The sequence below is a fragment of the Erpetoichthys calabaricus genome, chromosome 3 (assembly GCF_900747795.2).
Source record: "Erpetoichthys calabaricus chromosome 3, fErpCal1.3, whole genome shotgun sequence".
Taxonomy (NCBI): domain Eukaryota; kingdom Metazoa; phylum Chordata; class Cladistia; order Polypteriformes; family Polypteridae; genus Erpetoichthys; species Erpetoichthys calabaricus.
The window spans coordinates 253,124,818-253,268,996 of NC_041396.2; the positions used below are offsets into that span (position 1 = coordinate 253,124,818).

General features: G+C 38.9%; 1 protein-coding gene across 2 annotated transcripts; it reads right to left on the reverse strand.

Moving 5' to 3' along the window:
* Nucleotides 1-665: 665 nt before the first annotated feature.
* On the reverse strand, nt 666-119,390 carry ppm1j (protein phosphatase, Mg2+/Mn2+ dependent, 1J). 2 transcript variants are annotated; one of them, XM_051925647.1, is made up of 10 exons: nt 118,892-119,390; nt 43,475-43,586; nt 38,966-39,283; nt 22,552-22,664; nt 20,319-20,403; nt 15,506-15,624; nt 15,032-15,095; nt 14,445-14,552; nt 6,193-6,344; nt 666-6,033 (listed from the first exon to the last, which is right to left on the reverse strand). In XM_051925647.1, the coding sequence occupies exons 1-10, from the start codon at nt 119,152-119,154 to the stop codon at nt 5,886-5,888; spliced, it is 1,482 nt and encodes a 493-aa protein (XP_051781607.1). In that variant the 5' UTR covers nt 119,155-119,390; the 3' UTR covers nt 666-5,885. The 2 variants fall into 2 exon arrangements, with proteins under 2 accessions (XP_051781607.1, XP_028653920.2); XM_028798087.2 differs by having other exon boundaries at nt 38,966-39,286; nt 118,892-119,389.
* Nucleotides 119,391-144,179: the final 24,789 nt, after the last annotated feature.

Below are 144,179 nucleotides of genomic sequence, written 5' to 3' on the forward strand. Positions count from 1 at the left end.
AATACATAGAAGAAAAATGGCCATGTGCTCCGTGGTTATTCTCTCAGGTGGGTGTTAGCATTTCATAATCTCTTGGACCAACAACGTGAGATTTCCACATTCAACTTATACGACCGACATTATAAAATACCAGAAATTATACAGTAAAATCAAGTCCCGACTTATACGCGCGAGAACTTATCCGCCAGTATATACGGTATACCTCAGAAATTTTGGAATTTCTGTTCTTTCTGTTTTAAGTTTTTGGGATGAATCTTGTGAGGCTGATAAAGAACTGGAAGAGAGATTGGAGTAGATGATGCTAGGGGGCATTTGAGAAGCTTGTCCATGTTTGTTGGCTTTCTTAATGAAGCACATGGTGTATAACAGGTTATCATTTGCTCATAACTGGGCTCTTGTCAATTGTTACAGAACTGAAGTCTGTAATCAGCAGCCCCCTGAAACATTAGGGAGACGGCCGATTTAAATTTTGTTTTCAAACCTTAAACCAATGACCCATCTAGGGCATCCAGTGCCCCATGGGTTGAGAGACACTGTGCTAAACCAAACTATAAAGCTAAAATGTAAATGAGATTTATGGCGTAAAAGCATTTTTCCAACATTATCTGAAAACAGCCCAAAGAAAACATAAATGTAAGCACAAAGACGATCATGACTCTTGGATATGTATTGAAACACAAGTATTTTATTTTTTTAAATACAGTACGTAATTATTCAAAGCAGAACTTTATGGCTGTGCAAGAGAAGAGTTACAGTAGCTGGACAAACACTGCATTTTGTGCATCTAAAAAGCTCTAGAACAGTCTAGCACACAATTTTAAGCTTTTAATAATCTATTTACAAACAACACCTTAATATAAAGTGTACCCGCTTTGCTGAGAGTTTCAAGTTTAAGGCTTCCATCTTCTCTCTCCAGTCTCTCCATGGTCATGAGTTTGAGTAGGAGATTGCATCTTCGAGTAGGCAGAAATGTACAAAGTGCTAACAGTTTGAGCAGCACAGCTAATTGCAAGAGCAGGATGGGAAATTCTACCCAGCAGTCCACAGTCAGAGCCACTGGATAAGCTTCATGGGCAGAGAGGGGGAGGGCAGGGGGCAGGCCACAGGAAAAATGACACCCCAACTGAGGACTGGCAGAACAACAGAGTAGGCTGGTGAGCCTCTTCACTCAAAAACAACCAAAGCTGATATTTTTGGATGAATAAACGATCTGCATGGTGTACAAACGATCAAAGCCTGACTTATTATTATTATTATGGCTCAAGCAAAGGCACAGGCAGATGAATTTGTTTTACTGTATCACAGAAGGGAGGTCAAGCCTGTATCCTGGAGGGCCACAGTGGCTGTTGGTTTTCTGTCCCTACTCTGATGTACTGTATTGGATTACTCTTATTAAACCTGACATCTTGTTCCTCATTGCTAAAATGAGTACATACATGTATACATGTACTCATACATCTATATATATCTATATGTACTCTATATATACGTAAGAAATTGGTTAAATAAGAAATGTTTCATTTTAGTACATATTTTTTTCTCTGAACCCTTTGCCCTTACTTCTAAGTCCATTCTAGTGACATTATGGCAGGCACAAGATTATAAGTATGGTGTGGCCGGCCAATGCCTTTACACAAGTGGATCAGGACGCGATACATCTGCTTACTTAACAGATTTTTACAATTGGAGCAAATATGGCTTAAATGACCTGCGTAGGGTCACAGTGTGGACCACATGTGATGACTGAATAGACGGACTTAAGGATGTACAGCCTGTCTGGGTGCGGATCACAGCTGTGAGGTACCACTCACAAAAGCAGATGACAGATAAACCCATTCCCTTTGACACCAAACTCAGTGGTGCAAAATGAAAGTTTAGAAACAGCCTCTTGTAACATTCAGCCTCTGCCATTAAAACCAATTACTGTAAAATATGCTACTAGGCACATCGTAACAATAAAATTGAACACAAGAGTAGTTCAACTTTTCGTCTCGTTAACACTAAACCAAGCTTGATATCTTTACTGCTAACAAATCATTTTGAACTGCTGGCTTCCACCTCTTCTCACTTGCCAGTTTAAAGGGCACAGCAGCTAAAAAGACAACACTCAATGCTTTAAAGCAGGAAACGCAAATGAGGCCAAAGTAAAGAGATGCCAGGAAGGAGTCGGTGGGATCTTTGCGGTGACCCTGACAGACATCACAATGGAGTAGTTTAGTAGTTACGGTTTAAGGGTAAAAGTTCAAAAATCCCCCAGATAGACAGGAGGCTGTGGATAAAATAACGGAGCCTTCTGCCTCAACCTGTCACCTCATATGATTAACAAGTAAGCTGGGCTCGAGTGACCCTTTATGTTGCTGTTGTGACCCAGGAGGTGTTTTACCAGTTGGGGTTCAAGAGGCTCTTCTGGTCAACAGTCAGGTGGGAGGATGAAAATTCAGAAAAAGCGCAGATTGAGCTAGCAGGAAGAAGAGCCGAGGTAGTTACCCAACGGGGGAGACGGTTTAGTTAGACCTAGAGAGGCCGGTGAGTTTATTATTTTCTAGATAGATACTTTATTAATCTACTTTATTAAAATTCTACTGTCATTTGTTATTGTTTTTATAATAAATCTGTTTGAACAGTAATGTTAACGGACAGATATCGCTAACTTCTGTTTATGTTAATTGATTGGGAACTGCTTTGTTTCACTGTGTGTTTAAACAAATCTGCATCTGTATGCGCACGCATTATGTAATCAGTCATTTGTAAAGTTGTAATTGCATTTTACCTGTGAATTTGTTACAACACTCTGAGCCTACACTTAGTGAAGAGTCCTATGCAAAAATAAGCAAAATTAAAAACTGAATTTCATGTAATTTGGCCTACTTGGCTTTATTTGCTCGATGATGAATAACCTACTTTATCTTATGTTTCAACTAAATCCTGTCTTTTTGAATCTTCTCCAACTAAGCAGATTCTCAGACTGTTCAGATCATATCAAATGATTACTGCTGACCTGACATTTCCTGAATTTGAGTGTTAGGGGATGCTGGGGCCTAAACTGACACTGGAAAGCACAAGGATAAAGTACTGTACAATAGATGGGATGCCAGCCCATCACAGGACATACTCATGATTACTGATCATATTTGTCAGTTTTTAAATCAGCCTAATGGCGACTGGGTAGAAACTGGGCTAAATGAAAGGAAAACTAATTGAACATGGGGAGAACATACAAACTCCACCCAAAAGGCACTGCAGCCAGAAGTGAAGTGAGGTGAGTTTGCAGTCCTACCTGCTGCATCACAGCAACACTTCTTATTTGGTCAATCATTATTTTATTTAACTCTTCACATCACTAGAGTCTTCTACCGAGTAGACCAGAGAACAATTTAAGGGAATACTCCACACAAAAATGATACATTTTTATATGTTACTTACCCCATGTGTTTAGTAGTGACGATGGAAAAACAAAATTGAATTTCATGAGAGAACAAAGATAAAAAAAAAAGGTTTATGATACAATACAAGCCACTGGTGGCCAAAGCTGTACAATGGCAAACAATCTGAAAAATTTCCATGGAAAATAAAATGTTACTTGTGTTGCAAGTTGTTAGTTATTCAGTCATTTGCATCCAGAAAAAAAGCAGCGCACATCATGAACAGGAAACGCATGTCACATGGGACAGAGTTTTTCAATTAAAGATTCGCCTCTCGCCCTCATTCATTGGTCAAAAGTCCTGTCTTCAATTCACAGAGTCAGTCCCATGTAACTTACATTTCCCATTTATGATGTGTACTGATTTTTCCAAAATAATTTCTTTAACAGTATTTTAGCAAAAGATGCATGTGACTGGATAACTGACACATGGATTATATAACAGGAGTAACGTGAAATTTCTTTTTCCATGGGCATTTTTGATATCATTTGTCACTGTACTGCACAGGTTACCATTGGATTGCATAATATCATATACTTTTTATATTTGTTCTGTATGAAAATGGGAGATTAAAAATTTTTTCTCAGTCATCACTTCAAACCAAACAGTGTAAGTAAAATATACAAAAATCATTTTTAGGTGGAATATTCCATTAAAGTAAAAATAAAATATAAGATCACTTAGAATTTGATAAATTACAAGGAAACAAAGTAAGGAGAGTCTGTATAAGTAAAAATAAACAAATTCAATCTGCCCATTTAGGAAACCCCTTTAATGTGACAGGGTGTAAATCAAGACTGAATGGGAAACAGCAAAGCAAAATCAAGTCCTACATCTAGCAATGCAAGATTTAAAACTAATGTGTATGTAGCAATCCAAAACAGTGAAAGCTCTGTTTGAAATATGTTCATTAATTTTAATTTATTAAAGTGGAAACAATTACAAACGGTGTTATTTATGGACATGCTGACTGTTATGACCCGAACAACATTAATAATGATAGATTTCAAACAAGTTATGATGCAACATTTGACTTTACAGCTATAGTATGTCACACACCTTTTAACTGCAGAGACTGAATCAAATCTACCACAAAGCAATACTGAAAACATATTAGTAACTTATTAAAAAAAAAGGAAGCTGCCCATTGCTACAGCTGATGACTATTTTTGTGTCTACTGACAAGCAAAAAGATTCAAATGTTAACCAAGAAGTTTTAATTAAATCCTCAAAGCTGCAGCCTGTAAAGTGTGTAACTGGAAGTGTGTCTTAAATTTTTCATTCTTATTTACTTGCACTTCCTGATTCGTGGGTTGCGACTATGGCCTGGATCTTCTTTTCTTTACTTTTGCTTTCACCTACACATTTATATCACTGAGCCAACCTCCTGCTCACAGAGAAAGTGAATTGTGTGGCAGAATTAGAAAGATCATCAAGGGATACATGTGTTCAGTACATAACGTATCATCTTCTTAGAGACCACCATCACATATTTAGGTGCTGAAGATGCTGCAGTCTGACGCCCAGAGTATTTAAAATGTTCAACAACTCACAAAACTCTAAGCTTGTTAGAGCTGCTTGAGATGCACCACAAAGTGTTACACAAGTCGAGTCATATAAAGATATAAAACAAAAAAGTCTTTCTAGACTGCCCTCCCAGTTTCATATTTTTTTTCCTTGGCATGGCTTACATGATACCTTCCCGCTGAAGTCTGTATCCAGCAAGTCACTTTTTTCAGTTCCTTATTTTTGTTACTGAACTTCGTACTTCTCTTATTTGTTAAAAAAAAAAAAAAAAAAACTAGTGTAAATACACAAAAATAAGAATGTTCAGAGTTTACATTGTTTTAAGTTGTTGGATCTTGCAGTGTAAATTTTATTAGAAAAACTGAGACGATATCCCCCCATTTTCCTCGAGTCTGGTAGGTAACACTGTGCACTCACTGCAAATAAATAAAATACATTCAACTGCAAAAACAAACTAGGAGAGGTGTCAGTCTCTGTGATCCACTACTGGAGACGGTCACTTTAACCTCTGACTGCATATTTCACATTTTGTTTCAGACAAAGGGCACTTATGGCCACCTGGAATGGGTAGGTAGGGACTGATGGATTGGAGGAATCATTAAGCCAGGCAAAGATGATGCCCACATTGAGACAGTATGTGGACTAAGTAGTAAATTAAGAAATCCTGATATTCCAAGAGTCTGTGCCACTCACCAGCTTAACCTTCCACCTTCAAATCCATTCTTATCTATCATCACAGTCTCCTAAGTGGAAACGTTACCCTGAAGGAAGGAAATGGTATTAAAGTTTAGTGGGAAACACTCAAAGATATTACAAGCTTGAGCAGGAGCACCTTGACATTTAGAATAAGAAACCTGCATCACCAATGGCTGGGTCAAGACAAAAGGGGCCATCCCATTACAAACCATTTTGTTTCACCCTTCCTTCCCTCCCAATTCAAGTCTTTTGGTTCTGCCAGTCCAGCGGAATAACGAATGCCGTGATGTCATCTCCAGATGCCAGTTTGTCATTGGCTAGCCTCCAGCCACGTTCTTTTAATACACCTCGAGATTTCATCACCAGCTCCTGTGCTGCTAGTGTGTACCTAAATGAGAGGAAAACAAAGATACCAAAGGAAAATGTGTGTCTTTACACAACAAGTACCAAAATAAATTGGATCCACCTCTCCAGAATGAGGTCTAGCCAGCCACGTTTACTCATATCTATCAGTTTGTCCCATATTGGCTTAAATTAACCTACTAACCTGTAAGAGTTGTTGTACTCCTGCTGTGACAAAAAGGCAGTAATGGTGTCTGCCACCTCTCTATTTGTCGTGACGTCCCACAGGCCGTCTGTGCCAATTATAAGGACATCATCTGGCCCATGTTCATACTGGGAGAGGTCATACACTTTAACCTTAAGAAGAAAGAAAAGCTCTAGAGTTAGGTATACCAATATGAAAATCTCATTTTAGACACAAAAAAGAGGGGAATTTAGAGGAAGGAGTTTCAACCATGGTTTTCTTTCATCCATGCAATTAACTTGCTCGTCCAAATCAGCTTCATCTTTATTTTTAAGTCTGTTCGTTTTGCTATACATTATGTAATTTAACAGCCAAAACCCAGCCAACATATCAAACAAACTAAAGCCACCTCCAAGAAGGTCTTAAATGAACTTTCAAGAGGACTAAGTTTGTTTAAAGTGTTCAAACAACTAAAAAATACATCACCAGGGGGGTATTTTCCGTACATCGCTTAAATCATCCGAGATCAGGTGCCTCATCTTGGATAAGTTAATGCCAGTGACACTCATCTGGGATAGGTCGGTTTTTCAAACGCAGTCGTGTAGTAGATTAGTGTAGCTGGATCTAATCATCTGAGATGAATGCGTGCGCCCGCGCTGAGTGAAAAGCCCATATATATTGAGTCTAGAAAACATGATCAGCAAGTCTTTGATAGGCTGTAACAAAATGACGAAAGAACGGGCGCATTTTTTTTTCACACACGCGGCGCAAGACCTTTTATTCGAAGGACATGAAGAATTTTAAGATTTAATATACACAAGGGGTAACACTGCAAAAGCAGCCCAAACCAGAAAAGACGGCTGGCAAAAAGTGGCCGTCGAATTAAACGCTAAGTAGTGTGCATTGTACTTACTGAATGCAGCGTTTCATTTCCTATGTGTCAGATTAATTATTATTTAATATGTCATAATTCCAGATCAAACGTGACCACAAGGAGAACATGGGAACAGGTTAAAGTGAAGTACAAGAATATACTTCAAACTGGTAAATATTGGTATTTAAAGAATTGTTGACATAAAGAATCATATATTATATAAAAAAACATTAATTTGAAAGCTAATAAGGAGGCAGACAAGCAAAAAACAGGTGGAGGTCCATGCGGTCCAGACCTAACCCCTGCAGAAGAGTTGGCTCTCCTGCAAAATGCCCATCGCCCTGTTTCTGATGGCATTCCAGGGGGAAGCTCCTCCTCAGAACCAGTGGCAGGATGCAGTGGTCACTTCATTTCAGGTAAAGGATGGTCATTGTATATATTTGTCCTCCATGTGTGCCATAGGTATGTTCCATATAGCCCTCTTTTTTGTTGGGTCAGTTGCAGGGAATGTCATATCCCTTGAACCTGTGTCTGACCAATGAGATATTGACGAAGGTCAAATATTTGATGAAGACACTGTGTCTGATTATTCATCAGAAGGAGAGGTACATTTTCCAAATAATGTTTGATCAAACTCCACTCTGATCAGTCCCATGTGCCCCAATCACATTTGGAAATCCTGGTAATGAGAATGTTAGGCTGATTGTGAGATTCTTTATGAAACTATGGGTGTTTTAGCCTGTGTATTACCTACCTGCAATGGCATAATACGCCTCTTTTATTGTCTGCACATGCAGGTGTCCAGGAAACACAATGAAAACCTGAAGGAAATGTTTCAGAGCCAAACAGACTTTACGAATTGCCTGGCAAACTGCACTTTTCGATAGATGTTCCGCATCGCCTACAGTATATAAAAAAGTACCGCTTGCAAAAAATCTCAAAGCAATGCATACTGTCTGTGTGGCTGTGAGAGCCCGACTTCGCCGAATTTGACTTCGAATATACGGAGCTAATAAATCTTTGAGGTACAATATTCCCTCTTGGCTAAAGCGGTATCTTTCATACAGAATTTCCTCCAGGAGCAATAAAGGATCTTGCCGATCGCGCAAAACCCTCTCTATATGAAATTCTCTTCGTATAATTTGCGCACCAATATCAATTGGTCGCTCATTCATGAACGGCGAAGCCATGACTGGATGACTTCCACGCACCGTCACTGATCACGTGTGTAAACTAATCCTTGTTTACGCAGAACAAACCTGCTCCGAGCAGGTTTGCGGATTAGGATGTGTTACTATGACAACACTTCCAGCAAGAGTTTCGAAAAACCGACAGATCCAGGATCAGGCCAAATCGTCAACAATTACATCCGGCTAAGCGAGTAATCCACGTACGAAAAATACCCCCCAGGACTGGCAACAGCTGAAACTGAGTCCTCAAAATAATAGTGATTATGTATACTCTTTCAGCATTTATTTTAAGAAAGTCGTCACACACCAGGAGAATTCCTGAAGTTGCTCCATTGCATAAAAAAACAAATGTTTCCAGCACATCGTTTCTTTCTGTAAGGATGTAATTTTACCAATATTTTAATACTTGAATGAAACAGAACAATCAAATCATGATGAAAAAATGTATATTGCATTTTCCCAGTTGTGTTACAGTTGGAGTTACAGTAAAATCATTCATATTTGTAATCAGTTTTCAATAAATCTTTTGAAATTCATTTACAATGCTAATAATACTGTCATGTTTGTTTTTGTCCTGGCTGTAGTGTCCACAGACTTGTACTATTGGTCAGTTTTCATGTTTTTTTTATCAAAATATCATTAAAGTGATTTACAAATATCGCCAAGGCATTAATAATGTTGTTAATGGAGATGACTGTTTGAGTTGACTGATTTTTAATTTGCTATTCACTTAAGGTTGCAAAGCTCCATTTTCTGCAGAGCCATTCCTTCTGTGTCCTAAAGGACATCTCCCTTAGCTTATCGTTAATTAGCCATGTGTTAATGCTGATTGGTTATTAGAGAAAACTTTCTAATTGTATTAGCACCTCTGAAACCTGTTAGTTTGTTCACTTGTGTTAACAAGGCCCATCCCCAAAGTTCAGTTCTGAGTTCAAAAATGGCCAAAACGAATCAGCTTTCTCAAAAAACATGCCAGTCTATTCTTTTTTTGCAGAATGCAGTTATTCCAGGTGACAGATTGCCAAGAAATTGAACATGTCATACAAAGGTGTCCATTGTTGTCTTAAGAGAAGCGAGCAAATTTGATCTCACTGGAATATAAAAAGAAGGAGAAGGCTGAGATGGACAACTGCATAAGAGTATAAGAACATCAGAGTGTGAAGTTTGAGAAACAAATGCCTTGCTGGTCCTCAGTTGGCTTTACTAAATAAGCACCACATGCCAGTGTCATCAGCAACAGAGAAAAGACAACTCTAGGATGCGGAGTGTAATACCGTATTCTAGTCTGATCTGTCTAGTGGCTGTGTTCTTTTGACCAATATTTGCTTCTACTTTGCCAGCTTCACACATGGCCCATATACAGGGGGTCCTCAGGTTATGACACAGTCCCGTTCCTACAACAGTGATGTAACCCGAATTTTGGTGCAAGTCGAAACACACCCTAGCCTAAGTCACTTACCTATCCTAACACATTTGCAAAACCATAATCTAGAACATAAAAACACAACTAAGCCACAGAAAAAGGACATAAATATACTGTATTGTACACTGTACTGTAGTAACAGAAAAAATGCCAAAAAAATGAATGTAAAAAAAAATTCTTTACCTTTATTCCTTCTGATCTCTTTACAATATCTAATTTCACATTAATTGTGATGGCTTTCCTCTTCTTCGAAGCACTACTATCTGAAGACTCTGACTTTCATTTAGGAGCCATGATAAGGGCCAAAAAGTCGCCAAACAAAGCAACACAAATGGAACAACTTGTGCCACGCGCAACCAAACTAGTTTGCCAACTCCCTCACTCATACGCCGCGTTACTGCGTATTCTTCCGCTGTGTACAACCAAACTAGTTCACCCATGTAGTCTGTAAGCACGACGCTAACGGCGAAAGCCGAAACACTCGTCTCAATTTTTTTACGTTTTTATGGGAGAGAGTGCTGTAAACTCATAACGTTGTATGTCGAGACGTTGTAACCCGAGGACCCCCTGTACATAACTGCTTATTGAAGTATTATTCTTTCACATTCTATAAGGTATATTTTATTTCTGCTTATTATTATTATTATTACAGTATGTACTGAGCTTGCTATGCCTTTTTATTACACATTTATATTTTTCTGTGAGAAACTATTCCTTGGGCTCTAGGTTTTTTGTTTACAGAGGTTTCTAGAAGGGCAAAGCTTTTAGCAAAACACTGATTGGTTTATTAAACCTAAACAACATTACCCTAAACCTATAAAAATCACTGAGAACCTCACAACTGCTAGAACCCTGACACATACTGACCTGCTCAGCCCTGAGACTTTTGAATTGCAGGCCTCTGTAACCATTCATCCTCTAAACTTCTCCACACTCCAACAGCACCTGAGTAAATAATGGCTGGAGAACCAAGAGCTCCTCATCTAACAGAAAGAGAGTTCATGACCGCGAATGCACTAACCGCTGTAGCAGCTGCTAAATTTGATATTAACTGTACACTGAACAATTATTTAATATAAGCTAATCAGAAAACTATTACATGTTGGGATTGGTTTTTATCATTGCAATTTTGTCAACATTATGACATTGAAATTGCACTGCAGATGGAACTACCTTATCAGAGTAAATTTCCTAACAGTGGACTAGAGAAGCTAATTATTCCCGGCTGGACACAACTTTATTTCAAAATTCACGCTTACAACTGCACTTCTCTCACCTGCTAGCCCCATAATCCCCTGCAGTGAGTCGACATCTTTGAATTGTGTCACTGTAACATGTACAAACACTCAAAATGTGGGTTGCATCACTGATATTGGAGTCTAATCTATTATGGTGGCTCTTCATTATATTGTATTTTAGGTGCTGCCGATAGGAATGGGGGTGTAGAATCAAACCTTTATGGGGTGTGTTAAAGCAGAAGCAACGTTTCACATATCTGTTACTCTCCTAAACATTCCATCCTATGGCACTGACTTTATGTCCATTTAAGTCTTTTGCTGACATCACTCAAAATGGCAGGATCTGCTAACATGAGTGGATGGCAATACAGCATTCACCTGGGTGTAGTTCCTGCCTTCCCTATCCCACTTGTCATCTGCCAGCTCTTCAGCATCTGTACTATGTCCTGATCTTATATGTTGCCTTATATAAATAACATACATAGCCAAATAAAAAAAAAAAAAAACACAAACAGAATAATAATAATAATAAAGTCGGCAATCTGTTATCTGATCAGCTTCACCCAGTTTAGAGTCATAGGTGCTAGAAGCCATCCTGACAGACTTGAGCACAAGGCAGGTCCTAGCCCAGGATGACACGCCAATCCATCACTAGGCTAACTCACTCAGTCACAACAAGGCCATTCTAGAATGGCCAAGTAAACTAACGGGCATGATGTTAAGATGTCAGAGAAACTGGAGCATTCAGAAAAGAACCCACAATGACATCAGGAGACTGTGCCAACTCTGCACAGACAGTGTCTGTGCTGAGATTTAAACCCAAGGCTCTTGAGCTGTGGAACAGCAGTTCTAACTGAAAATGGAAAGCGAGAATCAATCATAAGATGTGCAGAACTGAATGGCCCTTTTGCCAAAAGATTCTCAAAGGCTACCCAGAACAGCAGCACATCAACTGTGTCAGTTATGTGATCAGGTGGCTGATCCCAGCATAACCAGGCATATGTAGAAGCTCTCCAGTTTTCATTAGAATGTCAAAGGGAGTGTGCCTAAAAAAAATTTGAGTTGACCACTCACTCAGTCAGGCCTTGTTGTGTTTGCTTTGCTTGCTGTAGTGCATCTACGAGAAGAACAGACGAGAAGGGAAAAGAAAACGGATTAGTGGCTCCCAGCTCACAGCGCCTCAGGGATGAACATAACAATTCTGGGTGAGTCTAGGCATATGATACCAGTTGAGGAGATTTCAGTCTCCTGTGTTGTTTTTTTTCCATCTTCCATATAAGACTTCACCATTTCCTGCAGTTTTTCTTTAGCCTGGTTGCACGACTGTCCTCAAGTCACTCCCATGGTGATTATATCGTATTTTTAACATCTAGCAGCCACAGCTTAAGTTTAGTCTGAAGTCTGTGTTGTGAAGAGTTTAGCTGTTAATTGAAAACTGCCCAGTAATCTGACATTCTGGAGTGTGGATGAACATCAAACTGACAGAGCAGAAGTGTTACCCACACCATGCGACACCTCAAGTTCACAATGAAATGTTCTTATCTCTCCCGGGAATGCAATTCCTTTCGCATGGCTGAGATTCACTTTAATTGGTTATTAAACCTGCTTCAGACAAATACTCATTGGTGTGCTTGATTTTCATTGCCAAACTTTTATCTTTCTGAGAAGGACCCTTCTTTGACACTAAAAACTGCACCACTGCCGTAAGCAACAAACAAGCAATGAAGATCAAAGACTAATATAGGAGATATTTACACCTGTAAAGGTGTTTCTTGCAGGCTGAATGAAACTCCTATCGTTTGATATATAATGACCAGAAAAGTGGTTACTTAACATGAGAGGTAGATTAAATCATACCAAACTGAAAATAACTCTGATGTCCTCTCATGTTTTTTGCCCTGACAACTGAACTAAAGACCCAGGCTTTAACAGACTTCTGTTGTCACCAATCGAAAGGACGTGCATGGGGACCTCAATACAGACTGCAAAAATGAATGACCACCCTGCTGAATTAAAATCTTTTTAGCTTAGTTGGTTGATTCTAACATTTTATATTAAGAAAGCAGTAGTTTACTTGAAAAGCATCACATGCAAAGTAGAAAGCAACCCTGGATGGGGCACTTGGTTCCTTCTGCACTTACTACTACTGGGCCAGATCAGAGTCACCAACCACCCTAAACTGTGTATTTCTGGGATGATGGAGAAAAGAACACAATGACGTGGACAGAAATGGCAAAGTCTATCCAGAGAATTTAAATCTAGGATACTGAGGTTGGGAACACTAACCACTGCACTATCCAACCCGCTATATCCTAACTACAGGGTCACGGGGGTCTGTAACCATTGCACTAGTGAAGAAGAAATTCCTTTCCATTGTAAAAAGCTTTCTATTTGGAAAAATCACCATAATTCATTCCTCTCAATTCCGAACACAAAGCAAACTTATGTCTTTCCACTCTATACTACTGGTTAGAATTACCAGCCTGCTGAGGTAATACCAGAGTGCTTTGGTCGTTGTTGACAGAAGGAGTGTTCACAAGATTCTGAGTCTTGTTAGAATGCACATGGAAAAACAGACATTGTGGGTAGGAGAGCTCTTTGTTTAGAATAGTTTTGACAAGAACAGACCATTTAGAGTAATAAACTTGCCAGTTCTATTTAACTGGATTGTCCAATAACATCAGGTTCAGTTTCAAAGGTCCACATGTTCTCCTGTCTACCACACTGCTTGGTGACTAGCATCATGTAGCTGTGGTTCTTTGACTGAAAATCTCTTTACTATTTTAATTTGCGATATAACTGGAACAGGGACAGACCTTCATTTACACATTTCCCATGTTCTATAATGAGATTCATCTTTTTATAAAATTTTTAATGTTTGTGAAACTTCTGGACTCTACAGAATGAGGTCTCATGTGAACCACTGTAGTGACTTACCCTTTCATCAGTCACACTTTTCATAACACATGTGATACAACGTTTGTCAATGTAATCAATCACCTCCTATTAGATGGAAAAAGGGCCAAAATGAATGTAGAAAAAAAAACAAAAACAAAAAAAAAACGTATGGGATACTATTCTAAAAGACAGACAATACCAATGTTTGGAGTTTTAATAACTACGGCACTAATCCAGGTGGCTGCACATGTTCATTCCAGCCAGTCTGGCCCAGATCTGTCTGTAGTCAGATTTGCTAATAGTGCAGATTTTACTTGTTTATGAAATTCAAAAGAGGCTTATTGTTGTCACAGCTTTTAGTATGTGAGATTCATAACAGTGTTTTTTATTTAATTTAATTTGCTGTTTGAGACCATTTCCTTCATTGTTGTTTACCCAATTGCCACTTAACAACAAACAGAAATGACAGTTGGAACACCACACCAAACTACATTCCCCAATCACTGACCAATTTTAAATATGGTTTGAATAAAAACTTGTAGGGATTGTGGGACTCCACGATTAGTACTTGTAGAATCTGGGTCTTAATGATCAGTCCTGAAAAGAGAAGATTAAGTGGCTAGTTAGCTGTCCACTCTCAAGCAACTTACCTCTGGGTAACAAGACAGGAAAGGTTTGATATAAATGTTGGAACTGTACACCTTTAGGTCATGGTCACCTAAGCCACGGGTCACCCCTATTGTTGCCATCACCCGAGCCTGAAAAGAACAGATATGGAAAGAGAGAGAGAGAGAGAGAAAGGAACAATTCAGAGATGTGTCTTTTTCTCACCTGCTACACCTCTGGTACCCCAGTGCTGCCAGTCCATTATGAAAACCAAACCAATGAAAAGCCTAAAGAGATCATTTAATGTCATGCTAAAGAGAGTGAAAGATGACCATATGTCATGCCACGCAAAACCCTTCTAAAGGAAATGAGAGAATATCAAACATTCAGTGTAACCCATAATAGCAGCCCCAAAAGATGGAACACTTGTGGCATCTGAAGCTAGCAAGATTAAGAAATGGAGTACATCAACATGAAAGCAGGCCTTAGAACATGCCACTCCAGAAGATTGTGGTCGTCACATAATGAGTTTTATGTTTTTTGATTTTAAGACCACATGCATATGAATTAGTGAAAATAGACAGTAAATCAATTCTTACTAACCCATCAAGTTTTATAAAGTTAAAATTACTTTTTTGCCTTCTCCATATATTAACGGAAATTTCAGATCATCTTCTTGGATCGTCTTATATGCCCTGAAAAACAAAAAAAAGCACAAACCATCCATCAACAAGTAGGTCAAACAGTGACACTTGACATATAATTTATCAGTTGGATGAATGCTTTGAGATGTCTTTTTTTTATAAAATTCCCCATTAAAAAAATCGCTGCACGGTAATCAGTAGGGAGACTACATCATAGCTCATTTTGGATGTGATAAATGTACAGCTACAACAAGACAGTTATTCTGTTTTCTAATAGGAATCAACAGAGAGCAAAAACAAAAACTCTCCAATTTATATAGTACCTCGAAGGCAGCACCTTCCCCATGTGCAATTATTTGCATACAATGAATCTTTTACTTTGAAACAGAGACAGGCACCTTGTGCAGGGTCACAGAGTGAGCCAACAGTGTTAATTCTCAACCCAGTAAGTTTACATTTACCAGCCAGTCATGGTGTGGTCCCTATAAAGCATCTTCTTCCCGACCTCCTTGTGCTGGATTCTTCGGGGAAACTCAATGTGTGTAAACTCATTTCCAAGGAGTTCTGGCTTTAGAAATCCCTGGGAACAAGATAGGGCTCATTAATCACACAGCTCAAAACACACAAAGCTGTTTTACCATGAACACTCTACCCATATGCTTGTCTCCATTCTAAAAATTGATATCTTCTTGGTATATTTCTGCATGGCTGGGCTATATATTGAATTTTTGATTTGATTTAATAGTCAAGAAAAATCAATATGCAAAAGCCAGTACAGTGATGTTCTGTCCTTTAGTTTGGTTTTCTGTAACTTCTTCTGAATATTAAATAAACTCCACAAAATCTCCACCACTGTTTTTAAGCATGACTTAATTGACAATGCCCATGTTGCACAGTGATGGTGAGAACTGTGAGAAAAAAAAATGGTGCAAGGATCAGACGAAAAAGAGTTTAAAACAGGTAGTGTTAGTTCTGCTGCTTGGAATTGGTTTGGTTTTACCTGGGATGACATTGCAACATCTGAAGATAAAACATATTACATATATAAGGATACCATCCAGGCATGTGTGGTGCCTGTGACGTGACCTCCTGTCTCCCCAACCAAATGCACCTCTGCTAAGCAGAGTTCCATAAAACAGTCACTGTTTCATTGTATGCCACATGAAATGACAAGCAGTAGGGGGAAAGGAGACAGCTGATGTGACTAAATGTATTGCAAAACACACTTTCACCTATTTAACTTGTGCCCCAGAAATACTAGTACTTTGTCAGTTGTCAACTACAATAACCACTAATTAAAGGCAAAGCAACATATCTGCATTGCATAATCCTCATCTGTCCTTGCATACATATATTGTATTTTGGGTCAAAATTATTGCAATATCAATTTAAGTCCATATTACTCAGCCCTATGACTTTGTATTGAACTTAGACAAAGGGCTGGACTGAAATCAACTTGCATTGATTTACATCTCTGTTGATCAATATTATGTGCTTAGTAGTCTACAGTACTGACTTTGATAGCAACCCACTGAATGGCCTTCACTGCCAAAGTCAACTGAGTACAAGATACAAAACTGATACATTTTATCAAATATTAAAAAAAAGGTGAGACCAGGCCATTCAGCCCAACAAAGCTTGCCAGTCCTATCCACTTAATTCCTCCAAGTTGAGTTCTGAAGGTTACTAAAGTCCTACTATCTACCACGCTACTTGGTAAGTCATTCCTTGCTTCTATGGTTCCCTGTGTGAAGGAAGACCTCCTAATGTTTGTGTGAAATTTACCTGTAACATGCTTCCAACTGTTTTTTTTTTGTTGTACTCATTTCAAAGTAACAATCTGTACTAATTCTCTTCATAATTTTGCATGCCTCTTTCATGTCTCCTCTTGACCTCCTTTTGCTTAAACTTAAAAGGTTCAACATCTTCAATCTTTTCTCATACCGCATCCTCCATGGCAATGGAATCATCCTAGTCACTCTTCTTTGGATATTCTTTAGTGCTGCTATGTCCTTTTTGTAGTTTGGAGATCAAAACAGCACACAGTACTCCAGATGAGGCCTCACCAGTGTGTTATAAAACCTGTGCAGAACTTCCTTGGACTTGTACTCCACACATTGTGCTATATAACCTAACATTCTGTTAGCCTTCTTAATGGCTTCTGAGCACTATCTGGCAGTTGACAGTGCTGAGGCTACTACGACTCCTAAATCCTTCTCATAAGGCATACTTTCAGTTTTCAGACCTCCCATTGTGTATTCAAATCTAACATTTTACTTCCTACATATAATCCTTTACGTTTACTTACATTAAATTTCATTAGCCACAAATCTGTCAAGTCTGAATGCTGGCCCTCTGCAAAGATTCAATGGATTCGAGATTATCTGCCAATCCACCTATCTTGGTATCATCTGTACAGTTAACCAGCTTGTTATTTATATTCCTATCTAAATCATTTATAAATATTAAAAATAGCAGCCCCTAGCATTGACCCCTGTGGAACACCACTCTTAGCTTCACCAAATTCTGACAAGGTTCCTCGCAACATAACCCTCTGTTTCCCGTGTTTTAGAAATTTCTGCACCCATCTACACACAACACCATGAAATTACACTTCTTTTAGTTTGATTCCCAACCCCTCATGTGGCATCCTTATCAAATGCTTTCTGAATGTCAAGAAAAATAATATCATATGCTTTACACTGATCGTATCTTGTTGCTTCCTCATAGAATTCTGGCATGTTGGTTAAACACGACCTCTCTCATTTGAGCCCATGCTGACTGTCCAGTAAAACCCCTGTCCTTGCCAGGTGTTGCTCAATCTTATCCTTAATAATTCCGTCCATTAATTTACCTGTGACACATGTTAAGCTTACTGGCCTATAGTTACCTCAACTGTTTTTACACTTAAAAGCTTATATGAGTTTATCACTTTTAGAATTTGCTGCTTGTGTTCAAAATTTGCCCTACCAAAGATAAACTTTAGTCTTTGAATCTGTACTCTTTCAAAACACTGAGAGTTATATAATATTATGGTAATTTGACCATAGCGGTTTAACCACATCTATACTCTGAATTCTATCCTAGTTATTACAAACTACTAAAATCTTAACAGGCAGGAAAGGAGTATCGAAGATGGTCCATAAATTTAATCCATCTACATGTCAACTTGACCCTGTTCCCACTGTCTTAGTTTTTGCTTGTGTACCTCCCCTATGCCCCCCTTTTGTCTGCTGTTATTAATTCTTTCCTTTCCTCTGGTTAAGACCATGTTAAAACTGCTGCTGTCAACCCTGGTTTTCAAGAATGTGAGTAGTAATCCCAACGATTTCAACGTTTATCATTCCATTTCCAGAATTTGTGTCCTTGCAAAAATTTTAGAATGTGTTGTTGTTTACCAACTACAGGACCACTTGCACATTAATAAATATTTTGAACCTTTTCAGTCTTATCCGTTCTAAACATAGCACAGAAACAGCCTTGGTTACAGTAATGAATGATCTGCTTCAGGCTGCTGATTCCAGGTTACTAAGGAATCTTATCTTTCTTGATGTTAGTTCAGCATTTGACACTATTTCTCACATATTATTACTGGAACACCTGTCTCCACTGGGTATAACTGGTACTGCTTATTCATAGTTTCAGTGTTACTTAACTACCAGATTTAGTTGAATAAATGCATTTTTCATAATTCACCTGTCATTGACTACAGCTCTGCCTTCAAGACAGACAGACAGACAGACAGACAGAATGCCCCCCAGCCTGACAAAAAGCTCAGAGACCTTGGTCTCAGCAGCTCCAACAGTGCCTGGGTGTTGACTTCATGACAAACAGTTCCCAGTCAGTGAGGACTGGCAAAAATACTGTATCTCCTCCTCTCTGTTCACATACCACAGCATTTTGTAAGGCTTCTACCACAGCCCACTGCTATATAGTCAGTTCACCTATGAATGTGTAGCAAAGCACAACATGTGTAGCAGGGCAACAGCATCATTGTGTTTGCGGGTGACACCACAGTGAAAGGACTCCTCAGTGACAACGATATGGCTGCCTTCAGTATGGAGGTAAAAGACCGGACTATATTGTACAATAACAACAACTTCTCCCTGAAAAAAAGAGGGCATTGCTGACGTCAGAAAGAACAAAGGTAGTCACATTTCACTCCACATCAACAGCCCTTCCACTGTCCAGACACTTAGTAGTGTCCAAATCACTGACAGCCATTTGCAGTCAGACAACACAACCAGTATACTCAAAATGGCTCAGCAAAGGCTTTTGTACCATGAGGAGGCTAAAATGGTTTGGGTTGGGAACAAAAACACTAGTGAATTTTTACGGCTGCACTATTGAGGGTATCCTGACCGAATGCATCATAAATTGACTTGCCAGGATCGTAAACTCCTCTAAAGGATCATTTGTACAAATCACTGGGCCTGACCTTCTACAACCTTATAAAATGTACTTAATCAGAGGTCTAAAGAGAGCTGAATCCAGCACATCCGTTTTCATTTTTGCCTTCTGGCAAACGCTATTGTAACCTCACCACTTGATCCACCTACTTTAAGAACAGGAACCAACTTCACCCTAACCCTAATCTCAAATCTCCAAAATTGGATTCTTCCAGTCCTCGGCAGTGTATTCAAATCCAGTGTATATAAATCATAAGTGGGAGAAGAAGACAAGATACACTCTCAGTGGAGGTTCTATTAACTTTGAGTGGTCTTGATTTACTGTAATGGAAACTTAACTCGAAACTTACACCACACTCTCGGAACAACCACACTTGTGAAGCAAATTCTATAAGTTACTACTGGATACTAATCATAACATTTTTCCAAATCTTCAAAGTATTGGCAAATTCTATGATACCTAAAGTCGGTGTATAAGTTTAAAGAGTTGGTGCACTGTCCTATGTCCATTGCTGAATCCACTTTGTTCCTTCTGGACAGTACAGACTTTTACAGAGTGGATGAGCAGTGTGATCTGTTAGTAACTGGATTAGCAATTAATGTGGAAATAATTTAGCATGAGCACGTCTTTAACAGACCTGACATGTTCCTGGAGACCTTAAAACATAATAGAATTATCTTCTTCAACTTTACTAACTTTCATAAAACACCTTTTGAACTCTTTTCCAATATTGGTGCTACTATGACATTTATTTTGGATAGTCAGGGTTCCCTCATATTCCTTTGTGCATTAGAAGATAAGCTACCAATCAACACAGAACAATTTATTCAAAAATTACAGTAAATGTGCAAAGTAAAAACTTACTAAATACTGCAGTCGTTGCCTCTCTGTTTCAGGTGTAAATTCACTGGACACTGGAATAATTTCATTGTGGCGTACGATGATTGCTCTAGAATGACAAATACCATTCATAAGAGTTTTGATGAAAGCAGACCATTCAGTCAACGCAGCTCATCATTTCCTTTTTATCAAAACTGTTCAAATATCACTAGTTTGAGATTTGAATGTCTATGTGGCTCTCAACTACATAACTTTTACTTATATCTTGTTGTGAAGTAGTATTTTGTAGCATTTATGCCAAATTAAATTTACATAGATTCTGCTTGAGCCCACATCTTGTCATTACATCAATCCTACAAATTCTCTTTATAAACACTTCATCCAGGTCACTTCTTAATCTTTGATTTCTAAAATTGAAAGATTCAACTTTTTCATACTCTGTACTTCTGCAGTCTACCATTAGTCTAGTTGTCCTTTTATTTTAAACTTTCTCAAGTGATGTTAAGTGGAATCCAAACTGTACTTTCCAGATGAGGCCTCACAGGGATGTTATAAGGCTGAAGCTTAACCTCCATTGACTTGTACTGCATGCAGTGTGCTATTCATTCTAACATCCTAGCAGCTTTTAATCTGTAGTCTGTGGGAGGAATGCATTTAAGAATTTCATTGTACTATGTACACATGTCAATAAATCTGAATTTGAAAATTACCATTTGCCGAACAGTGACAAGTCCATTATAACCCTCAGATCTTTCTATTGAGAGACGCAGAAGAAAATAGAACTAAACTGTTCGGTATTGCCAATATGGTTCACTGATCTTAAATGCACTTGTGATGCCGTTAGTGTGGGTGTGTGTATTAGTGTGCCCACCACATATGATTCCTTCACTGTACCCAGTGCTGCCAGAAGAGCGTCCAGCCCCCACAATTCTAATATTAGAATGAAAAGGTTTAAAGAATGAATGGAGGGATCACTTTCAGAAGTTACATTGTAGGTCTTTTGGTATATCTGGTCTCATTATTTTGCTGTAAGTCCCACATGTTTTTCCAATAGTCAGATGGCATAATATTATTTTGTGAAATAATATATTTTAGTGAAAAACCAATATAAACTCAAACAGTTCCACCGGTGATGGCAAGTCATCCAGGCTGCAAAGCATTGTCAAATTATGACACCCCTTGAACTTCAGTCAGAGATAATGGGACCCATGTCTCAGAAATGTTCCCTTTCTTGTTTTATAAATAAATCAGGTGCTGAGCAACAGGTACTGCCTTACCGCTCCCATGTGAATCTAATTATTACCCTGTACTTTTCTATTGACCAAAAAATGATCACAGATTTTAATCAAGGTGAAGCAAGCCTACAGATGCACAGAGTTTATCCTCAGCTCCTGTGTGGCTTGCTCAGTGACTTTAAAAGTATTGCTTTGTGGTTTTATGATAACGGAGGCCTTCTTTTCTATGGAAGTCTTCAGTTCTGAACTGTCCCTCAATGTATGTTGATGAAAAGCCAGAGGTTTACAAAGGTTTCAAACTTCTAGTCACCAATGATTGTTCTCCAGTGGTATTTCTTTAGGAATATTTTTTTTCTTAGCCAGATGTGACTAGAATACATGTGGAAAGAACTTCACTGTGATGAAATGAAACAAAGCTTATAACATTTATTTGGCAAATAGTTTTCAGTATTACTTTATTTACTGCTTTATACCAACAGCAATACAACCAGCTAAATGCCCTATTGTGACTCTGACTGCCAAGTTAAAGGTTTTCTTTCTTTTTAGTCATTCTGGTGTGTGCTCAGACCATAATGTATTTGTGTGTTTATCTATTTATATATTTATTTATAAAGAGCTTTTGTAAAAAGCCAAATTTCCTTCTGGGTACAAATAAAGTTCTATTTATCTTTAGACATACACTTTTAAGGCTGGCACATTAATTTGAAAGAGTACCCCCTTATATGTGATTTGGTGGGCATGGTGGTGAACCTATGTTGAATGAATGGTTCTCATTTGTCTATGAAAAATTGAGAGTGAATCTTCATAACCGAGCCTTTTCTATTTAGATCTTACTTTTGCCTGCCTTTCATGTCCCCCCACAATCCAATGAAGCCTTGTATGATTTTTATCAGAAACTCAGTTTGGATTCCTGACTTGAGCAGGCAGGCCTGTGTAATTTAAAAAAAAATCCAATTTAAAAATCAGCACCCCTCTGAATACTTCAGGATAAATGGTGTGGGTTTAAAGCCACATTTACCTACCTGCTGTCCCCAGCATTGGCCACGTAGAGTTTGTTATTCAAGCACAACACAGCCAATGCACAGCAGCCTCCAGCAATGCTGTAAGACGTTCTCTCTCGCTCAATTTGCTCATCCTGAATTAAAAAAAGAGAAATTAATTGCAGGTCTGTTGCCACAAGTAGGTTTAAAATTTTTTATAAGGTTTAAAATTTAAAATATTCAGTCTCCATCACAGCCCAGAACTAATTTGTTTGAAGTGTTTTATTAGCCATTTCACTAATCTCTTGTTGCTTACAGAATTTGCCTTAAGACAGCTTGGACCATCTGATACTTGGATACTGTTAAAGAACAAATGTATTCTTTTCTAATGGACCTTGATATATATACCCATTAAAGTTGACAGCTGGTGTGAAACTCATGGCCAAATGAAAGCTCTGCATTTGATTTACTAGACAACTATAAGCCATTTAAATTAATTGAAAAATTATTACAAATAAAACTTGATCCTACACAATCTGATTGCTAATATTGTTGGGGGACTGAAATAAACTTTCCTGAAGGAACCCTATATAGAAATAACATTACTGCAAAATATAAGAAAAACAAAGAAGCAAAAAAAGTCCAACACTGAACTCCTGATAAACAAGGTGCAGGCTTGTAAAATACTTTGAATCTGGTCATGTTAGCTGTTGGGGGATCAGGAATGAGTATTGCTATGGCTTTTTTCATTAGAGTTTTATAACTTCTTAGTTAAACTCTTCATTTATTTGTAAACTAGGAAAAATGTATTAATGATGTCATAATCAACTGACCCATTTTAACTTTATATTGTATCTTTTATTGATTTCAGCATTGAATTCATTATATAGTGCATATAAAAAGGTTTCATCCCCTTGGAAGTTTTCACATTTTATTGTTGGCTTTGCTTGCCAACGTCCTTGCCTGCGCTCTGCGCCAGCAATTTTGCGTCTCTGCCACTCGCATATGTGGATTTCACTTTCACAAAACAACAAAACTTTTAATTCTCGCGGATAGTCCTCTTCATTGGAAAGAAACACTACTTTTCCCTGATGGCAACACGAATTAGATGATCTACAAATCTCCAACTTAAAGTTTAAATCCAAACAATATATTCGATCTCTTTTCATTGTTCCGTTATTTCACCGAGTAATAATTTCCGTTTGTTTGCGTTAATGCGATCTTTACTGTCATTTTTTTTGAGACTTTCGAATTTTCGTACTTCCATTATCTCTAACCTGCTCTGCATGTGTATCACGCCAACATTTTTGAATTCTTTACGACGTTCTACTTTGTTAGCTACTCTTTGTCTTTTATTTCCGGCCCTAGTTAAATCTCATGGCACAAAGTCTTGTCTCGTGTGACATGAAAGTGTCTCTCTGAGAAAGTCATGTCTCATCTCTCCCCAAGATTTTTTTTATTATAATAGAGAGACATTGAATCACAGTGGATTTAATTTGGCTTTTTTAACGCTCATCAACACAAACATTCTCTTTAAGCGGAAGAGGATGGATGGATGGATGGATGGATGTATTCATGTGAATATTTAGCAGATTCACCTTTGGCAACTATGACAGTTTTGTGTCTGTGTGCACAGGTCCCTATCAACTTTGCATATCTGGACACTGCAATTTCTCCCCATTTTTCTTTGCAAAACTGCTCAGGCTCTGTGAGGTTGCATGGAGATTGTGAGTGAACAACCTTTTTCTATCCAGCAACACATTCTCTGTTGGAATGACATCTGAACTCTGACTCGCCACTCTGGGCTATTAACATTGTTGCATTTAAGCTATTTCTGTTTAGCTTTGACTTTTCGCATAGGTTGTTGTCTTACAAAAAATCAAATCTAAAGACTGCAGACAGTATCAGGTTTTCCTCCAGGATTTCCTGGAATTTTTCTATATGCATTTTACCTTCTGCCCCCACAAGCCTTCCAGAGCCTGCTGCAGAGAAGCATTCCTACAAAACAATGCTGTCCCTACGCATGCTTCCAAGTGGTGATTTTCTTTTGTTAATGATTTATTAGAATGGACACTGAGGGATATTCAGTAATTTGGATATTTTTTTTGTCTCTGCCCCCTAAATTGCACCATTCAATTACTTTTCCACAGAGTGGCTTTCAATGTTCTTTTGTTTTCATTGTGTAGGTTAGGCCATCACACTGACTCACCACAAGGTGGACCTTCCAGATAAGGTGCATTTAGACTACAATCAATTGAAACCCCAGACAGGCGATCTCCACAGAACTGATTCTGTGACTTTTAAAACCAATTGGCTGCACCAGTGATGATTTAGGTTTGTCATAATAAATGGGGTGCATACTTAAGTGATTAATTATTTTGTGTTTTACATTTGTAAATATTTGGCCAACTTTGCAGAAGTCTGTCTTTACTTTGATAGTAAAGAGTCTTTTTTGTTGATCAGTAACAAAATAGCCAAGTTAAATATACTGTGAGTCAATATTTTGTAAAGAATAAAATGTGAAAATGCCCATGAGGACTTAATATTTTATATAGTCACTGAGTTTGCTTGTAAATACTCTGCATTCTTAGGCTAAATTCACATGTACAGACATAGACAGATGCACTAACTGCACCTCTTTTTAATTAAACAAAGCTTACAAAACTTCTTAAAATTTTCCTGAATAGCCTGATGATTAACATTTAATGGAGGAACGCTGCTTAGCAGTGCTGTCTCATGGGACCAGATTTACCTTCTAGTCAGGTTTACATTCCAGTCAAAGCACAGTCTGTACGTTTTTATCTTTTTTGTCATGCTAGGATAACTGGCTGGGAATGAGGGAGCTTGCTCTGGGACATGATGGAACCTAGTCTAGGGCTGGTCTTTTCCTTGTTCCCAGTACTGCTGGGAAAGCCCCTGGCTCCTGTCTATTACAGCTAACTTCTTCATTAACCAAACATTTTCCTGTCTATTTTTATCAAGGCCACTAACATAGTATCACCAGAGTAATTTAATGTAATTTGGGGTCATAGATATAATCTTTAACCACTATAGTAGACCCCCGCGAAGTCGCAGTTCAGAGTTCGTGGCCTCAATCATTCGCGGATTTTTCCTTAGAACCAATGTAATAATTGTTAGTGGAAACCGCAAAAATCCTCCGCAATTTTTATGGCTTTTATCGTGGCAATACTTCACTATAGAGAGACCAGGAAGCAACTGTAGAGGAAAACGTGGCTTGGGATGGTGAAAGTAGCCAATAGAATTTGAAACTGCAACTCCCAGCAGTCCCTGCAGTGGTTCTGACTGGTCTTTTGCTGAGGGTATTGGGGCTATTGGGGTCAAAGTATGTCAGCGCAGCTTTTAAAAAGGGGGCCGGTGACCAAAAGCAAAAAAAAGTTTTTGTAATTTGTGTTTCGAGTTCCTGTCTCTCTGCCTGCCTTCTGTTGGGTTACCTGTACTTATTCATTTTGTCCTGGATCGTTTCGTGGTTGGCATCTGGATTGTCTGCCGTCTGCCTGTGTACACGGGGACTGTAAGTGGATTCATGGCCATCCTGCAAAGAAAGGAGTGCTCCTGAACCAGTCCACCCGTCTTCACCATTTCAGGAACTAGCGGTAGGACTATCTTTACATTCCCATTCAACGTGCGGATCTGTGGACTATCTATTTTCATCATTACATTTCATCTTTTGCCATTTTTCATGATTTACTGTGTGTGTTTTGTTTGTGCTTTGTTGTATTTAATGTGTAATCGCCGTAAGGGGAACAGGGGTGGTATCGTTGTTTTCATTTATTTCATTTGTTTTCATTACATTCTTTATTTGCTGTTTAATTACCGGTTTGCTTTGTTTTTGTCTCTGTTTGTAAGTGCGTGTGGGTCGGGCCAAGGCTGGGTGCGTCCCTGGAATCTCCACCATAAAAATACAAAAAATCACCGTCTTCTCGATGGTGTGAATCTTAGCGGCACCGGACCGCTATAGCGTTATTCATTTCTCCTTTCTGCTGATTGATTGTGATGCATCTCCAGCAGAGTGTTCTTGTGTTTTCCATTTTGTTCCTCTTAACCCTTAAAACTCCACAACCGGCTATAGTCATTTCCCAGTGCCATTTGCAAGCACGCAGGAGCTGGTAAGTCAGTGTCATACATTCATTGAGCAGCCAGCTTATGACCACTGCCAGCCCCTTATTGTGAGCAGTGGGGCTGAACGCACCCCTAGAAGAAATGGACGTTCTTTAAAAATACCTTCTTAAAAAACGCTGATAGACTACTTTCACATTGCTCCCTTACTTGCTGGGCTTACTTGCGGCTGCTCTGTCGCGTGACATGCTTCTTGCGCGATGCTACGCATACTTAAAAGGATGAACAGCAGCTGTCCTTTTTGAATGATTACTTTGTTTCTCTCTCCTCCTCCAGACATCGTCTGCTCCTGTTGGGGGTCCCACTCCCGTTGTGCTCCCCTATGATGTTTGTCTATTCTTTAATCGAGAACTAACTGCATACTGAGCTCATTTTACTTCTGAAAGAGACATGTTTGTTTGAAGTGTTTGAATAAAGTTCCTGTCTCTACAATCTCCTGTGTTTCTGTGCAATTCCGTGACCCAAGCATGACACCCTGCAGCCTCACTGTCCATAGGATTGAGCCGCCGCACAAGACTAGCCTGCAAGCATCAGCGCTTACCTCTGTGTGCTTGAGTGCAGCCAGTTCAAGCGCAGTTGGCTCAGGGATTTACTGAATTTCATCCATGTACATATTGTTCCAGTAGTTTTTTAAATAGTTTTTACAGTTCATTAGCAGTGTGTAAATGATCAGTGTTGCAGTAACTGTGATGCTCTTTGCATGAAAAAACGTGTTCTATTAAAATATCACTTTTTCTTTGTGAATTGTGATGTTTACTTAAAGTGCAGCGAAAAAGTATTTGGCGTCCAGGGATGCATTAACCCCCAAGAATGTGGCAGTTTAAGGGTTAAAGCCCCAAGATGCCACTGAAACGCCCTGCACCTTCTAAGGCTTCTGGCAATGAAAACGCGCTTGCATGAATTACAGTACATTTAGTGGTAACATCAGTATATTACATGCTAGCACTGCGGGAGACATAGCAGTACAGTATACCGGTTTACCTTTTCCTTATTTTTTTTAGGTAATGTATTAAGCTGAGTTTGAAATTAAATTAAAGTGTTTTGGTGGCATATTTAGAGTTTAATCTATAAAAATAGTTATTTTTCAACCACTTCCAAAATTTGAGGTTTTTTCACAATTTGCGGGTGCTCTAGGAACGTAACCCCCATGAATTTAGGGGGTGTACTGACACTGTGACAGGCAGGAGGTCAATGAATCTGATGTTGTCAGGTATTAAATACCTTCTGTACTGTTATGGTGTATAAAATATACAAATTATTCTCTATATTTTTATTATTATATTTTGCTCAATCCCAATAAGATGAATTCAGATGTAGGAGGCATTATAATAAAAAAAGGCACATCCTCTTCCCTTACACCTCACTTTTATAACAGTTGTTCATAGCGTAGTGCTAACTTGGTATTACAGCCTGGGAAAGGAAGACTGAGCCATGCCTCAGGCTATTGATTACTTTATGGATGGACATCTGGGACAACAATTTGGTTTATAGCCTGGGAAAGCAGGACATGAGGCAATATCAAAAAACTTTATTATCTGGGAAAAGAAAATTAAAGAGTTTGAGCAAAATTCATCCATCATATTGACAGTCAGCCAATCAGGTGCATGGAACAGTCATGTGTTGTGAAACTTTATAAAATATATGCCTCATTTGAAAGCAACGTCAGAAGAAGAGAAACAGCGACGACTGAAGAGCGACGTCAGAAAATAAAACAAAGACACATGTGACCAGTTTTCATCAAATCATCAGTTAACAGCATTTTCATGAACATTGATTGCTAAATCAGACGCTGCCCTGGGACTTTCATCCTTGACATCACTGATTCCTTTCAGTAAGCTTTTTTTTTTTTTAAGACTATTTTATCCAGACTTTACTATCGATCTTGTTTTCTACTGCTTATTATTGTTCTTTAATAAATAGTAACTTGTTTTCATCTTTCTTTGCTTTGTCTTAATGGCTAGAGTGATTGAAATAATAAGATAGATTTCTTTGAGCACCTGGTGTAGCCGGAGATTTGACATTACTTCTGTGCTGCGAGGTTTATTAAGGCTTGAGTGAGAGCTCCACTCAGTAGTAGGGAACAGTATGTGAAGAAGGTATTCTTGGCTGATAAATGACTTATAGTCAAGGATGCTGAGACTTTGTAGGTTTTAATATTTTCTTGGATACCAAAAGTAATATTTCGGTCTGGCATCTATTTAAAACATCGTATGTTGTTCGTGTCGATAACAAATAATTCTCTTGATGTGCTGAGAGAGTGACAAGTTGTGTTATTCTTATAGCACTTGTGTGGTTTAAAGTGCTAAAAGTTAGCCAACTGTGTGTGTGTCATTCGTAGGGCACTGTTGTGGTTAGGGTCTGAGTGTGCGTGTGTGTGTGTGTATCTATGTATGTATGTGTGTATTATTTAGGGTGCGGGAGTAGACCAATCAAATAACGAACTTGACAAGTGTAAGGGGTAAATAGATGATAACACATGTACAATGTCAGAGGCTAACTTTAAAGGTAACTGACAGTCCAGCTGGGGTGGCTTGCAGGCAGAACAATTGACCACGATCTTAACAAGATACAATAGAAGATAATCTGTATTTATACAAGAGTATTCCTTTCATCCCAACAACTTATCTTGTCTTTCTCAAATGGCTGCAGTTACCAGAGAGCCTCTGGTTTACAAACTTCTCCGCTCAAACTGCTTTTGTCACAGGCAAGTGTACGTCACTTGTTCAGATAGCTTAAAGTAAAATGTACAGCAATTATTTGAAACAAAACTGAGGCAATACTAGGAAATGATTATACATAATAAAGCTCAGAGGAAGAGCATTCTGCCACAGAGGCCCTATACTGTCGAACAGTCCAGTAGCCCATATCAGACAGGCCCCAACCAAAGGCTAAGAAGATATGCTGGTTTAGTCTGCCTGCTTATCAGCTGCCAAAATGATAAGGCTACCAGTGTGATTTTTGCAAAGACAGCCTCTGGGGAGTTTCATTCTCTGGTTAGGGGCCTACAGAGTGAGCCTAGTTATAACTTAGTTACATTTTTTTTCCAACAAAAACAGACAACCTGAAGCCCATAAAAACATCAAGGGTATGTCATCACTTCCTGAGATTAGAGACAAAACAGACCTAAGATGTCACGCTATAGCTGTTTTCCAGCAGCTCGTCCAGACCTGAGTAACAATGTAACTATAATGGACTCCTCAGTTTTTTATATTTTAAAAACAGCATTTCTGCATTTTTACAAGTCTATATCAGAGCTGCATACAACAAAAAATCACATTAGAGTTTTTTGTTTGACTAATGTGCTTATTTTATGAGCATTGTCAATCTATTTTGTAAAGACAAAGGTAAAGCCATTTGTTTAAAGTAGCACAATATGAGTTTATTTTGTTTTCTTTCTGGATGACATACAAAGGAATGAAATCATCCAGTAATAAGGGGAAAACTATAAACCACACATTTCATTTCTAGATAGAATTTAATATTATTTAAAGCGTATTACATCTTCAGAAGATGTCTTTATCCTTTTTCTTCAAATTGGAAAAAAATGTTCTAATAAATAAATAGGTAATTTTTACAGCACTGTTTCTTTAACTTGATCTCACACCAAGAAATTTTAAGAAACTGCAGCTGGACAGTGTTAGTCAGGTTATCCCCATCAAATATTTACATAGTAAAGCTAATCACTGTGAAAGGCTTTTATATAAAATAGAATATTTAGTAATTCATCCCACCATCCTGAACTGGTCTAATGAGGAATTGAAAATGGATGGAGAGATAAATGAATAACTTACAGTAATATGTATATTAAATAAAAGCTGATTGGTTTCTAAACCAACTCTTTAATATGTCCCAGTAAAACATGCTTAGATATCTTATGCTATATCCGACATCCCAGTCGGTAAAATCATATTGTAGGCAGAAATGGAGCCCAGTCAATCAAAGTTCAATAAGATACGGCGACCTATCGGTTCAATAAGCTTTACTCTCATATACATACCCTGCTTACGAAATATTTCACATGTAATACATATTGTATGTTGTATCACTCTATGAAAAAGTATTTCTTGGGTTCAGCCAGGAGACACACAGAAAATCTTTTTTTCCCACAGATTTAAGTCGGACCAAGGCTGTTATTTAAAGAAATACCTCATTGAAAAAATATTTTTTAGGTTGCTTACCTCTTGTGAATTGTAGTGATAACTGAGAAAAATGTTTAATCTCATGTTTTCATGGAGAACAGAAATGGCAATGTTTCTGATATAATGGTAGGCTATGGTAACCAATGCTGGACAATAGCAAACCATATCAAAAAAGTCCTTTAAAAAATCTTATGTTACTCATGTAACATAAGTCACATTAAACATAAAATTAAATTAGTCCACAAACATGAAGTTTGTTCACTGTGGGTTGCACTTTTGAACTGAAGACAGGACTCTTGAGCAATGAATGAGAGGGAGAGGCAAAGCTTCAATTCAAAAACATGACTCAGTGTAAAGCAGGGCTGAGCAACCTCAGTTCTGGAGGGCCGCAGTTGCTGCAGGTTTTCGTTCAAACACAATTTCTTAATTAGAAATCAAACATTGCTGTTAAAGCACTTATTGCTAAAGCAACATTTTTCTGCTTCATTTTAGCGGTCTCACTTGTTAAGGTTCCCTACCGTAACTTCTTATTTAGGTTTAAACAGCTGCATTCACTGCTTTCAATTGATCCTTATTAACAATAAGATGCAGATAAAGGAACCGTCAGTTCTCTGTCTGACGAATTCCATTTACACCTGTTAATTCAGAGTTAACTATCTTGTCTAATAAAATACTTGGAAGAAAATTGAAGGAAAAAAAAATGAATGATTGAGAATTACTAATCCACTTCAAGCTACAGTTGTGCTTCAATGTTTTTGTGAACCCTTTAGAATTTCCTATATTTCTGCATAAATATGACCTAAAACATCATCAAATTTTCAGTCAAGTCCTAAAAGTAGATAAAGAGAAACCAGTTAAAGAAATGAGACAAAAATATTATACTTGGTCATTTATTTATCGAGGAAAATGATCGAATATTACATATTTGTGAGTGGTAAAAGTATGTGAACCTCTAGGATTAGCAGTTAGTTTGAAGGTGAAATTAGAGTCAGGGCACCCTGTGTTATTTAAAGAACAGGGATCTATCAAAGTCTGCTCTTCACAACACATGTTTGTGGAAGTGTATCATGGCACGAACAAAGGAGATTTCTGAGGACCTCAGAAAAAGAGTTGTTGATGCTCAGCGGGTTGGAAAAGGTTACAAAACTATCCCTAAAGAGTCTGGACTCCACCAATCCACAGTCAGACACATTGTGTACAAATGGAGGAAATTCAAGACCATTGTTACCCGCCCCAGGAATGGTTGACCAACAAAGATCACTCCAAGAGCAAGGCGTGTAATAGTCGACGAGGTCACAAAGGACCCCAGGGTAACTTCTAAGCAACTGAAGGCCTCTCTCACATTGGCTAATGTTCATGTTCATGAGTCCACCATCAGGAGAACACTGAACAACAATGGTGCGCATGGCAGGGTTGAAAGGAGAAAGCCACTGCTCTCCAAAAAAAACATTGCTGCTCGTCTGCAGTTTGCTAAGATCACGTGGACAAACCAGAAGGCTATTGGAAGAATGTTTTGTGGACGGATGAGACCAAAATAGAACTTTTTGGTTTAAATGAAAAGCGTCATGTTTGGAGAAAGGACAACACTGCATTCCAGCATAAGAACCTTATCCCATCTGTGAAACATGGTGGTGGTAGTATCATGGTTTGGACCTGTTTTGCTGCATATGGGCCAGGACCGCTTGCCTTCATTGATGGAACAATGAATTCTGAATTATATCAGAGAATTCTAAAGGAAAATGTCAGGACATCTGTCCATGAACTGAATCTCAAGAGAAGGTGGGTCATCCAGCAAGACAACGACCCTAAGCACACAAGTCGTTCTACCAAAGAATGGTTAAAGAAGAATAAAGTTACTGTTTTGGAATGGCCAAGTCAAAGTCCTGACCTTAATCCAATCGAAATGTTGTGGAAGGACCTGATGTGAGCAGTTAATGTGAGGAAACCTACCAACATCCCAGAGTTGAAGCTGTTCTGTACGGAGGAATGGGCTAAAATTCCTCCAAGCTGGTGTGCAGGACTGATCAACAGTTACCAGAAACATTTATTTGCAGTTATTGCTGCAAAGGGGGGTCACACCAGATACTGAAAGCTAAGGTTCACATACTTTTGCCACTCACAAATATGTAATATTCGATCATTTTCCTTAATAAATAAATGACCAAGTAGAATATTTTTGTCTCATTTGTTTTAACTGGTTTCTCTTTATCTACTTTTAGGACTTGAGTGAAAATCTGATGATGTTTTAGGTCATATTTATGCAGAAATTCTAAAGGGTTCACAAACTTTCAAGCACAACTGTATAACTTATTTAGATGTTATCCTTTGAAAGAAAAAAATCGTATGATATAAAAATGACATGGCAGAGTTAATATGATATGGAGCATGAAATTAAATAAGATCTGTTATTGGCAACGATTGGTTTCTAATTTAAGCAGCTCAGTTAGAACTAAAACCTGCAGCCACTTGAGCCCTCCAGGACTGATGTTGCTTATACCTGGTATATTTGGTGATTTATTGAATACTATCATTCTCTGGAGGTTAGCAGTATTTTAGCAAAAAATTAATGCGTTTTGCATTTGGTGAATATAGAACTGAACATGTGGATTATGAGACGTGAGCACTTTAATGAATGTTTTTGATATTGTTTGCTGTTGTCCAGCGCTGGTCTCCTTGAGAACACCAGATTAAATTTTTTTTTTTTCAGTCATCACCTCAATCCACATGGGATAAGTAACATAAAAAAGTTATATAAAAAAAAGTAATACCACATCCTGACATTTGAAAAGTCCATAACTGCTGAGCCTTGGACACACTGGCCCTTGAACCTTCAACTGTATATAACTTAGATAACAGCTGGAACACTGAGGGTTCCTCTGCTAACAGAAACAGAGAAAGACATTCTGCCTAATTTAAAATGGGGTTTTCCCAGCAGGACGGGTGCAGATTGTACATTCAATGGTGAATTAATACAAGCTAAGTAAAAAGTAATTGTTTATGTCATGACGGCTATTTCTTGTTATTTTGCTGCCAATTGTGGGTTTAAGAGGGCACTGTAAGCAGAAGTACTTTTCTACAGTGCATTTCCCAGAATTGAACCTGGTCCATTCATGAAGTTAATCACTCTCTGTAGGACACACATACCGCATTTTCTTTCTCATAAAAAATGTGAGGTAAAGAATTGTGGGAGTGTGGTACAGATACAATCAATTCATTTTCTGTGAGATTTCCAGACTTAATATTTCTAAATTAAACACCTAGTTTAAGGTTTTGGGATCAATGGATTCTGAGTTTAACATTAGTTTCTGGATTTACAATTTTTTACTGTCATGCTGCAATGTTATTTTTATTCTTCCATGGGTGCTTCCATTTCACAGCAAATGTGTTGGTCATTTCCTTAGCAGTTCTACCCAGAATTTTCCAGAATGCATAACACATGTGACTGTATAAAGGTCAGCACAGGCTTTTCAGTGGTAGCCAAAATTTCCCCCTAACAACCCCTGATACTCCATGCAAAATAAAGCTTATTACTGACTTCTTGGTCAAGAATTCTAGTCCTATTTTTTGGTCTTTGAGTTTCGGTTAACATTCAGTTTTGACAACAGACAGGTTTGACTTTCAGCAGAGCCTGTCAATCTGAGGGAAGTGTTATTTATAAAAGTTAAGGGGCATGTTCTCCTAGAGGGGGACTCGCCCTGGTCATCGAACTGTGATATTACTGAGTGGACTAAGTGTGCACGCTCCATGTGGGTTCCTTTAGGCCTGTGGTATATACACAAAGGGGCGCGCCATTTGTGCCACTAAAGGAGGATGTGCTCCAGACACCAAGGGGGTTACCCTAACAGGTCAAAGTCCAATAATACCAACTATCCACTATTGACAATGAGATGCAATATGAGATGCAATATCCGTCCACCCTGCCTAGGAGACTTTCAATTTTGAGCTTAGTTTGTCCTGACTATGTGCATCTTCTAGTCGTTTTAATTCTTTATATGCGGTCTCTTGTGATTCAGTGAAGCTACATTGTGTCTGCTGTTTTAGCAATGTTCCTGTATTAATATTGTTGGTGTTATGTATTGTCTTGTTTCATCTTTTGTGCTTTAATGGGTGCTGTTGTGGAACTTCAATATGTAGCAACAGAAACCAAGTCTTTTGAGATTGAGAAGGCAGGAGGAAAGAGGAGATATCCTGATCTTACAGGAGGAACAAGCCACCATTGCTTATGAATAGTGAAACTAAGAGACACTTAGTTTGTTAGCATCAAAAGGAAACACACTCACCTAACACTGCGGATCAGAACCAATGACATGGATATTTACAAGCAATAATTTCCTGCTGCCACTATCAACAAAGGAAAAGGTCTGAGGTGCTGAGGAGAAGATGGGCATCCCCAAAGCTGAGACAGAGAGGTTACCCAGACTAGATAATCTATCATATCATATTGTGATAATCTGAACTGTTCTTCGTTTTCATTACCAATATTGATCATTTATCACAAACTGATAAGTTTTGATTTTATAATATACAGTTGTCCTCATAAGTTTACATACCCTAGCAGAATTTGTAAGATGTGTACCATACTTTAAATAAAAGATGTCTGATCAGGCAAAACACATTTCATTTACCTTTAATGGAATCCAAGTAAAACTATAAGGCATCACAGAACAGAACAACTTTTAAACAAAACATATGAATAAAGAAAATGATGAGATGTCCCTGTTCAAAAGTTTGCATACCCTTAGTTCTTAATACTGGTTATTATCCCCTTTAGCATCAATGATGGCATGCAGTCTTTTGTGATAGTTGTGGATGAGGCCCTTGATTTTCTCAGGTGGCAGAGCTTCCCATTTTTCTATTGCAAAAAGCCTCCAGGTTCCATATATTCTTGGGTTGTCTTACATGAACTGCACATTTGAGATCTCCCCAAAGTGGCTTAATGAAACTGAGGTCAGGTGACTGAGATGGCCATTTCCAGTACCTTCAATTTTCTTTGCTATAGCCACCAAACGGTCAACTTGGCCTTGTGTTTTGGATCATTGTCATGTTGTCCCATGCACTGTTCTGTAACAAGCTAAACTCATATTGCCATCAATTTTCACTAAGTTATCTGTGCCGCTGTAGTTTACACACCCCCAGAACATCAGAGATCCACCTCCATGCCTCACAGTAGGGATGGTATACTTTTTGTCATGGGCCATGTTGCATCCTCTTCAAACATAGAGCTTATGATTATGACCATAAAGTTTAGTTTAGGTCTCATCACTCCAAAGGACTTTGTTCCAGAAATTTTGAGGCTTGTTTAGATGCTGATTGGCATATTGTAAATAGGCTAATTTGTGGCATTAGTACAGTAAAGGCTTTTTTCTTGCAACTTGACTGTGCAGTTTTGTTAAGTGTCTTCTTATTGTGTATTTTGAAACAGCAGCACCACTTGTTTGTAGAGAAGCCTGTATCTCAGCTGAAGTGTCTCCTGGCAGTTGTGGGTGAAATCTCAGTTGGTGTACCTAACCGTGACATGGTAACAACAAAATCCCTAACGTTTCACTTTTTTTATCAGAGTTTGAACACTACTGACAGACATTTTCAGATCTCCGGATATCTTTTTATATCGTTTTACTGATTTATACAAATCAAAAACCTTTTCTCGCAGGCCCTTTGACAGTTCTTTTACTTTCCCCAAGGCTTGGTATCCAGCAAAGTCAGCACAGCTCTTCATGAATTTAAACTGACTATGTATACAGAGACACTGATCACAATCAAAGAGGTTACAGGTGTAGACACTCTCCCTTAATTACCCTTAATTTGAATTTTTCTGTATCTTATCAGCCCCAACATTCAAGGGTATGTAAACTTTTGATCAGATCTATTTGGGTGATTTCACTTTTCATTATGATTTCAAAAGGGCGCACACAATTATGTGATAATAAATTGCCTCGCCTGAGCATACTCCCTAATTAAAAGGAAAGCTTTCTGCATGATTACTTATATTTTTCAAACAATGGCCAATATTTTAATAAATTCTGCCAATGTATGTAAACTTATCAGCATGACTGTACATTTGTTTATATATCATTGATTTTTTGCTTTATTATGAAAATACAAGCCACGAAAAGATGGCGAGTCTCCTACCAAAGGCCACTGCATGCTTTTTTCATTTTCTATAAAGTAGGACGCTAATAATAGAATAAGACAGGGAATTCAGCCGCTGCTAAGTACAAAGTTTATGGACTACACTATAGTAAAGGTCAATGAACAAAGTCAAGAGTCTGAGGCACAAGACTGACTAATGAAGATTGTAAAATGGCAAAATGTGAATTTAGGTCAACACTAAGGAACTGCTGTAGCAAGAATCCTCCTTAAAATATTGATGAGGAAAGTTAAACAGAAGTTGTGCATAGGCAAGTAATTGCTTAGCAACTGAGGACACCAAGGACTCCATGCATGCCATTTAATTTTAGTGTTACTGACTTACTGAGTGGTGATACATTCAACCTACAGGTTAAATGTAATGCTGCTAAATGCAGAGGAGCTCAGCAGCTATGCTGATAGGACTACAAACTATAAGGTTACTCCTGGTAGAAACTGTGACCAAAAGTGATACTCTGCTCTGAGAAATTTGTGTTTCACCCAATTGGCTATCAGGTGTTTTCTGTTTGATTAATTGTGCACATGTAAGAATCATCAATATTCAGTACTGGATTAGACTTTGCTCTTTCTTTTGAAGTTTTGTGCGACATTATACAAGTTGACAAGCACATATTATGCACCTGTGTTAAGTGTCCATGGCGCAAAGCACATTTTAAATAAAATAAATGAGCTTGAGAACAGGCAGGCTTGGAATGGGCACTGGTGTGCGCAAGACGGTGTTACTCTGGGGGTGAATGCAGTAGCCTGGTCAATCGCGCACACACATGCAAAAGCTTATGAATTAGTCAGGTGCTGTGTTCACGCCTCAGAGTAGGCGAAGGCTTGCACCTGTGCTCAATCAGGACGGTATAAGAGGAGTCTGTACAGCTGAGAGGGAAAGAAAAGAAAGAAAACGAGAGACAGAGATGGAGAGGGAGCAATAAAGAGACGGAGGTTGAAAGAAGGGATGACGGAGATGGTAAGAGGAGTGTAAGCCAGTGTGCAAGAGGATGGAGGCAGGTAGCTGGGATGAAGAGCCCCAAGGGGAGTGTAGGGTGGATGCTCGAGGGGGCTGAAGAGGGTCTTCTCGGCTGAGCACTTCCAGTACTTGGAGTGACCCGATCCTCACAGCAGGCTCCCACATAAGTCTGGGGAGAGGCACTGGGAGATGGAAGGAGCGAGGCTCGGCTTGGAGTGGATGCCCTTCTGGAAGCCTGTGGACAGCAGGGACCAGAGTCTGGATTAGAGGATTGGCCATGAATGTCAGCGGAAGATCTCCTCATGCTGATGGATCCACAGAGGTTAAGATGGGGAGGATTCTGTTTCAAGAAAGAGACACCAAGGCTTGTGCATTTTTAAAGAGTTTTTACCTGTAATAGATTTTAACTTTGTTTTAACTGAACAAATTAATTGTGCATATTTTAACCTGCTTGTATTTACTCCAGTTTTATGGATTAAATATTTGTTTATTGATTTGCTGCACTGTACTATTGAACACTTTTTTCTTGACTGATTTTAATAAAAGCACTTGCATAATTCCACATACCCCTTGCTGGGTGTGTGTCCTCATTTGCCTGGCTCATCTCAGTCTACGACTATGAACAGTTTAGGGTTGAGGAGAATCCCAAATACAACAGGCAGCATGGAACCAACCCTGACCATCACAGCTCCTGGTTACTTTTGCAACATTAAATGCCACATCAAGTATAAACTTAAACATTAACCTTCCATTGGACATGCCAGGCCTAACAGGACTTTAAACAATCAACCAGAAGTTGAATCATGCCTGTCCAAGCCATAGCTTCAGGGTACAACTTCAGTAACACTATTTTCCCTTTTACAATTTTGAACTTTAAAAACCTTTTCAAAAAATGAAAAACAGTTTTCCAAACCTAAAGGAGATTATGATGCGAGGAATACAGTTTTAAATACATCGGAATGCACAGACAAAAAAACAGATTCTGGATCATATCACAGTTTCATTCCCATATCCTACTGTGCTTTTGACTGCTATATGAACACTAAGTAAGCAATACAAAATGAAATACACTGACCATCTGCGTATAGGCATTTTCAATAGCTCCTATCACAAGGCTTTCAAGAGAAACTGCCTTTTCCATGTGAAACCGTGTTGTAGGACTGCAGGAATGGTCTATGTCCTCCTCTTGTGCCTCACACCCATGGCACTCTTCGGGTTTAGTATCTCCATGAAGGCAGATGGAGGGTGTCACTGATGGGTTCAACAGAAGATCCACAATGTCCCTCAGGTGGTCACAGATATGGAGGTGGAGGAGCTTGGAAGCCATGATAGCTGCCCCCGGTCCCGCATGACCATCAAACAGTGCCCAATAGTGAAATGAGACTCCAGGGCACTCCTAAAAATAAAAGAAATAAGTAGACTGTTAAGAAGAAACAAGCACTAGAGCAAACAATGCTGCCTTGTCCATTTCCTTTATAAAAATTCATTACATGTATGTAAGCTTCAAACAATTAATAAAATCTCTGTATGGTTTAGACAAATATAGACAGCTCTCCTCTATGTGGTTACCAAGCTTAACTAAAGGCTTTAACCATTTCCCAGTAACACCAGAGCCATCCGCCCAACCATCAATCTTCTAAACATGATTACCCAGAGCAGGGCCTGGAGGAAAGCTGGAGCTTATCCCTGTAGGAATCAGGCACAAGGCAGGAACAATCTTGCCACTCCATCACAGAGTAACACTAAAACCACTAAAGATAATGAAGGAAACATCCCCCAGGCGTAAGTGAACAACATGGCCAAATGACCTATGGGACCAATCACCTCCCTGATAAATCTCAGCCAGATAAGCTATGGGAGAAGTCACCAGTCAGATACATTTTGGTAAGTGCTACAATGGGCAAACAGTATACCTTAGCATAACAGAAGTCAAATCCTAGTCATACCTTAGCCAAGCCACATACTTTGTAACTCAATTTCCGATTACAGTGCAGATTTCTGGGACATCACCTCTTTATGTCTCAGATAAGAATGAAAATTGCCTCACAGTTACACAACTTCCAACACACCTAATGGACACATCATTTCCATCACAGCTTCGGTTAAACTAGCCCATAGTTACACCTTGGCACCCTTAGGAAAAGGCAAATATTCTCATTAAACATAAGCCACTTCAGCTTTAGAAAAGTCATCTTCAAGCTACACTCCAACCAGGTAAACTACTGGGTAAGTTATCTTCTAGTCATACATCTCAAAGAACCCAATTATTATTAAAACTAACCTTCTAGTAACTTCAAAACTACTATATATTAAGTATTAGGTAAGACACCTCACCATCTTCATTTTGATGTGCTCAGCAAGTAGCAAATTAACCCCCCATTTGTGCCAGAACAATTACAGCTATGGGGTTATAGTTTCCCAGCTACAGCTATGACAGCTTAGCCAAGGGGATTATCACTTCTAAATAAATCCCCATCCAACTCATAATGTGAAATCATTTAACAGTTTGAACTTATTGTGGTCAAATATGGGAGAAAGAGCAATACCCCTATTACCACCCCTCCTTGTTTTTGGTGTAAAGTTCTTGCACCTTCCATCTATTTTGTGGAATGCACAACGGCCAATGATGAAACATTTGGTCTTCATTCTGGTCAAGGTGGATAGGGACATGTCTCTTCATAATTTTGAGCTTTGCAAGTGGGCTTTTGCTTTATGTTCCCCTTCTCACTGGCTTTTCCCTTCCTCTCCTTTCCCTTCCTCACTTTCCATAGAATCTAACCTTGTCTTGCCTCTTTGCCTTCTGAATATTTAATTTAGTCTGAATCTAGCACCAGAAAGTTAGGTTTTATCATTTCCTGCATGCTTCAGGGATTTCAGAAAGTCAAGGCACATCTAGACTTCGTGCAGATAGGATATATGCATGCTCTTGTCTTTTATAATAATGCTCTCAACATTAGTGGGTGTCTTGTTTCATTTCAGCACTGGTCTGTTCTAGGAATAAAACAAGAGGGGACCCAAAAGTTCCAGGAATTGTTAAACCCTTTATTATAAAACTTATAGCAATTCATCTTAAGTTACATTTAAAATACTCTCCTTAAGAGGCAATACACTTGTTCCAGTGCTTCTCCCATTCCTGGAAATATTTCCTGTGCTCATCTATTGTTACCATGTCTACAGTCTCCTGCAATTATTTCCTTTTTCTTCCATTGTAGCAAATGATTTTCCCATTAGTCTCAATTTTAATTCTGGGAATGAAAAAAAATCACAGGGAGCAAGATCTATCTAATTTGGATGATGCAAAGCAACATCCACATTGTTTCTGGGTCAAAAACTCTTTAACAATGTGGTGTATGCAGGTGTGCTGTCATGGTGCAGTTTTGCATGTGCCAGTGCTCCAGAGGTTTTTTCCTGATGCTGTATGTATTAAAAAACGTTTTACAAAAAAAAAATTCTATGGGGGAAATTACTTACCAGTTACCTTAGCTGGAAAGGTAGTAACGTTCTTTTTCAGCTAAGTGACATTTTCAAATTACACTTAACAGATTTAAGGTATAAGGGATCATTTAAGTGATCACAGCTCCTAAAGGTAACCCTCATCCATTAAATCTTTAGATAGATCACTTGAAAGAGAAATCATTAGTCTCCTGTTTACATTTTAATTAACTCAGCTACAGTGCATCCAGAAAGTATTCACAGCGCATCACTTTTTCCACATTTTGTTATGTTACAGCCTTATTCTAAAATGGATTAAATTCATTTTTTTCCTCAGAATTCTACACAGAACACCCCATAACGACAACATGAAAAAAGTTTACTTGAGATTTTTGCAAATTTATTATTAAATAAAAAAACTGAGAAAGCACATGTACATAAGTATTCACAGCCTTTGCCATGAAGCTCAAAATTGAGCTCAGGTGCATCCTGTTTCCCCTGATCATCCTTGAGATGTTTCTGCAGCTTAATTGGAGTCCACCTGTGGTAAATTCAGTTGACTGGACATGATTTGGAAAGGCACACACCTGTCTATATAAGGTCCCACAGTTGACAGTTCATGTCAGAGCACAAACCAAGCATGAAGTCAAAGGAATTGTCTGTAGACCTTCGAGACAGGATTGTCTCGAGGCACAAGTCTGGGGAAGGTTACAGAAAAATTTTTGCTGCTTTGAAGGTCCCAATGAGCACAGTGGCCTCCATCATCCATAAGTGGAAGAAGTTCGAAACCACCAGGACTCTTCTTAGAGCTGGCCAGCCATCTAAACTGAGCGATCGGGGGAGAAGGGCCTTAGTCAGGGAGGTGACCAAGAACCTGATGGTCACTCTGTCAGAGCTCCAGAGGTCCTCTGTGGACAGAGGAGAACCTTCCAGAAGGACAACCATCTCTGCAGCAATCCACCAATCAGGCCTGTATAGTACAGTGGCCAGACGGAAGCCATTCCTTAGTAAAAGGCACATGGCAGCCCACCTGGAGTTTGCCAAAAGGCACCTGAAGGACTCTCGGACCATGAGAAAGAAAATTCTCTGGTCTGATGAGACAAAGATTGAACTCTTTGGTGTGAATGCCAGGCGTCACGTTTGGAGGAAACCTGGTACCATCCCTACAGTGAAGCATGGTGGTGGCAGCATCATGCTGTGGGGATGTTTTTCAGTGGCAGGAACTGGGAGATTAGTCAGGATAAAAGGGAAGATGACTGCAGCAATGTACAGAGACATCCTGGATGAAAACCTGCTCCAGAGCGCTCTTGACCTCAGACTGGGGCGACGGTTCGTCTTTCAGCAGGACAACGACCCTAAGCACACAGCCAAGATATCAAAGGAGTGGCTTCAGGACAACTCTGTGAATGTCCTTGAGTAGCCCAGCCAGAGCCCAGACTTGAATCCGATTGAACATCTCTGGAGAGATCTTAAAATGGCTGTGCACCGACGCTTCCCATCCAACCTGATGGAGCTTGAGAGGTGCTGCAAAGAGGAATGGGCGAAACTGGCCAAGGATAGGTGTGCCAAGCTTGTGGCATCATATTCAAAAAGACTTGAAGCTGTTAATTGCTACCAAAGGTGCATCGACAAAGTATTGAGCAAAGGCTGTGAATACTTATGTACATGTGATTTCTCAGTTTTTTAATTTTTAATAAATTTGCAAAAACCTCAAGTAAACTTTTTTCACGTTGTCATTATGGGGTGTTGTGTGTAGAATTCTGAGGAAAAAAATGAATTTAATCCATTTTGGAATAAGGCTGTAACATAACAAAATGTGGAAAAAGTGATGTGCTGTGAATACTTTCTGGATGCACTGTAAATACAGAAATAGGAAATCCCTTTCCATTTGCATCTCTGCAAAGAAAGGATATGTCACCTAACTGTTACATCTTAGCCACTTCAAGCACCTTAACAATCAGAAGAAGCAGGAAGCAGTTGTAATTACAATTAACAGTATCAGTTTGATACCAATATTCATGCTTTTCCAATGATTAATTACAAATCATACAATGTTACACATTAAGATTACATTTCACAGCATGGCATACTAAGCCATTTTTTAAAAAATAATATCAGAAAAGAATAATATCTAGTCCATTTGCAGTCTTACAGCACATTCTTCATCTTTCTCTGCTACATCTGTTGCATTTCTCCTCTCCACAAACACAATCTCGCAGGATGCCTGATCTTCGTTGAACATGCTCTTCCCCGCATTTACTACTCTGGAAAAAAAAAAAAACAGAAAAAAAAGTGTATTAGTGGGAAGCTATAGGAAACAGCACACCCCATAATGTTCCTAACAGAAATAAATCAAGTTAAATGCCAAAAACAGAAGAATGTAAAATCTTAAATGTGAAATATACATTCACAACACAAGCAATGTTACTTGGTAGTGTCCAAAAGCTCATGTTAGACTTTTACAACTTTTTCAGTTCACTTTTTGATATTCAGACTATAAAATATCTTGAAGTTGATTTCCATAAAAGTCTCAGTATTAATCTTTCTCAAGAAAAACTATAATCCTTTAAAGTATTAATCTTACAGACCAATTTTACTGCTCAATACTGATATCAAAGCATTGGCAAAAATACAAGCTAATAGAAAGAATATTCTGTTGTCCATTATCTCATAATGCAAAAAATACATTACTTGCAACCAATCCTCCAAAAGTGATGTACAAAGTATACAGAATTGAATGAAACAGCTTATTTTCAATACTGCTTAAAATATGAATGAATGACTTGAATTAGTGCTGGGCGGTATACTGGTTCATACTAAAAAACATTTATTTTTGTTTTACGATATGGATTTTTTTTATACCGCAACACTGGTTTAAATAGCCTAAACAATGTTCGGAACGTGGCGCAGCGGGAAACTGTTTAAGGGGGGAACTTTTTCACTGCTGCACCGCTAAACATGCATGCATTAGTGCAGGTATTGAACAGTGAAAATGGACAGAGAATATTCTGAAACTGAAGCTGTAGCAGACAATAAAGTTGAACATGATGACATAGAACTTTTACCGAAAAAAGGAGCCGTGTCTGTTCTCTGGAGATACTTTGGTTTTAAAAGGTCGGATGTAGAACATTATATTCAAATATGTGAATACTGTTTCTGTACTACTGGATAATATTGCAAGCCAAGTTGTACTTGTTTTATTTTTTTTTTTCAATACTGTGTAATGTACTTGGGTACTGTGTAATAGTGTGACGACATGCGGACTTTATTCTCGACATTTCCACTTAAATCTTGACGCTTATGTCGAGATTAAAGTCGACATGTTGACTTTATTCTTGTAATTTGTCATTAAAATAGAACATCGTAAACTAAACTTCATCTTAAAATGAATATTTAATTTACTAGATTTTCTCAAACCCGGTCATAAGTTATGTAGCACATTAAATGCTTTGTGTTAAGTGTTCCCCAAGCCATGTTAATTGCTACGTGCTTCTTAAATTGACTTCCTCTTGCACTAAGAGGAGACGCAGGTAGTGATCATCACACAGAATACATAAATTTTATGATATTCCTGCTCCCTGAACATTTAGAATGCTAAGATAAATACTTGATATCATTTTCATGATGAAATGCATTAAAGCATGTATTAATCATGTGGGGGCACAGTGGCGTGGAGGGTGCACTGCTGCGTCGCAGCAATGGGTTCCCTGCCTTGAATTTGCATGTTTTTCTGGTGGGTTTATTAGGCGTGCTTAAGTCATGTAGGATGTGGGGTTTTGTTATGCTATATTGACCCCTGCCAGTGAATGTATTGCTCGTATTCGCCCTGCGACATGCTGGCGCCCTGTTCAGGATTTGCTCCTGCCTCGTGGATGATACTTGTTGGGATGGGTGCAAACCTGAATGGATGGCATAATTAAACATGTATAATGAAGATTTTTTTAACGTTCCGAACACTCCGTGGTCTAAGTTTATAACTAGTTTTACTTTCACAAAGACGTTTATCGTGTGGTGATTGGTTATGTGGAGAAAGAAAAAGGAAGGAAAGGAACTGGGGGTTTAGTACGTCAGACAGAAACAGCACGCAAGCAATAAAGAAAGTCCACTCAGAAGAACTTCCATTGAATTCTGTGTTCGTGTCTCCGACCACCAGATCACGAACCCAATATTTACACAATATTTAAGTTAAACCTGTGCGATACCCAGTCATACATCCAGTTTTTTGGAGCCTCGTCACACCTACCATAAAGTTCTCTACACTGAACGTACACCTGGGGACACCCTTACTGCGAGGGAGCAGCACTACCATGCATGTTTAATACCTAATTTAAAGCATTTCATCATGAAATTTATCTTAGCATTCTACATTTTCAGAGAGCAGAAACATCAAGAAGTGAATGTATTCTGTGCGGTGATCTCTGCCTGCGCCTCCTCTTAGTGCAGAGGAAGTCAGTTTAAGAAGCACATAGCGATTAACAACTGGGTCGGGGAACACTTAACACAAAGCATCTAATGCGCTACATTACGTTATGACAGGGCTTGAGAAAATCTAGGAAATTAAGCATTGATTTTAGGATGAAGTTTAGTTTAAGACATTCTACTTCAATGACAAAATAAACTATGTGAATAAAGTGGAAATGTCGACTTTAATCTCGACATAAATGACGAGAATAAAGTAGAAATGTCGAATTTATTCTCAACATATAGTTTTTTTTTTCTTCACTATGTCCGTATTTTTTTTTCTTCACCGTGGCCCTAATATGCTTCTGTAGGACTCTACCACAAAGAGCATTATAAATGCAAGTTGCAGTTTCATTATTTATGTATATTAGCTTAGCTTGAAGCAAGGTCCATATTAATGCAGTTTGTCTTAATGATGGTTCAGTTGGTAAAGATGTCATCACCAAGTTGCACTTGTTTTATTTTATTTTAATTTGGTGAATACTGTGTAATGCACCTGGGCTTGAAGTCTTGACAGTAATAGTATTATTACTGGAAGTTGCACTATTGTTTATTTTATTATTATTTATTAGTTTAAATATTATGCAGGGCGGCACGGTGGCGCAGTGGGTAGCGCTGCTGCCTCGCAGTTGGGTGATCTGGGGACCTGGGTTTGCTTCCCGGGTCCTCCCTGCGTGGAGTTTGCATGTTCTCCCCGTGTCTGCGTGGGTTTCCTCCGGGCGCTCCGGTTTCCTCCCACAGTCCAAAGACATGCAGGTTAGGTGGATTGGCGATTCTAAATTGGCCCTAGTGTGTGCTTGGTGTGTGGGTGTGTTTGTGTGTGTCCTGCGGTGGGTTGGCACCCTGCCCAGGATTGTTTCCTACCTTGTGCCCTGTGTTGGCTGGGATTGGCTCCAGCAGACCCCCGTGACCCTGTGTTCGGATTCAGCGGGTTGGAAAATGGATGGATGGAAATATTATGCAGTTTAATGATAGTAAAGTTGTTTAAAAAGTCACTTTAACGTGTCAGTGGCCAGAGATTGTTAACATTAACAAAGTGTACTTGGTTTACAAAAAATATTTACTATTTATTCCTTTTCTAAGACATGTTCAGTGCAATACAACTTTTGACAAGCACCTCTGGATATTTTATTAAGTCTAAATGCCGCTTTGGATGGTTGAAAATATGTTGTCAAAATTTTAGTTTAAGTTGTTTACAAACTTTGTTCAATAAAAAGGCTCTCTCTATATTTTTTTAAATTTTATTTATTAATTTTATTGTAATCATTCCATACAAATAGATCAATTTATACAAAAAAAGAATTGAAGACAAATCAAACCCCACCCTTGAGAAGGACAGCATAGCCAAAGGAGAATTGCTTAGGGCTTTTTAATAGGGCAAAAATAAACAAAAGAAAGGAAGAAATATATATAGGTAAAAAGAAGGGAAAGAAATGCGGAAATAATTATTACTTCTTATTCTAAAATATCATTGATTAGATCCTGCCAGGTTTTGAAAAATTCTGTACAGATCCTCTAACTGAGAATTTGATTTTTTCCAATTTCAAATAATATAAAACATCGGTTTCCCACTGTATCAGAGGAGAGTTAGGATTATAACTCAAAATAACAAAACAAAATAAGTCTGCGTGCCAAACGTGTAGTGAATGCAATCACCGTTTGCTTGTCCTTCTCCACTTCAAGTCCGTCTGAAAGAACAATGAACACAGCTGTTAATGGGTTTGGAGGAATTATGATACCAAGGCTGTCTGAGAGGCACTTAAAAATTTTGGTCCAAAATGATGTTAGTTTGGTGCAGGCCCAAAACATGTGACCCAGTGAGATCGGAGCTTGCTTGCAGCGTTCGCAGGTTGGATCTTGCCCTGGGAATATTTTGGGCAGTTTTAAGCGAGACAGATGAGCTCGATATATAGTTTTTAGTTGAATAATTCTATGCTTTGCGCATATGGAGCTCAAGTGAATTCTAAAAAAAAAAAGGCTCTATATTTTGACTGCATCTGTCATGCAATGTGATTCCTTCTCTTCATTAGTGCCACCCCCTTGAAAACTATCACTTTATGGGGCCATGCAAACCTGTATTAATACTTGTGTGCACATTAAAATGATTTTTGTACAATATACAATTCTCATGACAGTGGAATAGGTTATTCTTAGCCAGTCTACTGCAGTAATTGCAGTGGAAAATGTGGTTAACATCCACTCATGCATGGGAAGAAAATACTGTCTAATACTGTGAAACCGGTATAATTTTGAAAAATACTGTGATATACAATTTTGGTCATACTGCCCAGCACGAACTTGAATTATAACATTGTAAAACTTCAAGTCTCAGCATGTGCTAACTCAATACATTTACCACAGAATAAAGTACACAAAAAGGTACACACATGCTGATGATTTACTCTATCAACTGTAAATGTACATGGAGTTTATACGTATGGATTAAAAAAAAAAAAAGTGTGTGTGTTGAACCTGTGGTACTTAGTGATTTTTTTTTCTCCCAATGAGATTCCCAATCATTTCAAGAAGCCAAATTATTCCATCTCAGAATTATTCCATCTCACCTACATGCATCAATGAGTCTTGGGAGCCCATGACCCTGTTGCTGGTTCACTGGTTGTCTTACCACGGACTTTTGATTGATACAAACAACTGCATTCCAGGAACCCATAAGCCCTGCTAGTTTGGAGATGCTCTGACCCAATCATCTAGACATTACAATTTGGCTCTTGTGAAGGTCGGCGAGAAACATGTGCTTCTCCATTTCTCCTGCTTCCTGTATCTCACCTTCAAGAACTGATTGTTCACTTGCTGCCTAAGATATCTCACACCTTGATAGCTGCTGCTGAAACAAGATAATCAATGTTGTCTACTTCACATGTTAGTGGTTTTAATGTTGTGGCTAATAGGCATAACTAGAAATTAAACTTTCATACCTCTCTTTAGTATAATACCAAATGGACATTATTATATATGAAAATTATCAAAATTATTTTTATGCTACCAAATTTAACTGCATGTTAGTGCAATTCTGCATTGTCAAATTGCATTTACTTGCGTTTTGTGCAATATATTATCATTCACTCGTAAATAATGTGATGGTGTCATGCATTGTATATGGTACTGATAATTGTATAAACTTTGTTATAGGCATGGATGTACCACCAAGAAACACTTTTAGCAACTATGATGCCTGGTAATAAAGTTCAACTGATGCTTGCCATACAATATGATTAACCTGTCTTGCTTACCATTTTAATTTAAAGGTACTGCACCATTTAAAAATTGAAAAATAGGTTTCACTTAGCAGAGGACTGTTTTAGCCTTTGGCAGCCCTTTATCCACATATATTCAAACTTAAATATGTGACACTCACACTTAGTAGCTCCAGATTCCCCTAGCGGGTTTCTAACTGCAGCTTCCTTTTTCTTTTCTTTTCTATTCCTTTTTTGATAGGGGCACAGTATTTAACCAATGTACTGTGAGAAAAAGTACTTACCAGTAACTGAAATAATTAAAACTGAATATCACATTTTACAATTTTTTGAAACTTTGAATAAAAGGAGGAAAAATTTTACATAATACCTGGAAAGGTGGTAATTTATTTGTATTAAATACAATATTATTGTCTTGAATAGTTTGATTGCATGATGTTATATGCACTGTAGAAGAGCACCTGATAGGGACTGGTGGTGCAGGCTGGGTAACAGGGTCACTGACAACAAGGAAGTATACCGGCAACACATAAGAAGTGTAGTAATGTCTAGAAAGAAAGACCAGATATGATATTAACTGTTGATGCATAAAGGAGAAATGGTCTCAGTAGGAAACCTGTGGGACTGTGCCAAGAGAATGAAGTGTGGATACTGCCTAGGGGGCCTGGCCCTGCATGCCACATAGAAGGCTTTAGGAATCAAAGACACTGGAACTGCCAGAGGGAACTTTAGCTAGCTGTTTCTGGAGCAAACATAGACCTACAAAAGTAATGTTGGACTTGGGACAGAAATGACTCCAAGAATTGACTTCAGAGCCAGACCTCTGTGGAGTGTAGAGTTGAGAGGATGGTTGGCAGCAAGTGTTTAATTAGCACAACCAAGAGGAGGCCATATATATAAAACAGAAGGACAGAAGGGGAAACATCTAAAGTGGGACTTCATGTTTATTGTGTTGTCTTCTTATACTGTGCACTGCACATGAGTCCCATAGTAAAACCCATTGGCCTTCTTGGCATTTTGAGTTGAGGGACTGCTACAAGAGCACCCCTTAGAATTCACAGTCTTTAAAAGTCACATAGCACTGTGGGAAGAATGACCACACACAAACCTAACTGGGAATTTTTTTGCATTTTTTGTACCTGAGGTGTTTTTTGTTTATCATTATGTAGTCTGCTCTCTTGTTGTGTATTCTTGTTTATTGCTGGAGGACTCACAGAATAAGACTTTCCTTGTACTGAGTAAATAATGTATGAAAATAAAGTTAAAGCTGAAGTTTTAAGTGTATTTTTGATTTTGTATTTTTATTTTGTCCATTTCTATCACCATTTTCTTGTCATTTTTTGTGAATCCGTTAACAGTTTCCATAATCACGTAATGGTAATCAGTGTCAAGTGACTTCATGATAAAAAAACAAAACAAACAAAAAAAAAAATCACCATTTCCTAGATCACGGATATCAAATTTAAAACAGCCTAACTTATTTACTGATTTCTTGTTAGACTGGCGTTTGATATTTCAGTGTGTCATTTCAACTACGGTTTGTGTCTTCTGTCATTTGGGCTCTGGAGATTTTCTTATTGATTTTTCACTTTCGACATGTTTTTTTACCCATTTTCTGATTCCTAAAAACGTTTGCTGCTATTGCCATCGTAGTAGGTACAATCTGTTGCTGTGTAGCTGTGAAGCTGTATGTGATGTTTCCCAGGCTGGCTTGCCATTGCTGCAATTAGCAACTGACAAATCTCCCCGAGAAGTTACTTCTCTGGGGGAATCCTCTTGCTCAAGTAATCAAGTACAGGCCACCTTAATGCTTCCTGCCAAAACAAGCAATACTCTTCATCTTCTCAATGTAAGAAGAACTTCTTCATTAACTATAACTTATTAATTGCAATTTAAATTTAATAATTCATTGCCGTACTTTACGGTATTAACCTTAACTTTTAGGTGAAAAATTTGTATTAAGGGATGCTTTAGCAATGTTTAGTCTACCTGAAAATCGAGGAGAACATGTAAACTCCATGAAGGGAGGACCCGGGAAGCATACCCGGGTCTCCTTACTGCGAGGCAGCAGCGCTACCACTGCTCCACCATGCCACCACCCTTAATATGATGCACTTAAATCATCACTGGTGTAGACCAATTGGTTTTAGAAGTCACTTCCAATGGGTTGAATAGTTATTATAAAAGGCACTGTATCTGAAAATTGTATCACAACTTCTTCTCTTTCTTTCTCATATGTTAAAGCACAAATTCCATCAACTTAGAGCCCGAGCAGTCAAACACAAGTGACCTTCCCATCTGCTCACAGTATCATGCACCTTGTTTTCTGCAGGAGTACATTAAAGCATATTTCACATTCTACAGATTTACTTTTCTACATATTGTTAGCTTTCAGGGGAGTCTAACATTATTACCTTGTCATCTGATACTGTGAGTGGTCAGAGGCTCAGGACTGTGCCTCTTAGTTATGTGATCCTCTCAGCTTCCACTGTTCTGCAGCTGTGTGGCTGTTGAAGCCTGACTCCACATGTAGCATAAGCTGCTTACACTTAGAGAATCAGTCGTTTATTGCTTTCTACTGCACCTTCCATGTTAAGCACTACCACTAAAATAATTTTGAGTTCTACTATAAAGCACAGACAAACTATTAGCCTCTATTTGTATAGCCTCTTTCATGTCACCATCACAAAGATCCGAGTTAATCAATTTGGTTTTATATGTGGAACTTCCTATAGGTGGCATGGTGGTACAACAGCTAGACCAACTAATTCACGGCCTCAGAGTGCTAGGTGGAGTTTGCATGTGCTCCTTAAGTCTGCATTGGGTTTTCAAAAATATCTGGCTAGGTTGATTAGGGGACTTGGCTCCTTTTGGGTGAGAACATGGACATGTGCATCAATATGCCCTGTGATGAACTGCTACTAGAACAACGTATTCCTCCTGATACTAAACTGGATTAAGTGGGTTGGATAATAGACAAAAGAGCTTTTAATTCTGTAGTCTGTTCTTTGTACTACGAAGCTCAGATTCAAGCAAGTAAACCCTGTACTTGACCAATAAATTAATCAATGACAAAACCAGTTTTATTTTACGTCGTTCATTCTGTTTCTTTTAAGATATGGCACCTATTGTACTGTACTGTATCACAAAGCTAAGTACATCAAAATCTCAAACCACCAGCTGCTTCATGCAATGCCCTCCACAAGTCAATTATTTAACATTTACAGTACTTACAAAGGGTGGGATCAAAGCTTATATGCTGTAATATAACATTCTCAAACCCACTTAACCCAAATATAAGGTCATTGTTGGCAAAACCTTTCCTGACAACACTGGATTCAAAGCAGAAACCAACCATTGACAAAAATCGACCAGAGGGCTTGGCTACTTACACACATGTGAAATGGGACAAATTTAGAATGTCCAGTAAGCCAAACATGAATATTGTTGGGCTGTGGGAAGAAAGCTGGAGTACTCAGAGAAAAATTGCAGCAAAATGCACACACTACAATACAGATTGTAGTATGGACCAGATTTAGATTAGAATTCAAGCCCCTGGTACCATGAGTCAGCAGCACCAACCACTGTAGCTTTAAAACATCATTTAGTCAATTGTTTTTATATAGCAACCCTTACACAACATACAGCACAACCTAAAATCTTGCACTGAGAGCCTCCTATTGACAGCACCAAACACTATGTGCAACTTTCACTGCCTCAGACTGCAATTATTTCTTATTGCAAAGTGAAGGTGGTTTATATCAGTTTAACGATAAATAAGACACTAGTGACAATAACACACTGCAGAGAGAAAAAAGGTAGAGGACGGTTTCATTTTCTACAAGGACTTTCCCTGGTCTGCCTGTTTGCAAAAACCCAAGCTGCATCCATACATACAAGGTTCACTGAGTCAAAGTGCAATGTCTTGTGAATGGCAGAACTTCAACAGCTTCATCCCAATTAGAATTCATGCCAAAGCCTTGCGGGGCAGCATGCCACTGCATCGCTCTTTGTCTAATATGCTACACAAGCCATAATTCCTCTACTCTGCTCTAAGCCTCATTAATCAAGTCGCTGGGTTTTTTGCTTATTTGCCTGGGAGATCAAGCCATTGACTCTATCTCTTTGGAAAAAAGTCCCAAACGGAATTTTAATGTGCTTTTGATTGTTTAGGGCCCCAAAGCAGAGTCCGACTTAAGATGTTATTGTTTAAAATTAACATGGCCAGCAGAAGCCTTTAAAGTTGCATAGCATGGGGTTTGTTCAGGTGGGAATTTTATTTTTATTCAAAGGACTGGGATTAAAGCTAGAAATAATTTAGAACATCAGCTTTCCAGAAGATAGAACTACATATTTGTTGAACAAAGAGTCAGACTTGGAACCAGATATTATTTGCTCCATCTACCTGTACAAGAACTGTAACAATACTCAATGTAGGTGCTTTGGTGCCACTTTTGAGAGATAGGTTTCTCCACGAAAGGCACAGTATGAAAAAAATGTAGACTGGGGGTATCCTTCAGGGATGCAGTGCCTGAAGGATTTCATTCCTTTAAATTTCTTGCCAAACTTGCTGTTTATATTAATGAATTGTTAGTGAGGCATTCCTAATACTGCACATTTTCTGTGAGAATCGTCCAAAAGGTTTGTTTTTGGCCTACTTTCCCAGCATTTCACTGAAGCATCATCTTTATAACAAATACAAACAGGTACCAGTGGAGCTCTTAGCTGGTGAGCAGTCATTTCACCTATTATCTACACTTGTTAAAGGATAGGTTTGGTAAATTTCAAGTCAAAGCTATTTTGTCACAATGATCGTATATATGAATTTGCCAAATGAAACTGTGGTCTAAACAGAAGCATTTTTTATACATTTTAAAAAATATTCAGGTTGCACTTGTGCTTGATAATGGAGATGAAGTAGCCATAGCACATACTCTTCAGAACAGGTCATCAACCTGAAGCTAAGCATGTTTGGACTCAGCTAGTTCTGGATGTCAGACCATCTACGTTTGCTGCTAGAATAGGTGTTGGTGAGACCAGCAGGGAGCGCTTACCCTGTGGTCTGTGTGTAGATGCCAATAGCCCAGTGCAGTGATGAGGACACTGTGCTGTAAATATGGTGCTGTCCTTCAGATGCGACATAAAAATGAGATCCTTACTCTCTGTGATCATTAGGAATACCTGGGCATCCTTTGAAAAGAATAGCATTTATCCCAATGTCCTGGCTAAATTGCCCGTCACGGCCTGGTCCATTCTAACCCCCTAATAATCCCCTCCGTCTTTCTCTTCACCATCTAATAGCTTATGTATAATGAGTGTACTGATGCAAAATTGGCTGCAGTTGCATCATCCAAGTTGGTGCTACACATTGGTGGTGGTTGAAATTGTTCCCCTCTGTCTATATAAAGTGCTTTAAGTAGCGAGAAAAGTGATATATAAATGTAATGAATTAATTAAAGTAAAAACAAAAGCTTTAAACCTTATTGAATATGTTCATTTTTCAAGTCAAGTGTGTTATTGAGAAATTATTCTGTAAGTGCCTTGAGCATGGGAAAGGCGCTACATAAATAAAATGTATTATTATTATTTATTTATCTGCGCATTGAGATTGCATATATATTTCAGAACACTGCACTTTAAAGAGAAAAGAGCAAAATGGTTTTGGGAGACTCAGCTACCGTATTTTAAAAGGTGGTGTGCTTCGCCTCACTTGCTGAGCTGTGGTTTCACATTAAATACAGTAATCCCTCCTCCATCGCGGGGGTTGCGTTCCAGAGCCACCCGCGAAATAAGAAAATCCGCGAAGTAGAAACCATATGTTTATATGGTTATTTTTATATTGTCATGCTTGGGTCACAGATTTGCGCAGAAACACAGGAGGTTGTAGAGAGACGGGAACGTTATTCAAACACTGCAAACAAACATTTGTCTCTTTTTCAAAAGTTTAAACTGTGCTCCATGACAAGACAGAGATGACAGTTCCGTCTCACAATTAAAAGAATGCAAACATACCTTCCTTTTGAGCACTGAATGTAAGAAAGTGAGAGAAAACCAAACAAATCAATAGGGCTGTTTGGCTTAAGTATACGAAGCACCGCCAGTACAAAGCTGTTGAAGGCGGCAGCTCACACCCCCTCCGTCAGGAGCAGGGAGAGAGAGAGAGAGAGAGAGAGAGACAGAGGAAAACAAATAGTCAAAAATCAATACGTGCCCTTTGAGCTTTTAAGTATGCGAAGCACCGTGCAGCATGTCGCTTCACGAAGCAGCTGCACACAGAAGGTAGCAACTCTTTCAGCATTTTTAGACGAGCGTCCGTATCGTCTAGGTGTGCGAACAGCCCCCCTGCTCAATCCCCCTACGTCAGGATCAGAGAAAGTCAGCGCAAGAGAGAGAGAGAGAAAAAAGTAAGTTGGGTAGCTTCTCAGCCATCTGCCAATAGCGTCCCTTGTATGAAATCAACTGGGCAAACCAACTGAGGAAGCATGTACCAGAAATTAAAAGACCCATTGTCCTCAGAAATCCGCGAACCAGCAAAAAATCTGCGATATATATTTAAATATGCTTACATATAAAATCCGCGATAGAGTGAAGCCGCGAAAGGCGAAGCGCGATATAGCGAGGGATCACTGTAGTCGTTTTTTTAAAGTGGTGTTATTGACAGTATTTAATGTTGATGCCCGGTTATGAGTGGCTGTCTCTGCTCTACAGAGATCTAGACAATAATCACCAAATTCACACTTACGTTCACATAAGCTAATTCTGATCACTCAAAATAGATTTTGATTATATTTTTTCAAAAACATTTTGTCTAATGCTGCCACTACCGTCATGCACACACATGCTTTGGTGGCCTAGTAGGAGAAAGATTAATACACACATAGTGTGCAATGAAGTGACAAGAACTGGCATACATTTAGTCTTAATCAGGTTGAAGTTCAGTACGTTTAGCACAGATGTTTTAGCATGTGCAGAGTTGTAGCCACAGAGCTGTCATTGCTGCTTCACAGCAATAGGGTCTGCATGACTTTTGCATGTTCTCTTCATGCGTTTATGGATTGATTGGTATCAGGGAGTTTACTCACTTAAAAACATTCTCATTTTTTTTATTACCATATCCTCCACTATCAGGCAAATAAGCAAGTTAAGCATTGTTTAAAAATCTGTTACAAAAATCCTTCACTTTTTAATGCCATGTATATACCATGTTAGTGAACAAATAACTTCAACTTGAAGATGCCAAACTAATCCTTTAAGGGAATGTTTCAAAGATTTTTTTTACACAGTGAGCAACAGACAAAAGGAATAAATTACTAAATAATGTGGGAGATAGCAGGGCTTTAAAGACCTTCAACACTTGACTCGATGAAATTATATGAACAGAATTGGAGAGCTTTGTTAGGCAGAATATCTTGTTCTTGTCAAAACTAATCTAATGTATTTAGAAGTTGGCTGGGCAAAAAAAAAAAGAGTTTTGAATCTTTTACAAGACAGTAAACTAAAATGAACGCAATAAAAAGTAATGTGCATTAGCAGCCATAATTTGCTTCTGACTAAGACAACGGAGCTGAATGAAAATGTGCAGCCAAGCTGTGAGACCTCTGATATAGAATTAAAAGAGCAGAGTGAATGAGTTATAAATAAATCTATCAGTATTTAATTCTTACACTGTCAGTTATACTAAGCTCTGCTGCAAAGCCCACTGAAATCTGAGAAAAATCAGTATTTTATATTGTGTGATTCATCAATCATCCATCTACCTAGGATGGTGTGCACAGTGAACACATTTGGAATATAAAACTTAATCATTAACAGATCAATTACGTACTCATTTTAAAAACCTACGGTTAAGTTTTCCAAAATGGAGTCATAAGGCTCCTGTATCACAAAAGCAATGGGTAGAAGGCAAGAAGCAAACCTGAGTAAAGCTGACTTTCTCACATAACCAAATATTGCCAATTTAAACTCACCATCAACTTAATGGATTTGGGATGTTGAGAGGATAAAGTATCCAAGTGGGTACCTGGGCTCTAAAGATATGAGTCACCAGCTGCATCACCATGCTGCCCATTCATTCATTTTCTAACCTTATCGTCTAGTGCAAGGCCACAATAACTTAATTCACAAGCTGACTTGAATAAACCAATTCTGGACAGGGTGCCAGTCCACCATGCTCTATTTAAATCATCATTTTAATAGTGCCTATTGTAGCGTGGATTAACACAAAGCAGTTTATCATTAATAATTAATTCTGTATCAGGCAGGCAGTGTGGCCTTCAGGGTTTGGCTATAGGCCACTACTGACTCACTGTTGACTCTCACTTAAAGGGACACTCCACCGAAAAATAGTAATTTTGTTTTATCTTTTACTAACCCCATGTAGTTTGTAATGATAGAGAAAAAATATTAATCACATGATCCTGTGTAGAATGGAGATAACAATTTTTCTGATATGAAAGGGGTCAATAGTGACTAACTCTAGACAACAGCAAACAGTATCAAAAAATCCATAAAATAATCTCACATTACTGGTGTTTCATAATCCATGAGTCAAGTCATCCAGTCATATTCTTACAACACCTCAAACATATGTATTTTTACTAAATTACTGTCAGTCTAATTTCCCCATGGTTGAAAATGGAATGCATTCAGACGCAAACACTCGAAGTGAACCCATCTCCTTGCCTCATTCATTGGTCAGGAGTCCAGCCCAGCAACAGTTTACATATTAGCTAACATTGCACTTCACATGATAACAACAAAAAATGTGCACTGAGAGATGTGTAAAACTAAAATTAAAGAAAAGTGATGAAAACATTATCAGGAAGAGAATATGTCTCATACGTGTACATATCTGAGATGTTTCACAAGTCAATTCACTTGTGCAGGAGAGGGAGGTTAGGAGCATGCGCTGATACAGCGCATTGCCGCATCACCACATGACGAGTCAACACTGTATCCCAGATTGGGACCCAAGTGTAGCTATGCAATGGGTGACACCTCAGCACCACACTAGTTCAGATATATTGGAACAGGTGTGAGTTTTTTTTATGGTGGCCGGAGTGCCAATTCTGCCACCAACCCCCAGGTTTTTCCCTGCAGGTTGGAGAGCCTGCATGCAGGGCAGGATGCAGATTAACGTCATACCCAGGACAGAGCAATTGCAGGTTAAGGGCCTTGCTCATGGGCCCAATGAAGTAGAGTGACTTTTGGCATTTATGGGATCCGAACCGGCAACCTTCCGATTACCAGTGCAAATTCCTAGCCTCAGAGCCACCACTCCGCCCACCTGTGCAGGGACTGCCACTAAATAATCCTAAGGCAGTCCAGTTGTGGATCAAGCTATGAATATACAGTAATGCTGGTGCCAATTACCAACATAATCCTTTGTTCTTTTAGATGGTTTGCTATCCTTAAAAGGACTATTTGCCTTTGCCATACTAGATGAAATTCTGTTCACAACATTATAGGCTTTTATAGGCACCCCTGCCACTGGTGATAGAATGCCAGCTCATACTACTGGCGACTTATTCCTGGCTGCTACAACATATCAGCACCGTTATATAGGCTTCCCTTCGAAGTTGCAGTCCCTATTTTACATTAAGTAAATAAATTATGTTTGCTTTCCATAAAATGTATGGAATTATGTAGTAATTTTCCTACTAAGGCACATACGTCAGATTTCACTGCCTGTAAAATGGCACACCCATACATAAAATTAACCTGGAGATAAATTAAGCAGCGGCATCTCTTCCTGTCGTAGTAATTGATCTCAAATTCTTTTTGGGACAGTGATGAGGATATGAGAGTTGTCAAACTACATCACTGCATACAGTGGGAGTCTAATGCAGAGGTGACTGGAGAGCACAACACACTTGCCAAACACACTGCCCTACTGGTGGTTTATTATTTTAAAAACAGGTTAATGTTTTAACAGCCAGTTTCAGTGGCAGTATACCATGATTCCGGCTACAACACACTTTTTACATGTATATACAGTATTTTTGAAATCTTGTGTCTTTTTTTCTCAGCAGCCTGAGAGACTGCAATCTTTTGAAAATACCAAAAAATGTGAAACAACATTTGGCGAGATTGGGCAACAGGAGCAGTCACTGAATGATCCAAGCAGTCTGGATTCCGTTCATTCACAACTGCACAATTACAACAGTACATCCTCTACCTCTCATGTTTTCTATTAATATGTCACAAACCACTGCTTCAGTTGGCCGTTAACATGGCACACCTACTACACTGAACCCCATAACAGAGGAAGCTGTCAGGCTGCTAAATGGTATCTTGACACTGAAAATGTAATTGGATTTGAACCTTTCTGCTGAAAAAGCACTTAAACTTTCTATAGTAAATAAGCGATTTGAGCATGAGAAACATGCTATATAAATAAAATGTATAATAAAATGTATTATTAATAAAATAACACTATTAATAAAATAATCTCTCTATTATAATAAAAAAAAAATCTTGGGTCGAGACATGATCTTCTCAGAAGACACTTTGACGTCCCATGAGAAAAGCTGCTGTACAGGCTTTTAAATGACTGACGCGCAGCAGCACAAAAAGCAAATCACGCAGCTTGGAAGCAGCAGCAAGCCAGCACCTGATCCGACCGCATCTCCTTAGCGTGAGTTCAGAACAAATCCCCCCACCCCACCCAACTCCACAACGCGAGTGCAGAGAAACAAAGTGGCTGGCGCTTTGCACACCCGGGTTGGGGGTAGGCGAGTGAAGCAAGCAGGGGGCTAAGCCTCCTAGTATTAATAAAATTCATTATTATTATTATTAATACAAAGCATATACAGCCTGTTTAAAGCATAGTGTTTTATTTATTGATTTTATTAAAATCAAATAACATTCCATACAAATAACTCAAGTTTTACAAAAATAGGTTTGAAACAAATCAACCCCCACCCCTAGCATAGTGTATTTATGACGTTTAATCACTCGATACAAATTGTCAGCAAAGTCCAAAGATGATGTATGTAATCAATCACAGGTTGCCACTGATATCGCCTATTGACATAAGGATCCTAAGTAATAAAGAAGAAACTGTTATTCAGTCTTCTCCTGATAAAACATCTGCTATCACAGCTTCAGTGAAGCATTCATGGACTTGAATATGCCAGTATCTTACTATGTGCGAGCAGGTGCCCACCTGTTACTATATATGTGCGAGCAGGTGCCCACCTGTTACTATCAGTTATAACACACCTGATTTTTGATGCCTGCTTCAGGGCACCTTACATTTCTGTCCTAACACAAGCTTGTCATTTTTATGCCACCAAAACTGAACAAAACACCAGCCTGGTGCTCCTTTTTCTTTATTAATCTCACACTGTTTGTTTAAATTTGCAGGCTCCCCTTTTTCATCTAGCATAAAACGAAAAAAACTGGACCATTTTTCTTCTTTGCAAGTAAATTAGCCATCTTTAAATAGGTGACTAGTGATTGCTATTTCATAGTCATTGTGTTTACATTGCCTAGATCTGTAAATGATCTTTTTTTTTTTTCGTGAGCGTGCACAAGTAATCAATTGACAATCATTGTCTATGTCAGGCAACAAGGCTGGAAATATTGCCACAATAATACTGCCATATTTCCCAAACCTAGCCTATTAAATCAGAAACTTTGTTGTCTCTGTTCTGCATTATAACATGAAATTATTTTTTTTTCCACAGCAATCTTCAAGAAGTACATGGGATAATCAACATACAAAAAATATATATATATAATGTTTGGGTGGCGTATTGCTTACATCTGCCAGGACTCAAATTGCAAACACTATTGCAAAATAAAACAAAGTAATGGTTTATTAGGCTATAGTAATAAAAATTATAATAATAACTTTTATTTATATAGTGCCTTTCTCATACACTAATTATGTAGTATCTTTCACTGCTGGCATAATCAAAGTGTGCCAGACAGCCTCATTTCTCTGAAATGAGTCACCTGGAATGTATGTTTGATCCAATATATGTCAGCAAAGACTGTGAGACAAATACTGGCAGTCATTCTCAGCAAAAGAAGTCATCTGCATAAGATACTTTGCGTATTGTTGATGACTCAGATTCTAGACTGTCAGATCAGAATTTTGAGTTGTCAGAAGAAAATGACATTTACAGGGATGCTGAAAAACAGCATCAGCAGTACAACATGTATTGTACACAGCCTGATAGATAGATAGATAGATAGATAGATAGATAGATAGATACTTTATTAATCCCAATGGGAAATTCACTACATGCAATTGTTTGACTTGAATGGTATCAGGCTCATCAAAATGACCATGTATAGACTGTATACAGTACTTAATAGTATGCTTACCTTTATTTGAGTAATAGAAAATGATTTTGGTAATTTTCACAGACAGCAAATTCAGCATCAAAAGGGTAAATCATCCCTTAGACTTTGATAGCACTTTAGAATAATTTGTTTACTTATATTACTGTTACTTTATTCACAGACCCTCCTTCAAGGCTTTTGAGAAGAATAAATAATTAATTGACCTTGGTGTGTGTTTTTAGTTATAACCGGGTCATCAAATTTCTCAAACAAATCAGTAAAGTTGGTTCCACAGAAATTGTGAGGACATCTAGTGGAAATCAAAGGTAAGTGCATTCATTATGAGTCGGAGTACGTTGCCAGAGAAAAGACTGAGAATTTCGGAAAATAACTGCCATGTTGTGGAGTTTAAGTGGAGATATGGAAAACTCTAACAAGATGAGCTACATGGACATAGTAGTCACTGTAAAGTCCATTAAATTCTTGGGACCTTTGATTTACTAAGGAAAGTTCAATACACATTTATATGTGAGCTATAGGACAAGAAGCTATATAAAGTAACTGAGATTACAGTTTGATAGATGGTGATGTGGTTAATGGTGTTACATCATGCATCCAGCATCCTGGGTTCAAGTCCCATGCCTGATCATTGTCCATGTGGAACTTGTATGCTCCCACCATGGCTTCTCTCCCACGTCCCCCAAACACGTGCAGGTTATGTTAACTGGGGATGTTAAACTAGACACAGTGAGAGTGTGGGTGTGTGCATTAACGGCTAGCACGCTGTCCAAGATTGGTGTCCTGCCTTGTGCCCAGTGTTGCCAAGATAGGCTCTGACCTCCCACAACCCTGTATTTCTTTAAACGGGTTAGTATGTTTTCCAATTCAAAAGCCATTTCATCCTGTAGGTTCTTAGGGTGCCAATTTGATGCAGTCTGCAGGTGTTTGGAAGTCTTCTAGAATAGGATATCTAAAGCAAGGCCCTTAGCCAAATTTGGGGAAAAAGGATTGTAGAAAAAGTTGTCTCTATTAGAAAAACAAATCTTCCAGATCAGTTCTTCTAAATCAGCAAGCTAAAGTAGGAAGCCATCAATTTGGTTCCTCTTCTACACTTTCACGCGCTTCCTGGCACATGACATGGCCTTAACTGCAAGCATATACACACAAGTGCACAAAGGCTTGCAACTGACAATAAGTAAGTTAACATCTTCCGAAATGTCAAAAACTGCAGCTTTAGGAGGCACAGAGGCACAGGAAAACAGACCCTCCTTCAAGGCTTTTGAGAAGAATAAATAATTAATTGACCTTGGTGTGTAACCATGGCAGGATTCTAGAGGAACAATTTCCCATTGAGCCTAAGGGAGAAAATCCAGTTCACTGAGAAATATGGTGAATCAAAGAGTATCCTAGACAGAGACATGAAGCCAACCAAAATTTACTGCGCCACTTTTTCCTTGTCTGATGTTTATTTCACTGTATAGTCAAGACACTCACCCAGTTTTGTGGAATAAACTAAATGAAATCAACAGCATTAATCCTGGGGGCCAGTGGCCAATTCAATGAATGTAAATAACCTTTCAGTTCCATCAATACAGCGCCTATAAAAAAATGAATTAACCTCTTTGATATTTTACAACATTGAATCACCATGAGTTTTGGATACTGGTCAAAAGAAAAGTGAAAACAGATTTTTACAAAGTAGACTAAATTAATTACAATTATAAAACACGAAATAATTGATCACATAAGTATTCACCACTAGCAGGTCTACCTTTGGAAGCCATGACATCCTTGAGTCTATGTGCACAGGTCTTTTACATACCGTGCCTTTTATAGGATAGATCATGGCTACAGTATATGCATGTGATGATTTCAGCATTGCATTCATTACACAGAAAATATAAACAGTAGTCACCTAACTGGAAGTTTTCACATGTTAATGTTAAACATCACTGTATCATAGTGGATTTAATTTGCCATTTGTGACTTTGATCAATGTAAAATGTGAAATGAATCTCTATAAAGTGATGTAAATTAATTGCAAACATGAAACACAACATTATTGATTTTTTGAGTATTTGCCCCCTTCAACTCAATACACAAATAGCAGCCATGATAGCCCTGAGTCATCATGCGCAGATCTCTACCAGCTTTGAAATAGTTTAATGATATTATGCACTGTAGAGGGAGAAATATGCAAATCCCTTCCATTCTTTCTTTAAGAAGCATTGTTTTTAAACATTGCAATAAATTTTCTTACTCATTTGTTGACAAACTGGAGATCCTTTGGCCAACTTTGCACCTCAAAGTCTTAGCCTTTCATGGATACTGCTTTTGTACCAAATCATGATTACCATCACCTGTTGACATCACTTGTGAGAAATCACATCATTATTTAATTTTTTTACCTCCTCGCCGGCCGTAACCATCCCAACATGTTTTGGAATGTGATGCAGCCCCTGAAATGCAGGAATGGACATATGGTATATTAACAAATGAAATGAAGTTGACCAGACAAAACATGAAATATCTTGGATTCATATTGTCTGCAATGAAATAAAAGTCAACGTAAATGTGTCATTTTTTTTTTTTTGCATTTTCCATACTATCCCAACTTTTTCTGATTTGGGGTTGTATATTTTCTTGTCTCCATCCCCTGACTTTCAAACACCTTTTCATAGCGTCACCTGGAATGTCCTTTTGTCTTCATTGTTTGGGTTAGGCAGCCACACTGACACAAGCTGTCCCTTTCAGATAAGGTAAACAAATGTATTCTACAATTAACTGAAAAAACACTTCAACTCCTGGCAGGTGATCTCTACTGAACTAATTATGGGGCATCTAAAAGGAATTGGCTGTACCAGTGATGATTTGGGTGTATTAATACATAAGTGACAATTATTTTGTGCTTTATATATGTAATTAATTCAGACCACTTTGCAGGTATTTACTTTCACTTGGCATTAAATAGTCTTTTTCTATTGAAAAATGTCAAAAGGCCACATTATAATTACTGTAATTTAATGTTATATAATGATAAAATGTAAAAAAAAAAACCTTAAAGGGGTGAATACTCTTTATAGGCATTGTATTATTCTTGCAGTGTATATGTTTTTTTTTTAATGGGTGACATAGTAATGCAGCATTTTGTATTGTAGTTCCAGTCTTTGCTTCAAATGCTGGCATGTGTGGTGTCACATTGTTCTTGTTCTTGAATGAGGTTTTTCCTCAAGATACTCCTGTTTTCCACTCACTTCCTAACGATGTGCCCTAAACTGGCCCAAGGTGAGTGAATGTAGGTGTGTGAGTTAGTGTGGTCTTAAATGACTGATACCACATCTTGGTTTGGTTTCAGTCTTGAGGTTCATGCTCCCAGAACTGCTGTAATCCCAAATTGAATTAAGCAGTTTAAAAAGTGGTTGAACTATTATTACTGTTACATCATCTTGTCTTTACAATTGCCAGTAAGAAAGACACCAGTTGTGGTATGCAGTATGTATACATCCTCTTGAGATTATAGCTCAGAATAATATCAAAACCATTGATCACCTACAACTTGACTATTGCTACAGTGTGAAGTTTATAAGAAAAATCTGATCACAAATTATACCAGCCTAGCATAACTTGATGGGATATAGGTTCCTCCACAGTTCCTCATGCAGTGTTTATTTTAGAGCATCTTGGACAGTGCACATCTTTATAAATCAGTCAGGACTGTCTCACTGGTCATTACTGAGTGTGATTAATGCTTTGTTTCATTATGGATTTAGCATGAATTGGTCAAGTAAATCTAATTTAAAACCTACTTATTAAAAAAACTGAAAAAAATCACAGTTTCCTATAATATGAAAAAAAGACCACACACACTAGGAACATTTTTGAAAACACTCAATACACAATGGGGTTCTGCACAATATTTTAACAGCACTAATGCATAGAGTAAAGCTGTGAATATTTAAATATTCACCTCAAAGTATTTTTACACACTTTCATCTATTTGTGGGTCACGATGTTACCACCTCTGGTGTAATTCAATATCCAGATGTGCAGTACAAGAACTCCTGGGAATCACAGACTGTCATATGCTTCATAAGTGCAATGGAAGCTGCTAAAAATAGGAAAAAAAATCTACTCCACAGATGAGAGCAGCAATTCCCGAAAAATAAATGGGTGGAAAATATGTTTGGATAAAAGGCATACAAAGCAAAATAATTCCAATGCCATGCTTTGCTCTGCGCTCCAACCATAGCTCCAAACTTGTGGTCTTGTTCGATCTTGACCTTTCACACTTTTATCTAAAAAGCAGCCTTAATTCTGCCTATCGTGATAATTTCTTTATTATGTCAACATTTATAGAACTGAAGATTTCTGTCCTCAAACATTTCCTAGTGGGCCAAATATTATTTAATTCATGTTGCAATTACCATAGACAAGGCTGGCAAAATAAAAGCAGAGCAGCACCAGGGGATTTGCTAAAAATCTGTTTTGTGGCTTTTAAAGTTACCAATGAGTGCATTTTTGTCTTTTACGGTTAAGGTTTAGGATTTGGACAAGTAATAATTCTGAAATTAGGCTTTCCACCTGCTTTACAGCAGTACTGCACCTCATTCTAGCTATGGCTTTTCTTTTAGTGTTATTTAGAGTTTCCTTTTACAAATTTCAAATCCCAGCTTTCTGTTTAAGGCATAGTATAATACCCAACTTTTCCAGCGATTTTCAGTTACACTTATTTACAGAATCTTAGCAAGCAGAAGGCAGTTGTGGCACATTCCTGTGACAGTCAGTCGTATAGTTTGGCATAACTCATTCCAACCAGTCTGTGACCTGGCCTGACAAAATCAAACAGGTGTAATTTTGCATTAAGTCACAGTGGCAGGCTCTGCATGTTTGAGAAGTAACAACTAGTGAGCGCTCAGCCAATGCTTAGATTGAGCTTCAAATATCTAAACAAAATGGAAAGAAAGGACAAAGAGCTGAGATTGTGGCTGAACTCGCTGCATCTGTAAAGGCTTCAGCTCTGTCACATTACTTGCTTGTTAGAAAACCTCGTGATTTTTGGAAATGTGAAACTATGCTGGAAAGTCATTACATAGTCATCCAAGGTGACTTACACTTAAGAGCTGCACTCAGGTTCAGGTAACAAAATCAACTGCAGCATACAAGTTTGACACTACCTCAGATTACAAGTTGTGTAATGTAACATTGGCTTTAGTTTTTCTATAGGATTATTCTTATTGTTTGTGTTGTTAGGAATTCACAAATATCATTAAGGATTTCATTTGGTTTAATATTTGCATATAATTAATTGGTGGTTTTGGATTTATTATATTTTAAAATTGTTTTGGTGATGTCATCAAGTCACCATTTTGTAACTAGTTTTTTTTCTCACCCAAGATAGTCTTTCTAGTCACTAAGGCTATTATCATTCACAAAAACTATAACTGAAAAAAAAACTTCAGTAATCAAAATAAAAGTAAAACTACATAGCCAAGCTCGGTTACTAAATAATTCAACAAATAGCTTAACTTGAAAAAGAAAGTCCTAATGTTTGATCTGAGCTCAGGCAGTCAAATCAGAGAGCAACCCTAGAGACAGACGTTTAGGAACAAATTGGGCACGCCATCAAGCTGACAAATTTCTAACAATTAAAAACTTAAGAGAAAAATCCTGCTGTTTTGTTCGCAAATTGTATGTAAAGAGTAACATGTTTGAAAATATGGCAGGAAATGCCATTTTCTGTAGAATGTGTAAACATTAATGTACACTGGCATTCAAAGTGTGTTATTAGCATGAGTCCATTCATGGTAAACCTCAACATTGTCTTATCTTTGCTCTCTATTACCAGCTTTTATGAGGATAGCTAAAGTGTTCTTTATCTGTTTTCTTCAATTCTTTAAAACTTTTTTGGTCTATTTTGAGAATCACCATTTTTGAGTCTGGATTTGATTTCTGTGGATTTGTGGTTGTGTCGTCGGACTTGCGGCCACAAGTCTTGGACACTCGGTTGAAGAGAGGGGCGGAGCTGTCAACTGATCACCACCTGGTGGTAGGCCCAAACGTGTTGTGAGGGTCTGCTGGGAACGTCTGGCAGAGTCCTCTGTCAGAAGTAGCTTCAACTCCCACCTCCGGCAGAACTTCGACCACATCCCGAGGGAGGAGGGGAACATTGAGTACAAATAGGCCATGTTCCATGCCTCTATTGTTGAGGCAGCTGACCAGAGCTGTGGCCATAAGGCGGCAATGCCTGAACCTGTTGGTGGACACCGGCGGTGAGGGATGCTGTCAAGCTGAAGAAGGAGGCCTACCGGACCCTTTTGTCCTGTAGGACTCTGAAGGCAGCTAATAAGTACTGGCAGGCCAAATGGAATGCGGCTTTGGTGGTTGCTGAGGCTCTGCATCGGTCTGTTGTGGTGAAAAAGGAGCTGAGCCATAAGGCAAAGCTCTCAATTTACCAGTCGATCTATGTTCCTACCCTCACCTATGGTCATGAGCTATGGGTAGTGACCAAAAGAACGAGATCACGAATACAAGCGGCTGAAATGAGTTTCCTCCGCAGGGTGTCTGGGCATTCCCTTAAAGATAGGATGGGAAGCTCAGTCATCCGGGAGGGGCTCAGAGTAGAGCCGCTGCTCCTCTGCATTGACAGGAGTCAGACGAGGTGGCTCGGGCATCTGATCAGGATGCTTCCTGGATGCCTCCCTGGTGAGGTGTTCCAGGCACGTCCAACCGGGAGGAGGCCCCGGGGAAGACCCAGGACATGCTGGAGGGACTATGTCTCTCGGCTGGCCTGGAAACGCCTCAGGATTTTCCCGGAAGAGCTAAAAGAAGTGGCCGGGGAGAGGGAAGTCTGGGTATCTCTGCTCAAGCTGCTGCCCCAGTGACCCGATCTCGGATAAGTGGAAGAGGATGGATGGATGGATGGATTTGATTTCTGCCTTGTAGCCAGTACTGGGTTAACTTTTGGTTGATTAAGCAAATTAATTTGGGCATGAATAAGTGGATGGATGTATGGAAAACATAATTTTTTAAAAAGATGTGATATCCAGAATGCAATAAGGCATTATTTTAATAATGTAGTTGTATATAATGTATTATTAAAAAAAAGGTACGTGGTTATTTTTCTGTGCATTTTATTTTAACTTTTGGTCATGAGCAGTAAACATTGTATCTAGCTTCATGAATAACTTTATAAAACGGTTGTACCTCAATAGATTACAAAAATGGCACTTTAATAAATGCATTTTCAAATCCATTCAAATTTCAGATAATTACACATGAATAGATAATTATATTGTATAATAATAAGTAGTGTTCACTGATTAATGTGCATGTTAATTTTTGCTCATGCCACCCCAGACCTGAATGGTAACATTACTTTTGTTGATTGTCCCTTGTTTATAACTAACTGGTGGTGCACTTTGGCGCTATTCAACATAATAAAATTTAAAAGGTGTCAGCTAGTAAGAGAGAACACATATTGGAACATGGGCACAGAACAAGGAGTTGGTTGTAAAGGGGTAAACATGGTCTTGGAGCATATATGACAATAACAGGGTGGTATGGTGGCACAGTGGTAGTGCTGCTGCTTTGTATCAAGGATACCAGGGTTTGTGTCCTGGGTCCTCCCTGTGTGGCATTTGCATGTTCTTTCTCTGTCTATGTGGGTTCCCTCCAGGTGTTCCAGTTTCCTCCCACTGTCCACAGACATGCAGGCTAGGTGAATTGGCAATGCCAAATTGGTCCTAGTGTGTGTTTGCCCTGCAATGGACTGGCATCCTGTCCACGTTTTCTTTCAGAACATTAGGGCATCAAGTCTAGTTTTGAAATTCTTTAAAATTCTACTGTCTACCACACTACTTTGTAACTTATTCCATGTCCATGGTTCTTTGTATGAAGAAAAACTTAATGTTTGTGTGAAATTTACATTCTGTTAGCCTTCTTAATGGCTTCTGAACACTGTCTGGATGTTGACCTTCAACCTTATGCTGGCTGGGATAGGTTCCAGATCCCAGCAACCCTAGTCTTGATAAAATGGGATTGAAAAATGATATGATTGACAATAATGTAAGCAAATGTGTAACTGATGGCATGGTGGTCTGATTTTTAGAACTCAATTAAAGGGTGACCTGATAAAAATACATTTAAACTCCTTATACAAAGATTTCTATAAAGATATCGGGGACTGCGACACTTTGAAAAACATAAACCCACCAGAGGCGTGACCACGGGGGGGATTTGGGGTGGGCACTGCCCCCTCCCCAGAGATAAGCCATGCCCCCCCCCTGCGAAATGCTCTGTCTGATGAAAACTCTGGAGAAGAATAACATTTGATTTTCAAAACTGAGTTGCTTTCCAATTGGCCTGTTTGAATTTGGGGCGTATCCGTCAGTGTCTCCTCCACTAGACAGGCACCATACTGCTCACAGTTCACTTCGCCGCACATTTTGCAGCATGTTTTGAACTTGTTGACTGCATTCTTTAATTAAAACAGCGTATAAGTTCCATTCTTCTTTTATTCTCTGGTTGGTAACACCAAAGGCTATGCATAGGTGGCTTATTAAAAAGCAGACATCTTCAACCTCTGTCCCTCCGCAAGCTGCTGGCTCCACGGTTGAGCCCAGCACCGCTGCTACCAACATGGAGCACAGCGCACTCACATCGGGAACTGAAACTCCAAAAGATGTAAATAAGCCTACACAAACCTCCAGCTCTGTGCCCGTGTCGGGTACTCCAAACCTCTGCCTTCAACAAAATATACAGTCCGGTCTGCCTGACTTAAATATGGATATCCATTCCAGCCCATTTTAATTAATTATCCCAAGCGTGCATTCGTAAAGACACTCAGATGTTTTAGTGCAAGCTGGTATCAGACTCGACCATGGCTTGAATATTCTGTTGTCCATGATGGCAGCTTTTGCTTTGCCTGCAGCAAATTTAGTGTTTCCAATTCGGACCGCGTGGACATATTCAACAAACACGTCTACACTAATTGGAAAAAAGTTCTAGAAAAAGACAGTGGCGGCTTCCACAAACACGCGTCTAGTATCCTGCACATCAGAGCCATGTCTGCATCACAGCACTCATCATTGGTGTGTCTTCAGCTGCATGCGAAAGCTCTTTCTCTACTTTGAACCGCATTCTCACTCCACTCTGCCGAACAATGCTGCATTTAGTCATTCTGGCACATGAGAAAAACATCATAGAAAATCTAGACATGAATGAAGTTTATTTCAGAATTTGCTAAGAGTAACCGCAGACTGGTCCTGTAGATAATATCCAGGTTAAACGCTGGAAACTGATGTCCTATAGCCTCCCATGACTACAATAAGCCACATTTCTGTTCTTGCTCTCATATGTTGTACACATTTGACTTTATTGATATTTACCTTGTAGATGTAGTTTTATATTTGTTCACAAAAAATAATAATACAAGTTCCATTGCCTCTGTTAATTTTATTGAACAATAGGTTATGATTTATGCCACAATTTTTACTTTTATATGTTGTTATTATTATTTGACCCCCCCCTACAAAAATGGGGATGGATGGATGGATATTTTTTGCCCCCCCAGACAAGCCAAATGCCCACCCACACATGATGTTCTGGTCACACCTCTGAAACCCACCATAAAAGGTACAATGATAGGCAATGTTGGTCAATAAACCTTTACTTCACCTCTGCCAAAAACTCCTGTTTATTCACCACAGTCAATCGAAATCAAAAACAGGCTACAGGTACAGCTGCTTTTTCAAACAAGAATGCCTATCAGGTTTTGTGAATTTCTTGCCTTTATAAAGTACTGTGATCTGATGTTTTAAAGTAAATATGAGAGGGGCATCAAAAATCTTGGAAACTACTGGATTTTTATCGCTCAAATGTGACAGATTATTTCTGATTATACATGTTTGTCTCAAGTATCCCAGAATCATCCTCAAGCTAATCAAGTCTGCTTATCTGCTCAGTAACAACACTTTTAACCAAGACCGCACAGCCTTAATGACAATTACTATACAAGGATTATATAGTAAATACTAAATCCTAGGCAGGGACTGGTACTGACTGATGTGAAAAATCATAACATTAGAAAGCATCTTATAATGTTTAATTTACATATTTATTGTATACTATGACTAGCAGGACTTATCTCTTTAGACATGATGTGTTATTAATATCTTGCTATCCTTGTTGGCAACTTTTTTTTTTTTTAATTAATAAAAGATCTCTATTTCTCCTTCCAAATAAAGGATTATGCTACTTTCTTCCACACAAGACATTCAGCTGGCCTTTAATTAATAACCTAGAATAATATAAACACTGATTAATTTTATAAAGGGTGGCAGAGCGGTTAGATCACTTGCTTCACTGAAGGCTAGTTTAATTGGGGTCTCACAAACCACAAAGTCCTGGGTTCAGATGTCATCCTGGACATTGCCGCTGCAGAATTTGCACATTCCAAGTCTGTGAGTCTTTCCTAGGTAGCCCAGTCTTTGTCTTGCACCCAAAGTCATGCAGGTTACATCAACTGGTTGTCCTAGATTAGTGCTGTGTGCACAGTGGTACGTATGGTGGACTGGAGCCCAATTCACATTAGTTTTTTTGATTGCTGGGACAGGCTCTGGTTTCCCATGATTCTAAAAGTTAATTAAGTGGATTCGATAAATGGACGTAAGGAACTGGATCCTTAAAAAAAGAAAGAAAAATGTTGTTACCCAATAAGCTTGTTAAAATGTAAAATGAAATGGATAAAAAAGTAAAAGTATTTAAATGAAATGCAAGTAAAAATGAATATTTTGAATATTTACAAATCTAGAATGAAAAAGACCAGAGTCCCCTGAGGAAACTGGAGAGTAAGTGTGGGAAGAAGTTGTGTGGGAGAGTATGATATACAGATAAGGAAACTGAAAATAAACTGAATAAACAAATACACTCATAAGTTTCATTATAAGTCATATATTTGCCAGTGCTGACAATCATCACAGATGTCATAAACAAATCTGGAGATGATGGGAAGCCATGCATTAGGGCGAGCAGGGAACTAAAAATAGTGAACAGACAGCATTCCTTTTCTAGGGATAAAGAATTTCTCATTCTCTAGCAACGTGAGGAAGTTCTCAGCAACTGGTGGCTTCACAGTGTCATAACCTTACATAATACAGATGATCACTCGGAATCAGGAAATTTTGGGTCAGATCACAAATTTAAAATAAGCATTATAACAAAAGACAGTTCATATGCAGTTAAATATTTTATATAGTATATTAAATATTGCATATAAGTCTCCTACACTATTTAGAATACCACTAAATATGGAGAATCAAGATTGACTAACTTAGTGGACTTAAGAATAAAGCAGAAAAAATATTTAACACAAATGTTGAGCAGGGCTACTCAATACCTGAATGGCCACAGGTTTTATTTTCAGCTACACCTTAATGTACAGACACACTATAGAGTTCATATAGAGCTAGCACCACTAGCTAAAACAATTGCTTTGTAATCATAAGGCTTGGAGTTGGAGTCCTACAGCTGCCCAGGAAGGGCAACCAGCAGTAGAGGGGGGATGTCACCCTGAGTGAATTCCCCACCGGAGAACCGGTCTATGCATGGGCTTTTCTTTAGGTGCTCCAGCTTTTCTCTTACATCCCTAAGACTTTCAGGTTAAGCTAACAAATGATTTTAAATTTGCTGTGTCTATGTGAACTTGCCCTGTGATGAATTAGTGCCCAGTCAAAAGTTCGATTCCTACCTTACATTCAATGCTGCCAGGATATACTCTAATTTTCTGTTATTATTATCTAGATCGTCAGATTTGAAAAAAATGCTAGATATACAGTAAATACAAAAGAAATTATAATTAAGCATATTATTCTGTGCTACAGCATATGTCTGATTTTTTTGCAGCACTTAAACAATATCTGATTTGATTAAACTGTTTTGCTAATTGACTTAATGCAAGAAAAGATACATGTCTGTGAAATGAAAATCTGCATTCATAAATCTGAACATGAACAAATACAGTACAATTAAATTACACCTTGGTTTATATAGAAGCTGAAAGTCTTCCACTGTAGGCTCTCACTACTTGAGATGAAAATATGGGTAAGTAAAAATGGATGGTCAGACACTTACTGTACCATAGATGTTTTGAAACATACAAAGATAAGTAACATTTCAATTGTAGGTGTTATTAAGCATAGAAGAGCAAAGCTGCAGACAAAAAGTGAGTGTCAATACTGGCATCAGGTTTCTTATCTACACAGTGAGCATCTTTACTGTTTTTGTTTCTAGCTGCCCCATTATGACGTTACCACAGAGATTACTATTCTGGCCAAAATTGCAAGATGTCGAGACATAATTTAATAGTGGTACTGATGTAGGTGAAGTACTCTTTTTAAAAGTAACCTAAAAACAGGGCAAGAGGCAACTCTTTCGGAATCAGATTTATAAAATTTGCGTAGGCACAAAATGTGTGTATGAAGCTTTCAACGCAAATGCTGGGATTCATAAAAGAAAACTTGACTGCAAAGCTTGTGTATATTTAAAACAACATTTCACTGAAATTGGGAAATGATGACACCCTTGTTCAAGTAGAGGAATGCAGCCAAATCATTTAAATGATGACTCACACATATAACAACTCTCGTCACTGATCCGTCATAATAATGTGTATTGACGTGACAAACATATTAATCTTAAAAGTGAAGAATATGATGTATAGACTGTATGTTAGTTCCCTTTTAAGAGAGTGGATGTTGCATATTTGCATTGAAGAACGTTTTTGCTTTTTTGTTAGTTTATGTAGGCTAATTGTTGTTACTTCTAAGGATTACAAAGAAAAGTGTAGTAAAAACACAGGTGTGATTCACTTCCGGCACACAGAAAGCTCTAAAGTTCATACCCTACACTCTATTCATAATCTAATGGATTGACACAATAGGACTTGTTTGGTACAGCTTGTAGATTATACAAATGATCATTTACGAAGGGAACAAGCTTTCAGGGACTAGTCCAATTTTTGATTGCCCATGATGATGTCTGACTTATCAGTCGATTTACACTTTCTAGAACCACTGTCTTGAAACTATGTGCTGATTTGGCCCCAGCATTAGACTGACTGACTTGACTGACTATCCAAAACTAGGCTCTACCTGTTCATTTGCAGGTTATATTAACAGTTGGCTTTCTGGCAACAGACACCTACCAGGGGAACTGGCTGACAGGTCAGAAATGTTTCAGCCAAGCTTCAGCTACATCGTGCGTGCTGTGCTAGAAGCCATAAACAACTGATGAGGCCCTACATTCAGTTTCCATATAGTTTGATTGTACATGCCAACATAAAAAGGACATTTGTAGTAGTGTTCTGTTTTATCTAGCGTAACTGTGGCAACTGACAGCAGTCATATTGCAATACCACCGTAAAATAAGGGCACCTAGCAAGAAAGATGCTGCTTTTGGTAACCATAACCAGTTACATTCCATTAATGCACAAGTCATCTGTGATGCCAAAATGAGACAGACAATCGTTGTGGGTCAGTGTCCTGCATCCACCCATGATTAACTTATTTTAAGGCAAAGTAGTATTGATCAAATGACTTGATAATTGTGCTGTGTATGATGGTTGACTTGTTGCTGAAGTAAATGTCCGATCCCACAGCTTTACACTAATCATTGTAACAACAATCATGTCATTACATTAGCCAGATGATAGTGGCTACCCACTTAGATGCTGGTATCTTATGCTTTTCCCTGACCCCCAAAGTGCAGAGGAGAGGTGCTACAGTGACATTCGAAGCCTGCCATAGAACTCCTCAAATGCAACTGGCAGTGGCTGGATGTGAAGGAGAGAGGATGCTCTGTAAGCCAATGAAGATCTGCAGCATTATGATTGTGTATGTATGAGGTTCAGTAGCATAGTCCATACACAGTTGTTTCTGGGTGGAAGTGGGCGAGGTTCAAGGTGCATTCACATATGAACATTTGCAAGATGACTGTGATTTAATAAGCTAAATTACACAGAAATGTACATTCATCTGATTTGAGAAATCAGATTTTTTTTTGGCATACGTATATTTTCACACTTGAATCAACAAAAATTTTGTAAATGAGACCCCTGATCTCTTTAGCAAGGCTGGCACTATATTTGTGACTTTTTTCCCCACTTTCCTATCATTTTTGGTAAGTGTAATGACTACACAAAAATAAAAAGTCATAAATGCATTTTAATTAAGGCTCAGGAGATGGGGAGTCGGGAAAAAGAAGGAAAAAGAATACCAGAAAGTAACAAAATGGGTACATAACCAGAACCCAAAATATGAAGCAAAAATCAAGGTCAAAAAGGATGTAAAAAGTGGGTTGTGAGCCAGGAATACAATTTATTCATTAGTTAAGATGAGAGACAAGAATCTGGTAACCCAAAACAATCAAAACCAAAAGATCAAGCTAATACAATAAGCCACACAAAGTTCTTTGAAGATATCTCTATACTCAGTCAATTTGGGATATCCCATTGTAATGATGATGTTATAGGACGTTGCTCATCAAGCCTAGCAACTGCACAACAAAAATAGAGGCAATTATACCAAAACAATATGGCAGCACATGAAAAAGACTAAACAAAACAATAGCTTAACAAGTTGTCAAAGCCAAGAAATAACTACAAAAAACTAAAATAGAGTCCAATCGTGAAAAAAGATTCCTTTTCCTAGTATCCTTAAATTTTTCTTAGCATGCATTTTCGGTTTTGCATTGTTCTTGTTGCGACTGATTTTCTGTTTAATTTTTCTAGCATCTCCGTTTAATGTTTTGGTCATTTTGCTTGGATGCCATTTTGTTTTCCTTGTGGACATTACAATATTCTGACAACAATGTTGATTGTTGCCAGAGCAGCAGGTCCCACAATTATTTGGGGGTTTCACTACATGTAACGTTGTTGATGTATCCATATAAATACTGGTATGTCCTTTATGTTATACAGCTTCTGAGATTGGATAAACTTTAAAAAAAATTCATTTCTTAGTGTTTTTCCAATTTTTTCTAAACGGTGTGTTTTGCCCTTTAGTTTTAATAGGTAGGCATATGTGTTAATCATGAAGGGTTAGTTCTGTTGCTTAATGTCATATGTTACTAGGACTATAAATTCTTTTTTCACACTGGCCCTAAATAAGGAAAGCCCACATAAAATAATTATATTTTATAATATATATGGAAGAGAAGGTCTGTGATACGGTTTGCATATTTGCAGCTGGAGATCCACAAAGGGAGAAAAAAATGAATCACGTATCAAAGTAGTTTTTATTCCTGAGCTTTCAACCCCTGCCAGGGGTTTTCATCAGAGGATAATGCTTAGACTTACAAGAATCAAAGGCAATATATAGCAAAAAAAATTATGTGGTGGGTGGGGGAGGTGGCTAAGTCAGTATGATCGGGGGGGGGGGGGGGGGGGGGGGGGGGGGGGGGGGGAAATGGGTATTTTAACATATATTCAACCCTCCAAAGAGGTATTTATACTTAGTAAAATATCCAGAGGTGCTTGTCAAAAGTTGTATTGAACTGAACATGTCTTAGATAAGGAATAAATAGTAAATATTTTTTGTAAACCAACTACACTTTCTGTTAATGTTAACAATCTCTGTTCACTGACATGTAAAAATGATTTTTTAAACAACTTTACCATCATTAAACTGCATAATATTTAAACTAATAAATAATAACAATAAAATAAATAACAGTGTAACTTCCACTAATAATACTATTACTTCAAAACTTCAAGCCCAGGTGCATTACACAGAATTCACCAAATAAAAATAAAATAAAACAAGTGCAACTTGGTGATGACATCTTTACCAACTGAACCATCATTAAGGCAAATTGCATTAATATGGACCTTGCTTCAAGCTAAGCGATAGATAGATAGATAGATAGATAGATAGATAGATAGATAGATAGATAGATAGATAGATAGATAGATAGATAGATAGATAGATAGATACTTTATTAATCCCAATGGGAAATTCACATTCTTCAGCAGCAGCATACTGATAAAGAATGATGATCAATAAATACAAATAGAAAAATAAAAGTATATACATAAATAATAAAACTGCAAATTGCATTTATAATGCTATTTGTGTTATAACGGGTCCAGTGCCTTTCCTTTATATTTGCCTGTGTATTAACCTCTCTTCACAAGTACTTCCCCTCTTGAGCGTGTACCCATAAATCCTATTTCTTATACTCTGTCATAATTTTTGAGGGACCTTTCTACTCTCCTGTTCAGTTTTATACTTTCCGTCTTTGAATGCGTCTCTCTTAATGTGCACCTTTATTCACTCTCATGCATCTCACCAAAGCCAAACTGACCATTCAGATTGATCTGATGGACTGGACACACAGACCTTTGTGTTTTATTATATAATTTCTACAATGAACATTTAACTACAAAAATACAAAGTAAATGGCTCAATGCAGTAATTAATATACATTACTCACAACATTAGTTTAGATAGTGTTGTTTTTGATATTGGATTTTGTGGTTTTCATTATCATCATCATCATGTTCATTTCACTCTTGCAGATGTCCTATTTGTTTAACTCTTGACTCTGAAGTAGCTGCAGCCTTTCAGCCTTCAGTGTTGTCTGCACTGGTGTATACACTGCTTGTTGTTAATTGTCATTATTAGGGTACGATTAAGAGAGCATGCAGAAAGTTAATTCAGGAGTATTTATAGTAAATATTTCTACATTTCTTACAAATGTAAATCTCACTACTACAACAACAATACTGAATTGTATGTGGATACAGCATGTTTGGACAAAACTGTCAGCTACTTAAGTAATTGTAGACACCAGCAAATAAGGAGACATTCATTACTTACAAACATTTGTGCTCCTTTTCCTCGCCTCATCAGATTTAACTTGTGAAACAGAAGTAACCCTTTCCTTGGATCTGCTTTCTCTTCCTACTTTTGTGATTCTGTGCTGTATACTGTGCCTCATTTTCAACATGCATGCTACTTCAACTACTGAGGGGCCACATTGCATAGCTGCCTTAAAATGGCCTTCTCCTAAAACTAAATGGAGATTAGAGAACAAAAACAAATAGGTAAAACATTGCTCCTTGCTTTTGTTTTACGATTATGCAGATAAAAAAAACAACAGTTACATTATAACACCTTAATGACTGCATTACAGTACTGAACTACAGTACAATTGTTCAGATTTTTTTTTGTTTGTTTCAGAGCACTGACAGGTTAAGGTGACATAGAAGCATGGATTATACTGAAGGTGTGCTGGAGGTTATTTGTTGAAAATCATATTTTATACAGAAAATTTTCTATGCTTCACTGGTATACTGTGGACTGTTGTCACTTACAACTTCATCAGGGACCCCAAATCTAGTGAAAATTGCCATGAGTTTTTCAGCAATTTGCTCTGTAGTTGTTGTTGGGAGAGCCAAGATTTCCAAAAAGCACGAAGAGTAGACAGACACAACAAGATAGTTTTTCCCTTTGTGCTCGCATACTACAGTATATACCTGTAGCCATATACTACCATGGCAGTCCTTCGCAGAGTGAACATGCACACCGACACAGTAAACACGCATACCGACACAGCCACCACACAACAGAGCCACTCAGGGACTAGTGTTGATTTTAGTGGCTCACAACTGTAATGCTACAAACACCTGTAACAGAATCTGTGTAACACTGAAAACTGAATTAATAACATTCTCCTAAAATGACCAGTAAAAAGAAATTCTCTCAATTGAGAAGACAAAAGTATTAAACAAAATACAAACATGTAGCTGTATAAATCATAAAAATTGATTAATTTAGGTGTAACTATATACTTGACTGGGGTAACACTGTGTGGCCAGTTGCGGATAGTTGACACAGACTGCTCAGCCAATCAGAGTGCATCAGGCCTGCCGTGCCTCAGAGACCAAAGTTTGATTCCCTGCTGGGGAGAAAGTTTGTTAACCCCAAAGGGACTGTAAATAAGGCACAATATAATAGATATAAAACTGTCAGGAGAAAAAAAACAGCTAAGGGGATAGATATATAAATAGATAGGAAGGGAGAGGGAAGTTGCTACACAGTAATAAAATTACTGTTATTATACTGATAAACAGGGAGTTCACTGTGTAAAAGACAGACACAGAAAGCACTAGACAGATAGATAACAGTATTAGCAATACAGTAATCCCTCCTCCATCGCGGGGGTTGCGTTCCAGAGCCACCCGCGAAATAAGAAAATCCGCGAAGTAGAAACCATATGTTTATATGGTTATTTTTATATTGTCATGCTTGGGTCACAGATTTGCGCAGAAACACAGGAGGTTGTAGAGAGACAGGAACGTTATTCAAACACTGCAAACAAACATTTGTCTCTTTTTCAAAAGAATAAACTGTGCTCCATGACAAGACAGAGATGACAGTTCAGTCTCACAATTAAAAGAATGCAAACATAACTTCCTCTTCAAAGGAGCAAAAAAAATCAATAGTGCTGTTTGGCTTTTAAGTATGCGAAGCACCGTGGCACAAAGCTGTTGAAGGCGGCAGCTCACACCCCCTCCGTCAGGAGCAGAGAGAGAGAGAGACAGATAAAAAAATCAATACGTGCCCTTCGTGCTTTTAAGTATGCGAAGCACCGTTCAGCATGTCGTTTCAGGAAGCAGCTGCAGCTGCACAAAAGATAGCAACGTTTAGATAATCTTTCAGCATTTTTAGACGAGCGTCCATATCGTCTAGGTGTGCGAACAGCCCTCCCCCCCATCTCGCTCACACCCCCCTACGTCAGCGCAAGAGAGAGAGAAAGAAAGTAAGCCGGGTAGCTTCTCAGCCATCTGCCAATAGCGTCCCTTGTATGAAATCAACTGGGCAAACCAACTGAGGAAGCATGTACCAGAAATTAAAAGATCCATTGTCCGCAGAAACCCGCGAAGCAGCGAAAAATCCGCGATATATATTTAAATATGCTTACATATAAAATCCGCGATGGAGTGAAGCCGCGAAATGCGAAGCGCGATATAGCGAGGGATTACTGTATACTATAGTTTTATTTTATATGTATATTTTATTGCTGAGATTTATGTAAAAAAAAAAAAATACACAATGAAAAATGGTACAGCCTTTTTCTTAATCAACAGATACTTTAGGAAGGTAAGCAGCCAGTGAGAGTACATGTACATGTGAAAAGTACTAGACAGACAGATAGTTTTGTATCTGTTATACAGTGCCTTTCATATCTATCAGAAAAATGCAGGTTATACAGTAAATAATATCCAGCCAGAGAAGGCACTAGATACAGTAGGTAGATATACAGACATGAAAGGCATTATATAATAGATAGACAGATAGGAAAGGCACTATATACTAGGCAGACAGGGAAGCCAAAAAGTAATAATACTATTATTAGTACATAGACAGATAGACAGGGAATTCACTGTATAATAGGCAGACAGAGAAAGCAATAGACAGATATCAGTATTAGCAATATATTAGTTTTATTTTATATATACCAGTATATATTTTATACTGAGATTTCTGTCAATAAAATAAATTAAAAATGCTTCAACCTGTTTATTAATCAACCGACGTTGCAGGAAGGCTTTGAGACTACATATAGATCTGAAAAGCACTAGATAGACAGATAAAAAGGGAAGTCACTGTATAATAGATTTGGGATGCTCTTTTCAAAATATTTTTTTTTAAATTGAGACTGCAATTAACATGAACAAGTGTCCATATAACTGTTCTTATTTTTAAGTTCTGGAAGACATACACAGACAGAGAAGTCACTAGACAGATAAATAGGGAAGGCACTGTATAATAGATATAAAACTGTCAGGAGAAAATAAAATGGATGGAAGGATGGATGGATTGATAGATAGAAAGGAAAGGCAGTATATAACAAGCAGACAGGGAAGCTGCTACATAATAATAATATTACTATTAACTGCATAGACAGATTGACAGGGAATTCACTGTATAATAGGCAGACAAAGAAGGCACTATATAAGAAAACAGAGAAAGCACTAGACAGATATCTGTATAAGCAATATATTATAGTTTTATTTTATATATATTTTTATCTTAAATTAAAAATGCTACAGCTTGTTTATTAATCAACAGACGCTACAGGAAGGCAAGCAGGCCGTGAGAGTACATATAGATATGAAAGGCACTAGATAGAAAGATACACTATGGAAGTCACTGTATAAAAGATATAAACCTGTAAGGAAAAAAAAACACACACAGGGAAGGGACTTATATATAATATAATATAATATAATATAATATAATATAATATAATATAATATAATATAATATAATATAATATATATATATATATATATATATATGAAATCATATTAATTATCAGACGCTGCAGTCAGGCAGGCAAGTAGTCAGTAAGAGCAGAGGTAGATGTGAAAGGCATTAGACAGATACATCAGGAAGGCACTATATAACTGACAGAGAAGGCATTAGATAGATAACAGTATTAGATTTATCTATTAGTTTTATGTCATAAATATTGTTTACGTATTTGTTATACTCTGCGATTTATGTCAAAAATAAATCAATCATTTATCAATTGAGAAACGCTGCACACAGGCAAGCAGGCAATGAGAGTGGACATAGATGTGAAAGGCACTATACAGATAGATAGATAGATAGATAGATAGATAGATAGATAGATAGATAGATAGATAGATAGATAGATAGATAGAGGCAGTACATAATAGGCAGACAGAGAAGGTTTAAGGTTTCTTTATTTAGTCATGTTTACACAAGAAAACATGAAATTTTTCAGACAAATAGAAACAAGAAAGGTTAAGGTAAGGCAGTTAGATAATACATATTTACACCAAAAAAAAAAAAAAAGGTTACAGGATATATATCAAAACCTTAATCATTATCTCCGATATTTCTTATTGAAAAGTCATATGACACTAGGGAGAAAGGAGTTTCTGGAGTGATTTGTGTGGGTTTTCAAAGTAACTATCCTTCCTGATTTACTGAACTTTAGTTCTACATGTCTGCGGTGGGTTGGCACCCTGCCCAGGATTGATTCCCTGCCTTGTGCCCTGTGTTGGCTGGGATTGGCTCCAGCAGACCCCCGCGACCCTGTGTTCGGATTCAGCGGGTTGGAAAATGGATGGATGGATAGTTCTACATGTAATGGATGTCTGTCGTCAGTTGAGATGATTTCCAGTTTAAGCCACTAGATAACAGTATTAGCTATAATTAATGAAAGCATGAATTAACAGAACTAACTGCAATTTACATTTTAAACTTAACGATTTACTTAAAATGAAAAAGAAAAACGCCCCAGCACCTCTATGAAGGCAGACGCTGCAGGCAGGCAGAGCGGCGAAAAGTGAAGAACAGCGCCCTCCAAAACAGAAGTGGCTGAAAATACATTGCATCGGTATTGGTTTAGCACTACCCTAGAGAATGAATGGGAAACAGTTTAGGAGTTTTAGCTAAAGAATTTGCAGCTGCCGCACTGGTGGTGTTTGCATGTTCTCCCTGTGTCTGTGTGGTTTCCTCCAAGTGCTCCAGTTTCTTCCCACAGTCACAAAATATGCAGGTTAGGTGAACTGGCAATGGTAAATTGGCTCTGTTGTGTGTTTGGTGTGTGGGTGTGCATGTTCACTCTCTGATGGACTGGCGCTCTGTCTGGGGTTTATTCTTCCCTTGCGCCTTATGATAGCTAGGATAGGCTAAAGTACCGCCCTCACCCCTGACCCTGGTCTACATTAAGCAGATTAGAAAATGACATATATACTTGACTCACATTTTAATTGCACATTGTCAATAAGACTACATTTCTAAATTTTAGAAACGGAGTTAAAAATTAATAGTAGTCCACTAGTCTAATTCTATAAGCTTTCCAGACAGGTAATTTTGGTAGTATTGCTATAGTCTTGTGGCTTTCTAATTTTTTTTTATATAATAATGACTTCTGATGAATCTGTGACCACTGCAAATTCAAAATGAAGAAAGAAAGAAAGAAAGAAAGAAAGAAAGAAAGAAAGAAAGAAAGAAAGAAAGAAAGAAAATAAATTATCCCTGTTCCCAAGAAAATAAATAGGGACTGTCTGAATGACTACACACCAGTAGCACTTGCTCCAGTTGTAATGAAATGCCTTTGTCAGTCTGGTACTGGAAGACATTAAACAGAATACTCCAGATAGTCTTTATCACCTCCTGTTTCCATATCATCATCACCATCCCACATGGGATTCCATATCCCTTGTGCTTCATGTCACCCTTACATATCTGGATGATAAAACACTGCCATAACACTGTCCTATTTATAGACTGTAACTCAGCATTTATCACTGTGTACAACTAAAGCTAATCTCCGTTGCCTCGGTTTGGGACTTACTCCCACCATCAGCAACAGGTTTGTACTTCTTGTTCAGTGCTTGAACAAACCTCCAACACTACCATTAAATTTGCAAATGATAACACCATCACTGGTGTGACTACCAACACTGATAACTCATCTTACAGTGGCACCTGGACAAACAATTTCACTTGTAATGTCAGCCAAGAAGCTGGTCATAGATTTCAAAAAACAGGAAGCAGACCATACCATGCTATTATCATTAACAACTTTAAATAAAAGGATAAAAAAAAATCATTAACAGAATAAAAATGCTGAGTGAAAGTGAAAAATAAACTATGATTAATACCACATACTTGAAAAGTAAGTAAAATACAATTAAAATGACAGAAACAAATATCTGTTGTTTCTATATTAGTATTTTTTAGATAAATCATTTGCCATTAGCCTATTGTTGAGCAATTTTTTCTCTGATGTGCGTGTGTGCCCATGCACAAAAATGTAAGTTTCAGTGCTCAACATTTTGCCAGTAGCAGACAAAGAGTCAAGTCAGGAAATTCCCTCCTTACAAAGTTTACAGAGGAGAAATGGCACAATGGCTGTCCTCCCAGTAATCAATTGTTAACACTCAGCAAAGAAAGTTAAAAAGTTAACATTAACTGACAAATTTTTTTTTTTAAAGCCTACCCATCACAAATGTTATTCATGGACAATTTGGCAGGTATTCACTTTGAAGTAACTTTGGTTTGTGAAACATTGCAAAGCAAAGCATAATGACCAGATATTTAAAAAAATAAACCTGATTCGAAGAAGAATTCCTAATGTATGATCCAAGATCAAGCCATGAATCACAGTGGAGCCCCAGTGGTTATGGGCTAAAACCATCACATCTGTAAAAAATCAGTGCTGGTTAACCCCATTAGGCAATGTAGGTGGCTCTCTAGTATGCCATCTTCTGGGAGGCACCAATTTAACAAGCCAATTTTGCTTCGTCTTGGATGACAGCTGCTGTGGTTTACATGCTCCTTGCGCCCTTGAGAACACACATCTTCTTTAACCAAAATGTATGAAAAAATATTTGCTTCTTGTTTTTCAAATAAATATTCCTACTGCTAAACACTAGAATTACCAGAGTCTACGAAAAAACTTGTAGATCCATCCCACCTTAAATTGCTTCGCACAGCGATGGCAGCTTCCACCATCAGCTATAGACTCTCCACTCTAGTGTTTAGATCTGGACGGTGCATGTGCCCAAAACATTAACATTTATATGTTACTTACATAAAAGCCAGATCGAATGTTATTTACCTTTATTTATTTACTTACTTCCTACAGCGTAAAGTCACAAGTAGGCTGCAGAGCTTCCCGTGTACATATACAAAGTACAGCGACGGCAAAAGTGGGACGTTCACTCTTTCTCCGATGTAGAAACGTCATCATCATCTGAGTTCACCTCTGTTATAGCGCGTCTTTATGTGAAAACAGCAGTGTCAGATGGGGGGAGTGGGATCGTGAACGCGAATGAGAGAATAAAACTTTATAAAAAAAAAACATAGCTAACCTTTACAAGTATCATAAATTTACACCGGCTGTTACAGACTGAAATCAAATGTATGCTTTTATTCTAAGATAGTAAGAATAAGAGCAGCTAACTTCTCAAAACGGACTCGTCTGGTCTCGAACCCATGAAGTTTTGATTATCAGTCAACAGTTGATACCGTTGCGCCACTGAAGCGGTCGTAGCAAATACATACATTTTGTGAAAGTGTTTATTTGATATTTGGAATTGAGGCTTCACACATTATACACTTCATGTCTACATTTTGTCAATTATTACTAAAACATGAAAAAAGTTTCTGTTTTAACAATGTGTTTACACAGAATGTTGTAGACACGGAACACACATGAAATGCATGTGTTCCAAATAACGATACAGTATTTATAAAAGGTGTCATTTTGTTTGACTTCTCACTCTATACAACTCTAAGCAACTGACACGCAGGTAAACAGACTTGAGCTGAGAAAACTGTGTGGCGGTGGGGTGATGTGATAGCTGGCTGCTTGCTGCTTATCGACACATTTACAGGACAAAAGTCACTGATGGAGAAGTGTGAAGCAATTTAAGGTGGGATGGATCTACAAGTTTTCTCGTAGGCTCTGGTAATTCTAGTGTAAAGTGACAGATTCTGCTCTCATGAAATCCTATACACTACCCATAAGATAACTCGACCACTGCTAGTCGCTAACACCCATGCACCGCCATCTCTGAGTATACGTGCCTCCAGTAAACTGGAGGTAGTGACAGAGAGCTGCTGTTGGACAGCATTTGAGGCAACAGGAGAGATGAAAATGGGCTGTCAGAGAATACACAAATAAACTGATTTGTCATGTTATAATATTGACAGCATTGTAGGTTACAGTTCTAGTGATAGGGAAGCATACAAAGGTGATGATTTTTCCGAATGTATGTCGTTTAAAAACAGCTTTGGGAAACTTACAAAGCTGCTGTTCACTGATCTCTTGGGCAAAAGACAGATGTATCATGTACAGATGGTTGCTTATTGAATTTAACCTTTTCATAAGTGATGGCGGTTACTTAGTTGTAATTGTGACTGAGCTAAATAGACATAAACAGAAACTTGTCCAGTTATACGCATTGAAACAAAATTCGAGGATGACTGATGACCATTTTGATGAGTCGCTGTCTTTCCTTTCACTTATTGTATTTAATAATTCTAAAGTCTGATGTTGAAGTGTACCGATCAACAAAACTTTTACTTAAAACACCTTATGGACTATCCTGGATATGGGACACGAGTGAAAAATGTTAGGTGTTTGCATTTTGTTGACAGCTTACAGTAGTGAAAAATCCCTTTTGAAAATGAAATCCTTATCAACAATTTACATACATGAGCAGAATAATTTTGCTGACAAATCACAAAGTGTACCTTGTCACCAGTGTGTGCTTGGGAGGCTGCTTAAATGCTCTGATGAAGATAATTATTCGTTGAACCAGGGATTAGCGCTGTGTCCTAATGCCTTCTCTCTTACTCCCTCTGCAGAACGGACGATTTATGGCTCTTCCTCCGCTGACATCACTTCTGTTGTCTGCCTTCTTGGACCCACTCCTTCTTGCCTGGAATCCATATGACTGGAAGTTCTGCCATTTTAAAACAGTTCTATACTGGACTCCCATCTGAGAAGATGTCATTTTCACCTTTGTAAAAGGGGTCGTTTTGCTTTCGTTTATTTTTTATTATATGGGGTAACAGATGTGCCACAAACCTTTTCTTGTGTTTGCTTCTTTTCTTACAACTTGTGAGAATAATGTTTTAAAATATTTTTCCTCTCTCTCTCTTCTTATCTGGTTCTTTCTCTCTCAAAATATATAATTGATGGACTAGGCTCTTTGTTTTGGAAATTTCATATGGTGTACTGTGCTTTGATGGCTATCAAGTAAAATTTTAATCTTTGGCACTGCATGCTTGTCCCACTCTATCATTTATAATCTCAGATGCTGTTTGTGTTGCTATCCAGGCACCTATTTCATACTCACATACTAAATGCTGTTTTTGTGTAGTGCCCTTTCAAGTTTAGGCAACTTCTAAGTTTTGAGACTGCATACTAGTTTCTCCATGGTTTCTTCAAAACATCTAAGGGGAAGCCCAAACAATTGTTCAAGACCAAGGGTCCCCTCACTCCTAAGTATGCCCCTGTGCATAATGGCACTATCTAGACAACACAGACACCACCAAGTTCTGTAGTGGTCAGAAAGATTTTAAGGAAAAGATTGCACATTCAACCTGAAGCTACTGTAATCCTACTACCTAAGCAGGGTGTAAAGAGTAACAGCCATGAAGTTATTGGTCAGATTTCACATAACAATGTCATATGGGACTTTGCAGCAAGGACGCCAGGACGTTAAACTGTAAATAGAAAAACTGCCACGGTCATGTTATTCTTTAAATATTGTTAAATGTCAGGTGTGAAAGCTCAACAATTATTGTGTTATGTTTAGGTAATACAATGTATGACTTGCATAATTCCAGAGATTGTGTTATTGCTTTCTTTAGTTTATTCTTACACTAATAAATTTTAATTTTGTATTTGCCTCAAAGCATCTGTTTCAGATTATTAGTATTATTATTTATTAGTACCTTGCATACATTTTAAATAGGTTTAGTTCGCCATTACTTTGGTCTCCTGTATTAAACAAAGGCATATGCGTCTTTATGTTGATTGTTTGTGCATTTAATTTTGGCATTTTCTTTTGGTGGGGGCAGCCAGAGTGAACTTTTCCTAAGGGCTCCACAAGGGTTTCGACTGGTAACAATTATGAGGATATAAACATAGCGGCATTCATATCATTCACTATTCCTTGGTGAATTCACTTTATGAATCTTGCAAAGAATAGATCTGATCTGAACAAATCTGATTTTCAGTCTTTCAGTCAATGGGTACTTGACCAGGACAATGGGGCTGTCTGCCTAAGGACTGATGTTGGGACTCCTAGCCCCTGCTTACCACCTCTGAAGTCACAATTCAGCTCTGCAGTGTCCTGAAAATAGTTGGACACATCCAACTCAAGGGTTGATGCCCCTGGACAGTGAGCAGCACTTCTGGATGCTTATATCCAGCTGTTAAAAAAAATACACAAAATTCTCATACTCCCTTAATCCAATTCATTTTCACAGGGTCCTGGAGAATATTCCAGCAGGACTGAGCACACCGAGGACAACTGCAAGACTTGAGGAGACAACAGTACCACTCTAAATACTGGAAATGCTTACTTTAATTGTGACAAAACATAAAAATGATACTTAGTTTAGTATATTTTCTTAATACTTTAAACATTCCAAAACTGATAAAAATGCGAGCATCCAGGATATGGTGAGCTCAAAAATGATTTTACTGTATAGGTACAGTGAGTCAGTTGAACCTATAAAGTCAGCTGTAAAATGTTTTTATTTCTGGTCAACAGTGGTGGCACCACAGAGGGACTTAAACCACCCCTAAAAATGCAAAAGCCATTGCAATAATCAAAAAAAAAAAAAAAAAAGTCAAGGTATAATATTAATGGGCTACTACAGGCATTCTCAGGTAAAATTTCTTTTATGTAGTTTAAAAATAGCAAATATTTAACTTTTAAATTAGTGCTTTTCCTGGAGTGCATCCTTTGTTCTTAGTTGTTTTTTCCCAGCCACCCTTGAAACTATTTCTGCTACTGTAAAATCTTTCTGCCTCTGTCCCTGAGGGGCTGCTATGTTTTCAAGCATCATGGTACAAATTACAAGATTTATGCTAGTGGTTCTGAAAGTGGTGTGAAAAATGAAAATCAATGTACCAGGGCAAAGTGACTTTTAAATTGCTCAGAATTGCCATTTCCTTATACAAATTGTTAACTTAGTTACATTATTTATAACAGTCAGGCATTTATTTGCCCAATATCCACACTACTAAATAAACTGGAATCATTAGGAATTAGTCTACACTCCTGCTATCATTACGTTAGTAGGAAAAATTAAAGAGGACAGGACTAGTGAGTCTTATTGGGCTGAATGACCTGTTCTTGTCAAAACTGTTCTAAAGAACAAAGCAGCATCTGAATCTAACTATACAATGATTTCAGTTAAAATAATGAATCCCTAGTGTTCTATTTTAAGAACTTTGAAAAAAACATAAGCTGAATAATACCAAAGGGGAAATATTTCTGGAACAGACCACTATGCTGCTCCTTATTTTCTTAAATTCTTAATGTAGGAAAATGACTAACATCAAAGATACAGCCGAATCAGTTTTCTTCCCAAATAATGGCAATTAAAAATTGTATGCATTGTTTCCATTATCACTACAAAGTCAACTTAGAAAAGTAAATAAATGAACCTGTAGGAAATATAAACTACTTTACTTAGGATGTTGCAATTTCAGTGTTAAAAACTAAATCTTAAAAGAAGAATGTACTTAAATGCTTTACGGAAACAGAAAGGCATAGCAAAAATAGATAATATAAACATTGGCAAGAGCAGGGATTTGTGACACCCACAGATTATAAATAAATCAGACTTTGTTTTTAAAACATATATCAAAGGCTTGCATAAATGTATTTAGTAAGAACAGTCTTTTGTATCAGTTCCCTCACAAATCATCACATTCATTAACTTTCACAATTTTCTCTTTTTATTTGTTATGATTTACCCCAACAGGGAAGGACAAAACCAGCAATAAATAAATTTGAAATATAAAACATATCAAAATTCAGTGATACAAAAACAGGTTTTAAAAAAAGACAAAAGGGGACAGCACTAATGAAGCAGATGAGCACAGCTATGTGAGGGTAGAGGTCAGCCATTATTTGCTTTCGGAACTGCTTTGGTACCAGTACTGAGGTCTAAAAGCTGGTATCGATACCAAGGTCAAAATTTTAGTACCGATCAACACTAATAGGGTGTCACACCTGTGTGCATAAGGATATCATCAGGGCTTTATGTTACCTGTAATTTCACCACGAACCATGGGTTGGCTCTATCACTCATATCTTTCCCTCTTGTGTTCTTAGATCCAATGACTGTATACATTACTTCTGCCTCTTCCACTTGGGAAGGCAACCATACCAGACTCGTGTCTGCACAATATGTATCCCTCAAGACCACTGTGCTGGCACTATTCTATTTTTTTATGTTCTTTTTGGCAAAACATTTATCATTAAATGGGGTTCATCCTGTGGTGCCCTAAACCTTCTTAGGTCTCCTATGTATTCTTTTACAAGGATCATTACTGTCACATGTACAGAGCACGATGAAATTCTTAGTTGCATATATAAATATACAAGGGTGGACAAATTTAGGTTTAGAGTTGTAAATATGGAAAAAGACATGCCTGTTGTGATTTCTACACTCAAGCACACTTTAACAATAATAATAAGATGACAACCAATAAGAAGACAAATAATAAAAATATGATAATTAATAAGTAATAATACAAGAATAAACATCTGTGTTTTGCACCCTCACAACCGTAAAACTACTTTTGCCCCTGTATGTGTTTTTAATAAAGTTCAAGACTACTTTTTAAACATAATTTTATTTTCCTCTGAACACTCCTAAGGGGACTATACAAAATATAAGTCAATAATTAACCACCATATTTTGTATGATTTTTATTATATAAAAATATATTATATATATATTATACACATGTGCACCTGTGGCCCACCTTCATGGCTCTGACGAGGTTAGCGATACCACTCTGGGATGAGAGGGGGCACTGCCACTAACTTTATCTTCTCTACCTAAGTCCTGAAAAGGAGAACAACACGAATGCCCAGCCCCAGCCACACACCACAAAAACCATAAAAGCAGGTGCCCTCCAGAAGGTGGCAATCATTTGAACCTAAACCCCGCTCTGCATCTTTTCTTAAGATGTATTGCAAGTCTGAATCGAGCCATACTTCTTTCTGCCTAAGGCACAACTTTTTTAGTTCGTTTTTGATGTGCCAATTAAAGGGGGTAGCCTGGCTGGTGCCCCAACATTCTTTTTGTTTCCCTTGATCAGTTCCTCGGTCACAATATCTTATACTGTTATATCTGCAGTTATTCTGTATTAATTTATTCATTTTTATTATAGTCAGCTCACATCTTATAAATTTTCAACAACCAATCTAGAATAGTTTATGAAAAAGATCAAAGTTGTAAAATTTCATGCAGTAAAACTCAAGTTAAAAGTTGCCTGATTTACAATCAAAAACGAGAGAATTAATTAATGTTTTGCATCCTTTCAAAACTAAATATGTAATCACGTTAATTATGTTGTTACATCTGTGTGAATCTTTTGCAAATTGGTATTAGCTTATGCGTTATTAAGGACTGCAGCTTTAGGAAATAATTTTTAGGCCATACACTCTTCATATTCCACAACAGAACAGCATTTCAAGTGAAGAAACAAGTTGCTTGTGTTAGGATTAGTAGCAACAATGGTTTTTCATCAGAGTTTACATTTGACTTAAGGCTGTTCGTATCCTGTTTACTGAAACCAAAATAGGACAAAATGATAGCCACTGCATCTTGATTAGATTGCAGCCTGTCCTTATCTGTATCAGACTCATCCCTGCCTGACTAGGGTTCAGAATAAGTGCTTCTGCTCTCTCATGGTTTTTACACTGCTTTTCTTTAGAATTAAGAGTGTGGGCTGGACAAGGCGGGAATATGCGACTGGACATGATGACTGGGATTGGGTTGTGCACTTTTTTTTTAGGGAACAGCTGCTGAATGGAAACAGTAGGAGAGATCTTTTACCAAACATATCAACATGAGCAAAATTAGTTCAGTAAGAGGTTTGTGTTGTTAATACCAGTATATTTCTGGTATATCGCCTAGCCTTAAAACATAAAGCTTTTATTGATCTCAAAAAACATACTTCCATCATTAAAGTCTATGTCACATAGAAGTTAATATACACTTCAAAAATTAAGCTTATGAAATTCTTGCATCTCCCAAACACTAAAAGGCAAATGCACCAGCAGGTCTTTTAATTATATCAAAGCATTTAACATTAATCCCCAGAATTAGCTCATTTAATAAATTAAGACAACAATCTGGCTTTTGTATCAACTCCATCACAATGTGTATCATCAAAAAGAAAAAAAAAAAACGATGAAAGTTCCCAATACTTTAAAAACAAGAAATGAGGACGAACAACAGTTACCTCACCCTATAGCTCTCCGCTCTGCTGTTGAGGCTTTTTGTTACAATGCTGCATTTTTAATGATAAAACCCTCAGTTGTAAGACATGATGGACCTTCCAGAACTTGAAATTTATTGCTGTTTGTAATATAGATAATCAAGGAAAGAGAAAAAAAGGAGGCAAAAACTTTGTGTCACCTAAAAACTAATAACAAATGCAGCAGCCTTTGGCCCTGAAACCAGGGATGCAAGCCTCACAAAAAATGAGATGAAGTAAAAAAAGATGGAATGTAATTTGTTCCTGAAGATAAAACTTCAGAAAGTAAACATTTTGTTTGTTATCTTTCAGCATGGAAAAAAATATAAAACATAACTCAACATATTAGTTACAAATGAATTTCATGCTGTATTCAACTTGAACAGCACCTTGAACAGACTTGCCAATCCTATCTGCCACACAGTCCTGCTCAGTTATGTTTTAATGGTGCTGTTTAGCACATTACAAGCATGTGACCTACCACAAGAAATGAGAACAGGAGGCTATCTATCTAAGATCATTCAAATTTTGATAGGTATTACTAATGTTATAGATCTTCTTTATCAACTATGTTTCTATCTGAAAGAAATCAAACATTATGATTTACGAAATAATAATTTCATGCCCCCCTCCTTTAACCGCCACCTTATCGTGGTGGAGGGGTTTGCGTGTCCCAATGATCCTAGGAGCTCTGTTGTCCGGGGCTTTATGCCCCTGGTAGGGCCACCCAAGGCAAACTGGTCCTAGGTGAGGGATGAGACAAAGAGCGGTTAAACAAACCTCCTATGATGGAAAACAATTTTGGACGGCGTTTTCCCTTGCCCGGACGCGGGTCACCGGGGCCCCACTCTGGAGCCAGGCCTGGAGGTGGGGCTCGATGGCGAGCACCTGGTGGCCGGGCCTGCACCCATGGGGCTCGGCCGGGCACAGCCCGAAGAGGCAACGTGGGTCCCCCTTCCCATGGGCTCACCACCTATGGGAGGGGCCAAGGAGGTCGGGTGCAGTGTGAGTTGGGTGGTGGCCGAAGGCGGGGACCTTGGCGGTCCGATCCTTGGCTACAGAAGCTGGCTCTTGGGACGTGGAATGTCACCTCTCTGAAAGGGAAGGAGCCTGAGCTAGTGCGCGAAGTTGAGAGGTTCCGGCTAGATATAGTTGGACTCACCTCGATGCACAGCTTGGACTCTGGAACCAATCTCCTTGAGAGGGGCTGGACTCTGTACCACTCTGGAGTTGCCCCTGGTGAGAGGCGCTGAGCGGGTGTGGGTATACTTATTGCCCCCTGACTTGGAGCCTGTACATTGGGGTTTACCCCGGTGGACGAGAGGGTAGCCTCCCTTCGCCTTCGGGTGGGGGGGACGGGTCCTAACTGTTGTTTGTGCATATGCACCGAACAGCAGTTCGGAGTACCCACCCTTTTTGGAGTCCCTGGAGGGGGTGCTAGAGGGCATACCTTCTGGGGACTCCCTCGTTTTGCTGGGAGACTTCAATGCTCACGTGGGCAATGACAGTGAGACCTGGAAGGGCGTGATTGGGAGGAATGGCCCCCCCCGATCTGAACCCGAGCGGTGTTTTGTTATTGGACTTCTGTGCTCGTCACGGATTGTCCATAACGAACACCATGTTCAAGCATAGGGGTGTTCATATGTGCACTTGGCACCAGGACACCCTAGGCCTCAGTTCGATGACCGACTTTGTGGTCGTGTCGTCGGACTTGCGGCCACATGTCTTGGACACTCGGGTGAAGAGAGGGGCGGAGCTGTCAACTGATCACCACCTGGGGGTGAGTTGGCTTCGATGGTGGGGGAGGATGCTGGTCAGGCGTGGTAGGCCCAAACGTGTTGTGAGGGTCTGCTGGGAACGTCTGGAAGAGCCCCCTGTCAGAAGTAGCTTCAACTCCCACCTCCGGCAGAACTTCGACCACATCCTGAGGGAGGTGGGGGACATTGAGTCCGAATGGGCCATGTTCCGTGCCTCTATTGTTGAGGCGGCTGACCAGAGCTGTGGCCATAAGGTGGTCGGTGCCTGTCGTGGCGGCAATCCCCGAATCCGTTGGTGGACACCGGCGGTGAAGGATGCCGTCAAGCTGAAGAAGGAGTCCTACCGGTCCCTTTTGTCCTGTGGGACCCTGGAGGCAGCTGATAGGTACCGGCAGGCCAAGCAAAATGCGGCTTTGGTGGTTGCTGAGGCAAAAACTCGGGCGTGGGAGGAGTTTGGGGAGGCCATGGAGAACGACTTTCGGACGGCTTCAAGGAGATTCTGGTCCACCATCCGGCGTCTCAGGAAGGGGAAGCACTGCAGTGTCAACACTGTATATGGTGGGGATGGTGCGCTGCTGACCTCGACTCGGGACGTTGTGGGTCGGTGGGGGGGAGTACTTCAAAGACCTACTCAATCCCATTAACATGCCTTCCAATGAGGAAGCAGAGCCTGGGGACTCAGAGGTGGGCTCCCCCATCTCTGGGACTGAGGTCACCGAGGTGGTCAAAAAACTCCTTGGTGGCAGGGCCCCGGGGGTGGATGAGATACGCCCGGAGTTCATCAAGGCTCTGGATGTTGTAGGACTGTCTTGGTTGACACGCCTCTGTAACATCGCATGGACATCAGGGACAGTGCCTCTGGATTGGCAGACTGGGGTGGTGGTCCCCCTCTTTAAGAAAGGGGATCGGAGGGTGTGATCCAACTACAGAGGGATCACACTCCTCAGCCTCCCTGGAAGAGTCTATTCAGGGGTCCTGGAGAGGAGGGTCCGTCGGATAGTCGAGCCTCGGATTCAGGAGGAACAGTGTGGTTTTCGTCCTGGTCGCGGAACAGTGGACCAGCTCTATACCCTTAGCAGGGTCCTGGAGGGTGCATGGGAGTTTGCCCAACCAGTCTACATGTGTTTTGTGGACTTGGAAAAGGCATTCGACCGTGTCCCTCGGGGAATCCTATGGGGGGTACTCCGAGAGTATGGGGTACCGGCCCCCTCGATAAGGGCTGTTCGGTCCCCGTACGATCGTTGCCAGAGCCTGGTCCGCATTGCCGGCAGTAAGTCGAACCCGTTTCCAGTGAGAGTTGGACTCTGCCAGGGCTGCCCTTTGTCACCGATTCTATTCATAACAGAATTTCTAGGCGCAGCCAGGTTGTTGAGAGGGTCCGGTTTGGTGGGCTCAGGATTGGGTCACTGCTTTTTGCAGATGATGTTGTCCTGTTTGCTTCATCAGGCCGTGATCTTCAGCTCTCTCTGGATCGGTTCACAGCCGAGTGTGAAGCGGCTGGGATGAGAATCAGCACCGCCAAATCCGAGATCATGGTCCTCAGCCGGAAAAGGGTGGAGTGCCCTCTCAGGGTTGGTAGCGAGATCCTGCCCCAAGTGGAGGAGTTCAAGTATCTCGGGGTCTTGCTCACGAGTGAGGGAAGAATGGAGCGTGAGATCGACAGGCGGATCGGTGCGGCATCCGCAGTAATGCGGGCGCTGCATCGGTCTGTCGTGGTGAAAAAGGAGCTGAGCCGCAAGGCGAAGCTCTCAATTTACCAGTCGATCTATGTTCCTACCCTCACCTATGGTCATGAGCTATGGGTAGTGACCGAAAGAACGAGATCGCGAATACAGGCGGCTGAAATGAGTTTCCTCTGCAGGGTGTCTGGGCTTTCCCTTAAAGATAGGGTGAGAAGCTCAGTCATCCGGGAGGGGCTCAGAGTAGAGCCGCTGCTCCTCCGCATCGAGAGGTGGCTTGGGCATCTGATCAGGATGCCTCCTGGACGCCTCCCTGGTGAGGTGTTCCGGGCACGTCTAACCGGGAGGAGGCCCCGGGGAAGACCCAGGACACGTTGGAGGGACTATGTCTCTCGACTGGCCTGGGAACACCTTGGGATTCTCCCGGAAGAGCTAGAAGAAGTGGCCGGGGAGAGGGAAGTCTGGGCATCTCTGCTCAAGCTGCTGCCCCCGCGACCCGACCTCGGATAAGCGGGAGACAATGGATGGATGGATGGAATAATTTCATGCCTTTATTTCAAATGCACTTTGCCCATTAATGACAAAATCTAGCACTAGGTCATACAGTCTCTGTGTTAAATTATTTTATATATGTAAACTTTGCTATTTTGCTTTAATATCTTTCAGTTTTAAAATTCTTTGTGCAATCTTATGACCAGAATTACTAGTTCTCTACCTTTGGACTCTGTCTTATAAGAATTATTTATAATTAACTTTGTATGTCTAGTTATTTAGTTTCAATGTATTTGCTTGATTGCTTATATTCTTGGCTACTGGTTATATTGTGTGATGATCGAAACTGCTTTCTAAGTATATCTGTTTTTTCGCTTTTATTTTGAACACATAACATATATTCTGTTGTTTCCTCCTTATCTTCCACAGAAATGAACAAGTTTGCGGGTACCCTTACAGCTTAGTGAAAAAAGTGCTGTATGCCTCCGAAAAGTGATTAGATGAAAGGCAACTGTCCCTTGTATACCTGCATGCCTTTGATATGTCTTTGGACAAAGCAAAGCAAGTGTAAGAGATCAGGTATTGTTTATTTGACAAAGATATTATAAAATTGCCTGGACACAATTATTAATATCCCTAGAAAAGATCATAAATAATTAAAAGTGATTTTTTCAAACTAGCTGTTTTCTTGAATTAATATCACACATGTCTCCAATCGTGCAATCAGTCATTCAACCTGTTTAAACAGAGAAAAGTAGTCACTCTGCTGTTTGGTACCAAAACTATAGACAAGCATGTTAAAGGCAAAGGCTATAAGACCATCTCCAAGCAGCTTGATATTTCTGTGACAACAGCTGCAAATATTATTAAAAAGTTTAAGGTCCATGGGACTATAGCCAACCTCCCTATACACAGCCACAAGAGGAAAATCGACCCCAGAATGGGCAGAAGGATAGTGACAATGGTAGATAAAAAGCCAAGGACAACCTCTAAAGAGATATAAGCTGAACTCCAAGGTCAAGGGTCAAGGTCCATCAACGTCTGATCATACCATCCATCACTTTTTGAGTGACAGTGGCTCAATAGAAGAAGACCCAGTAGGACTCCACTGCTGAAAGAAAAACTTAAAAAAGCCAGACTGGAATTTGTTAAAATGCATATTGACAAGCCACAATGCTTCTGGGAGAATGTCCTTTGGACAAATGAGACATAACTGGAGCTTTCTGGCAAATTACATAAGCTCTATGTCCACAGATGAAAAAATGAAGCTTTCAAAGAAAAGAACACAATACCTACTGTGAAACATGGTTGAGGCTCGGTTATGCTTTGCGGTTGCTTTGCTGCATTTGGCACAGAGTGCCTTATGTTTATGTGGGGAAAATGAAATCTCATGTCTATCAAGACATTCTGCAGAAAAAATGTATAACCCAGTGTCAGAAAGCGGTCTTTGCAGTTCATGGATCCTCCAAAAGGATAATGACCTAAAACACACAGTTAAAAGCACCCAGGAATGGCTAAGAAAAACACATCAGACTATTCTGAAGTGGCCTTCTATGAGCACAGATTTGAATCCCAGCAAACATCTATAGAAAGAACTGAAACATGCAGTCTAAAGATGACCCCTTCAAACCAGACAAGTGGTTTGCTGAGGCAGAGTGGACCAAACTACCTGTTGACAAGTGCAGGTGTTTCATTGAGAGCTGCAGTAATCAATGAAACAATGTTTGTTGTGCAACAAAATATTAAGTTAAGAGTCCTATCATTTCTGTCCATGCAATTTTCATTTATCTTATTATCTGATATATTCTGTTGAATCAAAACTCCAAAGAAAAGTCTGATTTTTTTTTTTTTTTTTAATATGGAATAAACAATGATGGGCGGCACGGTGGTGCAGTGGTAGCGCTGCTGCCTTGCAGTTAGGAGTCCTGGGTTCGCTTCCCAGGTCCTCCCTGCGTGGAGTCTGCATGCTCTCCCCATGTGTGTGTGGGTTTCCTCCCACAGTCCAAAGACATGCAGGTTAGGTGCATTGGCGATTCTAAATTGTCCCTAGTGTGTGCTTGGTGTGTGTATGTATGTGTGTGTGTGTGTGTGTGTGTGTGTGTGTACCCTGCGGTGGGCTGGCGCCCTGCCCGGGGTTTGTTTCCTGCCTTGCACCCTGTGTTGGCTGGGATTGGCTCCAGCAGACCCCCATGACCCTGTAGTTAGGATGTAGCAGGTTGGATAATAGATGGATGGACCAATTACCGTATATACTCACGTAATTCGGGGACTTGAAACCCGAAAAATCGATCATAAAATCAGACCCCGACTTATACGCCTGTTCAAAAATGTGACAATTTTTTTTTTTTTTTTTTACATCATCTTGCCTCCTCCGATCTCGCATCAGTTTCTCAGACACATCAAATTTTGTTGCAGCAGCGCAGTTACCAATATCTTTCTCTATTACAATGACGTTTAATTTAAAATCAGCTTCATATTTTCTCCTGATTGAATGAATGCTCCATCGTAGATAAGGGATGTTCTTATGAAAAAGGTGTATGAGGGTGTGAGATACAAAAAACACAAAAAAGTGCAAACGTCAAATATTACCGTATGGTCACATAGGCACAACAGAGAGAGAGAGAGAGAGAGAGAGAGAGAGAGAGAGAGGTTAGGAGCATGCTCTGATACAGCACATTGCCGCACCCACATAGAAAAAAAAGGCAGTGTGCTCTGTTGTTACTGTCTCAGGTGGATGTTAGCATATCATAATCTCTTGGACCAATAGCGTGAGTTTTCCGCATTCGACTTATATGACTGACATTATAAAATATCAGAAATTACACAGTAAAATCATGTCCCGACTTATATGTGGGAGAACTTATCTGTGAGTACTTATGTACATGTGACTTCTCAGTTTTTTTATTTTTAATAAATTTGCAAAAATCTCAAGTAAACTTTTTTCACGTTGTCGTTATGGGGTGTTGTGTGTAGAATTCTGAGGAAGAAAATTAATTTAATCCATTTTGGAATAAGGCTATAACATAACAAAATGTGGAAAAAGTGATGCACTGTGAATACTTTCCGGATGTACTGTATATACAGTACTGTGGGTTGTGGGTTCTTCTTTTTTTTGTAGAGGGTACCAACATATTTGTCCACATCTGTAAGTCTTTGTTAACTCAGAAATTTACAAGGTCACATGTAAAAAGGGGATATAGTTTCTCATTAAGAGATTTTTTTTCTCTCTCAATGACATTTTCTGGTACAACTAAAAACATATTAGTCAGCATAAAAGCACACATAAAACAAATGTGGACCTGACAGGTGGTGTTTATTTTACATTAAAAAAATCACAGGTGTATGCAACATGATCACACATGATAATCACAGGTTAGATGGTGGTGAAGACCATAGGCCTGAAAAAAATTAACACTTCCTCCTGAAATGTTTGACTCTTATCAAACCTCTGGGATGGTTTTATGTGTGAAAATAGATAATGACTCATATAATGGTTTGTATTTTTTTTACATTATAATAATGCTAATTCACAAACTGCAACCATCACAAACAAAAGCAGATCAAAGTGAAGTGAGATGTTTCACACTGAAATTGCAGAGTGTCTTGTGGAGACTGATGAAATGAACTTTATGTATGTCAGATGTTACTTTTATGCAACCCTAACTGAGAAACACAGGTTTCAAATCAAATGGTGGCTTTAGCTACAGGTAATATCAATGCTCCAGAGCTCCAGCAGTGTATACTCAGAGACGAAAACTAAGTCAATGTGCACATTGCAAGACTGAATTTCTCAACTCTACTAACCAAATCCAACATTCTGATCTTCTGATAATGTGTGAGGAGCAAAAGAAATGATGTGGTAACAACCACTTGCTTACTTTTCATGTCAGAAAAGCTTTCCGGTTGATGCAACTAGAGTTCCCTCCATCAACTTCTGCAAAAATACCTTCTGACAACACCTTCCACACAAGAATATCACTGCAATTAGATTAAAAAAATACTACTGTAGTGGAGCATGTCTGTGGTCCATGGTGTAGCTGAGCAGGTGCTGGTATTTTGAATAAAACAGTGCACCTCAGACCTTGTGAACATAGGAGTGTGGGAGGAAAGCCGAGCAGACGTGGAAAACTTAATGGAAAAATTGGCGAATTGCTTGGTATCTGAACGAGTGCAGTTGGCACAGCCTCTCCTCACTGAGGTTCTACGGATAGTTTGGCACACCCACACTCACAGGGTATAAAAATGATCTGACTTAGTCAGAAGAGAGAATGGAGTTACATACTGAAAGAAGTTGGACTTGATTGTGGTTTTCTACCTGTTTTTTACATTATTTACTCAGATCTATGTATTGGTTTTATCTTCCACACCTCACTATTTTATGGGTTAGTTATTGAAGAATTAATTGAACTGCACTGCAGTTTTGGATGCTATTTGATGTAATAAAAAGCACTTTACACTATGCACTGTCAATGTCCTCATTGTCCTAGTCCACCTCAGTTCATGACTACTGATCTCCTGGATTCAGAAGAGGCCCAAAGCTAAAGGCACCCAGAGCATTATAACTACTCTGAAATTAACTGACCTGTTTGTTAAGAGGTGTGGACCACCTATGTGCCCCTCAATCTCTTTTTATTCAGTTAAAAGTCAAGTTATTCTTACATATTACACTTCTCTGAAGATGGGCTCAGAGTACTTCTACTCTACACTTACAGCTAAATGAGGTGGTGGTAAAAGATATCCAAAAAGTCAAGTCCTAATGAGATTTCAGCTAGCCCTCCATTCAGATCACTAGGTCACAGATTGGCTTGGACTTTCCGGCTGGGGTTCTCAGGCACAGTACTCATGCTTTTTGATTTTTATTACAAGCAATTTAATTATCAGTATCTAAACTGTAGGTTATACCCACTAATTATTCAGACTACTCTCTTTTATGTATTTGTACTGAGAGTGTGGATGAAGAATTAATAGCATATACTGTAAGTAATATGTAAATTACCTGGACTGCACAATGATTAGTGCTGCACTATCTGTGTGGAGTTTGTTTATTCTCCAGATGTCCATGTGGGTTTTTCTCCTAGTATTACAGCTTTCCTCCAGCATATCAAAGATGTGCAAATCAGGTATTAACTTACACTGTTACTGGGGTGGAGTGACTTGCATAGGGCTGACCTCCACCTTGTACTCAATCCTGCTAAGACAAGACAGGAAAGACACCAGAAATACTTGAGAACTTTGAAATCTTAGCATGAAAGGAATTTATCATATTATTTGGCTGCCCAGCACGATCTTTTTCAATATTGTAGAATGTCCAGGATTGGGTAGACAGCCAACTGGCCTAGGTCTCCAGGACTCTTTTTTTTCTGCACGTAGATTTTTTATTTAAAGAAGTTAACAGTCCATACAATCAAGACTTACTTTAACAACAAAGAATATAACATTACATACAATCAAGTCAGAGTTATCAAACCTAAAATCAACCCCCTGCCTGAGAGAAAGAGAGAATAGCCAACAACAAGAGCAATTCCTTAAAAAACACAACTGTAAAAGCCATTTGTTGGTTATTTAGGCTATGTTAAATTGATAGAAATATTTTCTTAGTTATGTTAAAATGTCTGTACATATTAATGCATAGTCTATGGGAGATTCTGTTATATACCCCACAAGCTAAATTGAAATGGATCTTGTTCCTCTGACTACAGATTGGTCCTAGTTTATGTTCTGCCTTGCAGTTGGTAAGGAATGGAAGGCAAACACTTTCAAACCATATGTACTTACAGAATGTACTGAGTGTATTAAGTGGAGCCTATATAAGTTTGTCATAGAGAAATAACACAACCTTTAAGTACAGAAAGTAACCGAAGTTTAACAAGACAAAGCTAAGCTTGTAGAAGAAACATTTTCCTTTTTGCCTTTTATTCTGCATGTTTAATAACTTTTTTCTGAATTTTCATGATTTGTTTCTTTTTAACTTTTCACTAAACCTTTTTAAAACAAACTTTATTGGAGTGAGAAATTTCCTCTTATGCATTTGACTCATGCTGGAGCCTACCTTACCAACTCAGTAGCTGCTCGATTTTTGGAATCTGAAAAAGAAGCAGCCACACACAACAAAGAAGGGAGAATACTGTTTCCCCCAAAAGAAAAGCTTAATCTAAAAGATTATTAATTGTGTCTTGCCATATTTTAAAAAAGTTTTGAACAAATCCTAAAAGAGAGAATTTAATTTTTTCCATTTTCAAATAGTATAGAACATCAGTAGCCCACTGATTTATAACAGGTGGGCTAAGGTTTCTTCCGGTTCAGCAAGATAAGTCTATGTGCTAATAGTGAGGTAAAAGCAATTACAATCACTTTGCCCTTCTCCAGTTTAAGCCCATCTGGGAGACCACCAAATACAGCTGCTAATGGGTTAGGAGTGATTGTAAGACCAAGGCTGTCTGATAGACATTCAAAGACTTTTGACCAGAATGATGTTAATTTTGGTGCACACCCAAAACATGTGGCTCTGTGAGGCTGGAGCTCGACCTGTGTAACGTTCACAGGTTGAATCTTGCTCTGAAAACATTTTGGACATTTTTACCCAAGATAAATGTGCTTGATAAAAGATTTTGAGTTGAATGATTGACTGCTTTGTGCATATGGAACTAGAGTGTATTCTATGCATGGAAGCCCACTCCTTCTCTGAGATAATAAGTGAGAGATCCTTTCCCCACTATACCCTGGGATTGTTGAAAGGAAGGGACTGAATTTTTTTATACATTATTGAGATGCTGTCTGAGTCTTCAAGACTCAATATTTCTTCTGGAATAGAATTAGGCAGGTGCCTTTTAGCAAAGTTTCTGATTTAAAAAGTAGTGGAAAAATTGTGTTGATGGGAGGTTAAATTTAAAGCATAATTGTTCATAAGATGCAAAGACATTATCTATATACAATTCTCTAAGTGTTTTAAGCCCAAACCAATACCGTGTAGGTTTGAGAGGATAGAAAAAGGTGATTATCATGTAGATAAAAGATTCTGTCTTAAAGTGCTTCCTGCATTTGTTCCATATTCTGAGTGATTGATGGACAATTGGATTATTAGAATATTGACAATAATTTGTGTTTACTGGGGCACCAGGTTTCCAGGTCTCTGACTGGTGACTTTTTTTTTTGTTATAACTGACTGTATACCCCCTCACATTTTATCACTCCAGGAATGTTGTTGACTGGACCTTTTGTTTTCCTATTGTTAACTGTCCATATTTCAATGATAGTGTTAATAAACAGCTATTGTTAGCAAGGATGGACATGCAGGACTACCAGTTTTTAACTCAAAACAACCAAAGTATAGACTTGCAAAGCCCGCAAGACTATGAGATAAAGTATTTAGGAAATTATTAAGATCCTTATCAAGCAAGAAACAATAGAGTTAGTTTTAAAACAGCTGGTGCAGCCTGCAGAAAGGGTTGGAATCCCAAAAGTTAGTCTTATCTTAGTGTTGTTTACCATGATGTAAGTAAGGTAAAAATTAAACATATTTTATTAAGAAAGGGGAAAAAAGGAGAGAGGAGAAGACCAGACAGACTAGAGAACCTTTTAAGCACTAGTTCCAAGTGTAATAAATTGTAATTACAAAAGGCATTATCTCAAAAATAAATGGAAAATAATTTTTCAAATGAGCTGGAAGAAAATTTTTCGTTGGTTAAACATGGAGGGTATTCCACAATCCTGGCATATCCACAGGGAGGGAGCAGCATCACAACCAAATCAGAGAACACGTGATTTATGCAGAAAAGTATTCATAACCCTATGCTATCAAGCAAAAATAATTTGGGGATTGAAAAATGTAGAAAACACAATTACATTTTACTGTTTACTACCAAGTAAACCTGCAGGATCTATGAAATGCTACGCAGTGCTGAGTCATTTAATGAATTGTACAGCATATAACTCTTTCAAAATGACAGAGATTACTAGAACTGAAAATATGACCTACTGTAAATATTCAGCAACTTACTGATCCCAAATGTGGATTTGCATACAGTCTGAATGGTTCAACAATGCTTCTGTCCCAAATTTTCAAGTGTTTAGCCTTTGGAAATCTGAGGGCTATACTGCCATCACAGACTTATCTTGCCTGATGAAGTTAGGGATGCTCACCCTGGAAAGATATTTATTCTGGGCTCCTGACAAAAAACAATGCTACCCCCTCTGCTACACTGGACATTGAGAAAATGATCCTCGCTATTAGAGGAAATACTACTGAGTTTGAACCTGCTATTTCAGGCCTAAAACCTCATTTTTGCTAACACAAGGACCCGATTCACATAGGAAGATAAGGGGAACCTTATGAAATTTCACTGTGATTATCCAAGTCTGATGGATTTTAATGCAGATATATATACACATACGTCAATGTCTGTCCTCGACCAAATAAGCTGACACTGTATACAGCATACTGCACCTCAGAATAACTGTGAAGGTCAACGTGATGATGTGTTTGAAAGAGAAGTTAATTTATATGATCAAAATGAGGTCTGAAAACAAAATTTGAGAATACAGTACTAATGCAGTATGCGCTTAATTTTCAATAGAATATTTTTGAATACATTGAACAATGGACCATGCATCAAAATGCCATTACCCTTTAAAATTATCTATTTACTATATAGATAAGCCTAGAGATAAATTTGGGCTACACGACAAAGACCCCTAGACTACCATGTTTGGAAAGTTTGTAGCCTAGCAGACTACCATAAGAATTTATAATTTGTTCACCTTTGTGTTAGGATTAATTTATGTTACTTGGTGTGAAATTGCTTTGTATTAGTGTATGTTTAACTTATCTCTATTATGTGTACATTATGGTTTTTGTTAAATTTATAATTTGTATTTTACCTGTACAGATGCTCAGCGCTAGTGCTGGGCGGTATACCGGTTCATACCGAAAACCGTTTTTTATTTTTGTTATGATATGGATTTTTCTTATACCGCAACACCGGTTTAAATTGCCTAAACAACGTTCGGAACATGGCACAGTAGGAAACTGTTTAAGGGGGACATTTTTCACTGCTACACCGCTAAACACATGCCACAGAGTTGTTGTGCGGGGGCTCTTTTTCACTGCTACACCGCTAAACAAGCATACAACTGAGTACATGCGTTAGTGGAGGTATTGCGCGGTGAAAATGGAAAGAGAACATTCCGAAACTGAAGCTGTAGCAGACGATAAAGTTGAACAAACACAAAAGAACTTTTGTTGGAAAAAGGAGTCATGTCTGTTGTCTGGAGATACTTTGAATTTAAAAGGTCGGATGTGGACCATTATGTTCAAATGTGTGAATACTGTTTCTATACTACTGGATAATACTGCAAGCCAAGTTGTATTTTTTTCAACACTGTGTAATGTACCTGGGTACTGTGTAATAGTGTGACGACATGTTGACTTTATTCTCGACATTTCCACTTTAATCTCGACATTTATGACGAGAATAAAGTCGTCATTTCTACTTTGTTCTCGCTGTTTGTCGAGATTAAAGTTGACATGTTGACTTTATTCTCGTAATTTGTTATTAAAGTAGAACATCGTAAACTAAACTTCATCTTAAAATGAATATTTAATTTACTAGATTTTCTCAAACCCTGTCATAAGTTATGTAGCACATTAAATACTTTGTGTTGTGTTCCCAGCCACGTTAATCGCTACTGCTTCTTAAACTGACTTCCTCTAGCACTAAGAGGAGGTGCTGGCAGCACACAGAATACATTAATTTCATGATATTCCTGCTTACTGAACATTTAGAATGCTAAGATAAATACCTGATATAATTTTCATGATGAAATGCATTAAAGCATGTACTAATCATGTGGGGGCACGGTGGCATGGAGGTTGCACTGCTGCCTTGCAGCAATGGGGTCCCGGGTGTTCCCTGCTTTGAGTTTGCATGTTTTTCTGGTGGGTTTACTTGTGCTTCAGTTTCCTTTCAAAGTCATCTAGGATGTAGGGTTTTGTTATGCTATATTAACCCTGCCAGTGTATGCATTGCTCGTATTCACCCTGTGATGTGCTGGCGCCACGTTCAGGATTTCCTTCAGCCTTACACACAATGCTTGCTGGGATGGGCACAACCTTGAATGGACGGCATAATTAAACATGTATAATGAAGATTTTTTTTGAAAGTTCTGAACACAATTTTAATTTCACAAGGACGTTTATCATGTGGCGATTGGTTATGTGGAGAAAGAAAAAGGAAGGATAGGAACTGGGGGCTTAATACATCAGAAATGGACAGCACGTATGCAATAAAGAAAGCCCGCTCAGATGAACATCCATTGAATTCTGTGTTTGTGTCTTCGACCACCAGATCATGAACCCAACATTTACACAATATTTAAGTTAAACCTGTGCGATACCCATTCATACATCCAGTTTTTTTGGAACCTCGTCACACCTGCCATAAAGTTCTGTACACTGAATGTACACCTGGACCCCTTACTGCGAGGGAGCAGCACTACCGCCACACTACCGTGCATGTTTAATACCTGCTTTAATGCATTTCATCATGAAAAATGATCTTAGCATTCTACATTTTCAGAAAGCAGGAATATCATCAAGTGAATGTATTCTGTGCGGCGATCACTGCCTCTTAGTTTAAGAAGAGCGTAGCGATTAACAACTGGGTCGGGGAACACTTAACACAAAGCATTTAATATGCTACATAACGTATGACGGGATTTGAGAAGATATAGTGAATTAAACATTGGTTTTAGGATGAAGTTTACTGCATTTACGACATTCTACTTTAATGACAAAATAAACTACGAGAATAAAGTGGAAATGTCAACGTTAATCTTGACATAGTTTTTTTTTATTTCACTGTGTCCATATGTTTTTTTCTTCACCGTGGCCCTAATACAATTCCATTGTGCTATACCACAAATAGCATTATAAATGCAAGTTGCAGTTTTATTATTTATGTATATAGCTTAGCTTGAAGCAAGGTCCATATTAATGCAGTTTGCCTTAATGATGGTTCAGTTGGTAAAGATGTCATCACCAAGTTGCACTTGTTTTATTTTTTTTTATTTTTATTTGGTGAATACTGTGTAATGCACCTGGGCTTGAAGTCTTGGAAGTAATAGTATTATTACTGGAAGTTGCACTATTATTTATTTTATTGTTATTATTTATTAGTTTAAATATTATGCAGTTTAATGATGGTAAACTTGTTAGTGGACAGAGATTGTTAACATTAACAAATTGTAGTTGGTTTACAAAAAACATTTACTATTTATTCCTTTTCTAAGACATGTTCAGTGCAATACAACTTTTGACAAGCACCTCTGGATATTTTATTAAGTCTAAATGCCTCTTTGGATGGTTGAAAATATGTTGTCAAAATTTTAGTTTAAGTTGTTTGCAAACTTTGTTCAATAAAAAGGCTCTATATTTTGACTGCATCTGTCATGCAATGTGATTCCTTCTCTTCATTAGTGCCACCCCCTTGAAAACTATCACTTTATGGGGCCATGCAAACCTGTATTAATACTTGTGTGCACATTAAAATATTTTTGTACAATGTGCAATTCTCATGACAGTGGAATAGGTTATTCTTAGCCAGTAATTGAAGGAAATGTGGTTAACATCCACTCATGCATGGGGAAAAAAATACCGTCCAATACCGTGAAACCGGTATAATTTTGAAAAATACCGTGATATAGAATTTTGGTCATACTGCCCAGCACTACTCAGTGCCTTTACTCAGTGAGGAACACTGTACAAATATTCATTTTACTGAATTGCAATGAATAGGCTTGAGCCTCTCCATAGCCCTATGAATATATTGCTGCAAATTTAGATACATAAAGCAGATATTAATTTTTCCACCAAACAAGCTAATTTAAAACTGATGTTTTTCCTTCTTTATTTTTTTAACTAAATTGACCTTTAGGAAGCTGATCATTTGCTGTGCACATACATACATGTATCTTATATTTAATCTCTTAATTCCATAGAAGCAATGAAGAAGCAAGTCATTTGAAAACATTTTTTTCTGAAAGTGCATGCCTACTAAGCACATTTGAAATTCACAGTATCGCCTTGGCTGTCCAACTGTCAAGGGAAAAAAATAAACCTACACTACAGCGACATTTTATATCTACCAAGGACATGCAGACACTAGTCAGCGAGAAATTAATGAAAAGGAGTCTTTAATACTAATTTTCACTTTTGTCCTGTAACTAGGACTAAGGGTGGGGGGCTCTGAACAGCTAACCACATGACCACTTCCCTGTGTGACTTCAAGGAACTCATTTGAATCACCTCTCCTGCAGAATTGCAAATACAAAACATTATGCATTCCAGTAAGTGAGGCCTAATGGTCATGGCATTTAAAGCAAACACCAATACCAGGCAAGATTGGGTCACAAGAAAAAATAAAGAACCACTGATATACAGTGCAGTCAAAAATTATTTGTACACTGTGAAAAAATGGTCAAAAATGGAAAAGAAATTGAGGATATTGCAGAACATACTTTAAAAACTGTCTAAAATGTTTCAGTTACTTTTGTGTTATGTAAAGAAACAAGAAAAAAATTATTCAAAACATATTCTGGAAGTGTTTTCAAACTATTTAAATTATTGTCCTCAAATAATTACTTGTACACCTGGCCATTCGTAGATTTAAACAAATACATCACAATGGGGGGAGTTTGAATGGTTGAGATGATTTAACAGAACACATAACAGCAGGTGTTTCAAATAGGCAGGTAATTTGGTGCTCTCAGTATCTACAAGTAGCCTTGGTGGTCATTGTCCACACAAGCATTTGTAGGGTTAGTTGAGTTTCCCAATATGACTAAAACAGCTGAAATACCAAATGCATTGAGGGAATGAGTCATAAAATTACACAATCAGAGTCTTTCTATTTAAATAATTGCCACCAGACTTGATATGAGGCATACTTCCATGTACTTCATCATTCAGAAATTCAAGAAGTCTGGTGAAATCATTAATCTGGAGGGAAGAGGGAGGAAAAGAACGACCAGTTCAAGGACAGACCAGTATATCAAAGAGCTTGCCATGAAAAACCGAAAGTTGTCTGCTCCACAGATTTCAAAGTAAGTCAAGTAGGCTACTGGAATTCAAGTTTGCACACAAACAATAAAGTACAGGCTGAACAAATGTGGGCTGCACAGAAGCGTTCCTCATAAGAAGCCAATAAGAAAAAAGAACAAACTGAAACATCTTAAATTTAACAAGGAACATGTTAACAAGCCCAACTGCTCTGGAAATCAATATTATGGTCTGATAAATCCAAATTCAACATGTTTGAATCAGATGGTTGTCAGAGAGTGTGGCACAATGCGAAGGAAGAGTATAACCCCCAGTGCCTAAATCTAACCGTTAAGCATGGAGATGGGATCATGTTGGTTTGTGGTTGCATGACAGCCTCCAGCATCAGCAATTTCCATTTTATTGAAGTCATCATGAATTCCCATTTGCTGCCCATTTGCTTTGGGCATTGCTACATTTTCCAACAAGATAACAACCCCAAGCACTCTGCAAAGTGTGTGAAAGCCTTCCTCGTCAAAAAAAAGGTAAAAGTGCTTGAGTGGCTTCCACAAATTCTGGATCTCAATTCTATTGAGCACCTCTAGGACGAAATGAAAGAGAAATGCCCAGCAGACCCACCAGCCAACAAACAGAATTTGAAAGAGTTGCTCCAGTGCACATGTGAGACCCTTAACCCAGCCATTTGCAACACACTTGTTGAAAGCATGCCCAGGAGGCTGCATGCTGTTATTGCTGTCAAAGGACGGTCTACCAATAATAAATAACTTACACAGTTTGAAAACACTTCCAGAACATGTTTTGAATAAAGGTTTTTCTTGTTTCTTTAAATAACACACAAGTAATTGTAACATTTTAGACAATTTTTAAAGCTTGTTCTTTAAAATCCTCAATTTAATTTCCATTTTTAACCATTTTTCATAGTGTACAAATAACTTTTGGCTGCACTGTAGAACATAAAGATTCTCCACATATTGTTATGCAGGTGCTTAGTGTAAGAGTTTTTTTTAAAGAGATAAAGAAAAATCAGAATCAGCTGATCCGATAACATGACATCGTTGATCAGTATCAGCCTAAAAAAAAACCTGATCAGAAGCATCCCTACCAGAAAATACAGCCAAATTTGATTATTCTTGTGTTTCATAAATATATTTAGTCCTTCATGTGCTGTGAATTAAATAATATCCATCCCTTTTTTCCCCATTCATGACACAAGCCACTGAAGATATAATAATAATAATAATTCATTACATGCAATATGAACACTAGCCATTGACCACCTGATCCGTTTCTACATATTGATAACAAATAGATGGATGTAAACTGAACTGGCATTTTATTTTTAAGCTTCTGTTACAGCACTGCACACAGCAAACTCATTTCTGCTTGGGTGTGCGATTGAGCCCTGCAAAGGACAGGCGCAATGATTGTCCTTGCCTTATGGCTACTGTGACCTTAAACTGGCTGATTAAATTTACATTTAATCCTGAATGTGCTGAGATGTACAGTCGCATCTTTTGTTTTGTTCATTTCGCTTAATTGCACATGTGCTTAACCCCTTACTCATTAGCTGTTACCAGACGGCCAAAGTAACAGCTAGTAATCTTTGGAAAAAAGAGCAATATTTCTCTGAAATGACACAGTTTGGTGTAGCAGGAATAAACTTCCACTGTAAAGTAGTAATGCATATCTGTGTTTTTTTATAAGTAACCCAAGTATTTTTACTTCAATAAAGTAAACATTGTGTAATATGACCGACTACATAATGCACATCACTTTAAATACATTATCCCCAACACTGGCCACACCTTTATTTTATACAGCAACTTCTACAGAAGGTACCACTGAAAGGTGTATATCAAAGTAACAAGAATTCTGCTTCAGAAAAAAAAGACATTGTATGAGAGGTAGCGATGACAAATATGAGATAAAGAGAGAGAGAAAAAGACATGCACAATGGGGCAGAGCAACAGTAACTGACAGAAGCCAGGCAGAGAGGTGCAAAGGACATGGAATAAAACGTAGTTAGACTGCAAGAGAATGAGGACAGTAAATCAAGAAAATGTTAAACATATAATGGCGTATCTTGCCTAGACTCAATACCCAAGGTCTTCAGACAAGACGAAGGGCCGGAGTTGCTTCAAAAGCTTGCATATTGTAATCTTTTATTTAGCCAATAAAAGGTGTCATTTTCTTTGACTTCTCTCTAAAATCCTGCCAAGGCTTAAGCTCTGAAGACAGTTGTTTACTACTATAGTGTTCTGTTGTTTCTCCTACCCCATCTTCATGATTGAAAGCCTTTACTTTTTACATAGTATAAGCAGACACCATTATGTTCAGGATCTTGGGTATTGCTAATGGAATTATAACAAGACACCGAGAGTGGGGGAGGATGCCTACATTAATACTGCGGTGGCCAGCTCACACATGGCTGCATCTGAACTGCTTCCTGTTCCTGGCTGCAATGACAAACACTCCGGAAACATGGCCTGGTGAGAAAAATTGTGTCTTGAAACCACAAGACATCTTGAAGCTTGGCAACACTCTCTCTTTGAGGTTCATTTGCAATCTTGTTGATTCAAACACTCGTGATGAAGATGCCTCATTTAGGCACTTTTACCACCAGACATTAACTTTGTTCTCTTAATTTTATAATCTCAGTTATCACAACAGCAGAGAGAGATTTTTATAGATGAGATGTGAGATGCAATCTCTGCGACACTAAATCAGGTTACATTTAAGCTACAGTTTATGCTTGTTCTTTCAGAGATTTTAATGTTTTGTCTTGAAATTTAAGATACCTACATAAATGTACAAATAGGTGAAGATATTCAAAACAATTATAAATAAATACATTTAAAAATATAACTTTTTAGGTAATAGGCTTGAGAATAACCTGAAGATACACAAAAGTGTAAACGCAGTTTTAGATTTGCTTTTTTTTTTCAGGATGGAATCCATTTGTTTTTTCCATTTGCACATACTGAACTTTCTGTAAATCCATCCATAACTGAACTCCCTATCAAGCATTTGCACCTGGGAGTCACCTTCTTGGCTCTACTGGTACCATTCTGGGATAACAGGAGGCATTGTCACTAATGGTTTCTTCTCTTCCACCCACAACTCTGAGAAATGGCAAATGAGGGCACATAACCCCGCCCACGGTGCCCAGAGCATGCCCTACCCCTCCTGGACATCTCTGGAAGGAGGCATCTCATTATGGAACCCAATCTTGGCATGGACAGAGCTCTTGCATGATCCCTCCTTAAACCACCTCTACATTCCTGACTGGAAATCCTTGTGTTGCACTACTATAGCTGTCTTTTGCATTATGCTCTTCTTTTTATTTGCTTATTTGTTTATTAAACAGAATTGCCAGGTTGGCACCCAAATTCTCACTGGTGAGTTTTCATGTTGTTCCCCATTATACCATGTAGTCTACTTCGGGGTTGTAGGGTGCCCCAAGCCTAAAGGTGTCAGCATTGGGTGCAAGGCAGGAACCAAAATTTGATGCACCCACCAATGATCTCTCATATAAGCAGTGGCGATATTGCAGTCAGCTCTTCTTTAAACATTCTATACAGAGCCTTCCTAGACAGTTCTGGGGACTTCACCAAGTACATTTGAATAGTCAACGTCTTTATTTCTGGTCTGGCACTATATCAGCACAAGCAAGCTGTCAATTTAAACTTCCAAGGAAATTTTTCAGCTTCTGTATGGTGTGTTACTGTTCTGATTGACATAACAGGGAAAATGAGTAGATTTAATACTCATGCTGAGTACTGTACATCTGTGTTTGACTTATACAGAACCTTTCGTTTTCATGTTCAATGTGGGTTGCTAAAACTGGCCGGGTAATTGTAGGGCACACACACTATGTCAAGTCATTAAATATAACTGCATGTCTTTGCACAATGAAAGGGAACAAACTCAGACACAGGAAGAACATGCAAAGTCCATGCAAATACAGGAAGTGAACCACTGCAGTCTGCTACAGCATCTCCTTCATTCATTCATTGTTGAACCTGCCTAACCCAAATTACGGTGATGGTAAATCCAGAAACATTGGGTGAGATGTAAGGCATGATTCAGCTCTGTGCGGAGTGCCATCTCATCAGTGAGCACACTCACTCACACCAGTTCAGCTGGGTTGTGGACAGAAAACAGAATACTCACAAAAAAGCCCAGGATGTGCAAATTCCACATAGACCCATACTATCCAGAGACTCAAATGCCAGGTCTCTGGAGATATTCAAAAGCAGCGCTTACCACTGAGCTATGCAATGTCAATAACATACCTAATATTTTAAAACGTTTATAAAACTTTTATATCTGGTTTATATTTGTTTTCATATATCAAGTTTGTTTTTGTACACAGTGGCACAATGCTTAGCATTGCTACCTTATAACTCTACCATCTTAATTCATATCCTGGCCAGGCAGCACTACATTAGAATTTACACATTCTGCCAAGTTGGTGTAGGTTTTTCAATGGCACTTTGCCTTTCCTCCTACTGTCCCATGTTACTGTGGATGTATGCAGGAGGGCTCTGCAATGGCCTGGTACCCTGTTCAGGACTGGCTCCTGTCTTGAGACAAATTCTACCAGGATAGTCTCCAACACCCTGCAACCTTTATTTAGATTAAGGGGGTTTCAAAATATAAACTTTGCGTTATACAGTGATTTTACATTTTAAGTGAAACATCCTTTCTTCATAAAGTAGATATCTTATTCATATTAATAAAACTGCATTCAGGGTGTCTGAAAAAGTATTTGCACCATCCTACATTCATTCCCCTATTATTGCATTTTCTTAGACACTGAGTGGAAAACATCACTCATTTTGTCAACACAAAGTTTTCCATGATCCATGATCAAAAGAAACTCCTGGAGAGATCATAACAAAAATCTGTTGATATCTAAGAGTCTGGAATGGGCTAAAAGGCTATATCTAAGGCTCAGAGTCTCCATAGTGATAGACAAAATTGCCTATTGAAAAACAAAGAACCACACTGAATCATCCCAAGAGCAGATGCGGAGGTCCTAAAAGACTTCTAAAGAACTGCAGGCTTTTGAACAAACACAGTCTTCCCTGAAGAGTAGGAAGGTGGAAGTATTGTTAACCAAGAAGAATAAGTTCTTATCTTTTATTTTACAGGAAGCACACAGATGATTCTAAAATGTTTTAAGGGCAGATGTAACTATGGACTACTTGGGTCCTATTAAGTCTAGTGTAAAATAAAAACACAGCATCAGAACAACAGTTAGATGTGATGGTGTGGAAGTGTTTTGCTGCCTCTGGACCTGGAGGACTTTTTCTAACTGAAAGAAGAAGGAATTCTGTTCTATCTCACAACGGTCTTAAGAAGAGAGTCTGGTAATCTATCCATGACTTGAAACTGAAGAGTTGTTGGGCCATGTCACATGATGATGATCTAAAACACAAACTATGGCCACTTCAGAATGTTGAAAAGAATCAGATTTGAAGTTCTGGACTGGTGTATTCAAAGTCCTGCCCTAAGCCCAATAAAGACGATGTTGCAGGCTCTTAAACAAGCAGTTTGTGCATGAAAACTTACCAATGTTACAGAACTAAAGAAGATCTGGAAAGGAGAGTAGGATAACATTCCTCCAAAGTGATGTGAGACTGGACTTGAATTATAGAAATAATTTGGTTACATCCATTGCATATAAAAGTTGGTGCAACTAGTTATTATGTGGAAATTCACACTTACTTATACAAACAGTGCCTGCTGGTACTGCATAATGCCATTGAAGGTCTGACATAAGGAATTAAATGTACAATTTTTTCATATACCTATTATCTAATATTATATTTTTGCTGAAAACCTGGAAACATTCAGTGCTAAAAACTGGCAGAAACAGAGGAAACCAGAAAAGTGGCAATACTTTTTCAGCACTATATATCTAATACAATATGTATAAGGAAGGTGCAAATTTAATTGGCACCCTGGGGGAAAATTATAGAATGCAGGCTTTTACAAAAACAAAAGGATCAGTGTCTACCTCACAATATCTAAAAAATAATAGCAATCTCAAAGATGACCCAGAGTCATTTATTAGTTCAGTAACAGCCTGAGTTCTTCAGCCAATTCATGCTTTAAATTCTAGAAATGCTCATGTTTGTTATCACCAAATTAAGGTACTGCAATCCAACAAATAAAACTGCACTTTATAATTGTCTAGCTGACAGAAATACACATGTGCGTTCTGGTTTTAAAAACCTTAGTAACCAATTATGTTTTTTTTTTTTTTATTTAAGAGAGCAGAGACCTCTTCCTTCCTAAACTTTCATGCAGACCATATTAACTCATTCTCTTTGTGACAGGTTTCATGTTTACCTTGAATTTTTGGAGACCATTATCCTCTGATCAGTGCATTCTCTCAGTTTGGTGGGATACCCTGCTATTGGCAGATTGCTAGTGATTTTAAGTTGCCTCCATTTACAGATAATCCATCAGACTGAGGTTTGCTGACCCTTCCAGACACTGGGACAAGAGTCTTTCTTCTGAGAACCTCTGTAAAATTTGTTAACCTTGGCATAATGCCTTCCCTTTATGGAAATGAAAACTAGGCAATTTTTTTTATATTTATGTTTTTGTTTATATTATTTTTTAATATGTATGTGTGCATGCATCCCATTCTATAGTATATTGTTTGTTATTGGTCAAAAAAAATGTGGAGGAAGGACTCTGTATTGATTAGGCAACCTGGCAACTTTGCATATTTAATAAAAAAAAAAAACTTACAATTTCAGAAAACCTGAAACAGGAATAGCAGATCTCCTCACCTAAACCTCCATTTCCACCTACTGTATTTATTTGACAGACTGCTTACACACACTCGAGTAAATATACAAAACCTGAAAACTTTCCACTTGTGCATGTGGTGTTCAGATTTGCTGAGACCAGCTAGATTCTCAATCCTGCAAGAAATATGCTCTGGTTTCAACAATAGAAGCATCATGGACATGTTTCCTTAAAATACTGTTTATACAAATGTAAAATATGTCAATAACATCAATTTGTACCATTATTGCGTGACCCTGATTATTAAGAAAACTGGCTTAACTGGCAGCTATCTTAGCATAGTGGTTTGTGCTGATGACTCACAGTCCCAGTGACATGGATATCATAAATTCTGGCACTGGTTCTCTTCTGTGTACAGTAGGCTTCCTTCAAAGACTCTGATAGACGGTTCAGCACTGATATAGCTTTAGAGTGTGTGTGCATGTCAATGTACTATATGATAGACCTGCTTCCTCTTCAAGGTTGGTTTCTGGTATCCTGTTGCTGCTAGTAATTTTTCCATCTCTCAATGATGTAAACTAGTATAACGTAGGCAAAATAAGATCCTTGAACACATCTATTTATATTATTATGTGAAGAAGAGCTGATCATTGGAGTCGGTGTTGGGGATTGGATGGGTCCTCCTGTGCTAGACTACTCATTGTCCTGTCTGATCTGCAAAGGTGGCACACTGCAGAGAGCAGGGCTGTTATGAGTTAAGCCCTGCAAGTGTACAGCATGCCCGACCCACACAGAAATATCTAAAGTTCCCTCAGGACACTAGTGATCAGATGTCAAAGGAGGCTGACAGACAGAGTAATATACGGTATTCGACTCAACTCAGAGGTGAAGACATGCTACCTTTATAAAGCTGGAGTTAGGGAAGACTTGCTGGGGCCAGTACTTGGTATCCTCTGGTCTATAAAGTGGCAGCATACTGTCTTGATGTGAAAGGTGTGACATACTGCCCTTCATTTCAGGAAAGGCAGCTTAAGGCCAAACACAAACACACATTTAAACATGACGACCATCCTCACCAAACATCTTAGGAAATTAAAGTACTAGAAAAAAAGCTCCAGTAATAAATGACCCACTCTGCTACTGGACCCTCTTTAACAACTACGGTAAGAAATATGTCAAACGTACTGCATTGCATCTTTATTCCTACTACATTTTCATGTTTGAATACGGATTCTGTTTTGCTTTGAAACATTTATGCATGACAAGCAGAATATCTTTATGAATTTGGACATCCTTGACAGGCTAACAGTATATGCTTGTGATCATATCCTAAAAAACAGTGTACCCGTGCTTAGTTATATTTTATATAGCCTATACAGGTTTCTCATGTCGTACTGGTATAAAAAGTATTGCTCCTCAGTTCATACTATTGATCATAGCAGCTTTGCTGATTATTATGGTACATTTAGGAGTATTTTAGATAGATAGATAGATAGATAGATAGATAGATAGATAGATAGATAGATAGATAGATAGATAGATAGATAGATAGATAGATAGATTGCCAAACAACTACTAATGCTGGTAATAGCAAAACCTACATGGCCAAGGCACTAAATCTTATAGGGCTGTCAACTTAGTCCATGCCAGAGTGTGATCCACTCAACTTATTTAAACCTACCTTTGTTCTAATTATAAAAAAAAATCAGACATAACTGCCCTATAGATCTGCATTTTTAAAAAGCCATGAAATTGTCTCTCTTAAAGAAATGAGTTACTGTATATTAAAATTAAGGCAGTTTGTTTGAGATTTACTCATCTTTAATAATATTCCTGACTTCTACACAAACAGTCATTAACCCCAAGTATGCATAATATAGTGAACAAATAATCCCTGAGGTGCACTACTTACTTAACTGTACACTACTTATTATTTGGTTGATGCATTTAACCAAGGCGACTTACAACAACTGAGATGCAATCATTTACATTTCTTTTTTTCCCTCCCAATATGGAGCACAGGCACATGAAGTGACTTACTCATGGTCACACACTGTCTATAACAGGATCTCAAACCACAACCTCAGGGTTTGAAGTCCAAAGCCTTAACCACTACAACACACTACCTGCCTGCCTATACTATTATTGCTTTTGCTCTCTTAGTGGCTGATCTACAACTTATTATTTGAGGATTAATCTGTAATGAGCCTAAAACTAGTGATATGACATGCAATAACACCCATTGCTGCTGAAGAGTACATGCCCCTGACATCCCCTACTACTACTGATTAATTCTTGCCCCCCATTTCATTCCCATTACTACTGATAAGTACCTTCAGGTGTTAGAAGTAATGGTTATGACATGTTCTACCCTGTGGCTCAACTATTACTGATGCCTCCTTAGCCTCTTCCACTGCATCCTTAATACTGGTAAGTAGATGCCATCTCTCATACTCAAAATTGCAACAATGACTTAAATCCTATGGCATGGAAAGTACTTCTCATATAAATATGTCCATTCTCATGGCACATCCATCAATTCTGATGAGTTCATACATTCCCCCCAGGTGGGATTACTGAATACTAAAAAATATACGTCCTCTTCATGCAAAACATAATATGACTGAAGGCAACATCAACAACGCAGCACAGAAGCTAACAAATGCATTTTTCCAACTGTCAATGATTTCGGAAATAATTATATCTCATTTTTCCAGTTTCTTAACAAGTTCATAATTATATACGACCCCACATATTTTGAAGCATTCACAGACTCACTCAGCATATCCTGCGTTCCACGGTAGCCGCCGCTCCTCCGCCGCGGTCACAATGGCTCTGGTCGTGTGGTCCGCCGAGTACTGCATCATCTCGGCGCTCAAGTCCAGAAAGTCGGGCCGGCTGTAGGGGTACCGGGGGGGCAGTCCGTCGCGGCCAGAGCTGGGACCGTGCAGCTCCTCCTGCGGCTGGTGGTGATGGTGGTGGCTGTTAGGGAGGATTCCTCCCACCAGAGTGGACACGGCGCTTTTCACTTTGCTGAACATCCTTAGTCCGCGGCGGCGCCCTGGACGCTGAGCTGTAGCTGCGATGTAATGCGATGCGATGCAGGAAGCGGTGCAATCCTGACCCCGCGTGACGTCTCATAGCTGCATGTGAGTTCAGGAAGGACGGCGGTGCACCTTGCAGCACGGACGACGCAGTTTTCACCGAAGTCTTGCGACTCGGATAAAACAGGACGACAGCAACCTCATTAGTGGACGTACATCCCGGCGTAATACGCCGGGCGTATACACATACAGGTTGGCCCTCACATTTTAAAAAGGAAAAAAAAAATCCCCGCCTCGCTATTGCAAACACCTTTTGACTGATTGGTCAGATCCAAATCGCAGGCCAATAATTATGTATAAAGTTTGAATTTCATGACGGCTGCTCAGACTGTAACAGCATGCCGAAGAAAACAGTGGCACAGCCGGTACAGACAAGTTCACGTCTGTAGGAAGCGAGTTCATCTCGCGATCACGATCCTAATTATTATCCTAATCCTTATTATTATTATTATTATTATTATAGCACTTTAACCATTATCCCCTTTTGATATCAAAATCCAAATAACTAAATTCGTATTTTAACAGTAATATAGCTTTGCGAAATTTGATATCAACATTCTGAAAATCAGTCTTAAGTTTTTTTAAATTTAATATTAGCATTTCGGAATTTGAAATCTGCATTTTCAAATTTGATACCGATCACTGCCTTTGACACGTTTTCTAAAGTTTTCAAAGACCTCCCGCTAGCTAACCACTCTGAATGCGTGGGTTTTTGTGCAGAAGTGACCCCTGATGGACTATCGAGCGACTACTATCACAAGGTTAGGCATCGGCATGCTCGTCTCCCACCAGCTCCGAAATGGAAGACAGAAAAACGTGATGGATGATGGAAAGGAAGGCTGGCAAAGGAGTCATAATGAGCTTGAATGTGTCTTCAGTTTTGGGTCTTGAAGCTCTTCTCATATTTTGTGTATTTTCCCAAGCAGTTTTCTTTCTTTCTTCCTCTCAAATGACTTGATGGCACCGTGAGAAAACTGGCTGTGTGGTTAGGTGTACGTTATAGATGGTCTGATTATCTCCTCGTGCCCGCTGTTGATGGAATGGTACTCTACACTCTTGAGTCAGTAACGGTGTAGCCTATTTCGGGTGGACATAAAATGAGGAGAACAATGTATAGGCCAATAAATGATTCTTTGGGCCTTGAATTTGCAAGGTGGATTTTGTAGAACTAAAACTGCTTTTACCACAAGTGGAATTTCCCTCTTTGGAAAACACCTGGGGCATCATGCATAAGGGCGTGCGTAGAATTCACACTAAACATAATGGCGTAAGGACAAAAACGGAAATGTGCATATGCACAAAAAAATCCAGATGCACAAATCTGTGCGTTCGTCAATTTACCACGGTCCTCCGCTCCATAAATCCCTCTCAGCTTGAAAAGTAATGAACGTGCCTGCTGCCACTCCTCAAACTCCTCCCAGAATTACACCTCTTTGAATATGCAAATCAATATAAATAGCCCTTAAGCTCAGCGTTCTGTGAAAATTAATGGCAAAAGCACGGGGGAAATAAAAGAATTTCAGCGAATACCAAGTGGAGGCAAGGAAAAACGTACTATTTGTTGGTTTAAACAGTGGCATAAACAACTAAAGGAAGTTGATCGAGTGACATAGAGTGTCGGAGAAACTCGAAAGCTCAAGTTCACAGTCGCACAGTGCTTGAAAAAAAAGAAGTCAGATATCAAAGTCGTTGTGAAAAGGCGAGTCGTAGCCCACCGTCTGAGTGTCATATGAAAGCTTATTAGGGTACAGAGAAAAAAAATAAGCACACAGTGGGGAAAAAAGCCCAAAATGTCAACTTTAATCACGAAATTTCCACTTTAATCACGTAGTTTATTTCGTTATTAAAGTAGGACATCATAAACATCATCTTAAAATCGTTTAAGTTACTAGTTGGCACAGTGATTGTTCCTGCCTCACGCAAGATGCTTGCTGCGCCATACGCAACCTTTCGATGAAATAATTTATTGCAGCGGTACTGTCTCTTTCAAACGTACTAACCCCCAATTCCTGTCCTTACTTTTCTTTCTCCAAATACCTAATCGCCACACAATCCGATCTGCAATAGACGTTAAGCCATCTGTAAACTTAGAACACTGATTCTTCAAAACTTTTAAGGAACATTGAAATATCTTCTATGTATAAGTATATGTTTAATTATTCTATCCATCTATCCTCCAGTGTCGCGCCAGCCCCAGCAAGGATACAGCGCGAGGCAGGAACAATCCGTGAACGGAGCGCCAGCTCCTCGCTAGCGCTGCGGCACCGTGTCCTCACATGTTTAACTTCATTTAAATAATCTATATTGTTAATAATTAAAGTTTTATCTGTATAATATAATAAACATTTTGCTGCATTTCATCTTAAAAGTGATATCGTCATTGTTATGTCTCAGTATAAGTGTGCATTTCAGTTCAGCCATTGATTTCTGATTATGGGTTGACACCTAGTGATATGATTGGTTTTGATTTGATATGATTGGCACATTTTGTTAGTTGTTCAATAAAGACAAGCAAGAAAAAGGCACGCGCTGTCTGCTCTCCGTTCTTGTCAAAGGAAAAAAAGGCTACGATAGTGTACTGCATTACAAATACATGACAGTGGCGACGAGATCAAGAAGTTAATTTTGAGCGCTGTGACAATGAATAACTGCAGTGAGAACCTCACCAAATAAGCAGAAAAGCAAGGACCCGACGCGATAGTGCAACGTGAGTACGATAAATTGCAAACATGTCGTACATCGGGAAGATAGATGTTTTTGATAGTTCCACGGAAGATTGGAACATGTATGATGAAAGGCTGCAACAGTATTTCGCTGCAAATGATATTCCAGCTGAAAAACACGTTCCTGTGCTACTGAGTGCCATGGGAGGGAAAAGCTTATGGCCTCCTCCATAGTTTAACTGCCCCAGACAAACCCACTGAGAAAAGGTTTAACGACTTAATCCGTGTAATGTGGGATCATTTGTCACCAAAGCCATTACTGATCTCGGAACGTTTCAGATTCCATAAACGTAATCGGAACGAGGGAGAGACAACTGCGGCTTATGTGGCAGAACTGAAAAAGTTATCAGAATACTGTCAGTTTGGTGACGGGCTAAACGATGCATTGCGTGATCATTTGGTTTGTGGAATCCTTCAAGAGGGAATCCAGAAGAGGCTGTTAACTGAGGCAGATCTGACATTTAAATGGCCAGTAGCAATTGCTATTTCAATGGAAACTGCAGCTAAGGATGAACTTGAACCACAAAGAGGAGTGAATACGTGCAGCGTGAATGAAATGGCAGCAGCCAAGATAAACAAATTACATAAAAGGCCCTGCTATCGCTGTGGACGCGAGTACCATCTTCCCACAGTGCCGATTTAAAAATGAAGAGTGCAGACAGTTCCACAAAACGGGATATATTCAAAGAGTTTGTCGTAATGGAAAGGCAAAGTGTAGTGTGGAACACAAAATTCATCACAAGCTAAGTTTCCATCCAGTTTTTTGCGACGTTTTGTTATCGACAAACAGAATATACGTAAAAAAAAATGTGCGAAATTTGCTGTCTCCAGCCTGTTTCCATCAAACTGGCTTTTTATCGATAAAATGGTGTGCGTGATGACGTCATCCCCCCCAAAACGAACTGTCGCATAACTTTTGTTGTATCGCGAAAAAAAATCTGCCCTTGAGCCGTTTCCATACATATGTCGCAAATTATCTACCTTTTGTTTTCCACGTTACACCCCCTCCACTAAACAAAGAAACAAAGAAATGGAGAGATTATTCAGACAGTTTTTTGAAATTTGCCAGCTTACTGTTATTTCAGTTTCACAAATAATTGGAATTGTACATAATATCCGAAGACGACAGCAGAATGAAGCAGTTGCTTGTCTGATAGCCCTAGAGCTCGAAGAAAGTACCCCAGTGCGACGAAACCCACGGGTATGGGAGACAGGACGGAATAAGACCTTCTGGGAGGAGGTGGTGGAGAGACACTTCACAGAAAATCTCTGGCTGCAACATTTTAGAATGACACGGCCGACGTTTGAGATGTTGTGTGGATTCATCAGTCCTGATGTTGCGCCCATCACAGGTTGCCAACCCAAAAGCGGATTGCCATCGCCCTTTACAAGCTGGCAACCTGCGCTGAGTATAGAGTAGTTGGAGAAACTTTCGGGGTTAGTAAAACTACTGTCCATCGATGTGTATATGCTGTGTGCACCGCTATTAAAGAAAAATTAATGCGGCGTTATATCAGACTTCCGACTGTAGCGGAGGCCAATGAAATTGCATACCGCAATTCCTTGGTGCATCTTGTGCCACAGATTTACGGTGCGCTGGATGGCACGCATGTGCCTATTCTTCCCCTGACGGAAGGCTACCGCGATTACATTAATCGCAAAGGGTGGCCATCTATTGTTCTCCAGGCCCTTGTTGATGACAGGTGCATGATACGAGACATTTGCGTTGGCACTCCTGGAAGTGCCCATGATGCAGCTGTGTTTGCAGCATCGGATCTGTACAGGTGAGCCTACCTTTCAACATCCCTTCTCAGTGCGATAACAACTAAATTAGTACTGTAACCTGCTTCCCTTAAGGTTTTTAATTAAAACTGAAATTTGAATTAATACAAAATAACGACGTTTAATCAAAAAAACTCTCTTGATCAGACCATGCGAACCGCTCCGCCATTCTCGTTTTGATTGCACGTGATGAAAATGTGACACATTTATTTGCGTTAAAGCCCCTTTTTCCGACAAAAGTAGCCAGGTTTCCATCCAAGGAGTTTTTGCGAAAAAATATTTAGCGCTTCAAATTTTTTTACCGATATAGCTGATGGAAATGCTAATTATCGATAAAATGTTGTACATGTCGACATAATATTTTTCCGTTTAACTTTAGCGCATAAATTCCATATCGATACTTCAGATGTCGCAAAAAACTACATTGGAAACACTTTTTGTCGGAAAAAAAGGGCTTTAACGCAAATAAATGTGTCACATTTTCATCACGTGCAATCAAAACGAGAATGGCGGAGCGGTTCGCATGGTCTGATGAAGAGAGTTGTTTTTTTTTGATTAAACGTCGTTATTTTGTATTAATTCAAATTTCAGTTTTAATTAAAAACCTTAAGGGAAGCAGGTTAATTCAGTTGTTATCGCACTGTGAAGGGATGTTGAAAGGTAGGCTCACCTGTACAGATCCGATGCTGCAAACACAGCTGCATCATGGGCACTTCCAGGAGTGCCAACGCAAATGTCTCGTATCATGCACCTGTCATCAACAAGGGCCTGGAGAACAATAGATGGCCACCCTTTGCGATTAATGTAATCGCGGTAGCCTTCCGTCGGGGAAGAATAGGCACATGCGTGCCATCCAGCGCACCGTAAATCTGTGGCACAAGATGCACAAAGGAATTGCGGTATGCAATTTCATTGGCCTCCGCTACAGTCGGAAGTCTGATATAACGCCGCATTAATTTTTCTTTAATAGCGGTGCACACAGCATATACACATCGATGGACGGTAGTTTTACTAACCCCGAAAGTTTCTCCAACTACTCTATACTCGGCGCAGGTTGCCAGCTTGTAAAGGGCGATGGCAATCCGCTTATGGGTTGGAACCGGTGGTCGGTGGCAACCTGTGATGGGCGCAACATCAGGACTGATGAATCCACACAACATCTCAAACGTCGGCCGTGTCATTCTAAAATGTTGCAGCCAGAGATTTTCTGTGAAGTGTCTCTCCACCACCTCCTCCCAGAAGGACTTATTCCGTCGTCACTCCCATACCCGTGGGTTTCGTCGCACAGTTGGAACTTTCTTCGAGCTCTAGGGCTATCAGACAAGCAACTGCTTCATTCTGCTGTCGTCTTCGGATATTATGTACAATTCCAATTATTTGTGAAACTGAAATAACAGTAAGCTGGTCTGAATAATCTCTTCATTTCTTTGTTTCTTTGTTTAGTGGATGGGGTGTAACGTGGAAAACAAAAGGTAGCTAATTTGCGACATACACAAAATTATGTATGGAAACGGCTCAAGGGCAGATTTTTTTCGCGATACAACAAAAGTTATGCGACAGTTCGTTTGGGGGGGGGGGGGGTGACGTCATCACGCACACCATTTTATCGATAAAAAGCCAGTTGGATGGAAACAGGCTGGAGACAGCAAATTTCGCACATTTTTTTAACGTATATTCTGTTTGTCGATAACAAAACGTCGCAAAAAACTGGATGGAAACTTAGTGTTCCAATGTAGTTTTTGCGACATCTGAAGTATCGATATGGAATTTATGCGCTAAAGTTAAACGGAAAAATATTATGTCGACATGTACAACATTTTATCGATAATTAGCATTTCCATCAGCTATATCGGTAAAAAAAATTTGAAGCGCTAAATATTTTTTCGCAAAAAACTCCTTGGATGGAAACCTGATGATGAAGATGCATTAGCCAGTCTGGAATTATTTAGCCTTAGTGGAAAAGACAAACAGGCAATCTGGCTCACCCCCAAGACAGATGGTACTTGATTTACACATAATACAAAATGGAGGTGCACCATTATTTTTTTGTTCTTTATTTCACCTTATACAATTTCTTGTATTAGGAATTTGTACAGCACCCCTGGAGCAATTACAGGTTAAGGGTCTTGCTCAAGGGCCCAGCAGAGTAGGATCTCTTTTGGCAGTGACGGGGCTTTGAACCAGCAACCTTTGGGATACCAGCGCAGATCCTTAGCCTCAGAGCCACCACTCCATTATGGGGCTGTGAGTGGTTAAGAAAGCTGGGAGTTGACTGGAGAGAGATTAAAAGCCTTCGTGCTTTGCCTGTTGTGCAACAGACTACAGAAAAGAACCTAGAGCTGATACTAAGAAATGCCGCCCCTGTATTTAAGAGTGGCATTGGGACTCTTCAGCACATTAGAGCTAAAATTGTACTTAAGAGTGGTGCGACCCCACGGTTCCACAAGACACGTCCAGTGCCCTATGCCATCCGACCCCTGGTTGAAAAGGAATTGGATAGGTTGGAGGCAGACGGCATACTTTCTAAAGTAGACTGGAGTCCTTGGGCAACCCCAGTTGTCCCAATAGTAAAGAGAAATGGTACAGTCAGGCTCTGCGGTGACTTTAAGGTCTCCATTAATCCTGTGCTGCAGGCTGAACAGTATCCTCTGCCGAGAATTGGGGACATTTTTGCCAGTTTGTCGGGTGGGCAATGTTTTTCAAAGTTAGATTTAGCAGATGCATACCTCCAGGTGGAAGTAGAGGAAGACTCTAAAGTGTTCCTGACCATTAATACAATAAAGGGTCTTTATCGTTACAACAGACTGGTGTTTGGGGTAGCCTCTGCCCCAGCTACTTGGTAAAGAGCAGTGGATCAGACCCTTCAGTCAGTGCCAGGCGTCTAGTGCTATCTAGATGACATTATTGTCACTGGAGCGACAGATGAAGAGCATTTAGAAAACCTCAAAAAGGTCCTGAAAAGATTAGAAAAGTATGGACTAAGAGCCAGGCAAGGCAAATGCAAGTTCCTGAAGCCCAGTGTCAGGTATTGCAGGCACACTATAGATGCCCAAGGTTTGCACAAATGTCAGGACAAGATTCAGGCTGTATTGACGGCACCGCAACCACAAAATGTTTCACAGCTAAGATCCTTCCTGGGGTTTGTTAATTATTATAATAAGTTTCTTCCAAACCTGGCAACTGTGCTACGTCCACTCAATGAGACATTACAAGCTGGCAAACAGTGGAAATGGTCCAAAGAATGTGAACTTTCATTTCAAGATGCAAAGAAACTGGTGACATCTGACACAGTCCTAACCCACTTTAATTCGTCCCTTCCAATCAAGCTGGCTTGTGATGCATCTCCATACGGCATCGGAGCAGCGATGTCTCATGTTATGGAAGATGGCAGTGAGAGGCCTATAGCTTTTGCATCATGCTCATTGTCTGCAGCTGAGAAGAATTATGCCCAAATTGATAGGGAGGCATTGAGTCTAGTGTGGGGTGTCAAAAGGTTCAACCAGTATCTTTTTGGTAGGGAATTCACCCTTGTCACAGACCACCAACCGCTAACCTCAATTTTCAGCCCGCAGAAAGGAGTTCCTGCCACAGCTGCTGCCCGAATGCAGCGCTGGGCTTTGTTTTTAAGTGGACACAGGTACAAGATTGAGTACAAACGTACAGCCTGCCATGCAAATGCACATGGGTTGTCACAACTGCCACTGGAGGCTAAAAAAGATGAGTTTGGAGATGAGGAAACAATAGATATGATCTCCATCAGCCAGATTGAAAGTCTGCCCGTCACGGCAGACATGGTAAAAACGAAAACAAAACATGACAATATCCTGTCTTAAGTGTATGCTGCCACACTGAATGGTTGGACAGCCCGGCACAAATCCCTGCTGGCTGCATATTACTCGAGACGTGATGAAATTGCCTTAAATGCTGGATGTGTGATGTGGGGGTTAAGAACCATTGTACCCACTAAACTAAGACACAGAGTATTAGAAGAAACCCTCAACTGAAACCCCCCACCTGCGCCCTTGACCCAATACCAACAAATTTTTTCAAAGAAGTATCGGACTTGCTAATTGATAATATTCTTGACATAGTAAATTCGTCATTAGATACGGGGGTGTTCCCAGACTGTCTTAAGACTGCTGTAGTTAAACCCCTACTTAAGAAAAATAATCTTGACCCCTCTGCTCTTGAAAATTTTAGACCCATCTCTAACCTACCTTTCTTAAGTAAAATTCTAGAGAAGGCAGTCATTATCCAGTTAAATGACCACTTCAATAAACATGCTATTCTTGATAAATTTCAGTCAGGTTTTAGAACAAATCACAGCACAGAAACTGCACTTGTTAAAGTAGTAAATGACTTGTGGGTAAATGCAGACAGAGGCCATTTATCTGTTCTCAACCTCTTAGATCTGAGTGCCGCATTTGACACCATTGATCATAATATTCTTAGAAATAACTAACCAGACTCCAGCTATGTTGTTTTTGGGGCGTCCTCTTCGCTCTAGATTAGACCTGCTGCAACCAAATCTCAAGCAGACTGTGCAAGACAGACAAATCAAACAAGGCCATAAAGCAACTGACAAGGTTACACGTAGTTTTGCCATTGGACAATCAGTTCTTGCCAGGAGCTACAGAGGAGACCAGAAATGGGTTCCTGCACTAGTCAAAGAGCAAACTGGTCCCTTGTCCTATAAGGTAGAGGTTACTCAAGGTGTCATATGACGACATCATGACGACCAGTTGACAAAATCAGGGTTGGTTAGAGCTGAAGAGATACCCACACTGTCTGTTGACTCCCCTGCTGTTGCTTCTATCAACTGTCCAGAGCACTTACCATCTCCTCGAGCAGCACAAGTACAGAGCCCATGTGCATTATCTCCATCATCTTCTGCAGAGGCTAATACTGCTGTAACAAATCAAGAAAATTTACCTTGTGAAGAGAGACGTTACTTAATTCGTATACAGAAGCCTCCACAGAGACTAATTGAAAATTAAATGTATAGTTAGAAGTCAATGTTTTGATTTCTTCAGAAAAAAAGTGGGGAATAATTTAATTACTTCTTATTTTTAGAAGGGAGGAATTGTTATATCTCAGTATAAGTGTGCATTTCAGTTCAGCTATTGATGTCTTATTGTGGGTTGACACCTAGTAATATGATTGGTAATGCCTTGCACATTTTGTTAGTTGTTCAATAAAGACAAGAAAGAAAAAGGCACGCGCTGTCTGCTTGTCCGTTCTTATCAAAGGAAAAAAAGGCTACGATAGTGTACTGCATTACAAATACATGACAGTCATCATATGTAAATACAGTATACGCTTTATAAAGTGGCTCAGGTTGTGCAATATTATAACTATCACAAGTTTACAGTGAAGTAATTGTACTTATAAGTACAAGCATTCTACAAGGAGCACTTGATGGACTGATTGAGTGCGTTTATACTTCTTGGGATGAAACTGTTTCTGAACCGCGAGGAAAGGCTCTGAAGCGTTTGCCGTATGAGAGCAGTTCAATAGACAGCATGGCTGAGGCAGCGTGTGCTTGATGCTGTATACCGATAATTTCTTTCCAATCAGCTGCTGTAGAACTGTGATTCCACACTCAGATACAGTGATATAAATATTCTGAGTGGTGCAGTGAGAGTGATATGGAAAAAGATGATCCGCTGGGGCAACCCCTAACGGGAGCAGCTGAAAGAAGAAGAAGAAGGTGCAGAGAGAGTAACAACGCTAAAGCAGCTATGGTATTTAGAATAGTTTGACCATTCTGTGGCCCATTATATTGTTACAGGTTAATTACAATCAGATGCATTAAACTAATAAACAATATGCAGTTAATTTTCAGTGTATTTATAAAGCTGCGTCAGGGATGTGGATCTAAAAAAGAAAGGGGAAACCACACTGGAACAGTAGCACTGATTTGACGCTGGGTGCCGCCAGTTTGCAAAACTGAGTGGAGAACTTGCATATGCCAAGCATTTAGCTGGCGTGAAAATGTGCGTGGCTTTATGCCAAGTTTAGATTTTATACATTGTGATTTGAGCGTGGGAATGGGCTTACGCAACATTTTTGTGCTTACACACCGTTTATACATGAGGCCCCTGGTGCATTGGTGTAGGCTTAACTTCTGATGTTCCGATTTTATTCCCACATCGTTGACACTTGCAGATCTTAAATTGACCCCTTTGGTGCTGTCTTAAAAATAAAGGTGCCATAGTGGTTCTTCAGAGCGATACCACAGGGGAATCATTTTTGGCTCCCAAAAGAACCAATCGCATGAAGATTTCAGAAAGAATCTTTTTTTTTTTTTTACACGTAGATCCATAACTAGCTCCATACAGTGAATGCCATATTTTGCCAGTTAACCCACATATCTTTGAGCTGCAACATGAAAACTGGAGTACCTGAATAAAAGTGAATAAGAAAAGTATAAAATCCACACAAACAGTAAATGGGTCAGGATTTGAACCCAGCCTTCTTTGTAAGGTAATATCACTAACCACTGTGCCATTCCTGCCTCAGAAATAATTAAGCTCAATTCAGGTTATTTTCACATAGCATATTTAACAGGTTGAAAGCATTGCACACATTTACAAATATAATATGAATAAAATAAAACATTAAAAATATTAATACAAATAGAGAAATGAAGTGTGAATATACCGTAGCATAAAGGCATCATGCTGTACACAGAAGTACAATTTTGAACTCAGAACACCAGGTAATACTGTATATTCCTAAAGATCTCCATCCATCTACTTATTTCCTGCTTATAGGTTGCCAGAAGCTGGAGTGTCTTCTCTATGTTTTATATATTTTCAGACACATCTATTAAAGCTTCCCTATAATGATGATATAAGTAAATAGGTTACTTTGTTTTGTTTTGACGTTATATGATGAAGGTGGGGGTGGGTCTAGTTATTGGTGATGATAATATCTTACATTCACTCTTCAGTCCAATTCCAGAGTCAGCTGTGTTGCTGTAGTCAAAATAGCAGCTACACCAACCATCACTACAAACGTGTTGAACAGAATGTGGATGATTTAGTAACAGCCAGTGACCATGGATTCTGATAACTTGTAAAACTATATGAACAGCCCCTATGGCAGCTTTAACAAGGTCATGCTATGCTAAAATAGTAAGCCATTAGCCCGACACTGATGGAGAGTCCTCTGACTTTGGTAGGTGAGTTATTCCCGTTAGAAATTCTTGGGTTTAACATTATGTAGAACCTGTTTCTGCACTGCACTTCTGCACTGTTTCTAACCACTGCTGCTGTCATATCATGACCTGAAGTCATGTTGGGTGATGTCTGCAGGTGTTCAGCTAATGACTACAGACCAGTGGCATGTCTCACATCCAGGGGTGTAGCACAGAACTCTGGGTCCTATAAATAAGCAGTCTCTTGTAAACCCCTTCCATCAAAAAACAAACTTCTCATTCCAGGCTTATAGGAACCCAAAGTGGGCCCTAGGTAATCATTACCCTTCCCCCCCAAGGGATTATGACGCCCATGCTCACATCATGAAGACCTTTGGGAGACTGGTCCTGAATTATATGACTCCTCTTTTGGTACAACACCTGGACCCTCTGCAGTTTGCCTATCAGATAAAGACTGGAGTAGAGAATGCAATTATCTATCTGCTCTACAAGGCTTAGTCTCACCTGGACAAAGCTGGCAGCACTATGAGGATTATGTTTATTCATTTCTCCAGTGCCTTCAATACCATCCAGCCATTCCTATTAAATGGTAAACTCTGAGATGTGCAGCTGGATGAGCTTATGGTGTCCTGAATAATGGACTATCTGTTAGGCAGACTGCAGTTTGTAAGGCTCAACAACTGTGTTTCTGATATGGACGTGAGCAATACTGGAGCACCACAAGGAACAGTCCTGTCTCCTTTTCTCTTCACTCTGTACACCTCAGACTATAAATATTACACCATGACATGTCACTTGCAGAAATTCTCTGATGATTTCTAGTTGATTGTGTGACTTCTGTCATCGCGCTAAGAATCATAGTTTGCTTGCAGTAGCAATATATTCATGCTAATCCGAGACAGAGGCTGTGGGCTGAGGGGAGGAGGAAGGGTGATGTCAGGAGTAGGGAGCCCTCCTCACTGTGCTGTTTCACTACTACGCGGGTGGAGCCGTGGGGGATGGCTAGTATAATATTAAAGTACTAGCCATGTGCGCCCAACTACGTTGTGCATGTTAAAGTTGTCTGTGAAGGGCTCCCTGTTTAAACGCGGCTGCCAGTCGTGAACTGGGCCCTTCGTCGCACAGCATTATGATTTTTTATAAGGGAAACAAAATTAGAAAACAAAACCCTTGGACATTGATTCGATAGGAACGGCCTACTCGGAATCACTGTCCGAACAGTAATTATGTGGTGGTGGAGGAGCATTTCTGCTTCTCTCTGTTCACAGTCCATCTCGTTTTCATGACGCTGTCATTTCCACTCACAATCTCTTCTCAACCTTTCTCCAATCTCGCAGGTTGCTTTGTGGCAATCCAAAGAGTAAGGAAGAACCAATGCTTCTTTCTTGAACTCCAAACGCCGACTGATGGAAAATCACAGAAGTGTGTCCGACTTATATACTCTGACTGCCAACTCCAAGAAGTGGGTGAACATTCGATTTGGATGAAGTGCTGCCAACGACGGTCAATAGAAACACAAAAAACCACAGTCTCGACAACGAAGCAGGTGTCGACGCCAGATCTAAACACAAAGCACTGTGTCGACGCCAGATCTAAACACAAAGCACGGTGTCGACACCAGATCTAAACACAAAGAGTGGTATCGACAGTGTTTGTAAACAAAAGTAACAACCAAGGTGTTGTGTATTCAGCCAGTACAAACAGCACGTAATCTCCTTTAGTTCAATCCTCTTTAATCACCACACTCCAACCTCATCCAACGATCCTCCCCCTCACTTCCTCTCCTCCTCCATCACAACTGCCCTCTACTGAACACAGCAGGAACACCACACAAGGCAGTGAATTTGCGGACAAACAAAGATCAAGATCCAAATGAAGATTATATATAAAGATTTTGACAAAATATCATATGGTGTTGCCTGTGAAGTAGAGTTTAATATCAAACAAATAATCTTTATTTAATATAACAGTTTAAACAGCAAGCAACATCATAATGTGCTTGTAATACAAACTAGCAAAGGATATCAAGATACTCTAGCATTGTACATTCCCATTGGCAGAAGTGGGGTTTGCTGAATTTTCTAAACAAAGAAAACAAGGGTTTTCATTTTTTTTTTTATATTTTTATTTTATTAATTTTCATTGTAATCATTCCATACAAACAGATCAATTTATAACCCAACAAATTTGAAGACTAATCAAACCCCACCCCTGAGAAGGAGAGCTTAGCTAAAGGAAAATTGCTTAAGGCTTTTTAATAAGGCAACATTAAACAAAAGAAAGGGAGAAGTAAATATCTATGTAAATAAGAGATGGAGAAGGGAGTTAAATGCATAATAGTTATTTCTCTTATTCTAAAATAATATTGATTAAATCCTGCCATGTTTTGAAAAAAATTTGTACAGATCCATCCATCCATCCATTTTCCAACCCGCTGAATCCGAACACAGGGTCACGGGGGTCTGCTGGAGCCAATCCCAGCCAACACAGGGCACAAGGCAGGAACCAATCCTGGGCAGGGTGCCAACCCACCACAGGACACACACAAACACACCCACACACCAAGCATATACTAGGGCCAATTTAGAATCGCCAATTCACCTAACCTGCATGTCTTTGGACTGTGGGAGGAAACCGGAGCGCCCGGAGGAAACCCACGCAGACACGGGGAGAACATGCAAACTCCACACAGGGAGGACACGGGAAGCGAACCCAGGTCCCCAGATCTCTCAACTGCGAGGCAGCAGCACTACCCACTGCGCCACCGTGCCGCCTTGTACAGATCCTCTAACTGAAAATTTGATGTTTTTCCAATTTCAAATAATATAAAACATCGGTTTCCCACTGACTTATAAGAGGAGAATTAGGATTCTTCCAATTTAACAAAATAAGTCTGCGTGCCAAAAGTGTAGTGAATGCAATCACCGTTTGCTTGTCCTTCTCCACTTCAAGTCCAGCTGGAAGAACACCAAACACAGCTGTTAAAGGGTTAGGAGGGATTGTGATACCAAGGCTGTCTGAGAGGCACTTAAAAAGTTTTGTCCAAAATGATGTTAGTTTGGTGCAGGCCCAGAACATGTGACCCAGTGAGGCAGGACCTTGGTTGCAGCGCTCGCAGGTTGGATCCTGCCCTGGAAACATTTTGGACAGATGGGCTCGAGTTTTAGTTGAATAATTCTATGCTTTGTGCATATAGAACTCGAGTGAATTCTCTGCTTTGCTACCTTCCACTCCTTTTCTGATATATTGATTAAGAGATCTTCTTCCCAATGTCCTCTTGGATCTTTGAAAGGTAGGGACTCTAATCAGATTTTATATATTGCGGAAATAGTGTTTGTTTCCTTGAAATTGAGCAGTATTTTTTCCAGCATTGTGGAGGGTGCAAGGTGGGGGAAATCGGGCAATTTCTGTTTAACAAAATTTCTAATTTGAAGATAGTAAAAGAAATGTGTAGCTGGGAGGTTGAATTTTGAACGTAATTGTTCTAAAGATGTAAATATGTTGTCTATATAAAGATCTCTGAGCATTTTAATCCCAAAACTTTTCCAGGTATTAAAAACTGGATATACTTGCGAAGGTTGAAAGAGGTGGTTCTCTTACAGAGGTGCCACTGATAAAAGATTCTTAAAATGCTTTCTAATTTGGTTCCATATTCTGAGTGAGTAAAGCACAATTGGGTTATTAATATATTTGCGATAACTTTCATTCATTGGAGAGCAGAGCAGGGAATATAAAGAAGTACTACAGGATTTTACTTCTATTGCGGACCAAGCCTGTGTATGTTCATTTATTTGTGTCCAGGTTTTTATGGCTTGTATGTTTGCTGCCCAGTAATAAAACTGAAAATTAGGTAAAGCCATGCCACCTTCTGCCTGAGGTCTTTGTAGGGTCGCTCTTCGGATACGTGGGTGTTTTGAGTTCCAAATGAATGAGATTATTATTGAATCTAACTGTTTAAAAAACGATTTATTGATATATATTGGAATTTTTTTAAAAAAAAGAGAAGTTTAGGAAGGATATTCATCTTTACAATGTTAATTCTTCCGGCTAGAGTGAGATGAAGGGTTGCCCATCTATGCAAGTCTTGCTTAATTTTTTCCATACAGACGCCAAAATTTTGTTGATAAAGAGCTTTATGTTTACTTGTGATATTTACCCCTAGGTATTTAAACTGATCTGCTATGGTAAAAGGTAGGGTGTCTAATCTAATATTATATGCTTGTGAATTCACTAGAAAGAGCATACTTTTATTCAGATTAATTCTAAGACACGATATCTTTTGAAATTCTGTTAGTGCTGTTAAAACAGCGGGGACAGTGTTTTCTGGGTCTGATATATATAAGACCATATCATCTGCATATAGAGAAATTTTCTGTTCCAGTCCTTCTCTGACAATCCCCTTTATCTGATAAGAATTTCGGCAGTGAACCGCCAGTGGTTCAATAGCGATTGCAAACAACAGTGGCAACAAGGGACATCCTTGTCTGGTACCACGTTCTAGTTTAAAGTAGTCTGAGCAAATGTTATTAATACAAACTGAAGCTTCTGGATTGGTATACAGTAGTTTGATTCAAGCACAAATATTCGGGCCAAACCCAAATTTCTCCAATGCAGTGAAAAGGTAATTCCATTCAATCATATCAAATGCTTTTTCTGCGTCTAATGATAGTAATATCTCTGGGGTGTTTGATTTTGCTGGTGAATATATAACATTAAACAAGCGTCGGAGATTTGAAGATAGGTGTCGGCCTTTAATAAATCCAGTTTGATCTTGTGATATTAGTGGTATCGACAGTGTTTGTAAACAAAAGTAACAACCAAGGTGTTGTGTATTCAGCCAGTACAAACAGCACGTAGTCTCCTTTAGTTCAATCCTCTTTAATCACCACACTCCAACCTCATCCAACGATCCTCCCCCTCACTTCCTCTCCTCCTCCATCCTTTGTTCCATCACTCCTCATTACATACGCTTTTTTTTTTTTGGTGTTCCCTCACATACTACTTGCTGACTGCATAGGTTGAGATAACTCAGTTAAGAAGGCCAAATGGAATCTGGAAAATCCTTATTTCTGTTTACATCCCTACTAGCTATGTAAGCCTGTGCTGTAAAAAGGCTGGGGCCCTAGAAACTATTGACATCGTCAGGAAAGAAATTGAAATGTAGAGATGTCAGGAAATTGAAAGGAACTACTCTGGGCATCTCTCACCATTCATTTTGCAGATGTGCTTGCATCACTTGTGCATTAGCGGCGGGAGGAAAAGTAAAAGGGATACCGTTTTGCCGATGTTAGCGGCTAAGTGACTTTGTCTTTCTTCTGAGGTTTCGTTTTGCGGACGTGCTGGCCTCGCTTGTGTTATTAGCGGTCAAGCGAGTTTTCTGTTTCTTTGAAGGTGGAGCCCTTACCCCAACTCCATCTCTCACTTCCAGGCCGGACAGACACACACACTTCCATGCATAGACGTTTATATATAATATAATGAGATATACATACTTAAGAAGATCTACAGTATTAAGTAAAATAAATTGAGAATTTTGTTAAGAGAATAGGGAAAAAAATTGCTGAAACAAATAACGCAGTTTCTAGTGTTTTGCCTTGCTGATCACATCTTGCATGAAACAGTAAAATGGTATAAAATATGAAATTAATGAGCAATGACTGGAATCTTAGGGCTGGGCATTGTACAAATGAGTCACTTCAAAAATGATCTTGTTTACCTACATCCTCTACATGTCAGTGGGTGGTTCTTTTGACAGTCGCATGATAGGAAAAGCATCTTAGTCCACAATACTCAATATACTGTACTCTGAGTGATCAAAATGGCCATCAAGATCATCATACCCTGAGGGAGAGTGGTAGGAAAGGTAGGAAGAAGCTAGATTATTGTTCTTACCAAAAGAAGACTAGGGACAGAGAAAACTAAATAACAGCTAAGAACGACCATTGATTTTCAGGCAATGCTGAAGTGAAAGAAGGAGTGCATAACTGGCTTCACTCTCAATCACAGAACTGCTTTTCTGAAGACATTCAGAAGCCCCCAGAAAGCACTGGTATAAGTTTATGAAAAAACAGGGAGTAGTAATGAATTTGAAATTTTATAAAATAAAGTAAAATTTTTAATAAAAAAGTGCACAAACTTTGTGAAGAATCCTTGTATATAAAGCATTTTGAATTAATTTCATGGAAGGTAATATTTAATGTGAACAGTAATGGTTGGGAACTCAGTTCTGCCACTCCTAATATATAAATTTAGACACTTCTAATATCGTCTCTTCACTTTTCAGCTCCTGATGGTGTGCCAAATGATGATCACGAATCTTGCAGTTGTAAGATTAGCACTGACATCATTTCCACCATCCAGCTATTTAAATAACTGAGTTTCTAGAAGTCAGTGTTCATGTTCAAAACAGGACCGATCGTCTTGAGAAGAAGCTCTGACTTGAGACTAAGAAGCTCTTTCTTCATGTACATCCTGACAGCCCTGGAAAGTCTCTTATTTTGTGAGTTTTTTGCCTTGTGTTAAATAGGGTCTCCAACTCTTTGACTGTCCAGGTGCTCTAGTTTTACTCTAATTTTCTCTAGTTTAATTGTTCACTGTACAGAACTGCTCTGTATTTATGTAGCAGTGTTCCGTGAGTTTCTGCATATAGAAACATGCTTTCATGACTGAAAAACGAGAGAGAGAGAGCTGCAAAACTATGACCAACTCCAGAGGTCTCTTATCACACCCTCACTCTGGAGGCAGAAAATTTCTGAAAGCCACAACAAACATAATACTGCATCTGAGCAGGTTGATTGTCCAGAATGCTGGACAAAGGAGCAGTATGATTATTTAAAAAAAACGTTAGTTCATAAAGGTAAACTGGGATGCCACATGTGTACAGTAAGTCACTGAATTCACTTGGCCCATCTATTAGCTGTCAAATAAATGCAGTGTGTGTACTGTCTCGTGAAGTGGCACAGACTGAGCGAGTCAGCAAAATTCACTAAAGAAGAAGGTAAATATTTAACATGAATCAAAAGCACACAGAGCAGCCTTAACAATTCTCCAAGAATAAAATCAAGAAAAAATACAGTCCAAGCTATGGCTATTCTTGACACTGTATCAAGAGGCTAAATGCAATTTCATATGTTTGATCATATTCATATGTGCAGTGGTAGCAGTAAGAAGACCTGAGTTTGCGTCATGGGTCCTCCCTACATGGAGTTTTTAGGTTGTCCCCATGTCTGCATGGGTTTCCCTTGGGTGCTTTGACTTCCTTCCACTGTCCAAAGGCATGCATGTTTGGGGACACTAAAGTGATCTGGTGGGTTTGTGTTTGTGTATTCGCCCTGCAATGGACAGGCACCCTGTCCAAGGTTTGTTCTTACCTTGTGCCCTATGCCAGCTGGTATAGGCTCCAGCACCCCCTACAACACTGATCTGGATTAAGCAGATTAGAAAATGAGATGATATAACTAAATTGTTCTTCTATTTGCATAGAGTACTAAAGCTGAGCTATTCATTAAATAAAATTACCATACAATTCCAGAACAATTCAGCTAATGTTATGAGACTCTGATTATGATTTTTGCATTGTCAATGATGGCTGGGACGACCTTAGGATGGAAGGATAAGGGGAGACAGCTTACATAGGCCTTGTCTCCCCCAGGAGACTAGATGGCAGCGAGCCCAGGCTTGGGTCCCTACATGGGTGCCCAGAAGGCATGCTGAGTATCATAACCCTGTTGGGTCCTGTGGGGGCTGCCAGGGTGAGCTGCAGAATTGGGGTTTCTGCCATGCTGACAGAACATGTGTGCAGAAGATTGGGAGCACTTCCAGGATGGCTAAAATAAAAGGAACCTCTCATCAAAGAGCTGAAGTCGGGAGGAAGGAGGACAAAGCTTGCAAGAGAAGGCAGTGAACAACAGTGAGAGAAAAGACAAAGAGTGTGCTGTATTGTGCTTAGTGTACTTGTGGCTGTGGTGGTGGGAAACCCTTATAAAAGAAGAGTTTTCCAACAATAAAAGACTCTTTGCCTTTTAACCTGAATCTGTTCCTGTTTGTGTTGGATGTTGGGTAGCATCCCTAAATTGATTCATTTTTTATGCCTTTTACTTTTAAAAAAAGGGGGTCCGACTCAGGAGGGGGCAATTGTAGTTGTACACATAAGTTGCATTGTCCAATTCTAACAATATTGCTTTACTCAGCAAGAAGTACTGTGTTATAAAACACATTGATCACAAAATATTGGGCAGAGCATCTCTTGAAAAAAATATATTATCCTGACTGGGTAAAGTATTTGTGATTTGGTGTGCCCATGGATATTTGCTTTCCTAAATTATTCAGTTTGCTTATGAAATTCTTGTCTTTTTTTCAAGTGCTTGTTATAAACAACAACAACAACATTTATTTCTATAGCACATTTTCATAAAAATGATGTAGTTCAAAGTGCTTTACAAGATGAAGAAAGAAAAATATAAAAATATGATTAGGCAATACTAAGTAACAAAGAGTAAAGTAAGGTCTGATATCCAGGATGACAGGATAAAAAACAAAAAAAAAAAAAACTCCAGAGGGCTGGAGAAAAAAAAAAAAAAAAATCTGCAGGGGTTCCAAGGCTACAAGACTGCCCAGTCCCCACTGGGCAAACATTTAAACATTTATAAACATTTAAATACATTTTTATATTATTTCATTATATTATATTACATTAAATTTCATTATATTACATTATATTTGTATTATTACATATCAAGGAGAATCTGATCTGGTCCAAGCACATCAATATGCCAAAGACTTTACCACCTCAGATGACTCAAGGATTTCAGGCTTCCCTCCCAGATGCTAAGAAACTTCTATACATCCACCATTGAAAGTATTCTGACAGGAAGTATCTCAACCTCAGCCAGAAAGTACCACAATTGGCAACTCCACCATTTGCGCCCCATTCACTTCACAGATGAGAGCAGGTTCACACAGGTGACGGATGTTTAAGACTCTGGAGATGCAATGGTGAATGTTATGCAGCCTACAGCATCATTCAGCATGGCCGGTTTGGTGGTGGGTCAGATCTCCACATGCTAGGCAACGATACCCAGACTACTGTTAGGTCCAGGGATGAAATCCTTGGACCTATTGTCAGACCTTACGATGGTTCAGTGGGCCCTGGGTTCCTCCTGGTGCAGGACAATGCCTGGCCTCATGTGGTCAAAGTGTGTCAGCAGTTCTTGGATGACAAAGACATTGATACCATTGAGTGGCGCTGCACATTCCCCAGACTTAATTCCAACTGAGAAACTCTGGGACATTATGTATTGGTGCACCTGGCACCACAAAGTAGAGCCACAGACTGTCCTGGAGCTCACTGATGCCCTGATCCAGGTCTGGAAGGAGATCCTCCAGGACACCATACTCTGTCTCATCAGGAACATGCCCAGATGTGAGCCCATGTACACTGCTGAGTTACATTATGAGTTGCTGGGAAGAAATTCAAGAAAGTCTGTCATTTCAATTTTTGACTTTGATTTTCAGTGTGGTGTTGAATTCATCCCTCAGTGTGTTGATGATTTTGGTTTCCATTGACCATTGTAACATTATTTTGTTCTCAACGAATCACAAAGTGTTACTAAGTAAAGATTTTCTACTTGAATATTTTGTTCACCGATATCCGATGTGTGATTTAAGTGTTCCCTTAATTTTTTGAGCAGTATCTATAAAGTCATGTATTGTTACTGTCCCTTCATATTCTGTCAAAGGCACAATAATTGAAGTTGAGCAACTAAGTATTTAACTATTATGTACTGTATGTTGTGGTTGTGCAAGGTATGACACTGGACCTAAAAAAATGTTGGGGCACCAACCAGGTCACCCCATTTAATCAATGGAACTGATTTTAACAAAAACAGTGCACGATAGTGCATATAAACCAAAATAAAAAGCTGCTATATCTCTCTTGAATTGGAGCTCTATTTCTGTTGAGTTTCAATCCACAATGAGACGCCACCTAATGTGAGTGCCTCGAATACACAGTCCACCATCCTGAATGGGTGGAGTCAGTTGCCCTAACTGGCCATCTTCTCTGTGCTGTGGAAACAGGAACAGACGATAATGTTAATGACAGCACCTCCTCTCCTTCTGGATGTTATTTTTTTTACCAAGGATGAGCCAGGAGGGTGATCATCAGATGTTCACATGTGACAATGTATAATTTGAATGTGATCACTAAAATTTGATTTGATATTTGCAATTTGTGTAAGTTTGACTTCTTATACTGATTGGCCATTGAGTGTTTGATCCTTTGTTCAGCAATCTGAGCTCTTTAATGATATGAAGAATTTTATAAAATTTTAAATGGAATCAATTTTTAAACCTTTTAAACTATGTGCTGCTTACATGTGTTACACCAGTTGTAACTATCAGAGGACACAATTTTTATTACATACACAACTTCCATCCATCCATCCATATTCCAACCCGCTGAATCCGAACACAGGGTCACGGGGGTCTGCTGGAGCCAATCCCAGCCAACACAGGGCACAAGGCAGGAAACAATCCTGGGCAGGGTGCCAACCCACCGCAGGACACACATACACAACTTACATTCACTCAAACTTCCATAACAATTCAAAATTCAATTCAAGTGCACTTAATGTAATTCAGGTCACAGGGAGATTCAGTCTATGGGAACAACTCCTAGACAGTGCACCAGTTCACCACAGGGCCCACTCCGACATCAGGCCTTTTTAGGTACTTACTGTACATCTTTGGGGATGAGAAAGAAAAAACAGACTTGCTGGTAGAAGTCCCTTTCAGTCATGGGGAGAATGTGCAAACTCCACTTGGATGGCAACCAAGAGTGGGATTGAGATCAATGAGGCAGCAGGACTAATCACTGTACCTTCCAATATACATTCATGTGGTCATGACTTGACATAATGTTCTCAAAACCTGCTTAATCCAATCCAATCACAGAACGCTGGGACTTATCCCAGCACCACTGGGTGTGAGACAGAAAGTGGATCTGTTCAGAGTATTAGTCTCTCACAGGGCCTACTTGTGCACACATCCAATCACCATGCCAATTTGAATTTGCCAGCTCACTTAACCTTATATCATTAGGAGTATGTGCGAGGAAAACCCATGAAGACACAGGGAGCAAGGTACAAGCAGACTCCAGGTGGACAACATCTGGATGGGGATTCATACTCATGGAAGCTGGAACTGTGAGATGGCAATACTACCCACTGCGCTATCCCTACTTGTTCATTTTTTGATTTACTTTTTGTTCTTTTCCTCAATTTAGAAATGAAATGAAAAAGTCTAGTTATGTATTAATGTGTTCAAAGATAATATCTCACAACATCTATCTAAATTCATCATTCTGTTTCCTTCTTTTTCATATGTCTACATGTACAGCATACGTCAAAAAGAAAATATTAATTTTCCACACTTTTAACAGTGTCTTCTTCTTCTTCTGGCTGTTCCTGTTAGGGGTTGCCACAGCGGAATCATCTTCTTCCATATCTTCCTGTCCTCTGCATCTTGTTCTGTTACTCCCATCACCTGCATGTTCTATCACACTACATCCATAAACTTTGCTTAAGCCTTCCTCTTTTCATCTTACCTGGCAGCTCTATCCCTAGCATCCTTCTCCCAATATAATCAGCAACTCTCCTCTGCACATGTCCAAACCAACGCAATCTCTCCTCCCTGACTTTGTCTCCCAACCGTCCAACCTGACCTGACCCTCTAATGTACTTGTTCCAAATCCTATCCATCCTCGTCACAGCCAGTACAAATCTTAGCATCTTTAACTCTACTACCTCCTATTTTCTGAAATAAAATATTATATTTTTACATAGTATTCTGTTATTCCAGGACTTGTAATCTGGAAGACATCATATGTTACAAAATTGTCAGTCCACACATAATGAAAAGACCAACATAACAGAACAGGTTACAAACATGTGGCATAAAGCAACCATTCATTTTCAAACCCACTTATCCATTTTAGGCTTGTAATGATCTGGTGATTATCCTGGCCTCATTGGGTGTAAGGTCAAAACGAGTAATGGAATGCGGTTGTGGGGGCTTAGAGTAATACAATGTACTGCACGCTGTATTCACACACACACACACTCACTCATGCATGTCTTAAACAGGGGAAAAATCCACACCAGCAGTGCCCAGGGTGGGATTTCATCCCAGGGCCCCTGAGCTCTGCACTTGAAAATGCATCCTATTATTGAACCCTTGCGTTGAAAGGTGCTGCACTAAGGATAAATTCATGTATTATATTTTATTAGCTCTGTAAATCTCCTGCCGATGATGTATGTTTCTAAATATTGGTTGATTATTGGTATTGGCAATGAATTTAATGTGTTTAGTATTTAATAGCTATAAAGAAATTAATGAATTATTTATGTTTTTTCAATAACATTCTGTGCAGTATCTTCTGTAACAAATCGTTTAAGGACAGTTTAGTGTGCATTAGCAAAAATACAGTATAAAAACTCATGTCCTTCTACTGTTGACTCCACAGAGAGAATATTGACTAATTGCATCTGTGTGTGGTTTGCCAACTGCACTGCATCAGAGAGGAAAGTGCTCCAGACAGTCGTCACCACTGCACAGAAGATCATCGGATGCCCTCTTCCAGCCTTGGAATATCTTAACAGTTCCTGCTGCCTTGAAAAAAGAATAATTAAAGATCCATCCCACCCCAGCCACTCTCTGTTTGAACTGCTGCCCTCAGACAGACGCTTAAAGAGAATAAAAACATAGATAAAAAGACTGTAAATTAGTTTCTTTTCAAAGGCCATGACTGTACTAAATGATGCTCATACTGGGAAACTTTAAAGGGAACAAATTAGGCAATGAATACCAGCAGAATGTGAAAAGTGTTTAGTTGTGTAGTATGATGCTTGTTTTGCTTTTCCACTTTTAGAATCTCTATTATATCTCTTGATATTTATATGTTTTTATAGTTTCATAATTTCTATAAATTCTTAGGATGACATCCAAATTCGTTGTACTTGTGCAATAACAATAAAAATAAAAATATAAAGATATAAACAGCCACCATTGCACTTTCTAGTTTGACCAGCAGAGGTCTCTTTCACATTAATTATAAAGCTTTCATTTGTATTTCATCTCTAGGAAGCGTTTTCTTTGCGACTTTCATAGAATGCCCTTTTATAATGCTTTATACATAGCACTCGCCAGCATTATAATTTTTAAAAACAAACAAATAGCACTTTGAATATTAATAACAGGAATACGGACCTCAAATATTCAAATACTGAAAACACAGC

Coding starts and splice junctions, on each gene's coding strand:
- ppm1j (XM_028798087.2), bottom strand. CDS start 119,154: ATGTTCAGCAAAGTGAAAAGCGCCGTGTCCACTCTGGTGGGAGGAATC. Junction 15,096..15,505: donor GACCACACCATGACTGGCTG/GTAAATGTAAAC, acceptor TTTGTTTTTCAG/GGCATATAAGACGATCCAAG. Junction 14,553..15,031: donor TATATGGAGAAGGCAAAAAA/GTAATTTTAACT, acceptor TGTTCTTTTCAG/GCTCGGGTGATGGCAACAAT.